Source organism: Melospiza melodia, chromosome 2 (assembly GCF_035770615.1).
Source record: "Melospiza melodia melodia isolate bMelMel2 chromosome 2, bMelMel2.pri, whole genome shotgun sequence".
Taxonomy (NCBI): domain Eukaryota; kingdom Metazoa; phylum Chordata; class Aves; order Passeriformes; family Passerellidae; genus Melospiza; species Melospiza melodia.
In genome coordinates this window covers 122,377,954-122,499,913 of record NC_086195.1, presented here as the reverse complement: position 1 = coordinate 122,499,913, position 121,960 = coordinate 122,377,954, and the positions used below count along the sequence as shown (strand labels likewise).

Here is a 121,960-nt window from a genome sequence, read left to right as displayed (position 1 = left end):
AAGGGTCAAATGAATGGCAGGTTCAGATGCAGTTTTTGGAAATGGACATAATTGTTATGATTCAGAGCTGGCACTGAGCAGAGAAGTTGGCTTCCAACTCAGAAGGTCACTCAAATTCTGGGTTTGAACTGTCCAGTTTACCCTGAGAAATCATACCCGAATGCTTCTGTGAAAGGCCAAAACCAGAAAGTATGTAAGGCTGCTCACTGCAGAAAATCAAGCAATTGACCAAACCAGCAATTACTGCAGAATCCAGATAATCTCTGCATACAGAGAGGAGAAGTTTGGGGCTTTCTGAAGATAAAATCCTGCTTTTTTGAACTCAGTTGCAAGAAAAAATCCAAATCCAAATATGATTTCACCCTACATTATGCTATTGCCAGTGTGGAGGTTTTTTGGTTATAGATAAGGATCAGCCAGGGTTTATTGCAAAGTTTATTTTGTAGTAAGCATGTAGCAGCAATTAAAGTTCCAAAACAGTTTTCACATACTAGTAATTTAAAGAAAAGTACATCTCTGAAGATGTAATTTTCCATTTTTAATCTCTATCCAAAGATATTCATTAACTTTGAGCAAATTCCTGTCAAACAGTTATAATTGTATGAAAAAGATACTTTTGCAGATATAAAAAAAGATGACTGCTGACTTTTTCCTTTCTCTTCTATAAGATAAGCCAACAGAAATGACCTTTAAAGACTGGTACATAAATAACAGGTCAGGAACTTGTTCACAAATGCACTATAAAATTAAAATGGAAAAAAACTAAATTATAAATCCTGAATGCCGGGTAATAACAATGCACAGTTGAAAGCAGCAATAAGATATTTTGATTCCTTTCAAGTCACATCCTGCTTCCTAAAATGATATCTGAGGTCACAAAACTAATAGATGTGGAAATGGAATTCAGTTTTAGCTTAGATGCCAGAACATAGGTGATTTCAGCCTCAGTGCAAAAGTTGTAGCTGTGTACAATATTACAAAAGCTCCTTTTATAATTATGTCGAGCAACATAAAAAAATTTCACACCACAAGGTAGGATAACAATTAGCAGAAAAAAATCATTCTTTATATAGAATGGTTCTATGTGCTATTCTAACACAGAACTTATTTACTTAATATGTAAACTCTTCCAGCAATAGTCTTTTTTTGGTTTATATTTAGCATGTTGAGTGGGAATTTGGTGTCCTTTAACAGGTAGGGATCTGTGTAGGATGATGATATATTGAGGAAAAATTAGATCTTTGATCTAACCTACCACCCAGCTAGCTATACCTCATATCCTGACCACTGCGAACAAAAATTTGTCAGACTCATGCAGAGACAATATCCAGACATAATTTCCCAGCAGTCAATTAAGACCTTCACCAGGATAATTAATTATATAGAAGATACATCAATACTTCCTTTATGCCCAGCAGCAAGTAGCTCTCAAAGAGGCAGCTATAAATATTTGCCTTTACTTTGAAATTTGTATAAAGACACCATAATATTTATGGCCTCTATAACATATGCAAACTGGGATAGGTTTGAATTCTTTACACTTTGTGTATCTTGATATTCTTAAACTGACAGACCAAGTACACAATTAATATCTAGTTAATGATATCCTATCATAGTGTACTGATCTATTATTTTGGGGGTTATATTTATCTATATCAAAATAAAATATTTCATTATGTAGATTTTCTAGTATTTTTTATAACAACCAGAATGAACTAGGTATTTTTCCCTCCTTACACTTGCAGAAATCATTCTCTACAAATCCTGAATGAGAATACCATAGTAGATACTAGTAAAAAGACATTGGCAATATCCATTTGTCTCTTGTGAGAAGGATGTTTCAGGCACAGCAGTGGTTCTGTGAAGTAAACTAAGAAAACAAGCTTCTCAGGCTCTCGTGGAGGCATTATCAAACTGAAATACTTAAAGAGGGAAGAATTCCATCTTGATGATGATGGCCAGACCCACCACAACACCTGACACTGAAGGAAACCAATACCAATTTCTACCCCTGTGGCTCCTGGAAAAGACAGTGTGGGTACCAATTGTTTACTGGGCAGTTTGGAAACATAAAATAAATTTAGGAGCACAAAGCCCTGCCCCTCAGTTATGCCTCTGTTTAATACTGAGTAGTCCTTAGCAAAGGCCCAAGTCTGAAAAAAATTAAGGTCATACTCCTCCTATTTCCACAAACTACTTAGCTCTTAATGGAAGCTTTCTTATTGATTTCAATAACTTTATTCATATGGGATGAATCCTTAAATGTTTGGCTCTAATGACACTCCTCCAAACCTTGAGGTTAAGCATTAAAGTCCAGATCCTTGTGGGTATTTACGTGTTTAATTATTTTCCTGTATCAGAGCTAGCCCATAAAGACACGTTCCAAATTCTTGGTCATGAGGCATGACAGTTCCTAGATATTTCTTTCTGTCACAGGCAGCCTGCCAACTGGGAAGCTTCTTTGCCTCAAAACTCCAAGAATACCGTGTTTCAGTCTGGCGTGGGGAACTGGTCACTAAATTAAGATCACGTAATACATAGAGGCACGATGTTTTCTTTCGGTGATATAAACTCCTGGAATGCACTATAGCACTGCAAAAACCCCACATCTCCCTTCTGTGTTACACCCTCTGTCTTTATGCCAATGGTTTTTAATCCCACACAAAAACAAAAAACCACGGAACAAATTTTCTAAAAATAATTTTTAAATGGCAAATACTTTGATAGGGTTTCTGACTTCAGTGGGTGTTAAGTGTCCGTGTCAATCTTTTTCATATTCAGCCTGAAAGTTGTTTTTCCTTAGCACAGTTGCTTTTTGTTCTGTTGATTTACAGCAGAGGATTTGAATGTGTCGCTTTTCCTTTTTGGATCTTTAAACACATTGCTTAATTCCATCAACAGAGGTCACTGCAGCTCCTTTCCTCTTTGGTGAAAGTGCTCCTCTTCCAGCAGATAAAGCATAATTAATGCTGTCATCTAGCAGAAGTTTAGTTTATCCATTATTTTAGCGACAGAAAAATTACTACAGGAAAATTTGCACATAGTGGAAGGCTGAAGCCAACAAAATCAAAACAAACTAAAACAAAACCCTACCAATAACAACAATAATAAAATCAGCTCATTTGAGCTTTGAAACTTAACCTAATTCATGCAAACTTGAATTAAAAACCAAGCAACTTTATATGAAGTTCTGTGCTTGGTCACTACATCTATCCTTCTTTACATTACCCAGGAACAAGACATGTAAATCTGATCTTGGCACCAGCTGTTCTATCTGCTCTGCAGCTCGTGGTAAATCAGTATCAGGCAATTCTACACTATGGAAAAATAATAAAAAAGCTCCTTTAAATTGCTAAGACTTTTGTCAGCAGTTATTACTTACATTTGCATCAGTCTGCATACTTATGAAAATGATGAGGAATGATTTTGGAATATTTATCATTAAGTGGAGTTCAAGCCAAAAGGTCCATCTGAAGCTGCAGTAATGTGAGCCTTGCAATTTTCTATAACTAAAGGCATCACAGCTGACAGAGCCTAATACACTTGCAGGCAGAGTCTTTTAGAAATTAAGAGAATATGGGAGTTACACACAGTGAGACACTGTTAAAGATATGTATATGTATATCTATATCTGTGTATATGTGCTCTATGTGTACATATAGAAATAGCTTAATTTATTGAGGAGGAAAACAAGATTTGTCTCAAAGATAAAGCAGTCATAATGCCTTTCTTTGAAAAGACACTTTTCTTTCATGAGTTCCAAAAGGATCAGGTCACTGGAATACTAATTCAGGCACAGTAAGCTGCATTAATATGTTCCCCACTAAGGTCTAAGCAATCACTGGAGTCAGTGGAGGCAGAGCCGTTTATCAGGCGGTGACCAAGGTAGCCATCCACACGTTAATCAATGTATGCCCTAAATGCCATTGGCTGCCTCCAGCAGATCCCCTCCAATTTCAGCCCCCGGGGTTCTGTCCAGCCACCCTAAAGGTGCCCAAGGGGCCTCTCTAAGCTCTGGCTGCTGATCCAGGGAACAAAGAGCTTCTGCGGTTCCTCTACCAAATGTGGCCAAAGATGAACTGTGGTATCTTTTCACTGTGTACATGCCTTAGCCCTGAGTGCCTTTAGGCCTAAGAGATTTGTCCTAATTCTAATACCTGTGCTAAACATCTCCAGCTCACATTCCCATCAGAGGAAAGGGAAGAGGAGCAACTTCCAAGAGTTTCTGTTCCATTTTCCAAGAAAAATGTGTGTTTGCCATAGTATATTCAGTTCCTACCTTGTCACCAGCTTTTGGAACTAAGTAAAATATGCAGAACATACATAGTTTTTTGAAAGGAACAACAGTGAATGTACAAGGGAAAAATGAGTGGAAAACTATTTTTTTACATTACATATATTTTGTACATGATTCTTAAGTATGGATAAGTTTTATGACATGTTTTAGGACATTGGGTGTTTGTAAGCAGCAAGTCCTGGCGTCTGGCTTGAAGCAGTGCACAAACAATTTCTGTTTTTCTGACTTTTTTGTGGTGTGAGATGAATGAAAAGCTTCAGCCTGTTCTTTTGTTCCGTTCTGTAGGTTTCAGTCATCTGAAAACCAAAGGAAGAAAAGGTAGACTTGGGGTCAAGGAATCAAAGTCTCTTTTTTAATTTTTTTTTCACCCTTTATCACTGCTGATTCATTGGAGCAAGGAGCAAATGGTGCTAGGCTTAGTAGCAAATAATGACTCCAAATTAATACCTGGCACAGGTGCCAGCAGTTAAATTTCAAGCATCTTTTATGATAATTTTGTATTTTGCCAAATAGGTTACTGATGAGAAAGCATTGAGCTGTGTCTGATAATCTGACCTGTGTTTGCACATGTAAAAGTGATGTTGCAGATGACCAATACCTGTGCCCATAGCTCACTGTGGCTATTCTTGACAGATCCTTCTTCTTTTCTATGTTTCTCCCACAAGGATGGTGGAAAAATAAGTCAGGTATGATGTTGAGATTGGCTGTGTACTTCTGCACATTGTTGGTGTGGCTGCAATCTGCCCTGCCAAAGAAAACTCTGAAAATCAGAACTTGACATTGTTTTCTCCAGTCCATGTCACTTTTCTTATGATTGAAAGGTAGTCAAAATTTTCCATAAGGATGGGTGGACTAGAAATAAACAAGAATCAATATTAACTTTTGAAATTTAACACCTGTGAAACCAAAGAAGGAAAGAAAAAGAAGTTTCACTTGTAATTAACACTGAGACAGATTCTCAACATAAAATTAACTAGGTAACTTAGCTCAATAAACTTCCAGTCATTTTAACTGGTTCTGAATATTACTCATAAACCTAACATCTTTAATTTTAAGGTTCTAAAGTATAGCGAGTTTGGCTAATCAGTAAATATAATTGTCCTACCTAAAAAGCAAACAAAATATAGAGATAAGGTAATCTGCTTTTCCACTCTCTGTGTTTGTATTTTATGCACATATGTAAATAGAAAATTTTTAAAAGATTACGTATGAAAAAAGGAAGATTGAAAATATTTGTTGCTATTTTCCAGTCACCCACAGGCTTTCAAATAGTAGCTTCCACTCATATAAGACAATAAAATGTGAGGTTTTGGGGACTAAGTTTTTGGGCCACAGAAAAAAAGCCTTGAAAGTGCTAGTTCTCAAAACTGACACACCAGCAGGAAAATAAAGAATATTTCACAATATTTTTCATCTTCTGTTACTTATAAGTTGCGTTTTGCATCCACAGCCATTTGATGGTTTCCCCTGCAGATATCACTGGTCCTCTTTCTTTGACTACTTCTCTCATAAATATGAATTTTATCCTTCTCACATTAAACATGATCACTATAAGCCTCTCCAGCCTTGAACTCTGACCTACTCTCCTGAATCCCATATAGCTTCCCTTTGCTGCTCTGAGCACATCTGAACTCTTGTCATTTAAGCCAGTGTACCTCCTTGGCACACACACAGCACTAAATCAGTCTACCCATAGCTCCCACCAGGACGTTTACTCTTTTCCTTGTGCTGCAGCTTCTCCTCTCTGCCTTCAATGGACACCTGCCTGCTCCATGCACTGGGTTTGAGCTGTGCTGCAAGGGGAGATGCCTCCCCCGAGCCCCTGGTTCTGCATCCTTTGCCAGTGTCCTCCCCTGGTGTGACTCACAAACTCTTTGGGGTCTGTCACAGCATCCTTCCCTATCCTGCTTGCTGGCATTATCCTGTCAGCAGCAGCTTTCCCCATGGGTGCTGTGCAGATGGCAGCAGCCCTGACTGCTCAGGGGTGGGCACCACTGTCCCTTGAAGAGACACCACAGCAAAGCCTTCTTCCAGTGCACCCTGTTAACTTGGATGTAACATCCATCACAACCTGGATGCTCCCTGCACAAGGTGCTGTCTTGTCTGATTGCTGGCACTCCACTTGCTGCTGCAAACTTCATGCTGACTTCTCTAAGGGAGAGATTCTTCTTTTACTGCACATTCTTACTTGCCAGGGATATTAATTGAAAAGCAATAGCTGCAGAAAGAGCAACAAGATCTAACAGTTAATTACACTGTGCAATAAACATGAAAGTACTGCCAGCTCCTCACAACATATCACTGACCTCAATAAATGCTCCCTTTTTCTGCAATATTCTGTTTGAACATTGTTGCTTTTGCTCCTAAAATATGTTCTCATTGGGATTGTTCTTGCCTTATTTTTCTCATTGATTAACAAGTTCTCATTGATTAACAAGGTGTTAATCAATCAAGTCTCATTGATTAACAAGGTGTGAGGTGGTTTAGGCTGGGATAGAGTTAATTTTATTCATAGTAGCTCATATGGGCTTGTATTTTGGATTTGTGCTGAAAACAGTGTTGATAACAGGACATTTCTGTTATTGCTGAGCTGTGCTGACAGAGTTCTGTGTACACAGAGCACAGACCTGCTCTGCCTCTCACCCCACCAACGAACAGGCTGGGGGTGCCAAGGCAGCTGACCAGGTGAGCAAAGGGATACCCCACACCTTGTGGTGTCATGCTCAGCAACAAAGTTGGGGAAATAGGAAGGAGGGGAGGACAGTCGGAGTGATGGTGTTTGCCTCCACAAGTCACTGTTATGTGTGGGGGAGCCTGGTTTTCCTGGAGATACCTGAACCCCTGCCTGTCCATTGGAAGTGGTGAATGAATTTCTTGTTTTCTTTTGCCTGTGTGTGTGTGACTTTTGCTTCACTTACTAAACTGTCTTTATCTCAACCCACAAGGTTTTCCTCCTCTTCTCTCCCCCATCCCACCACGGGGGAGTGAATGAGTGACTGCATGGGGCTGAGTTGCAAGCTGGGCTTAAACCACATTACCACATCATCTTCTGTTTTCTCTACTGTGAAAGGTAAAGGCTATTAATTATTATTCCTTCCTGAAACTCATCTGTCTTGCCAAGGAAACAGTCTTCATTTTCTGAGCTCTTATTTCCTCTCTGGATTTTGAATAATATTCTTCACCTTCTGGGCATGGATTTCCTGTGCCAGTTTACCTTAAATAAGTGTGGAGTTTAAATTCCTGAGTAAATAGCACTCTACCAGCCTAAAAAAAAAAATAAAGGAAAGAGGTCTTGAATTAACTCACCTTTGTAAATTACAGCACAAGGTTCCTGGATGTGACCCAGGTTCAAGAGCTTAAGAATGCCCACACACTGGATTTAAATTCATGCCCTAAACCATTTCAGCTTTCTTTATGGTGAGGCCTGAAAGCCTATGGACATGGATTAAGTTACTTGCAATAAGATATTGCTGTAGTTATTGCTACTTAAAATATAAGTAATGTGCTTCTTTCAGAAGAACTTTTTTTCCCACAAAAATTAACTATAAAAAAAAAAAGTGCAACATTATATTTTGGAACATATTTTATATAGGCATCTGCAGCATTGCTTCTTGGCTGATGGCCAGCAAAGCCATTAACAGCAACTAATGGCAGAGATGGAAATTTTCTTCCAGTACTATTTACTAATTGCTAGGAATGAAAACTAAAAATAGACTTTACAAGTTTAGGAGTTTGTAGACTGCAAAATCTGAGACCACTCTATTAACTTCTAGCTTCTCTACAGCTTTACACTCTCTGAAGTTCTGGGTCACTGATGTCATCAACAAGATTAGGAATGAAGCAAAGGAGGGAGATTTGACTCCATCTATGCACTAATTGTCTTAGTATTTTATTATTTTTCTCTAGTCCTAATATAAACCCATAATTAGAAACTGAATGTTTTGCTCCCTACTTCTGACAGGTAATTATATAATGCTCCACAACTTGTACAATATTTAAGGAATTTAGGAGTCAATTTTGAGCCTATCTGTCAAACATATACAGGTCAAAATGCACAGATTCCTCTTTTTCATGGTGTGTGCCTAGTCCCTTCCCAGGCCATTCCTGACATCCCATAAATCCTTGTCTCACAGAGTTTGTCCAGTTCCCCGATTTAATTCGCTGATTAAATCTTGTTAAAGATGAAATGCTGAATTTGCTGCTCACAGTAATTCCTCCATTAAAGCTGTCTCTCAGGAGCCTCCCTTGGAAGATGAGACACTATCCCTTCTTCATCTTTCTTTCAGATTTCCACATTCTCCTGTTCCCAAGGATTGCCAGCAGTTCCTATCCCCCACCAGCCAGTTTTGGAGATCCTAATCCCCCACAACTCTGCGATGCAGAAGCGGTTTCACACCTCTGTTGTCCTACTCCATGCACCTCTGTGGCCTTAGACCACATCATATGGGTACTAATTTTGCCCTCAATTAAATATCATGTGGCAAATATCGTGTGGCTCACAGTGCAGTTTAAGAACTGAGTTTGTATAGTAACTCTTTCCCTTAATATCATGTTTTAATTTAGATTTATGATATGTCAATATAACTTGCTGTAGGACTGAGATCTGGTGCAAGGCTTTTGTTTAAAAACTCTGTGGAGCACTTCCTCCTTTGGTGGAGCTGGGTTTATTTGTTGATTTTCAGGTACAGAACTGTATTTCATTGCTAATTCAGTTTCGGTACAGAAGAAAAATCCTACCCTGTTTCAATAATGTACCACTGTTTTCATAAAAGGAAGTCATATAATTTCTCTGGCACAATAAGGAAATACAAACAGAACTCGAGTTTCATAAAGCTTTGTACAATTTCAGTACAGATGATTCATTATAACCTGCTAAGCATAAAAGATGCAAACACAAGAAAATGGGGAAAAGGGCTTGTAGGGCTTTCTTCCTCTGGCAATGCTTTTCAAATTTATTAGTTTATATTCTACCTGTCCTGAATCAGAAAGCCTTTGTAAGAAATGTGAAATCATAAGTTACAGAAATAAGTTCTTTTATGGACCAGGACATACATGCGATAACAGCAATACAAAAAAGAGAAACATGCAAGTAGCACTACTATCTCTGACTCTTAGAGAAGCATTTACAGACCTTGAGCAAGGTCTGAGTGGAGGAAACAGGAGGAAAATTGACAAAAATGTGACTGAACTTGGTACATTTCTTAACCATAGATTTGACTTCAGTGCAAATGTAAGGGTGGGTTTATGGACTGCTGGATTCATCCCCTTGGATAAAATCAGCTCAACTACAGTGCCAAGACACAGAAGACAGTGACAATTCTGCTTCCATTCCACAGAAAGGAACTTTTTCAGAGAAACTAGGTGTCTGGGACTTAGCTAAAATGACTAAAGACCATACTTGCTTCTCCTTCTGCTAGGGAGAGCCAGCATTGAGAGTGGAGCATGGGCACACAGAGCCACTTGGAAGGGAGCTCCATAGAAAAGCAGGGAGTCCAAGTGCTGTAGTGCACATCCCTCTGGTTATTTCTGCTTTCTTTTGGAGAAAATCTTCTCTGTACAACATATAGGAAGACACTACAAAAAGCTGTGAGGCAAACACAGGGCCTCTTTTTCCTGCTAGACAGCAGGCTACAGGATTAGGCTCCCTCTACCTTTAATCCCAGTTTCTTGCTTCCTATCTGCATTGCTGGTCCAGCTGTAGTGTGAAAAATGGTGGCACACAAGGTGGGAGTGGGGAATGGAGAAGTTAGATACTCTACAAGGAAGCCTTCTGCTTGCTGTATCACAAAAATATTGTATATGTTCTTGCCATTCCATGCTTACAAATAAAATCCTGACAGTACTTCTGCCTGAAAACTCCTCTGGATTTGTACCTCCTTTATTCATCCAAAACAATTATAGGTGAGTGAGAAGAGCCTACATATTGAAATTGATTTAAGTATCTGGAGCCATGGATTATCACAGTAGATGACTTTACACACTTTTGCAGTGCCAAAACCTGAGTTACCAAGAGGTTCCCAAGTGCTTAAAATGTTCACTGAAAATCCTTTTGACTTAAGGTCTTGCTTAGGCATCTTCAGTGACATTTACACGCCCTAAAAAATGCCTTTCTGCTTTTAACTCTTTCCTGGAATGCAGCTGATTCTGATCTGAAATCAAAAGCTCTATGCAAGCTGAAGTTATTAATCTGTGCATTCACATGTCAGAGATGCCTTTAGATATTTCTGGATGCAGACCATAGCATGAAACAAAGGCAGTGTCAGCTTCCACCCATAGTACTTCATGCACCCAACTACTGCTGTTTAAATCCACATCCAAACCCCTACAAATATAATGTTCTCCTCTTTCCTGGACTGTTTTGTTGGAAAGAAAGCTTGATATTAGCCCATAAGAATTTGAGTCTTCTCTGAGCCACTAAGTACCTTAATACAACTCTTGAAAGTGATACGAGAGCAAGCACACTGGTCCCCAGAGGAAAATCATAGTTTGGTTCATATAAAAGCTTTGTTATTTCTTTTGAAGCAGTGCAACAAGGGCCCTAGAGATGCAAACACTGATGATCTCTGCTCCTCATATAACTAATGGCCTGGCTGGTGCCATTGTTTCTGTCTCTTCTTCTGACTCATACTCCTCCACCTCTCTGACAGTGAAGCGAGCCCTTGGCATTGGAGCTGGATTGTGTGCTCTGGTGAAATGATGAGGCCTGACTGAATTTCCTCTGCGAGCTGGCAGCTTGGATGGAGCAGCTCGTCTGTCCAGGTGTGCCATTGGAATCAGCTCCTGGCGCTGCTGTGCTTCCAGCGGCCGTGCTCGGGGCTGGGGCCTCGATGTCAATGGCAGTGCAGCATCAGAGCCTCTCCTGTGCTGATCTAAAGATAAACAGACAAATAATTCATTGCTTTAAACAAGAGAAGAGAGAAATGCCGTTGGAAAGGAGAGATAAAGGGTATTAAATACAATATCCGGGAACTGAAACATTTTAAATAATTACTATAGAATAAGGAAGCAGTCAAGAACTAAAAATAGCCTAATTTTTAATTTTCATCTCAAAGTCAATATTTAAAAGATTTTCTTTACCTCATCTCAGCTCTCAAAACCCCAGAATATGAGCACATTCACCTTTTGGCGTCTCACAGACCTGCCCAATGCCTTCACTGCAAGGGTGAAGGGCAAGAGTGAAATGCAAGAGTTTTCCTTTATGTAATTTAAATTTTTCTAAAATTTCACAAGTGTACCTAGTACCATGGTTAAAAAGCATTTTTAAACCCACAGCACAAACAAAAATGGGATAAAGGAGAAAATTCTGATCCATCAAAAATCAAGTTTGCCAGTGACCTGTGACTAACAAGATGAACAGTTTCATCTGAAACCAGGGGTGCTTTGATTACTTTGGGTGTGTCAAATCTGCTCCTACCAGCTTGCTTTGCCACAAGTACATTGTAAAAAATTGCCTGCAAGAGGCCCGTAACTGGCATTCTCATCCTGCTGAGTTTATAGAACATACATTTTCCCTTTCCTAAAGCCACTTGTAGTCTTAACTACAGAGCAGGAAAGTAGTTAATGTAAGAAACAACTCCTAACAATCTAAGCTAGGAGGATCTGGGATATAAAGACAAAGGTCTGTGAACAGTAAAATAAGTCCAAATCCTGCTACAATTAAAGTACACATGTATTGACTGTGGTCACAGTTTTAAAATTTAAGAAATTATTGCAGATCCATAACTATTAAATTCTTTTAAGCTAATGTTTCTTTCACAGTTGGCACAGTGAAGCACTGCTGCTCATAGGCCACATGGACATACTACATCCCAAGCAGGATAGGATTTCTCAGATTTCCAGGGCTTCTAGTCAGCCCTTTGGGAGCATCACTGCTACAAAGTATGAATGATATATACTGCCAAAGAAACAATTCATAAAATCATAGACTGGTTAGGGTTGGAAGGGACCTTTAAGATCCCTTACTTCTGCCCCCCTTCCATGAACAGGGAATCTTCCACTAGACCAGGCTGGTCAGCCTCGTCCACTTGCTCATGAACATCTTCAGGGATGGGGAGTCCATAATTTGTCTGGGCAACAAGAACCTCTCTGGACAATTCATTTATATGAGTGGCAGAAAGAGCTGGTAGGTGACTTAAGGATCAATTTAAGGTATTTCTGAGCTTTATTTACTAAAATTTCTGCACATGCTGTATATAAGACCTAAATCAAGCTTGCTGAAATATTTTTTTCCAGAAGGTCTTCCAGGCATAGACAGAAGAGATGACATTCATCTCTGAAAATGCATGTGTGCATGAATGAGGTTGTCACTCTAATTCCCTACATACTGAGTACTTCTCTTATTAGTTTCCAAGAGCAATTTATCTCATCCCAAGAGTTTATGAGAGACTTTAGGGTGGTTTTTTCCTGCTGAAGATGCTGAAAGTGGGGTTAATGCTACACAATGACCCTAAGGTGGGGCCAGAGGCTGGGCCAAAAAATGTTTTATTTTGATAGATTACAAGGCAGGCCTTAAATTCAGGCCTAATAGAAAAAAAAAAAAAAAAGTACTTGCATTCACTACTTCAGGATTTAGCTCTCTCCCCACTAAAATAATGCATCTACCTCCTTTAGCACCATTTGGTTCCTTGCAAGTGTCTGCAGTGCTTTTAGGTCTGAGACTGCTGTGTGGAATACGTTGAATCTTTTAGGCAGGGAAGACTGGCTGCCCAAGGCCAGCTGCTGGAGGGTCCTACAATACACAAGGGAGAGTGTAAGACCAAGTCCCTGTGTGCCATCCATTGTGTAGGTCTGTGTACCAGCAGCTGCTGGGGGCTGTGTCCCCAGGGACTCACATGCCCAAGTGCCACCAAATGTGCAGATGGAAGGTCCAGGGCCAGGTGCTGAGCAGAGCATGTATCTCGGGCCAGCTACTGAAGATTCAGATAGCATGCATGTATTTATAATTTTTCACTAACAGTCTATCAGTCTCATCAGCCAGAGAGGGGACAAGGATGTGGCCATTGGTGCTGTTTGCATTTGTGTGAGCCCTGTGCCGTGTCTGTGCTGCTCTCTGTGTCTGGCTGTGTGTACACATGCACTGAATTTTGGTGTGGGGCTGCATGTTGGGAATACCTGCTCAGTCTTGGTACCTGAAGGACCTGGGGCATGGAGCTCCATCAGTCTCACCTGGACTGGGCTACAGGTTCAGAAATTCATAATAATTTTGCATACAGCTCTGTCTGCAGGGCTGCAGGGAATGGCTAATTTGTGTTCCTGAGCTTAGCCAGGTGGAACTGCAGGGATCACAGGAATATTTGTCCAAGAGGGAAAAAGAGAAAAGCAGGAGGTGCTGGAACAAAACAAACTGCTGCAGTAATGATCATATAAACAACATAGATAAAACAGAAAGGAGAGAAGGGTGTAGCACATTTTAAGAGGCTGTAGGCTTCCACGGGACTGTGCACGTAGTACTGTTAAATCCACCAAACAACTGGCCAAGTTTCTTTTGCTACTGGAGTAGGATACAGAGTAAAGCACTTCCATTACCTGTAAAAGTAACATGCCTGGCTTTTCTTCTAGTGGGCTGGCGTGGACCCTGAGGCAAGGAGAGGTAGCGTATTTCCGTGGTCTTAACCTGTTCAGGAGACAGAAGTGTGTCCAGTGCCTGTGATTGGCTCCACTGGGCACTTACTTGGTGAAACAGTAAAGAGTTAAGGCAATATGCTGCACCTTTAAAGCCAAATTTTGATAGGCATGAATAAGACCAATGCTTGGTTTGGAAGGTTGAACTCACATCAGCTCCAGTGAGAATGTCTGTCTGATACAACAGCCAAAGGGGTTTTTACTGTCACCAGAGAAAATCATGTTCTTCTAAGATTCACCCTTCTTGTTTCAGGTGAAAAATTCGAATACAACTAATCCATCCAACAAGAACTTATTTCTCTTCCTTAACCATGATTATCTCAGCTATAAATGTCTGTGCTGTTCAATGCCTCCCTTTAGTCAAACAAACCTCTTACTGATTGAGAACCAAAATCATCAACGTGCCAGAGGCTTTGCATCAGGCCTTTTTTGATTACACTATACTTTGCACATGCAAAATCAATGCAAGTTACATTATTTTACTACACACAGCCAGAGTAGCTGATTTCTGACCAATGTATAGAGATGGGACATGAAAACTTCACTGCTCCCGTGCTAAGTGAAGCTCACTCTTTGTAAGTGCTGCATGAGCACACCGGGAAAACATCCATTTTAATGCAGTGAAAGGACACATTAAAACTAGTGTCTTTCCATATTTACAGAGAAGCAGAGGCATTTTTACATAAACAGTAGATGGATGACAGGTACCGGTCTACCCCAAGGCAAGCTGTTTCCCTTCCTGCAACTTTGCCTCAGGCTGTGTTCCCGACGGATGAGGATTTCTTGCACTTGTTTCTCACTTGTCTCAGTAGGAAGATTGTGCCTGTTGTATGCTGGTGCCTGAAACAAAAGATGCAGCCAGCTCATTTTCGATGCATTTGTAATGTTAATCAGTCTGATCAATCACAGGGCCAAGGGGACATCTGCCTCAGCTCGGTCACTGACCCAACACAGATCGCTTTGGTATCACACGGCAAAATGCAGCCACGCACAAATCTCACTGCTGCAGAGCAAGATGGGAGGAAGATGAACACAGCTGTGAGTGTCAGACCTCAAGGGCTGTGTTTTGATGCCATTTTTGATAGACTCTTACCTGCTCAAAGTGCAGGTGTATAAAATATACCTACCTAAGAAGGCTGCTATAATCTCTGGGCTTGCCTTGCCATCTCTTTTCTCCTCTCCTTAAGTGTAGTTGGGAGCTACAGATATGAGGCAGGTCTCAAGAAAGAGATAACTGGTTAACTCAGCTCTGAGTTTTGGTGCTAATATTACTGAGTCTGGAGCAAGATTCAGATGGACTCAGGAACAAAGAATGAATCTCCAGAATGAGATGCACAACTGAGTTTCCTTTCCACACTTGCACAAACTTCCCTTAAACCGAGCATCATTTAAGACAAGCTTTTTAGTTTATCATCTACATCTAGTGAAATGAAGGAAATAATTATCGGCCTTAAAGAGAAAAATTCACTGAAGTTTATAATCCCTCTTAAAAAGTAGAATCTCATCTCAGTTTCATTTGCAAGGGTCCTTGTAAAATTGGTCTGCGGAGCAAGAGCTTTTCAGAGCTGAAAAGGAGTATTAGAAGCAGCATTACTTTCCATCCAATCTTTCATTTCCAAAAGCACACCATTCTTAATACTACATAGGAAATGACTAGCACAAATAGTCATTACTGTAATTAATTTTGAAGAGAGAGAGTTCATTTCAGTAAGCTAAGAGATAACTATATATGCAAATTGTTGTTGGTAAGATAAGAAATTAATATCATAAGGATAATTAGGCATGGCAAGTCAAACAATGTTAGGAATGAATAACATATTAATAATGCCACATTTAAATGAGCAGGCCCTAGTATTTTCTAGTACACGTGTGTTACATGAGTTAGCCTTGTTTATCGGCATAATTTCAAGGTTACTGTAATGTATTCTCTCCCACTCATTGCTGTGGGCGAGCTCTCAAGTGTCTATTCAGTGCCCGAGACCGGATTAAGCAGATACCATACCCTGGGCTGCATCAGGGTCACTCCAAATTTCTACAAAACAAATCCCCGCTGAGGTATTACCACACCACTTCTACAGGGAAACAAACCACCTAAATGTGTCAAATGAAGCTTGGAGGACGTGGAAATTTTTTTTTCCTCATTTTTTTTCTCCTGCGTTACGGTAAATGCCGCTCCCAACACGCGGGACTGCGCGGTGTTTGCCCGCCCGCCTGCCCGCCCCCGCAGCGCAGTTTCAGTTCCGCAGTTTCACAGCCCAGCGGCGAGGGAAGCCTGACCTCTACAGCTCAGGCACTGATTTACCCTGGCTTTTCGCGCTGCCGGCAGGACGAAAAGCTGATGGAGAAAAAAAAAAAAAAAAAAAAAAAAAAAAAAAAAAAAAAAGGCGCAAACCCAGCTTTCCCTTATTCCGATCGGTGCCCAAGCCCAGGGTTCTTCTTCCCTCCTTGCCCTCCCATCTCCCCGCAGTGCCCCCGCCCGCGGTACGGGCAGGGCAAACGCGGGCTGCGGCGGCCCGGCCCGGCCCGGCCCGGCTCGGCTCACGCACCCTTTGCCGCACTTGGTACAGGTTGTGTGCCAGGACGTCCCGCATGGCCTCCACCTCTGCCGGGGACAGCCTGTGTGCACGCTGCTTCTTGCCGCTCCTGTAAATAAAAGGGGAAATTAAATATGATATTAATGAGCTGATTAAATGCTAATCCCATTAAATAATGCGCATGGACTATTTTTAGTGCTAGAACAGAAGGCTATGTAGGGCCTCTCAGTAATCAGCAACACCTGCAAATCATCCAAAGATGAATAAAAAAAGGTCAAATTTTGCTCTTTCATTGGTTTTATCCATATAGTCAAATTGAGCGCTAAGCCCTCATACAGCTGGCAGCAGAAACTCTTCTTTCTTAAACCTCCAGAAGGAAGTTCCTATTTAAGGATTAGACCAGGCCATAACCAGCTCAGGAAAACGCTGCAAGTTTCCTCCTCTGTCTGAACAAAAACCTCAGCATGGTCTAGCAGTCTGGGCCTTGCAATTTTACTGGTTTTTACTCCTTTGAGAAAGTGAAGAAAATCCTGAGTATATTAATATGAAGTCTGAGAGACCTGCCCTGTGGTGAGGAGAACATATAGAGTTTCCTTGCTACTGAACCTGTTTCTCCATTTGAAATTAAAGAACCACCTAAAAGATAGTAATCTTTGTGTCTTTAAAAAACTTTGACAAGCCCACAGTCACTTGTAACTGCCTGGCTTTTTCACTGGCAAAACAGTAGAGGAGGGCTGCTGTGAAATGTTATCGGGTTTCACTACATCAGTCAATCACTGTGAGAGTTAGTGTTCAGGTGAATTCCCAGGAAAAGAAAGGAAAATAGATAGTGATCATCCAGGATGAATCAGTCTATCTTGTTTCTGAATTTTTCCTTTCTCCATTTTGTTTTCTTGCCTCTTAAAAAAAAAAAAAAAGTGATTGCAAGTGGTGTTTTTCAGCTAAGTGATGTTGTTAAAATGTTGTCTGTACAGTATTGCCAGAGTTTTGTGTGCATCTATCTCACACTTCCTCTAAAATAAATTTTAAAATTTTAATGGCAAAGGACAATGGATTCAAGTTAAACTGTGATTATGATGTAAGCATAGGAAAAAGGTTGGAATTTACAATTTTATCTAGTTTAACAATATTACTACTGTTTTGTTCTATAATCTACCATGAACATCTTGAAAATTTGTAGGACCAACATGAACTGCCTGCATTCTATATTTTACTGCTCTTACTATGAAGTAGACAGTGATCTCTGGGGCCCTGGCCCCTGTGCAAAGCCCCTGGAATATAAGAATTAATTTTTTATATATTTCAAGGTTTTGAAAGTGTTTTCATTCTGCCATCAGACTAAAACAGAGACCTGACTTTATTCTGTGAAATAAAAACGAAGAGGGAAATTAACAACAGGTTAAGGTGTAGTATTAGAGCCAGGACTGGGATAAGCAGCAGGTTAAGGACCTCACTGAATCATGAGTCTGCCACTGAGATGCTGGCAAGTCAGTGTGACAGAAAAGGGCTGCCTTTCTGGATTTGACCAGAAATCTTATCTTGTCCCTGATAAATCCTTCCCATCAAATGTTTAATTGTCATTCATCAATTCTCAACAATTGCAATGACAACAAAGTTAGTTATTTCCCATTAGGGAAAAAAAGACCTTCACCATCACCAAGTTCCAGGCTGAATGGGTGGGTGCATTGGTTGGTTGGTTCCTTTTTCACTTGCTTTCAGTTCTCAGAGATACACTGGGAGGACCTGGGGATGCTACCAATTTTCAGGCTTGGACGCACTGTGCCATTACTCTCTGCTGGGTGTGGTGTGTCTCAGACTGGGGCACAGCCTGTGCATGCTGCCCTCCACCCAGGGAAACCAGACTCCTTGCTGTCTGCAGCCCCCATCTGATGTCCCTTTGCACAACAGGGAGACCCTAGGTACACCTGGAAAATATACACAAGCACAAGCCCTGGGGACTGTCATCAAGCATTGGTCTCTAAAATACGGGCTTGGCTCATTTGTGTAATGCAAATGGAACTGGAGTAGTTGCTGCAGGTGGCTTTGACATCAAAGGGAAGAGCTGCCTCCCTGCTCTGTGCTCCACTGAATGTGTCCACCGGGTCTTTATAATTTACAGTTGGGAATAAACAGGGGATAGCATCTAAACAGGGAAAATCTTGACTCCACAGGGTAGATTATCAGATTATCTCTTCTTTTCCAGCTGCATACCCGTCTTTCTCCACATGCCAGCACAGAAGTATCCTGTTCTAAGTAATTTCAAATCTTATTATTTTGCTCTTAAAGTGAATTAAGTAGAGTAAATAAAACTGCTTGAGTCTCAGTTGAGCTGGGGTAGCAAGAGAAAAAATAGCATGAAGATAATCCATATTGTTCTGGAGCACAAATAAAAAACCGTCATTCTTTTCATGGGATTAGAAATTAACCCACCCAACTGATAACAATGCACATATATGTTAATAAAGAAAAGATTGCTTTCACATTTTGCAGTACCTTAAGAAAGGGCTTTCAAACATGTACAGTATGTTACCAAACCCATAAAGTAATCCTTATTGAAACTATTTCTTTTTTCTTATTGAATCTTCCAATATGTTACAACAAAGAATAGCACAGGATACATATGTATGAAGAAAAAAAGTTATATTATAATATGCCATGAAAACTGTCTCTCTGTAATGACTGCCATGACATTATTTCTTTCTTCCTTAGATATGGAGATACTTGATATTTGATACATTGATACTTGCACAATCTGTGTAATTTCTTTTATATTATATCTAAAATTTTGAACTTTGTAAACTCTCCATTAATCTTTACTCGTCCTGTGAATGAATAATAATTTTGGGACACAACTTTCTCATAACTGTACCACCACAAATGACAACACAACAGTTAGTTCTGATCTGTACTGTATTGATACATTCTAAGATTTATCAAAGTCAGTATTGCAGCAATATGAAGCCAGCATTAAGTAAACTCAGTACTAAACCATGGTTCTCTCTAACAGTCATATTTCCTACAAAAACCAGCCATAAACCCACAGTTTTGATAATATCTCCTAGATTCCATTTTTGCCATCTCCATCCTTATTTATCAGCTTATATTCTCCAAAGTGTCAGAACCAAATGCTCTGCTTTCATTCCACTGTGTATTCTTTGTTGCACAATCCATGGGCAAATTTTCTCACTCCACACAGAAAATACTTACTGTAAATTGGACATCCACTCCACCTGCAGGAATCACACCAGCATGAGTGCAATTCTCTGATTCACTGCATTGGACATCTGCTTTGATTCTTATAAAGTAAATCTCCTTGAGTGCATAAAGACTGAAAAAACTGATCAGAAGTGTGATCAAGAGTTTTCTCACTACTCTGGCACTGCTAATAATGATTTACATGCCATACATTGGAATTTTATTTCAAATTTCCTCTTGTTCATGACCAGAGTTTTGTACCTTCACTGAAGACAGGGACTTTAGGAACATGCTGAATCAATGACAGCAATCATAGAATTTATAAATACATTTAGAGACCTTTTACACAGGTTCAATTAATTGCTGTGGGGAAAGACAGCAAGAACTGCTGTATTGGCTCAGACCAAAGGTCCACCAACTAGCTCAATATCCTGTCTCCTGCAGTCCTCAACAGCAGACACTTATCAATGAACAGAGGTGGGGAAACGTGTATTTTCCTAGAACACTCTCACAGCCCGCAAGATCATAATGGTTTTGAGCCACAGGCTGTTCTTCTGAAGTTGACACTTCATTTTTAAAAAGGCTTTCTCATCAGAGGATGATGCATAGCAAAATTCAATTATAGCCAGGTTAGAGATTGCAAAAATTAGTCCATCATATCAGCTGGTTATTAAAGAATATTTTTCAATCTAAATTCTCAGCTCAGGAGAAAATTTTTGAACTATGCTGGAGTAATTTGTCTTATTTTCTCATTCCCTCAGGAAAAGAAGAGGGATGTGGTTTGATTGCTATGGATTGTGTATCCACCTTGCACATTTTCTCTTGGCTCAGAATGGTTAAGGGATTACAGCAGACAGAAAGGAGCCCGACATACATGCAGTCTTTTTTAATATCATCCATTCAGCAAAGAATAATTTAGAGAGAAAAGGGCAAGGCCTTACACTGCATGCTGACATCAGTACAAGAAAGCAGATTGATCTTGACATGATTAAGCCAGAGTTTCAAGCAAGATTTTAATAGCCAGTTGATATTTGAATTTTCTGTTATTGGGAGTGATCATCATTCAAAAAAGGTAATATGCCAGACCCTACAAGGAGCTGCTGCAAAATGGACAGTGGTTTAAGGATGCAACAGGAAAGAGCAGGCAATAGCAGCAACATTGGTCAGCAAGAACCCAGGAAAGAAATGATGGAGGCAAGTGCCTGCAGCAGTACCTGTGCTCTGGACAGTGTGTTGCAAGGCAAAGATAAATACATGCATATCAATAATAGTATGCAGGACAGAAGATTTGTGCAACATTTTTCCTAGAGGGTTTTTCCCTCAGTTCCCTCAGGAGGTCCCACCTGTTTTGTCCCCTGGTCTGTCTGATGTCAAGTGGCATCACTGTTTGATAGAATCATAGAATGCCTTGCAACTGGTTCCAAACCCCCCCCCAATGAGCAAGGACCTCCTCAGCTCTGTCAGGCTGCTCAGAGCCCCCTCACACCCAACCTTGCATCTGTCCTGGGATGAGGCATCTGTCACCTCCCAGAGCAACCTGTTCCAGAGTTTTACCCCCCTCATCATAAAAAGTTCTTGTACCTAGTCTGAACCTATCTTCTCTTAGTCCTACTGCTACAAGTCTACTAGAAAGTCTGTCCCTTTCTTTATTGTAAGTCCTCTTTAAGTACTGAAAAGCTGCAAAAGAAACTGCCAGTGTTCCCAGAGCCTTCTCTGTCTCCTTGGAGTGGTGCTTCAGCCTTCTGATCATCTTTGTGGCACTCCTCTGGACCCACTCTAACAGGTCTGTGTTTTCCCTGTACTGAGGACCCCAGAGCTGGACACAGAACTGTCGGGTCTCACAAGGACACAGTGGCAGGGACCTGGCAGGGATTAACAAGACCCACTGGCCAGGTTAGTGATAAGTACATCTGTTTTGAGCCACTACTGTGATTTAAAGCAACCAGAGTGGCTTCTGTACTTGACTCAAGATTCCTCTTCAGGACTGCCCATCATGGAAAAGAAACAGGAAATGTCCATGATTTTAATTTTCAAAAGCACAATTATGATGAGCACCAAATTGCATCTTCTCTTTTCTCAACTGTCTTTTTTTTTTCTTACATTTCAATTAAATCATGGAATACCTTGGGTACCTCCTCATTTTTATCCCTGCCCTTCTGTCCCTACTCTGCAAAGGGTCAGGAGGCTGGTACTCACTGTAAAGAAGTAGTGGATGGTTTTGAAATTTTCATGCCACTCTCAGCCATCTCGATGGCCAGTTTTATCTCCATCTTTTTGTACAATGACACAAGGCTGGATTTGGGCTGGTGTTCCCGAATTAAAATTTTCTTCAAATACTTATTGTCAAACTTCTTAAATCTGCAAAAGAGATACCAAAATCAAAGTGTAGAAAAGGAAATATGTTTTCATTTCTGTACTACAAGCTGATCTTCATTCAAATGCATATATCTACAATTCAGTGGTGGAAACTGAATACAAATTAGAGGCACCTGTGGACTCCTGAAGGCCTGGTGAGCTGAGACCTTTAGGGGGATATTTGGCATAGTCTACTGGTCCACAGAGATTGCAGAGCCCGGTAGACAAAAGAAAGAAACAAGCTGCAATCAGAGCAAAAAAGAGGGCTGCGTGTATGTTTGCATATTACACTGCCACATTTGTCAGAAAAGAATACGGCCAGTCTCCATGCCTTTGTACTAATGTTGCATTATAGAAGGACATAACAGCAGCAGCTGCTCTTACTGTAATCCTGGCCTATTCAGCCAGCCACCAATGAGGCTCTAAGTGGCCCAGCAGTTACAGTAGTTAGGGCCCATTACATTGCTGATAATTTTGAATCCTGACAATTAGAGCAGAGAAAATACATTTCTTTGTATTCTGAATAACAGAGAAATTGAAAGGACCCCAAAATACTATGTGCTTGCAGGCTGCAGATTGTAAAATATTGCTATTGTGTGGCATAATTTGAATGTGAATGTGTGTGGGTGCCTTGGAACAGGTACATGCTTTCAGGCAGACATTTAGCAGAACAACAGCAGATCTTCAGCAGAGCAACAGTTCTGTTTCTTTCAAAGGAACAGTTTACCACAGCAAGGTAAGGTGCTCCACGATGCTGGGAAAAGCACCACAGGGTTTGTATCTTTCTTTCCTTAGCAAAGGCTGTTTTTTATTCATTAATAGCAGAGGAAGGTACACAAATATTTGCACGGGGATTACAGCTCTTTATGTTTCTCTGTGTAATAAAAAGCCTCCTGGATTTTCATTGCTTAGGTAATTAATTCTGTACACAACTTTAAAGCTGCATACAAAAGTTTAGGGAATACTTTTTAATACAATCTTCTTATATTAAATGTCCTCAGACATGGTGTGTTTTTTGAATCTGTCCATGAACCAAAACACTACATTTATGGCTAGTTCAGGGAAAATTCTCTGTTCAGAGCTATCAGGTAGATATGGGACAAATGGATGGCATTTACTCACAGATATGTGTAAATGCAGCTATTTAAATGGATTTACTGCTCCAACAGAGATTTGTTCAATTTGTTGACTGCACAGACAGTGGTGTGGTCCCAGCAGATGGATGTCCTAAAGCTATTTCTGTACTCAGAACCAAGAAGACATTTCAGATTCTGGGTATGCCCTAGTACATTATATCATTACTTCCCATTGGGACAAGAGTTGGATGCAAACTAGTCATCCTCTTCCCCCTCTGAATTTCTGATTTCCATAGGGAGAAACTTGGGAAGACTTGCCGCATGTCCCAGCAGACACCCTTGGCTGGATTACTGGAGTCCAACGCTGAAAGTCAGACAAGATTCCAGCACAGAAGCCTAGGCAGAACTAGGGATAACTTTTAGCCCACGGCATCATAATAAGATGTTTGGGGGGAAAGAAAAATCAGTCTTTTCCCTACTTGCCTTCACATGCTGTGGTGGTGGCCAACATGTCCACAGGACTCCCTTAGGGAAAACTTAAAGGAAACAGATCTATCTCTTCTGGGCAGAGTTTGGAAGAGCTGCAAAGCTTCACAAAACCACCTCACACTGCTGATGGAAGGGACAATGTGGGACCTGCATTTCTGAGTAAAGACTAGCTCTGCTTATGCTACTGGCTGTTTAAATTCAAACACTCCCTTCAGCACTCTTATTTTAGATGTTACTGAATGCAAAGACCTGTAAGGGATCCTTTTTGCTATGGAGGCTCACAGCAAAAGCCAGCAAAGCACTGAGACCATGTGGAGCTTATGTTCTAAATCCAGAGTTAAAGAAGTGTTTCCTGGGACCTCAGATTTATACCAAGGGTATGCACAGGCTGATGTCTGCAGCGTGAGTTCCCATGCTATGTTTTTCTTTCTGAAGGCTTATTTTCTGCTTGTGCAGATCCAATTTAGCAGGCAATGTATGAGCATTGCACTCTCAAGAGTTAATGGTTACTCAGGAGTTCAGTTTCTAGAAAGAGATACGGCACATGACTGCAGCATTTTGATTTCCTCTTCTATTTACCTACTATATTTTACCTGCTAGATAGGTTATTTTATTACATTAGACTGCAATAAGACATACTTACTTATCTCTCAGCTGATAATGACTCCAATGTCCACATATGTCTTCAATACCAGCCTTCAAGTGATCCATCAACTACAAAAAAAACCATGGAAACATTGTAAGTGGCCATTATGAAATGTCCATGTGTTCATTATGAAATGTTACCACAAATCTGCACTTATTGACATGATTTTGAGATTTATTTTTTTAACTGGAGCATGTAAGTTAATTCTGAAAGCATCTACATTTTTCTAAAATCAAGGCAAAGATGCCACTGCGGATGCTTGGCTGCATTGAAAGTGTTTTGATGGAAGCAAAAAATTTTTGGGTCCTTTTTGTCTACTGAACCCAAAATATAAATTCTTGGTTCTGTTTCCCCTCCTCATGCATGGCCTTCCTGGGAGAGGCACAGGGCCACATAACAACACCTTCACCTTGACAGATAAATTCTCTGAGGATTTTGCAGAATGACATGAGACAGGTTACTGCTACCTTCTGTTACTTTCAGTCCTTTTTTGTGCTTGTCCAGCACTATAGATACAGAAAAAGGCCAATTCTTACAGACATGTTGCCATAAAGGGTGCTTTAAAATGCAAGTTCTCTTCAAGGTTCATTGAAAATGTTCAGATAGGAAGAATTAATTTCACTTTAAACTCCAAATCAGTTCAATGTTCTAATTTTGCTAATATCTCTTCAGCTTACATCTGTATGTGTGTTTCATTTTAAGACATAGTGTTTCTGTTGATTTCAAATGTATTCCCTATTGTGAAATGAAAGAATGTACATAGGTTTTCTGTAATGTTAAATCAGATTGAACAACTTCCTGTGATTTTATATAATAGTAATTTGGGAACTGAAGTAAATGTTTGAGAGGATAAAATATCACTACCCAGAATAAATTGAAACTAAGTTTGCAGCTCAATGGTTCAACTCAGTTCAATAGATCTGGATTAAAGACTTTTAAGGCTTCAGTGTCTAGAACTGGTCAAAAGATGGCAACAAGTGTTTCTGACTAATCCAGCTAGGAAGGATGGTGAGTACTTTGATAAACATTACCTTTCTCTTTCTATCCTCCCATGGTCAAAGTGCCAATGAATAAGGGACCTAATACACCATGACACTTGTGGATGATAGTATAATATGATAGTAAATATGAATATAAATGAGAAGCAAGATCTTAGAAAATCATGCCTAAGTTACCTCCATACATTCTTAAAAGCACTGAGCATCCAAATGCACTCAATGCCAGGTCTCCAAGTGCCTCCCTCTTTCCAGCTCTTTCAGAATACCTGTTCTTTTCTTTTTGGGATAGTGGTTGCTGATGTAAAAAACTTACTCGCACATGAATTTCTTCATTGATAGATTCCTTTTTGTTCGTCTTTTTAACATCCAGATATCTGACCAAAGGTCCAATTGTGATTCCCTGTATTTGGAATAACGAGTGGAATTGTTAATTATCTTTTAGGCAAAAATAGAAAGAATGCAAAAGGGGATAATTTTAATCAATTAGGAAAGCTGTGTCTTAGCACAGAAATTAACCATTATTTGTGTGGAGGTCTACAGAAGAGAATTTTAAATCAAAAAAATGTTTAAAGGGTTTTTTTTAGTGAGAGTCTATTTATTGGCATATTCTAATAATGTAAATTAACTGTCTCTTTGGCAATCATCTTCAAAAGAGGATTCATTTGAAAGAAAATATTATCTTTGTGAGGTCTTGAAGTCTTAAAACCATTTACTTCAATATTTTCAGAATTAAAAATTCCAGGGTTTTTTCACTTAGAAATGGTTTTCATTTTTTCCCATTTCCTTACTGCACTGCTGCAGAAAACCATTTTAAAAGTGGAAATAGAAACAAATTGTTTTTTTCCTGAAACATTCTGGTGGAACCTAAGTGCCTTACTTATCACAAGTGCATAGTGCCCCACTGGCACCCTAGAGGATCTGAGACTTTGGTATTGGAAAATGCAAAATATGGGTTGCAGAGTTCTCTAGAAATTTCAGTTCTTCCAGGTACAGCAGTAAGCAAGGTGAAATAACTCAAATATCTAAAATAGACACCTATACTTACAAATGTGACTTATTCACTTCATTTTTTTAAATATTCTTTTGCAAAGCATTTCAAAATATTTGTATTTGGTCCCTAAGACAGACAAAAATAAAAGTATAAAATTCAAAATCTGTCACAGAACAGACATACTGTTTTCTGGTCAGTTTGAGATACACCACAAATAAAGAATGAATCGCTACTGAAAGGTAAAGCTAAAAGACTTCTTAAATTGGAAGTACCAGGAAATGCATGTGGAATGAACATAAATAATTTTGGACACCAAGTGCCCTCTCCCCTGAATATTTTAAAAGATACAAAAGAATTCTTGTATTACCTAAAAGCTCTTAAAAAGGCTAATTACACAATACAGTGCTAAATCTGGCCCTAAAACACAGTAACTTGTCCTAGCCTAGGAGTGAATTCAATGCTATTTTCACTATGAAGCTTTCAGTCACCTCTAGTACATGAAAGTTATCCATTAAGAAATATACATACTTGGATGAACACCGTGAAATATATAACCACAATGGTCGCAGTGATGAATAGTTTTCTTCTGGGGAAAAGATTCACTGGAAGCAAGAACGCAAGAGAAAAGCTGCTGGCTCCTCGGAGGCCACTGTAAGAAATGATGAGTTGGTCTTTGAAGGTGAAGGGATATGTTCGGAACTTGTTACTGACGTAGAAGAGAGCAAACACACCTATGAAGGGGGGAAAAAACCCCACAGCTATTATCAATCAAAGAGAAAAAGCAAATATTAAATATTAAAAGCAAAACAATTGTTGTTTTGGGGAACTGTTGACAACCCATGTTTTTTTTCTCTTTTTGTTTCTTGTAGCTTTTCTTTGACCAACTGCTAAATTTGGCTTGTGTGAAATATCTCCAATAAAATACTGGGGTTCCTAACAGCTTCAGGATTTAAATTCATTAACACAGTTTAGAAGAGAGATTAGGGAAAATATTAACTTCCTATACTTATGTTGCATAGTTTCCTCCAAAGTGTTCTGGAGAAAAGAAAAACAACTGGATGAGAGTTTTCCCTGTGCCCTCCCTTGCAATGTTTCCTGCTTTCTGTACAGTGTCTGCCTAAAGTGTTTGAACACTGCTTTACCAACAAGTCCTGTGGACAGGCTCACTGAAAGACAAAGAATAACAGCATTTAAAATTTTAATCCTTGGGCTTATTGTGACTCTAATTCTTTGTTTATTTCTCAAACTTAATTTTATTTTAATAAAATTTAAAATTAATAAGTATCTGTGGCTGTGTAAAGACTGCAACTTGTCTTTATAGTGTAATTTTAGCAATTGTTTGATTCACTTCTTCATCCTCCATAAGAAATATATATCTTATGTTTTATGTGGAAACCATTAAATTACTGACATAAAAGCTGACAAATGCTGATAACTGATGTTATTTTACACAGCTGTCACTGATACACTCAGATTATTAGAGGTAAAGCCTGTAACAGCATCCTCTTATGTAGGTTGCTGGATATCACTTTATGCAAGACCTTTTTTGGCTACTTATAATTATGTTAGGCATCAGGTACTCAGAATGAAACAGCCTATGTGAGGTATCAACCTCAGGCCATGTCTCCTTACTTTATTCAAGTTTCAGAGAAAATGATGTAATCATTTTAACACACACATTTAGCAGAAAATGTTTAGTCCTTCCTCTGTAAAGCTCTAGCACTCCCCTTGGTGTCTGAGAGAAGGATGGACATGTGGCCGGAAAGCAGCTTTTATATCAGGAGAGCATTGTTTCTGTCTTAATTAGGAGGATATTTCAAAATGGGAAGCAAGCCTTTAAAAATTCAGATGCCACACTTGGTCCAGATACAGCAAGAAAATATGTAATTACTTCCTTTTTGCTACCACCTCCAGAACACCAACCACCAGCCTTCTTATTCCTTCTCCCTTCTCAGCATTACTGTCAACCCATCCTGGACATAAGGAGAAGATGAGAAACTGTGTCTCACAACTTGTCTGACATCATCTATGAACTGCCCTGACCATGCTGGAGGAATCTGTCCCACAGGTCAGGGAGTAGGACACCTTTGCAGGAATGGGACATACCATGTGCAAAAATGGAGTAATTTCATATGGGCACTACTTTTTAGCAGTTTAAAATCTTAGACTTGACTTGTGATTAGTAATAACATAGTGCTGTTGGCCCACATGTGGTATAAATCCCTCTTCAGTTATCTATCAGTGCTAATTTTCACCTTCCCTCTTTTCCTATGCCTCCAGCACCCCCAGCCCAGGACCTGTAGTGTTATAGCACTGGAACTGTGATGATATACATTACCTAATTAATGAGTTAATGACAGTGTGTTGTGAAATCATTATGAGGCCCACTTACCCAGGGGGCATATAGTAAATAAAGACATAAACATCTCTATAAGCATAATCATGACAATATTTTAATTTTGCTTTTAAAAGAATCAATTTTCACCCAAATGTAAAGTCTGTGCTTGGAGAGATTTGTGTGGGGCTTTTTCGCCCTTTTTCTCTGTGTGTAGATTTGTGAAATTTGCTTGTCACTAATATAAACTAGTAAATTTGTTGTTAAAGAAGTTGTGCCCCACAGACTTTTCTAACAAAATTTTGTGCCAAAGATTTTTTCTCATAGATGCAGAGAAGGTTGTCTGCAAGAGTTTACTTACTCAGTGTCCGCCAAGTGAGGCAGAAGAACAGAGTGAAGCAAATGAAGGCCCAGTTCCATTCATGGTTCTTCCCCACTGTAGACACTCCCATGAACACAAAAATCAGGGTCTCACTGATGCTGCTTAGCATCTTCATGAAATATTTTATTGTGGTGTAAGAATTCTGGGAAACATTCTCCTCCACGTATTTTTTCATTGTCACTGCACATGCTGTCATCCTGTACCAAGCAAAACATCAGAGATCAGCCATGATCTGTTTTTCTTTTCAGTTAAGGACAATATCAGCCATCATTACCTGTACTCTCCACCACCAGGTTCTGACCTTCATCAAAACAAGCATTTTATTTCTCCAGTAACATTAGTTATTTCATTAGCTAGAAAAGGATCTTCATTCAGGTTTACAAATCTGTTTTACTTATAGGATAAAGGAAGCAAACTAGTCGGCCTTTCTGACAAGGAAGGGAGGGTATCACATTCCAGCTCAAAGTCCATTTTATCCTGAATGCCTAACATGGAGCCACCAAGCACCAAATATTTGTCTCAAACAACAGGCAGGTCGGTTCTGTACCAGCCTGCAGGTGGATCAGTTAGAGGGACATAACCTGCCTCTGGGTGACATTGTCCCTTGAGGTGGCAGTGCAGATCATGTAGCCCCGTGCCAGGGCCAAAGCTGCCATGGCTCCCTGGCAGATCAGCAGTGCCAGGGCAAGCTGCAGGGCTCTCCAGCCACAGCAGGAGAAAATTAAACTATCCCACAGAGGTATCCTCCTCCCTGCAGTCACCTAGGGTGTGTGGAGTGTGCCTAAGAAGGCAAAGGGATGTTTTGCATCACTGTTAATGAAGACTAGAGCCTGTGTCAGAGGCATCAGCAGCCACCCAGCACAGACTGGGTGGCAATCACATGGAGCAGCAGTCTTTGATCAGCCCTGCTGAAGGGGATTTCCTTTTCCCCTCTGCATTTTCCATAAGTAACACACAGATTGAGTGCTATGCTAGTAACATATTCCATCACCTATCTAGTTTCTACTGGTATGATTTTAGTCTCTGGGGGCCTCTTGTAATGATATTTTCCCAAACTTGTGAATTCAGAGAATGATGATTGTTCATTAGATAACCTTCCTCTAGTTTCAGTTCATTTAATTTCCACTGAAGAAATCTCAAGGGTATCCTGGTGGAGCTGAGTCATTTAGCATGTCCAAGGACACTTCAAGACAAGGCCATTAGGCATTAATGATTAATACTGTTGACTTTCAGATACACATACATAATAGATTTTCATGATCCAAGTGAAAAATGAACGAATCCTCAATAATTCAGAAAGGTGGCAATAAGTTTCCATCTCTAAAACAAGCAATAATTTCCTCAATGAAGCAGTAAGAATAATAAATCCAAATTATATTTCCATTCTTAAATTACTTATAATTTCAGAACTCTAATGAAAATAAGAAGTGAAAGAAATTAAGAACTATGTAGTCTTGTGCAAGGAGTAGGTGGAGAAGCAGTATTTCAGTCAGTGCAGGTAGGAAGAGGTCCATATGGTTTCACTGTTCACTGCACAGTACATCAAATCCTGCTCAACTAAAAGTTGCCAGTCAGCTCAATTTGAGCATTTGTGTTGGGTGTACAAAACACAGCACAAGACTCATCTGCTTTGTCTAATTGCTCAAGATAATCTATATCCAGTCTAACTACTTATTTAATATGTTTAAATATTCAAATACTGCTTCCCAGGACCATCCTGCAAAGGTTATTTTTATAAAGGCAATTCTGCTCTGAAGCTGATTAACCCAGGGATCTGCAGCCTGGAGAAGAGAACCCTTCAGGAACACCTTATTTCAATATTTTGACTTTTAAAAGAGGCCTATAAGAAACATGGGGACAAACTCTTTAGTAGCACCTATTGCCATATGACAGGGGATAATAGTTTTAGACTAAAAGATTTAGGTAGATTTAGACTAGATGTAAAGAATAACCATTTTACAATGACAGTGGTGAAGCACTGGAAGAGGGTGCTCAGAATGGTGGCAGACATCCCACCTGTGAAAACATCCAAGGTCAGTTTGGATGGGGCTCTGAGCAACCTGATCTAGTTGAGGATGTCCCTGCTCATTGCCAGGGCATTGGACTAGATGGCTTTTAAATGTCCCTTCCAACCCAAACCATTCTGTGATTCTGTGAAATCAGAGCTTCACAAGGTGAGGTGAGTAAATGCACCTGTCTGGACATCAGCAGCCATATGTTTGTATTTGTCAAGTTTAAACTGGTTTGCCCTCTACAAAGGGAAGCACTTTCTGCAACACGAGGTCACCCAAGGCCCATCATGAAAGCTCAGAGCCAGCAGAGTGCCATGCAAAGCTGCTGCTACCCACCAGCTGTGCACTGAGCCAGCAGCACCAGCTGGAGCATTTGGCAACAGGAGGTCTCCACCTTCTTATGCTGCACCCTGCAGGTGGGCTGGTTTGGGTGGTACCCTTGCAAGCCACTTGCCAGCAGCTTTCTCCTTAACTCTCTCACTTCCATCCCTATTCCTTCCTTTCTCTTCCAGCTCCTTTCCTGCTGCCATCCTTTCCTTCCCACAATTCTCACCATTCCTGCATTTACTCCAGTCAAGAACCTAAAGCTTTCTCTCTGCAGCAGGCACCCACGCCATCACATACTTTGAGGAACATGTCCCCAGCATTATAGCAGTATTAAGCTATCCTGACCACAAAAAAAAAAAATGCAATATTCATATACATGACCATAAGTATGTATGTGTAGGTGATGTTCTCTTTCACCTGTTTTTCCCCCAGTTTCAATCCCACTGATGGTGTACAAATGTAATACAATTCTAGTGAATGGTGTTAGGGCTGATGTTCACAAAGAACTCAGATGTGCTTTCTTATATTTTCCATACCCATTGTTTTATGGCTCTCTTTGAATCTGATGGTGAAGCTGCTTAGAAATAAATACAGATAAACGGCTGTAGTATCAAATCATTCTCTGCTGCTGCAGAGATCTTATCAGAGATAGCAGATGGATGGTGGCAGCACTGGCCACTTTACACACAAACAATATGTGAATTACCGGTACTTTTGCCAACCCCCCTCGGTAGAATATCTGTGCCTACATTGACTGTGGGTTTGCTTTTCCTAGTCACCACTGCATTTTACAGATCTCTAAGAATCTGTGCACTGCCTCTCTAATGCCTGCGTTGCACCAACCTTGAGCAAACCACCACAAAACAGCACCAGTTCCTCAAAGAGATCATCCAAAAAGCCGTAGGGAGTACTCACGCCAAAATGCCAGAGATGTAAAGGGTTTCAGCAGACAAGTATGAGAGGTAGCTGAACATGAAGACCAGCAGGGGTTCGATGGAAGAGACGTTGCGGGTGAAACGAGTCATGAATGCTGAGACAAATCCAAACACGATGCCAAACAAGACTCCACCCAGCCCCACCACAAAGAAGCGAGCAAAGCCAGCAAAGACATCGATGGATTCAATTTCTTCATACCTGTGCATCTGGGTGAAGGCAATGAAGATGTTGTATAAAACCTACATGTGAAAAGAAGGAAACAGCAGTTGGGCATCTTTTCTGAACCTGACACCTATTTCATAGGTGAAATAACGTGTGTGTGTTTAGTGTCTGTGTTTGCCAGAAATTGCTTTAGGCAGATCAGCAAAGTAACAATTGAAATCTCAGCTGGTTCTTAACAAGTCTCAGAAATATGAGTCCATTAAGTGTCCTGAAAAAGAGCAACCAAAAAAAAAAAAAAGGGTAAATGGCTGTGGAATAGTAGTAAAACAGTAAAATACTGGGGGACCACATGACATTGAGAAATAAAAAAAAATACCCTCTTTTCTTGGTTTGTTTGAGAGTTAATTTAATTTTTGGTCTTTGTAGAAGAGGTTAAAAGCTCATCTTGGTACCTTAAATACCATGGAGGCTCTATCCTCCATGTTCTCCTTCTGACTCAGGCTGGGGCAGGGCAGGGACTAAGAGTCACGTATTTGATTTAAATTCCATTTAGTTTGTCTATAGCATCAGCCAGTAGATTTGACAAACTTGATCAGATGGACATGGTAATGTTACATGTTTTTCAACAGCACTTGACACATAAATATCATGAAACATCACTGAGAATAGGACTGGGAAAGGAAGATGGTAGCCTCAGTTTCATTCTCTAGCTAGGTAAAAAAGCCTCTCTATCATGACATATTTGGAGTTTGGTGCTACTTAACCACCTCCCCAGGTAACCACCTAAAAGTATGAATGAAATGCTGTGGCTCTCTAAATGTTCTAAAGACCCTGCACATATACACATTTTGACTAGAAATCTTGAAATTGTTAAAATCAAAATAAAATATCAGATTAGAAGAAAGATTCAATTTAATGCAAATTATAATTTTATAAAATGTATTATATAATTTGGTCTGAAAAGAAAATATCTTAGAGAAGAAAACTTTACCAAACTTCTATTAACAATAATTTCTATTCTTCAGAAACTGTTAATGAAAAATTTTCAGCATATTTCACTTTCATTCATCTTTTAGAAAGTAATAGAAAATTTCCAGAGTGGTGTAGTAATAAAAAGGCCTTAAAGGTTGCTGACAATCAGTTAATATTAAGTCCTGTCAGATCTGTTTACAGTGACTATGTAACATATGAAAGTCACCTTTCAGTTTTGAAGAGAATTTGGGAAATAACTAGACACCAGCTCTCCAAAGCTATTGCACTAAAGCATTAGTTTGAAAACAATAAATAGACCAAAGTAATTTGCATTTTATGGTTTTCTTTGGTCTTTCTTCTTCATCTAGTTAATTCCAGAAGGTTATTAAGAAGACTAAGGCAGGTATTTGCAGGTAGAAGAGTCAAGCTCATTAGGATAATAATTACTGCTCAGCTACTATCCAATCTTAAATTGCTGCTGGGGACATATAACCTTGAGCTGTCACACAGTCTGTTCTCCAGGAGGCTCACTGCTAATAGCTCTGGGAGACAGACAAGGCCTGACAAAATATTTCTTTTAAGAGAATACCCAGGACTTCCTTTTCCTAATGCCGGTGTATGAAATTTGTCACTTCAGCGGCAGATAAGGAAAAGAAGGTTCATGTTTTCACAGTAAGCAAACCTCACCCTACCTACCCTATAGCTTTTCATTTCAGAGCCTGTTTTCTCTCTATTTCCCTTTCTTGTAGACTTTGACCTCTTCCTAAGACTTGTGATTCTTTATAAATGACACCACAACATAAGTCTCTGTTGACTTACGAAGAAAGATTCTCAGCAAATGACTTAGGAATTTTTTTCACTTTTCTAGTTCCTAAATCCATATGATTTAACTGATTTGGCATAAAAATGAAAGTTATGGAAACGTGACATAATTTCTGTATTTTTCTGTAACAAGCTTTGTGGGAGTAAACTGTTCTGTACCATAACCTGCACTGTGTCATATAAGGAAGGCTCAGCTAAGTTACATTGCAGTGTTTATACCAGTAAATGGATTACTAGAATTCTTCATATATCAGGAAAGCCTGAATGAGACTAGGAGGCTTTTCTTCACACAAAAATAAGGGACGGATTGATAGTGGTCTCATGTAGCAACCCTGAGAACATCATGATTTGGGTTGCTTGGAGAGGATTTTGTACCACTGGGCAGCTCTCAGAACCACAGGGAGGAGCAGAGAACATGACACTGCTGCCACAGAGGACTCCCCAGGGACTGCTCCATGCTGCAGGTGTCTGTGTACAGTTACTACACACACAATCCACACCAGAAGCATTGGAAGAAGAGATTTTCAAGTGACTGCCTTAACCACCAACACAGGCTGTCTTGATAATTCTTTCTTACCACCCTAATTCTTTCTGACTATTGTAGTTGGTTTTACTCTAATGGCAGTGGAACAACTTTTACAGCAAGAGAAGAGAAGCAAATATCTCTATCCTGCTATCTAGCATCCAAACTAGTGATCAAGGTCTTTCTCAGTGACATCAGAGGCAATTTCAAATCTCCTCAAATAAAGTAATTTTACTTAGGTCTTCAACATGTATTAGATTTAACTGTTCTGCTGCTTACAGAGAAAAGAGGATTCCATTAGAGAATACAGCCAGTGCCACCCATTTTGAGTACAGCATGATATTTAGGTGTTCTCAGTATTTCTGAAATCAAGCCTTAGAGATGAAGCAGTCAGGGAATATTCCAGTTCCTGATTTATACCAGTGGCTCAGCTCCTTTTCAGAAACAAAATTGTCTGTGTATATGTGGGAGAAGAGCTTCAGATGGCTGAAACACTGCACAGCAAAATCAGGGTATTCCACCAGAGTTCAGTCTTGAATAAGACCTGCACTGGATTTACAATACTCTTTTTGAACAGGGCTTTGAAATTCCACTAATGTATGATGTATCCTAGGTCCAGCCCTGATGTTGTCTGAACTATTCTGATGCTAACAGCCCACTCAGAAATAGCTGGGAAAAGAGGTAATTAACACCACTTGGAACCTTCTTTTCTCCATCCACATACATGGCCCTACTGAGGAAAAAAAGAAAACGTACCAATGGGTAAAATTAGTAAATCATCCATTTTCTCCCACCCCCTTAAGGCAAAGTCATAACTTCTAGATTATAATTCTAATTCTACAGTCTGTTATTTTGAAATATTTTTATATACCAGCATATTGAACTAAATATAGGAGACAGAGCTATTGTTGCCCCACATGTATTACAGAAGTTGAACAAAACTCATACTAGTTTTTCCTGCTGGTGAAAAAAATTGTTCAAGCTGATAAGCAGGCTGGAGAATACCAGGGGATATTTGTATTTAAACAATAAAAAAATATGTATGCTTAATATATCTTGGTGATATTATCTTCTTCAAACACTTAGAGTTAACTCAAATGAAACTGTTAAGAGAGAAATAGAAGGAAAAGGTAAGAGAAGACACCTGAGATAAGTAGTTTTAAAGTCTTGGAAAAAAGTGGGCTATCAGAGAGGAGACAGCCACCTGCTGGATTCCATTCAGGTGACAAATACTTCAGTCTCCTTGAGCATGAAGCCAAGTAGAGATTTTGAAAGCCCAAATGCCCAGAAAGGGGGTGAATGGTGGTTGATGCAGAGATGCAGTAGCTGACAAAGTGATGGCAACGCAGCTGCTCTGAGCCCCAAAGATGGGAGTGTGGGGCAATGGGAACTCTCAGTGGTGCACCAAACATACCCCATGTACAGCCCTTTCATCTCCTTTACTAACACACCCAGGGCTGCTGAGGAGTGCCTAAATCCACTGTTTTAACAGGCTTTCTGTCACTGCACATTTGTACTGTAACAGGATCCCGACTGGAAGCTCGGGTAAATGCCAGCAGGAGTTTGACCCACATGAAAAATAGCTGGGAGAAAAGCAAAGGCAAGGTAGTGAGCCCATCAAGAAAAGCATGAAACAAACTCTTCCAGTATGAAAAAGAGGCGTTAGATTTTTGAGGTCAGTATTTGAGGGAACCAAAAAGACAGTTGTAAGAGATAGACTCATTGGGGATTTTTCTGTTACAGCTGTAGCACCCAAGTAGTTTGAACATAAATGAAATAACACTTGTCCCTGAGTTCTACATCAGCCCTGTATCTCTGCTCACCAAGAGGAAGGATTTATGATCCTTAGGCTGTGCCTGCAAGTTACTTTGCTCCTTTTGCTTTTCTCAGTACTGGCAAACTGCACTTCTCCCATGAAGCCTTTCAGCAGTGAACTCTGTACAGATTTTACAAGTCCCATTTGGGCTGTACCTCGTGTATAGCAGTATCTGAATAGTTTTTATGTGCTTTAGATTCCTGTGATTTAAATTCTGTAAAGATCTTATCTAGTAAAACTCCTTAACCTGCTGTTAACTTGTACCACATGAGCAGTCCTGTTGGTTTCTGAGCAATAAACTTCCTGCTTGAAATTTCTTCCTTGAAAAACATATGTTTTAAATGTTCTTGTCATTTCTGCTTACAGCTAGAATTTCAGGTTGCTCCAATTTTAGCAGAACTAATGAGATAAGGGGGAAAATATTATCAAAAGTAGCTTAAAAAAACACTCTTATTAAAAACAAAAAATCAACAACAGCAAACAGACAACCAACCAACCAAATCTTTCTTATTCAGGAAACATTATTTCTGGATATTTATGACAAGACAGCCAAAAAATTTAAACATTTGTCAGATGTCAATATTTTTTATTGATAGAAACAGAATTATGCGAAGTTCTTAGTGGCATTTGGAATTCCTGTCTAAGGTCTCTGGTGAAATTTCTGGAAGGGGCTGGAGCACAGAGCGTGGCCCCGGAGGTTATCCACATCTGGTTTGCTTTTCTTTTTTTTTTTTTTTTCAGAGGACCCTCTCAGGTATATGACAAGGCAGGATCTCCTGTATTTCTACCCTTGCTGCCTTCAGTCTTTAAGCAGTACAATTTTTCTGTTTATTTGCTTGCACAATGTCAAGAACATTCCAAGGTCCTACACTGATCTGACCAGAAAAATCAGCTGAAGCTTATCCATTCACTTCAGGGAATGCAAGAGCACATCTCACATGTTTGTGGGTGTTTCCCTCTTCCAGCAGCTCTAAAATACATGCTTTGGAAAGAGGTAATCTAAGATGTAATTTTTGCATGCATGAAAATCCCTTGTGTATAATGAAGCATAAATAAAATAAATAATGTATTAGGATCTCCTGTGTTCTTGTCCTGTGCCCAGTAACCCTAGAAGCCAAAAGAGTCCAAAGAGAGGAAGACCAGGAGCAGAAACAAACTCACCACAGTTATGCCATCATTTAGCAGTGACTCTCCAAAGATCATCATATAAAGCTGCTCGTTAACAGAGGCTTCTTCAAAAACCACCAGAGCTGCCACGGGGTCCACTGCTGAAATCATGCTGCCAAAGAGCAAGTTCTGCAGCAGGCTCAGGTCACTCAGGCCAAAGGCTTCGATCTGGCAGACTCCATAGAGCGAGAGGCCAATCCCAAATGAGCTTAGCAGAGCTCCCAGAACAGACCACCACAGAATGGATCCAAAGTTTTCAAAAAATGGTCGAGTTGGCATGAAATAACCCTCCTCCAGAATAATGGGTGGGAGGAGATACAAGAAGTAAATACTACTGTCCATCACTGGTGGAGATTTGTGATGGGAAGCAAAGATGATTGCTCCTACTAGTGCTCCAATGGCAATCAGGATGCAGCTTTCAGGCATAAGTTTTGGTAATCGGTGAAAGATGTGAAAACCTTGAATAAAACATTAGAGGATTATTTAAGTTTTTAAGTTACTTTGTCTTCAGACAGGCAGCTTTGGTCTAAGGATTATGGAGGTAAAAACAGGCAGTACTGTTCCCTTCAAAACTAAACATTCCCACACTTGTATCACTAAAGCAGGGCAAGAGTTTGACAATGAATTTCTTCTCTTCCTGCTGCCCAGCTCCTGGTTGCTGAGCAAGCAAGTCTGAGTTTAGGCTCCAGTTCTGAAAATGCAGAAACTTCTTTGAAATGATCCTCCACAATTTAGAAAGAAAATATTCTTTGAGAATCCTTACTGCTCACCTGCTACTGGCTTGTCCAGTCACTATACAAAGAGCTGTGTGATCATAGTGTGAACAAGATGTGCCTGTACTAAAAATGTTAGGATTTTTTAAAATTTACAAGAATGAGAATGATGCAGACTAAGAAACCTTTAAATCCAATATCTGTGACTCCATGTTTGACGCTAGGTCCGCCTTCATCTTGCAACTCTAGAAGGTTCTGCTATGACAGTATTTCTGTGACCCTTAAACTATCAGTTTCCAAAAGCAAAAGAATGTAATTTTTTTAGGACACTATTTTTTTTTCTAAGAGGTATGTTTATATCATAACTCTACTTATCTGCTTTTTAATTTAAAAAATTATTTTTAAGTCTTCTTCTAGTCTTACAGATAAGGGGATTGTTTTGCCTTTCAAGATCTTGGAAATGTTTCCCACCCTTAAATATTGAAATCCAGAAAGAAGATAATACCTGAACAAAACATTGAAAACTTTAACAGTTTGGAAATCTTCTTCCCTGGGTATCCAGATTATTCAGACTAACGCTTTCTTCCAAATATATTTAAAATTAACAGCTCCACACTTTTCATAAAAAATAATGTTATTTGAAAACTCACAGTAAAAGTAACAGGTCCACCTGGGAGGCATCACACAATTCTTCTAAAGTATCTGTTTCATGCGCAAAACGAGAATATTGTGTAGATGTGCCATATGTCAAGTTTTGTGCTTTATGGATGATAAATAAAGAATTTGGTCGATATGTTTAATATTAAAACACTCTGCTGATGCCATAACAAATTTAAATTTTGAAAATTTTGATTGTTATGTTACCAGTGAAAACATTTGTAGGAATCAGATTGAGGGCATCAGCTGTAATGAAACTAGCAAATCAAGGATGGTGGTAATGATTTTTGTCAGCTGGGTGACTATGACAGGAAAAATGTTTCTCTTAAGGCCACCTCCAGAAAAACATCAGTCTCACCTACCAGCTTGGTCTAAGGAAGAGTTTGAAAATCCCACAAAAAGTTCAAAAGAAAGGGGATATCTTATATGTACAACTCTTCACATCATTACCGTCTTCATTTATTTGATATTGCTGCATTAATTCTAAATGGTCGAAATGAATTCAGCCCAACCATGCAAATGTGTAAGACATGATGAGCCTTTTTTTGCAATATTAATTCCTGTTCCTATTGCAATTTCTGCTCCCTGAATTGCATTTCTCCTTTCAGATACCCACATGGAGCTCTAACAGAAGCTAGATGCATTGCTATGTATTCAAAAGATACTTAGCCTACATCTCTGATGATCCACACCCTCAGAGACTCTCATTCTCTCTCCCCAGTATTACTTTTCACACCAACTCCAAGGAGCAAATATGTAAAACAAAGACTCAGAGGGAAATATTTCCTTTTATTCATACAAAGGAAAAATGCTTTACACTTTCTCCTCAAAATTCAGTACACTTGAAGTCTCAGTCTGGTGTAACTGATTTCTGCAGCTGTGCCAGGTTGCAAATTCCGGTATCTTGTGATCTATAAGGAGTAAAAAAATGAATGGACAGCACTGTGTCAGGGAGCTCTGTTGCTATTTGCTACTCACAGCCCAAGAGACCTGAAGATTAGAGGTCATATGTTAAGTAAGATGGAATCATTCTAAGGTGGAATTTTGGCACTGCTGTGGTAATGAACACACCTGTTCTTTTGACAGACACAGTAAAATCAATCCCAGCTACAAAATGAATGAAAGTTTCTTGGTTGTATTGTATTTTTTTTAACTTCTTTCCAAGCTAGGAGGCCCCAAGATCCCATTTTCTACTTACCTATTTTTGCAAAAGAGGCAAGGAGGATCCAAAGGGTAACTTCATAGGGAATTTGCACGTAGTCATAGTCCAGTGTGAAAACATGTAACCTCATATCTTCAGAAGAGTCAACAGCACCACTGGAATCATGCTCATAATGAAGCAAGGGCCTCTTGCCCAGGCTGGGCTCAGCCCCATGAGCAGCAGCAGAACAGGATACCACACTCAACAGCAGCAGCACCCTGGAAAGCCTTGCACGTGCAAGCCTGGCAAAGCCCATGTCTGGGGCTGTGACCATTTTATTACAGATTTAGCATATAGTGGTGCATGAAGGTGTGCACACTCAGTTCTGGTGATTCACACTGCCCACAGCCACTTCTTCCTCAAGGCTCTTTCATTTGCCTGTTAGAGGTCATTTTATAGTCCTTATGTGCCTGTCCCATTCCTTGTGCTGCAGACAGACCTGGAGTTTCTGTGAAGATACCGGTTGTGCAGGTTCCACTGACCCAGAAAAACCTTGGCCACTGCATTACCCTGTTGAGGAATAAAAAGACTTTTCCAACTACATAATTTATGCAGCCTCTCTGATTTTTCCACTGTCACCAAAAAAAAAAAAAAAAAAAAAAAAAAAAAAACAGCCCCAAGCAAAAAAGCTTTCAATGCTCACCTTTCAAGCAGCAAGCACAGCACGAGGGAATTGCGTCGCTTGTGAGAGGTGGCGGCAGCCTGGGCAGGCAGGAGAGCCAGCTTCGTGCCTTCCTCTCTTGCCCTCGCTCCCCATCTGCCTCCCCAGCACAAGTGGCACCCCGGGCACCACACCTGGCACGACTCCCTGGTCCTGTCACACCTGGTGACAAAACTGCCCAGCGTGCAAATAAAGGGACTGTGCAGGGCTCCCGGGAGGGACATCTGGTGGGGGACCGCGCAAATTACAGCCTGGCTTGGGAAGGGACTCCCTCCCTTAAACGCGGGTATGTAATTAGCAGGTAATGTCGACGTAAAGAGGAAGGGCTGAGTCACACCACCTGCCTAAAATAGGATCTTGGGTTGTCTTGTATTTGGCATTTGTTTTACTCATACCAGTAAGGCGCCTACTGGGCAAATACATTATCCTCCTCCGGCTGCTCTTATGGATCATTTTTTTTTAATGCCCGCATATTTTCTCCTCCACAAAAACCACCATGTTTAGTGTAAGGATAACAGGATGTGCAAACATAGTGCTGTTAATTAGAGTCTTCTAAAACCTGTATTACTTATCTTAGAACAGAGTGCATTTAATTTACTGACAAATTATTCAAATTCATCAATGATTTGACTGTGTTAGAAGACAGTGCAGATAGGGCAGATGGTGAGAACAGATGTGATACCCCAAAACAAGTAGTTCTGAGGACCCTGAAACCACACTGCATGTGCTTGGGAGGGGATTCCTTCAAAGCATTGGCCTCACAGACTGAATGTCCCTTCATGGGTAGAGAACATCTTCCACTTGACTTTCTGTGGAAGGGATCCAGTGTGTGCAACTGCAATGGTCTATAATGCAAAGCAAAAGGTGACAGGTGGTGACAAGTGGGAAATTTGTATCAAAATGATAATTATCTGAACCAAATCTCCAATACAGGTGGAACTGCAATGTCAAAATTCTCTGTGGTACAGTGTTAGAACTCTAGTTACTGAGAATTTTAGACTTTCTGTCCTGACCCCCAAAAGAACACTAATTTAACCTGAAGCTGAAGAGAAAACTTCCAAAATTAAATGATAGAACTAAAATTGTAAGTGTGTAATTTGAATAGAATTATATAATATCACATAATAGAAAACTTAGGATTTTAGAGTTTTAGAATAAAGTAATATATATAAAAGAAAATAAAAGTTTTAGAGCAGAAGCTAATCCCTCTCCTTCATGGGTTTGGGTGGTATTGTGTAATTAAATTTAAAAGTCCACATTATAAGCCATGAGTTATTAAGTTAAAAGTAAAAATAATTTAAGTATCATTTCTTAATTAGACAGTTTATCCTTAAAAAAACCTTGTAAAGTGAGAGATACGGCTCCACTTTTTAGTTTGTTTAAGTACTGTAAGACTCACAGTTTTATGAGACTGTAATATAAATAAAAACTAGAAAACATCTAAATCCAAACAAAAAATGCCATCTCACACATTTAATACTGAGCCTAACAAAAAAGAAGTTAAAACTCCACCTTACGGCCAGTGATGCCCTTTGATCCACTTCTACATGAAGCAGTATCTTCTGTCAGCCTCACAGCACCATCAGTCCTCCCAAAAAAGCTTTGAACCCAATATAGCATTAGGAAGATAATGCTCAGCCTGCTTGCAAGAGTTCTTTTTTCCAGTATACTGATCCTGTTAACAGTAGTATTTCTTAGAATCCCTTTCCAACAAGGAATCTGGCAGATGAGATTTTCAATTAGCATTACAAAACAAGGATTTATTAACTTGAAGGCCAAATAAAGTGAGCAGAACAACTGAGAAGAGGCCATACCACCCAGATTGCTTAGGACTGACCATTGCATTTCACTCAGCTACAGACACACACACAGACTGCAAGATGGTTTGGAGAGTTGGCAGCCAGAGGACTGCAAGGGAAAGATTTAGAGACCCTGGAAGTCTACTAGTTGTGACAATCAGGGCTTTGATTTACACCTGCAACACACCCATAGTGCCAACAGGCTCAGTGGGCATTGAGTGACCAGCGCCAGCCAGGATCAGCAACGATCAGGTGCACGTGTCCCTGAGTGTGAACTGTTTTACAAGTGGTTGAATTCTTCCCTTCATTGAAGGAAGGATGGAGATGCCTGGGGTAAGCCTACAGAGTGGTCCTTCTTTTCTGAATCCCTTTGGCACACCCAGCTGCAGCAGTCTCTCACGGTGTTTTCTTGATGTTCCCACTGGAGGAGGTAACTCACTTGAAGAATTTGGGTATGTCCCACTGGACTGCATCATAAAATTAGAAAATTAAACTGCAAGCTTCCTCTGGAGTTCCCTTTTAAAAATATTTTTCTAGAAAACAGGTGTTAAAGTATTCCAGAAAGGAATGCAGTGCAAAGAACATTGTATGTCTCAAAATCAGAGCAAAATGGTATAATAAATAGTAAAAAAATGGTATAATAAAAATGGTAATAAAATATTAATTTATGAAAGATATTTACAGTTTTTAAATATTTACATATTTACAGTTATGTGCAGTGGCACAGTTTTTATGTGCACAGTTTTGCTGTCACACCTCAGTCCTTCTGACTGTTCCAGAGCGAGCCCTTGCTGGCTGCAGTGACAGCTGGCAGGCAATACAGGAGAGGTCTTTGACAATCATGTTACCATTCCTGAGCCTGATGTCATCCCCCTGTGAAATTTCTCCCATCTATACCAGTCTGAATAACCTCTGGAAGAAGCCCTTGAGGCTGAAGTTTTCCAGCCTCTTAGTTTTCACTGGCATGTGGTAACACATATATTTCCAGAACTTCTTGTGTGGAGCAGCAGAAATTGAAGACTTCCAGGTAATGATTGGTAAAATCCGAAGGGCTTTCTTCACTACTGGAGGCAAAGTCTCTGGCTTCTGGAAATCCTGGAACTTTATTAATACCAGTTTGATCCCTTTATCTTCCAATGCACAGTTCACTGCTGCCTGCAGTTCAAAGATGCTCGGTCCACTGACATAGGCTGGGCTCAAAATGATTATTACCCGTCTGCTGTGTTTAATAGCAGTTACAACTTCATCTGTGTAGGCTGGAGAGGAAATGGTGAGAGTTACTGCATTCTACAAAGGAGTTTTTATCTTATCACTTCCTTTATCAACAGCTAAAACCCAGAAATAAGGAAAGGCAAGAATAAGCATGCTTAGTAATGATACAACACCTAGAAATAAGTTTGCTATTGGGGGTACCATGGCTGTTCTTATACAACTGAAGAACACAACTTTCTGCTCAGGACATGAAGGGCACAGTTGAGACCTCAGCACACTTCAGCAGGGTCTCAAGGGACACTTGGACTTGTCTTCATCTTTCCCACAGAGCTGTCTAATTACTGAGGTAGCACTGGCTAAACTTGCTCAGAAAGTAACTACTGGAATATTTGAAGTCTTGTTTCCAGGGAAAGGAGTCTGCTTGCAAAGAAATTTTTGCACAAGAAGCTTTGTCTCAGCCCAGTAGCTCACAGAGACCTCACTCCAAAGAATGTGTGCATCAGGCTCAGGGACCAGACACAAAGATCAAAACATTATGAGATTTGAACATAAATTCCACTACCTAATTATACAATTTGTTGCTCTGGTACACAAAGGGGATTTTTTAAAAGTGAAACACAATTTTATAAAAACTAAAGATATTGTGCCATGCCCAGGGAACTTACCTCCTCCTGGAAGAATATCTCTTTCAAGAATACATAACTTGTATCCATATTTATTTTCTAGCATGTCTGGAAGAAGCTCCAGGGCAAATTTTTCCTCACTAATTAAAGCAGAGCCGCTTTCAGAAGAGTTTAGTTTTGCATAGGATACAAATGCATCAAATTCCTTACCATCTGAAATAAATGAATAAATAAATAATAAATAAATTACTATGTACATTAACAAGTCAGCTGAAGCATTCAGCTTCTTTCTTAATGCCTTGTTTCCATTTATATCTGTTTAAGTAGGCACAACACAAACCTAAAATTATTCACAGATTACAGCTATGCAGCCACCAAAGACAACCTTGATATTTCACTGTCTTGCAAATTTGGAGACATACGCTACCAAAGCAAACAAGCAAGCTAGAGATGTTTGGTGCAAGGTAGTTGAGAGATTTGGTCCTTTCCAGACAAAAGCCATGTGGTAGGGAATGATTCCCAATCTTTTCTCTCATTTGCCCAAATGCTGATTAAAAAAAACTTGTCAATGGCCAATCTCATTTTAAAATATAATAAAGCTTAAAGGTACAATGTTCTTGAATATTAGTTGCTTGCAAAAGATATGCTGCTTTTATACACTGTTATGTTTGTAAACATAGAAACTTGTGTCACTGTGTTAAAGAGCAAAGACTAAGTCTGATCAAAATATCAGCTCAGACACCAAGTACTGACCAGTTATTGAACTTTAAGTCTCCTTAAAAGAACATTTGCACAGTGCAGATGAAACAAAGGTAAAGAATTTTTCTTAGCTTTGGTCACCCTGGTACCAATGTCCTGAGTTAGGTGCATTCTTAACTACACGGCAAAATTAAATTATATCTGCTGAATAAACTTTGAACTGCACTTGGGGGAGAAGAAACATAAAATAAAATCATTTCTGGTGAAAGCAAAAGTCACAGTGAACACAGTCGAGTTTCCCAGTTACTTGAGGCCGTTTAAGTTATCCTAAGACTGCCAGATTTGACAGGGGAAGTATTGGAGACTCAAGCACTTTGGAATGGCAGGACATCATCAGGCAGCACAAATACCATCAGGCACCTATGTTCAATTAGCTAAATTGTGTCACGTGACAATATAATGAATAGGAACCAGAAAGAAATTCCCCTGTGTAGAGCAGGGTGCTGCTGCAGGGTGAGCTGAGAGGCTCTCTGGATTCCACCACATTGACTGCACCTTCACCTTCACTGCTTGGGAACTGAGACACCCACATCCAGCAGGGAGACCTGAGTGCTGAGTGCCATGACCCACGTGCCTCGGTGTAAACCTCCCTATTTCTATCCTTAGATGTGAGATTAGGACCACAGACACAGGCTAGAGTCACCAAGTTCCTTCAGGATCTAGAAGAGCCTGTATGTAAAGCAAATTCAGAAAACTGATATGGATGAGCTGGGGCTGAACACTTAAATTCAGAACCAGAACATAGCAGAAGGTGTGTCATCAAAAGAAAACAGAGGTGCAGACTCAGTCTGGAAGCCAAGAATGTTATCAGACAACAAATGTTGCATCTCTGCTCCTCCCCTCTGCTCCTGGACACACTTTCAATCCCATCCTTCTACTGGTGATAATTCTTGTGATAAGCTCTTGTGATAATTGGGGAAGATGATTCACTTTGCTGGCTACACACTGTCTTTTACTGAGTTCTTTTTCTGACAACTTGAGTCAATTTAGGCCCACAAGACTGAATCATCAACAGCAGGCACACAGGACTAATGTGGGAATTAAAGGTGGGCCAGAGGTTCACTAGGTTGGTTTAGCTGAACTTCAATTCATTTATACCCTAAATTGAAGCTCCCCTGAAAACAGATTTTAAATTACATTAAATATCACTACAAGCCAGGTATTCCTCATTTCACCCACAGAGGTCACTGCAATCTTATTAGACCACAACCACTAACAACCGCATACCTTTATAACATTACTATTACAATGGCAAGTTAAAAATAAATACAAAATAAGTACCATTAGACCATTTTTTCACATAATTTTACAGGAAAATTACAAGCTGAGGAAATTTTGATGTTGTATTTAAGATGCTGAAAGTGTAGGAAATGAAAAATACCTGACTTAAGCAAAGTGATGGCATATGTGTTCTATAAACTTTAGTATCAAATCTCCTGCATTATTTATTTCTACATGTGGAACAAGGCAGGAGTTTTAAGAGGTATGTCTGAATTGTCTAGGGAGGGCAATTAACCCCAGAGGAGTTGTGGTTTCTCTCTCCACAAGTTCCTGCACAACCTAGGCTGGCTCTGCTTTGAGCAGGTGCCCAGGGTACCTGCCAGTCTTGTAGGATCCTTCCATTTTCTGATTCTGGTCTGAGAAGGACAGGAGAGAAGAAATTATAGAAAGGAGGAAACAGCAAAATCAAGTCCTAACTGCTGCTTTGCTGCTTTATGAGCAAGTCCTTCCAGATCTCAGGTGACACGCATCCATGAAGTGAGAAGGACACAATCCTGCAGGTGAGAACACATTTCCCTTGGGCAGAAAACTCTCTGGGTGTGCACAGTTGTTCTGCACACCCCCATACCCCCATGCTGCAAATGGAGCTGTGTGCTCAGGTACCTGAGAAGCAGGGGACAGGCAGGGGACAGGAGCTGTCATAGTGAAACCCAAAGGTGTCTTCAACTTAGTGCACAGGCCTTGGCAGGTCTGTGTCTGTCCTGCTGACATGCAGGGTGTGCTCTAAAGGGACTTTCCACAGGTCCTTAAATCACTTTGTCACCAGGTAGTGGGGAAATTTTGAGTGATTTCCCAAACTGCCTTTGCCAAATGCTTTAGTGCTTGTAAAAATATTTTCCAGAAGAGCAGTTAATTTTCCAATTGTGCATGTACTTGAGGGTATCTAGATACAGTTGTTTCACATTCACATATGAGGTGCTTGTACAAACACAAAAACAGACTCAGACACCCCTATCTCAAACTGCATCAAGATGCAAGAATTTTTAGAAAAATTTTCTCAGGCACAAACTATCAGAATTCTTTCAACACATTTAAGAAAATCATACCTTAAGTTCTTTGAAGTAGTCATCGTGATTCCTGATACATTTTTACTCTGTCTACTATTTCAGGGACCTGTTTTAGCTGATGTGGTGGGGCAATGCTATTACAGAGACTTGAAAAATCAAAAGCTAATCACTCAGGTCCAAATGTCAAGTGGTTTACGAAGATTTTAGAAAGGAAATATTAATATTTCCCAAACATTGATTTGTCAACTGGTGCCCTTCATCATCTTATTTCTTCTCCCTTTTGTTTATTCTTCTGAGAAACTTTTTGGCTTCAAGTGAAAGTTACAATAGATCCTGGAGTCCTTTACCTTGTTATGCAAGGTCATTTCATTCTTGTCCAAATGTTTTGTTGAATTTTTCCAGAGAATGGTTTTGAAATGTTGGAGATGCGAAGTTATTCCCTGCACATGGACTGCCAAAATTCAGCTTCCTACTCTAATCTTCTATGGCTAAATTTGGGTAAAAATCTAACTGACATTTCTGTTGGTGTCCGATATTTCTTTCACACTATATGACTTTTTTTTCCATCTGCATTCCCTGAGCATCTTGCAAGCTTTAGTAGACTTTTTATTGGCTCAAAGAGAACAGAGTCTTTAAAAGAACATAATTAAATGAGTAATTCATATCAGATTATCCCACATGGCAAAAGGCAGTCAAAAAAGTGGGCCAAATTCATATTAGACAAGGTTTCTTACCTTCTGTACTTTTGTTGTGGACAACATAACTTCGATACATCAGCACTATTTCAATCCAGTGCTGGTAAATAAAGACAGTGCACAAGACAATGGCAAATAGAGTAGAAATGGCACTGCATAGTACATATAAGAACAACACTGCAGAAAGAAAAGAGTCTGTCATAACTTGAGTTTCCAAAACAATACTGACACTTAGATAAAAAATCAGTCCAGAAATGGGCACAAACCATCTTACAAAAACTTTTTCCTTATTCCTCTGGCAAAATTTAGGGAAGACAAGATTTCATGTGGCCACAAACCTTAACACAGAATTTCAGTCTACCATCAGTGACCTTTTTTGCATGGCATCTCTTTGGTGGTATGAAAAGACAATCTATGACAGAGTGCGCAGAGAAAACAGTCTCTGGTACACTCAGCAATGCTGAAAATAGTCATCACCTGAGATGGAAAAGCTGCATCAGAACAGACACAGCTGCACCCAGTGCCCTTCTGGCAGCTTCCTGTAGCACTCCAGTGATGAACCTCCACTGTGAACTATGGTTTAACACTTTAATTTCCACACTGATTCAGGTTTGGTACTTGAAAGGCTGCCACAATCATATCAGTTATGGTAACTTCTCAGAAACATGCAAGCTAATGACTGGGAAAATAAACAGAAATATCCCATGAAAAGCAGGTAATACTGTTGCTTTCAGCAGCCACTCTGCTTCAGTTTGGTAGATTGCCCATTAATGCTCAGGGATTACATTCTCCTCTTCTTCCTTCCAGTTACTCTCTAACCTCCACTTGACTCACCTCCCTGCAATAATTCCCCAGACAGCCCTGTTCTTCTGAGTAATCCTCAAAATACTTGGCTTTCAAGACATCTGACAAATCAAATTTTCCCACTCAGGTTCAAGAAACTTCTGCTGCTGGCTAAAAGCCAGTGTCAATGGGGAATTAATTAGTAGCAGTAGAGTAAATCAAAATGTGTCTTCAGGGGTAAATAGTCACTGGTTGATAGCTTTACCTCTCTTCTTTCTTTTCAGCTGGATCACAGCAGTGGCATTCCCCACTGAATTCTGAGCAAAGCATGTGAAGTTGCTTCTGAGGTCATTTTCAGTAACTTCTTTCAAAGTTGCAACATGAAGAAGTGTGTGCCCCTTCAAACCTTTTGGATAGACACTAGAGAGAAAGGAAAAAAATGTGTATTTGCATGATACTTTGCTGTTCATTCACACAATTTCCCAATGTCTTACACACAAAAACAGAGGAGCTTGCAACTTGTTCATCTTGAACTTTTAATAGTAAAGCAATATTCTGGTTTGGAACCTTCACTTGGTTTATATATGGTAAGAAAATACTAACTAACATTGTAAGAAAACACTTTGATAAGCCTGAAGACTGAAAGGTTTATCCTTAATTCATCTACTCAGCAAAATATTTACCACTTGCCTAGTTTTCAACATATAGTCCCTTTTACTTCTATAAGATTATTTGTGGTTTTCTAAGATGTAAAATATTCACCTGGCAGAAATGTAGAGAAATGAAACTTCAAAAAGGAGCCCCAAGAGAGAGCTAGCTGGGCAAAAGAATGAGCAGCTCAGCCTGTTGCATAAGGGTAAAAAGCCCAAAGACAGGATAGGCAAACAGAATAAGACAGAAATAAGGGACAGAAGCATAGGAAATAAAGAGGTAAATGAGGAATCCCTTCAGGGCTGAGTGAAGGATATGGGAAACAGATCTGTATCTGCAATCACTCCAGAATACCCAGGGTTTCTGAGTTTCAGCATTCCCCTTTGAAAGCCACAAGTGTAAGTATCTCTGGGTCATCCCAGAAGTCATCTCACATCATGCCACTGCAAAATGACAGTGTCCCATTGCTCTTCCTCTCTACCTCTTCTACCCCAAGATATATAGGAGTGAGCATAGGCAAGGATTCAACCAAAGTCTCTTGGGGATGTTTCATTTGTTTGTATTTTAAAAGATAAACAGAAACTCTACCCATGAAAAAAGCTAAAAATTTGTCAACAAGAATATTCCAAATCTAGACATTCTAAAGTTATGAAAATGTAATTTCCAGTCTATCTCATGAGTGTGTATGATCTCATAATTGGTTTTTTCCCATATGACTCCTATTATGAACTTGATTTTAGCAGTGACAGCAGGTCTTTTGCTTCCCCCAGTGTACAGAAAGTTTACCCATGAAGTTGACTCAGGGCTGTGTGAAAGGCAGACTTGCCTGCATTGCCTCTGCTCTGTTGCTTGCCCAAGTTGAACACTGCATAAGTGAATGAAAACAGGAAGGAAAGGGAAGTGCAATCACTACAAAGGCTGTCCCCAGGTCACAGGAAACTTTCCCCCACATGTTTCTTCTCTGCAGGGTCTGGTTAATTCTCACCAGGGAGAAAAACAAAATTCAGTGTCCTGAAATTCAGTGCTGCAAGCCCTCAGACCTGGTCTGTAACATCCCCATGTCTGAGACACACAAACTCCCTTCCATGTACACAGGACTGTTCTGCTGATCTGATTCATTCTGCACTCAGAGGCAGCTTCCAAAGGCAGATTGTGTGAATTGCTAGCAAGGCACAACAGAGACTGTGCTTTCAAGAACACTTGAAAACAAGAACACTTGAAAACAGCTGATGTGGGAACAGGCAACCAGGATCCCTTCATGTTGAAGCTGTTTGTGAGCTAAAGTTTTAAGAAGAGCTAAGATTATGCAGTTTGAGTTCTTGATTTTATGGCCATCAATTTGTGCCTCTGTATGTGAAGGTCACATGCCTGTCCCTTGCTAGTGGCATTACTAGGTGAAAGAAAAGTGCCATCTAAAGTTTTTTCAATAAAATGTATTCAGTAAAGCTGTTGCAGAAGGACTTATAGAGCTGCTTGTGGTAGTAGTAACCAGAATATTGGAAGGGATGGGGGAGGAGGTTCTCACATTGTTTCCTGATTCAATTTCTCATTTACATTCTCTTCGTTGTTTCGTTTCCATGTTACCCTCATTGGAGAAACTGTTTCAAACCCAAACTGTACGCGACATTCCAACTCAAGTGGTTTGCCTGGAACAAATGAACACAGAATACAAATGCCTGCAGGATATTATTCTCTTAAACAGCCTAGAAAGCAAAGCTGGTTTGCTTTCTCAAGATCTATCATTATTTATCAATACCTCATTTAATATTTTCATTTGCTTCTAGAGGAGGAATTGAAACTTACCAACTTCTACTTCGAGGATCACAACACCATTGGGATACAAAAGGTTTGGTGGATGAATAGTGTTTTTTGCTGCAATTAACAAGAATATCATTAAGTATAAAGTTATTGTCAGTGCAGAAAATCAAAGAAAATAACTTAAAGTTTAATTTTTCAATATTTAGGTGGAATTTGGACACCTAAGTCCAAGAGAAGGACAACAAAATTTGTGTAGCTACTCAAACATCTGCTATTTCTTTTATTTTGAGGCATTGTCCTCTTACATGAGCTGAGAAGCTCAGCAACTACTCTGCACTTTAAATTATTTAGGATTAAAAAATTAGGAACCCCTCTTGCAAAACCCCTGAAGGGTACAATCCTCATACCAGTTCCCTGCCAAACCTTTTTTCACGCCCAGTAAGCATGAACAGAGCACATGCACACCCCATTCCCAAGCACAGATACTTGTACCAAAATAGCCGTGTTGTTTTCAAAACTCAGGCTGCCAAAGGGCACAGATAATGACACCCACGGGTTGTACAATAAAACCCACAGCTCTGATATTCTAGGAAAGTCCCATACTGCAGGAAATAGTGCCACACAAAACACCTTTTTGTTCTGTTTTTTTGTTTTCTTTTCTTTTTTTTTTAACCAGGTCACAGCAGAGAAATGTAGCACAGAATCACAGAACAAGCTGAGTTGGAAGGGACCCACAGGATGGAGTTCAGCACCCGGCCCTGCACAGAACCATCCCCAAGGGTCACACTCTGTGCCTGAGAGTGTTGCTCAAACACTTCTTGTACCCTGTCAGGCTGGTGCTGTGACCACTTCCCTGGGGAGCTGTTCCAGTGCCCAACCACTCTCTGGGTAAAAAACTAAAAAACCTTTTCCCAAAACCCAACCTAAACTTCTCCTGACACAACTTGAGGCCATTCCCTTGGGTTCTGTCACTGGTCACCACAGAGAAGAGATCAGTGTCTGTCCCTTCTCTTCCATGGCAACCTCCAATGCAAGAGGGTCTCCCCCAGTCTGCAGGGTTCTAGGGTAAGATGCATATCGGGCCTTTTAAGTATTTTTCTGACTGCTCTAGAAAGTGAGGGAAAAAACTGAGAAGGACAATGTGTTAGCTCAAATACAGTCAGATCAGAACAAAAGCAGAGCTAGTCCAAGCCTGCCTGGAGAATTATGTGGGAATAAAGCCAGAAGGAAGAGTGAAAGAGCAAGAGGTATTTTAAGCCACCACACAGAGATCTCACAGGTTGGTAAGACATGGTTTCCTGTTCTGATGGGATGGATACATTTTTCCCTTGAAGTCTTAGAAACAAATGCTTAATATACCTGGGGAAAAAGGATCACCTATTTCAGAAAAGTGCTGATTATCCTCATTAGACCATGATATGTCAGAGGAGTGTTTCTTCGCTAGACCATAGAACCAGGTTGCCTCACTTGACACATTTCTTTAGCTCCCTAAATCCTGTTTTCCCTTTCACAGTGGCCTACCTTCCACCAGGATGCTGAGGAATAGTCCTGTGCTGTTTTCATACAGGAACAGCTGTACTGCATCCATACAGTTCAGGATATAGAATAGATTTATACTTTCCTACAGGACCTACTGCTATTACTATTGGATGTTCTAGTCGGCATCCCAAGATGTCCTCAGAATACTTGGAAGAGGATTTGAATGATCCTATAGCTAATTCAGTTTATGGGTTTTCAGGACAAGAGCCTGAACAAAAGACAGAAATAAACATAATAAAGAAAACATGTTTTACTTTAGATATTTTATTCTGGGTTTTTGTATTACTCACCAATGACTACTACTGTTACTGCAGTTCTCACTGTCCAGTTGGTAATGTTGTCAGACAGAGTGTAATCACACACATATATTCCAGCATCTTTGTCATAGGTTGGATTCAAGTAGATTTCATTCTGCTTGAGCTTTAGGCTTGGTCTGCTTTGCCTGTATTTTATCTGGTGACCATCCTAATGAGAATAATATCTAAGAATTAAAGTTGGTTTTTTTTTTCCTTGCTGTTGTTACTGTTATTAAATTATATTTTGATATTTTTGGACAGGATTTTCATGGCAGAAGGGCTAAACCAAAGTCTTTCCACTGAAACCCAAAATGGGATGTATTAGGAGTCTGAGGACAATTTTCAATTATACTAAAAAATATGTGAATAACCTTGATTTTTAAAAAATTATTTAAAATTTATGGTTGATGCAAAAATATGAAATCATGAAGCTGATCTAAATTAAACTCCTATTACTAAAGAGTGACAAAAAGGATCACTTTTTTATGGACTAGGTATTTTTGTTTCATAAAGAAATAATTTTGAAAATATTTTCAAGTTATTTTATGAGAAGTAAACCATGAGTTTGGATGGGCTGAGGACACTGTCACTACTTTTAGAAGCGTGAAAATGGTCTATTTTTGAAAAGCACCCCTATTTTTCAGCTTAATATATTCATATTCCACCAAAACCAGCAAGAATTTTCCTTAAATCAAGTTCCTGAAAAAATACAGTAGCCCAAATGTGAAGATGCTCCTCGACTTCAGTGGGCTTCAGATCAAGATGTAGGTAAACATAACTTAAAATTTTAAAGCAAACGCAGAATAACTTTGCCTAGATCATAATTCTACTTGGTATAGTAAAATAATGTAAATAATACCAGGCAGGAAAATGCACAACTGCAAATTTTAGTCATTTTCCTTTGCACATTTATATAGGTTCGGGTGCTATATTACCATCCTTACAAATACTGTGTCAGTAGTGGTTCAGTACAATAATGTTTAAAACAGAAGTCTTGGAAAGAACAATTTGAAACATTATTCCTAAAATAATTTGGTGTCTAACAAAGTCAGTTTTTCCTTGATATATTGGATATTTTCAAAATTTGAAATGTCAAAACAAAACTTAAAATGTTGCATTTCAATCATGTCAGTTTTGTAAAAAAACTATTTTAATTCTCAATTAAATAAATTTCTTAGCTGAAGAGCAAGGATTTCTTGGCTTCTCTTTCCTATAATAATGTTTTGGTTGTGGCAAATTTCTTCAAAACTCTTCTTTAAATACTTGATATATATCAGTCCAAGATTCTAGTTTTGAGTTGAATTTCTTTGCCATTGCCTGCCAAAGAAGGGTTCAAGAACTGTGGCTCATGACATTACCCAGACCTGAAGCTCCACCTCCACTCAGCGAGGCTGACTCTTACCTTGTACCATTTCACATCTGGCTTTTTTACGTGGTTGTAACATTTTGTCCCAGGACAGGTTATTGAATTCCCACTGCCAGCAAGCAGATATAGAATATTTGTGTCATGACTTGAACATTTTGCTGCCTTCTTTGTCTGAACATCCAAAACAATTTTGAGACATGGGATTTTTTCCCTGAGTGATGTTAAAAAAAAAAAAAAAAAAAAAAAGAAAAGCAAAAAAAAAGTTTAACATTTAATACATAAACCAAATCAAAACAATAGTTCTCCCATAGAAATAGAAACCTTTTACTCCTTTACTCCATTACTTTTTTGCTCCATTACTTACCATATCCTACAGATGTACACTCCAGAAGCACTGTCCCTTATTGGTTTAAACCAAAGTGCATCCCCTTGGAAAGTCAGATTTGAGCTTTCCTTGATAGCCTTCAGTGTCTCTGTATCTTTCTGGTGCCAGAACCATTTCACCTTATGTTGATTTAGAAGTGAGTTGTTATAAATGTTGGTAGCATCTCTGTGTGGTAAAGCACATTGTAGAACAAACTCCTCACCATTAATTGCACGATGCCATATTTGAGGTTCAACATGGGAACACTCTGAAAAGCAGGACAGTAAGATATCAGTACCATCTGAAAAAATGAAGAGTCATGGTGAAAAAATTAAAAAAAAATTAGGAACAAAAATAGAACTTTACCTTTCTTGTGTTGAATATTTCTTTATGTGATCAGAATATGGACTAATAAAAAATAAGTTTCCTTATATATGTAATTTGCCAATGCTCTTGAAAATTTATTCCAAAGGTTTCCAAAGGTTTATTAGGCTTTTTTTTCTAAAGCTTAATGTGAAGAGTTTCTGTGATGTGTAGACTTTGGCATGCATGCTAACCTGTTAAACCTCAGCTGTGTAGAAAAGCAGATTCAGCTCTTCTTGATCTCCCTGTATTAATGGAGAAGGGGCTGACAGAAGCCTGAGGAAGCAGAACCTGCCCACCGCATGCCCTATTTAAGGTAAGATTGACAAACATTATTGTCTCACTGATATTTATAAATATTTATCCTCCTATGTTTCAGTCACTGTCTCTAAAATGACACAATTTTTTAATTCTGAAAGGTGTGGTCAGCCACCCTAATGCCCATCCTGCCCATCAGGCTGTTGTGACCTTTGAAAGTATGGCAGGATTTCACCCCAGCAGAAGGGAAGTCATGAAATCTGTTCCTTACCTGCCCACCTGGGAAACCCTTTACAGTTTCATTTTCTCTCTGTGCATTAAACTGGATCAAGCTCCTCTAGGTATATTGTGTGTGTGGAAGGCTTTGATAAATCACTCTCTTTCTGATTTTGTTTTCCTTCTCCCCAGTCCCTGCCTCACTAGACCAGATGCTGGAGACCTAAGTCACAGATGCAATTCATTTGTTTCATTTAGGTCTCAGAAACTCTCCTTTGCATTTAATCTTTTCATTGGGGAACTGACTTTTGAGTCAAATTTAGGGTAGCTTGTATTACCAATACTTCAGAAGCTTGCAGAAAGGCTATTTGTCTGACACAAGGATGTACATGTGCAGGAAAAACTCACAAAAGCAAGGAAAAACTAAGATCTCCTTCTCTAAGTTTTCAGAAAGCACCACAAACACCAAACATCACTGGAGCAGATTCTTACCTGGCAAGTTAATCTCTCTAACTTCTACCCCACTGACAAATAGTGCTAGTATCCAGCACAAAGTGAGCATTATTTTCTTTATCAATTTCAGCTGATATTTGGAGACATTTTCTTTAAGAATCATCTTGCTTTCTGTAAAAGAGGAAAACAGGGTGTTTTTTTGTAAATAAAAGTCCAATAAAATAACATATTTCATTGTGTACCTCTGTATAACTTTGCAAACATTATTTCCTGCATATTGTGGGTTTTTTTAAATGGAGTTTGCAGCACTTTTCCTGCTCATATTATTTCACAGAAATACAGGATGGATAATACTCAAGAATATGCAATAGTCTCTCTAAATACACCTTGCATAGAATTGCTTACAGACAGATTTCCAAGTCATACCTCCAACAATGCAGAACTCTGTTACCAGACATCTTTTATGAAAAATCCTTTCCTTAGGATTTTTCCTCCTGAGAAGCTGAGAGGCCTCAGGAACAAAATGTAAACAATAATTATCTGCTGCTGTGGAATGCAACAGGTGCATCTGTGATTGTTCTCATGTGGTTGTTTCTAATTAATGACCAGTCACTGTGAGCTGGCTCAGAGTCCGAGCCACAAACCTTTGTTATCATTCTTTCTTTTTCTATTCTTAGCTAGCCTTCTGATGAAATCCTTTCTTCTATTCTTTTTAGTATAGTTTTAATATAATATATATCATAAAATAATAAATCAAGCCTTCTGAAACGTGGAGTCAGATCCTCATCTCTTCCCTCATCATAAGACCCCTGTGAACACAGTCACAGAACTCCACCTCTGGAGTGAAAATGCAGACCCTTCCTCCTTTGATAGGAGCATGTTCTCTATGATGAGAGGTAAGATGCCAAATGTAATCACCCTTCAGCTAATGATGCGTATCAGCAACAGACTGAGACAGCGAAAATGGCACCAAAAATCCATGGAGTGCTGTTGTAACTTGAAGGTCAACAAGCCCAGATTAGATTCCTTTGGGATTAAACCAGATCTGAAGATGTGCTGCAGCTGCAAACAGCACTGAGTCCATGTGACTGGAGACCCATGCAGAAGTAAAACCCTCAAAGTGTGTCCTGTATGGGCACATGTCCCAAGAGACGTGCTCCTAGTGGGCTTTGTTACCAGCCAAAAATGGGCATACTTTGGATGCCTACTAGGGCCAGCAGAGCAACCTAAAACCCCTTCTCCACCTCTGTGTTGTACCTGGGTGTGCAGCATCAGGCCTCACTTTTGCACTACAATGCTGTGTTGCACTGCTTGAACAGCGGTGGCAGGGCCCTGCTGAGAAGGGCAACACCCACACCAGCATTAGGGACCAGCTCTGTGGGCTGCCCTCTGGGACTGGGAACACCCAGGGGATTTGGAGCAGGTCCACAAAGCACTCAGATACATCAGACCCCAATGTGACAGTACCCTGTACAAGGTGAAAGCCCAAACCATGTTGCTGTGTTTTCCTTCTACTAAGAAGTCTGATCTGCATTCCATAGCCTTCTCAGTCACACTGAATATGCCCAGTGTGCATATTCAACAGCCATGGCTTAACCTGAGTGTTTAGTAAGGACATACCCAATGCCTATGACTGACATGTCTGCAGCATCTACTCCAGGAGTAAAGAGGCAGTGCCTGGTTCAGGAGCAAAGCACTTTGCTGCTGTTCAATTTGCACAGCTGTGCGTTGTGCGACAGAGTCCTCGAGGGTTTTTTTCCTTTCCTTTGACCACAGAGTGACTGCATCTGCAGTGCTGTCATAGAGGCTCTGAATCAGCCCAAGGAAAAAGCAGAGAGGTTGGGGAAAGGCTAGTCCCTTGTCTGTTGGCACCTCATGCAAATCAGACACTGCTCATACTGGTTAGCATCAGCAGAGCCTCCGGTGCACACTGAGCTACAGAGAGAGCTGATGAGAACTCCCACACAGCACTTTTCCAGGCAGCTGTCTTGTGCAGAGGGGAGAACTTTTAGTCACCATTCTCTTCAGAATGTCTCTATTCCTTGCAAGTGAATGATCTATTTTTATGCTCAGAAGCCACAGGAAGTAAGTGAACTCATTTGTCTGACCTCATCCTGGTTGTTTGTTACAGGTTGGCTGCTAACTCTCATCACCCCACATATTTTTTAAAGTCATCCTGAAAGACCATGTCTCTATGTATGTCTCAATAAAGTGACTTTGCTACCAGCACTGGGAAAAAGCCCTCCATAAGTTTATCCAGCTTTTTTATCTGGTGCAAAAAGATGAATGGTTCCTGACTCTCAAATCTGGGTTTAAGACACGTGTGAAGACCTTGCTCAAGGCATTCACTGAGGCTGCATCTCTAGCCATGTTAATTGTGTATAAAACCAAGAGTGGTGTTTTGAGTTATGTCATCCAGCAGCCCACATGGCAAAGGCATGCTGGTGGGGTATCAATCAAGACCCAAGGGCCTTTTATGTGGTTCAGTGCTGTGGTCCCTTGAGCAGGTGAGCAGGAATTGCTGCTGTCAAAAGCAGAGGAGCAAGCACTGATCTCTTCATTCTCATGACCAGTGACATGGCTCGAGGAGACAAAATGAAGCTGTGTCAGGGGAAATTCAGGTTGGATATCAGAAAATTGTTCTTTACCCAGAGGATGGTTGGGCACTGGAACAGGTTTCCCAGGGAATTGGTCACAACACCAAGTCTGACAGATTTCAAGAAGTGTTCAGACAACACTCTAAGGCACATGATGTGACTCTTGGGGTGTCCTTTGTAGGGCCAGGAGTTGGACTTGGTGATCCTGATGGGTCCTTTCCAACTCAGCTTGTTCTATGATTTTATTATCTATTTCTCTGTCCTCTGCACGCCACTTGACCCCAGGCAAATGGACCGGTCTCTCTCCTGTGACAGTTCTGGTCCTTCCCGGTGACTCATTAAGCCACCTGTGACTCTGTTAAGCCACCTGTGACTCTGTTAAGCCACCAGAAGCTATTTGAAGTGCCTGACCTGGCACAGGACAAGCAGTGCAAGTATTTACTTCCCAACTTCCCATTTGTGTGTAACTGGGGAGATACAGGCAAATGGAGTGAAGCTACATGAAGTGACGGTTCACAAAGCATTTAATAATGCCAGTGATGTATAATCTCTTTGTTCTGCAATTTCCTGTCACACTAATGATGCCTTCTTTAAGCTCCAAAAGGTCACCACAAAGGAGTGCCAAAGAGAAGGTTGACTGATGAATCTTTTCAGTTTTTCTGTTGTCTTTAGCTAGGCGTGGGAAAATACACCACTGCCATTTTGGGGATTTTTCTGTTTTGGTTTTGGTTTTTTTTTGGTTGGTTTTTTTTTTTTTTTTTTTTGCTAACTGATAACATTTTTATTAGAAAATCTTGTAATCTTTGCATTTTTATAGTGTTTAAAAAGTATGGTAGGATGTGAAATTAATAATTGTTGTCTTACAAGTGTGCTTGACAGGAAGAGGGAAATTCACAGCAGAAGCAGACAGCAATCAGCATTCAGGTGCATTTGCACTTCAGGTGCACTTAGGTAATTCAGTGACTCAGTTTACTCAAGGACTCCTTTCTCTTTATCAGTATCTAGCAGAGAAAGAAAGGACTCTATTCCAGGCAACTTGTTACCAGAAGTCTCTCCACCTTCTCCTGCCATGTACGCATCCATATTATCATATCCTTTGTCTAGGAATTTAGAGTGCCACTTATTTGGAAAATATCGTATGTGCAAAGGAAATTCATGTGATCTTCACATAATTTCTTGTGCTAAAAAAACGCAAGTGAAAAATAGGGATTGTATTATATTGCCTATGTTTCAACTCCTAAAGTCCTGTTAGAAGAAAAGAATAAATTTCTATTTCATAGAGTTTTCACAGTATTAGAATAAGCTGAGTTGGAAGGGACCTATAGGAATCATCAAGTCCAACTCCCAGCCCTTTTTAACTCTGTCAGGCTTGGTGCTGTGCCCAGCCACCCTCTGGGGTGAAGAACCTTTTTTTAAGATCCAGCCCAAACTTCCCTTACACAACTGAAGGCCATTCCCCCGGGTCCTGTCACTGGTCACCACAGTGAAGAGATCAGTAGTACACTGTGATGAGGTCTCCTTTCACCGTCTTCTTCAGCTTTTTACATAAAATATAAGCAAAAAAACCAAAATCAGTTTCTTGAGAGCTGTGCCAAGTTTCACAATATCTCTAGAGTCTAGTAGAGAGTGGCATACCACAATCCTACCATCATACAATTCTATTCTGATGAAAATCCCTTCACCATCAAAACTACCAATTCCTGTGTCTTGTATTCAACTTATATCAGTGGAAGGGCAAGCATAATCTGATTCTAGGACTAAGATTAGTAATAGCCACACAGGAGATGAAAAAAGCTTATCTTGTCTACAAAATGGAAAAGGATATTTATTGAAGCTAATTACTAAGACACTACTCTTTGCCTGACCAAGCAATTAAAGCCAATTTACTTTAAAATGCACATTCAAAGGCAATAAAATGAACTCACCTTGCGCAGATAGGGTAGGGAGGGCTAAAATCTAAAGCTAAGACATATAATTTTAAAAAAAATTATCTCAAGATCTTACTTGCACGTCCTACCCAACATGGTTAAGAATTGTGGTTAGCTCTAGCTGTGCACTGTGTTGAATCTGTTTCCTTTACAGGAATTTCCTCTACCTCACAGTCATCATCCCTTCCTTTCTTAGTTTAGTTGCACTATGTTGAAAATTTCTGGGTCACTTTCTTGTAAAAAAGAACAGAGGAAACGCCTCCTAGTAAGAGATCAAAGGTTCTTGGGTTCTAAAATCTTCTACTTGCATTGTGTGCAAAATTGTGTTGGATTTTTTCAGTTTGCTTCATTTAAGAAGGGTAATGTTTCCTTTCTTTTCTTTTTCCATATGCTGCTTTTAGACAGTTCACAAAAAAATACCTGAGATCTACAAGATTATTCCAATATACAATAATATTCACAGTAAGAATCTAGTTCTCCTGACCAATAATGTCCCCAGCTGCCTTCCCCACCCACTGTAAGTGGGAGCTGGTACCTCCCATCTGTGTCCTCCTATTCAGCCTCACTAGTCAGCCAAACACAGCCTTGGCAGAGAGGGAAGAGAAGCCCTGCTGAACCTGAGGCATCTGTGACTTGTCCCCCTTGGACCTGCTGGGAAGGCAGAGCACTTCAGCATACACAGTCTCACACAGCCCTCCCCCTCTTTCAGGCTTCCTGCTTGCATGTAGAACCCAAAAAACACTGACTGCACAGTGACCCAAACTACACAAAAGCATGTGAGAGCACTTTGCCATCAATTAAGATCCCAATGATCCCTATTCAAACAGAAGATATGTAAATATTTGTCCATCAGTGTGCAACAGACTTGTTTCAAGAACAGGGGGACTTGTTTTTCTTTTCTTGTGTGAAGTTCTCTATCTGTACTGCATATTGGGTCAATCACTCTGTTTCCACAGGAAGGTTAGAAAGGCTGTTTGTTTCACAACAAGGCATTTCAATGTTGCTTCTGTTTATGCACACATTCCTTTATGCAATAACCAGTATTAATGCTTGATTCTGTTGGGTTCTGAGCATTTCTAGCTCTCTGCTTATTCCAAACCTGAGCCCACTGATGATCAACCTTGGTGATTGTCTCCTAAACTATAGTCAGTGTTTTGCCCCATGGCAAAATTCATGTTTGATTTATGAAATAATAAAACCTCCAATCTATCTCTAAAAATTTCAGTAGAAAGAATTAAGCTTTTGAAGGTGTCCTGTCTGACTGAAAAAAAAAGCACTTCTGTTCCCTCTTCACTTAAAGGAATTACAGAGTGCAACACAGCTGAAGTCAAAGCCCTTCTTTCAAACTCAGATTATCAGAAAAAAATAGCACTTTCACAGAGATGCGTCTTAAAGACATAAAATATACTTTGTTCATTTTGAGTACAAATTGTCATAGAGTCCAAGGCTTACCACAGTCAAAAAATTAAGCCTAACAGTCCAACTATTATATCAGAAATGCATTTTAGAAATACAGCAGAAACACCAGCCACACAGAGTTTTGAAAGCCACACTTCCAGAAGTCTGAGTGGTATGTCATGCTGGTTACCACACTGGATGAAAATCTTACACATAGTACCAAATATTTGGCTAAGCCACTTCTCCAATTCACCCTTTTGTCTTCTATAAAAATAATATAGACACTAAAAAAGCAGCCTCGCACACTTGCACTTCCAAGGGTCATATTTATCTTTGACTGCAAGGCAAAGAGCATAAGGAAGGGGGTAAAGAACCACTCCAGAATATCCTCCCTGCCCTCTCCTCCCTTTTACTCACTTACCTTTCCACTCTGCTAAAATTTAGCATATTTTATGCTATATCTCCAGAAAATTTTACCTCCCCACCCCTGTGGAAAGTCAAGTTTGGGAGCTTTATCTTACCTTGTCCATCTCATTTCTACTCAAGTGGGGAAAACCTACCGTCTCAGTGTGTATGCAGTGTAGTCTTATAGTGCTGAGAAGATTAGGGGTTTTTTACCATTCTGGCACTATTCTGGCTTGACACATTTACACATCACCTCCTCCTCTGCCCAGCTATGGTTAACACCTAGTGGCTAAGAAATTTCCCACTCCAATGATCTTCTACAATGAGTCAGTGGTTCTGCTGTTGCAGGAGGTGTCTGAACAGTGTTCAAACATGAATCTCTGCCCATTTTGTACTAGTTAATTCACCTCGTTAAATAATATACAGTCACAGGTGGTTTCTGGAACTTGTGGGTGATTGTGAAATAAAGGAAGGTGGTGTCAGTTACCATCAATTTGCTGCACTACAGTGAATTCTCCCTTGGGCATCAAGGACTAATATCTAGAGCCACAGAGGTACTATGAATATACTAATAATTGAATAGCCACATACCAACAGAGAAAAAGCAAAGCAAATTCTCATCATGCAAGCCTTTCAAAAGTTTTAACTCTCACAATTCTTAGCAGTTAATTAGAAAATATTGTCTAGCACCTCAAATTCCATGACAATTCCTTCTTGCCTTCCATGATAGCCCAGCCCGCTTACTGCAAGCCAAGAACCATAAACCTGACAGAGGTGACCACTGCCAAATTTTTGGTTTTCTTTCAGAAATTTACTGAACTCCAGCTTAAACGTAGGTCAGAGTAGTTTCTCCTTTACTCTCACAGGAGACCTTACTCTTATAATGGCTTTAAAGCCTACCATATATTTATTCAAGGACACATCCTTGTATGCATATTATTCCTTAGCTTGAACAGCTCTTCTTTCTAGTGTTTTTTTTTCCCTGTATGCATTTGGTAACAACTCCTTTCCCTGGTCATTTTACCAACCTAGGCAATTAAAGTATTCTAGAACCCCTTTTCATGGCTCCCCTGCTGACCCTCAATGGCTCTGCCTCACAGGTCTCAAGGTCTTGTTTCACTGGAAGCAATTCGTTGGTATTTGTCTTTCCTTCATCATGCTGGAAGCTGGAGACACTCCTGAGATTGTCGCAAGTTTTCATTTCCAGTATACGAGTTCCTTCCTTGTAGATGAATTTTTGTTGCTAGTTCATAAAGGCAGTATCTTCCTTATGTACTACATAAATAAATATGTTTAATGTGTGGCTTATCAACCCAATATGCACAAATAGAGATGTTGCTGTCACAGCTGAGAGCTAAATATTTACTTTCAAGGCTCCTGAAAGAGGAGGTCTCGTAATGAGGTCTCATAATGAAGTCCTCAAGAGATCTTTTTGCTAGTGATTGTATGTATGTATACTGCCTGCTCTTCAAAACTAGACTCAGTTACTTCTGAATTTGCCCAACTGTTTCTATAAAGTCAGATTTGTACAGCATTACAAGTAGCTTTGGAACCTCTTATGGAACAGCATTCCTTCACCATAGTCAAAACCCCTAAAACAGCTACAATTTTCCTGCAATGAATAGAAAAGAGCTTTGTAACCTTATAGTAAAATGAGGTCTCCAGCACACCACTGAAATTGTCTTAGTTATAGTAGTGGCTGAAAGCAATACAGCAATAATCCATAAATCTATTTTATTGTCTTTAAGAGATACCTTAAGGCATCAATGTACTGAACTCTATTATTTTTGTATTTGATAGGTTACAAGCAAAAAATATATTACGCTGGACTGTCTTTATGAATTACACATTATTTCTTACCCATAAAGGCCAGATGGGAGATCAAACAATAAGTGACAAAACCCTGTAATGACTTTTTTATATATTTAGCTGACAAAACAAACAAACAAAAAAATGCTATTGTGGCCTAATTGCAGCTGCTTTTGCTGAAATTCAGAAAATTTAGACTGCTGAACTACAGGAAGCTGTAAGTTGTGGATACTGCAGAAATCTTGGTAACTGCTGCTTCACCCAGACACACAATCTAATTCTAGTTCAGAAAATTATTTCCCAAAAAATGCAATCACATTTGCTTTTACAAAATATTGAATGCTTTTTAAGTACATCACAAGCATCTCATTACGAAAGACAACAAACATTCTTAAAGCCTGCAAGCCACTTTCAAACATTCTTAAAGTCTGCAAGCCAGACCATAGTTGTCTCTAAAAAGAGACTTTTTTTTATTTTCTCTGAGAAATCAAGATAGAAAAGAACAACTTCAATATATAACCACTGTTCTAGAGTAACCCTCCAGGTCAGAAACATGCATCTATCTTCATAACTGCTAATCTCTGTTTTCTATCCATTTTTAATTATCTGAGGACTCAATCTATGGAATTCTGGATGTGAAACATAAAATTCTGGACCATTTTGCATAAATCAACTATGTACCCTTACATAGGGTACTATGTACTCCCTTAAGGTCTGAGACGTGCAGTGAACACTAACCTCACCCTGCACACATAGGAGTTGTGTTCTCAGAATCTGTTGGAGCATCCTTATTTGTTGGAGAATCTGTTGGAACTCTCCTTTTTTGTGTCTGCTGACTGCAACCACTGTGTTTACCTTCAAGTTCAGTAAGCAGACTGGTAACAACTTCCTTCTGCAGGCATTATCAGTTGTTCTGCAACAGAACCAGCAAATTAAGGTTCCCCCTGTCCAGCCCTTCTGCAAATCTCCTGCTTTCATTACAACCTGGACAGTGGTGGAATTGGTAGGATTTGTCTTTGTGCTTGGATTCGGAGTGACACAACTGCTTAGAAGGGGGAATTTATTCCTGCTTCACAAGTTCTACATCTCCAATATCTCTAAAGAATGCCGATGGTCATGAAGGAACAGAAGCACTTATAGTAGGAAAAAAACCCTTGAACTGACAAAATCTTTGCAATAATCTCCCTTATACAGTACTACCCTACAGCAATAATGCACAATAGTCCTAATTCTTCCTACATTTATGTTACAATTATCAATAGACAAGAAGAGTTCTTTGATACTGTTTTGCTTTCAGCCTGTATTGTGTCTGGTAGAAAGTGGTCAACCAGCAACAGTAAAAAAAATGCAGGGACAGACCATGCTCTCACGCCCAGTTACTATGTTATAGTACATAGAAAGAGAGACAAGAAATTTCAAAACTGGTGGCTTGCAACAGCTGTCTCCTTACTGATCCCATCTGTGTTCACATCAGGGAAATTACATATTTCAATAGCTTTTTTGGATTTGGCTTTGTTTTAATCTTCCTAAATTACAAATGAGACATTCGTTGCTTGTGGTCTAACCACACTTGCTTTTCTTGCAATTTTTCTTCATAGGCTAAGCTTGATTTTTGACTCTTGTTTGTGATGGTGCATCCCTCCCCCCAGCCCCTCAGGTCACACTATGAGCTGAGAAATGTTCAGTAGGCCTCGGCCTTCAACAGCACCAGGGTTGAGCTCTCTTGAGGAAAGTTTCCAACCCAAATCGTGGCTAGGATGGGATATTATCATGACTAAAGCTCACTCTCTTGCAACCCTATAAAAAGCAGTCCTGATTAGGACCCTTTGAGCTCTCCAGGAGCACAGGGGCCTGCAGCCAGCAGCCTCCCTCTCAGAGCCAGTGAACTCCCAGCTTTGTCACACTTGGAGGATCACCGGGCAACGACAGATCCTGGGCTGACAGCCCCACTGCTCGAGGCTCAACCCTTTGTCCATTGAGAAGATCCAAAATCATCTGATGGGAGCTCTTCACTGAATTCAAGGGGCATTTTTCACAGAGATATCTGATACATACTTCTCCAGGTCTGCATGCATGCGAGTGTGAATATTTAATAGCAAATGTACTATGAATGTTGCTCTCCTAAAAGACTTGAGTTTGTAAGCTAGTCTTGTAAATGAGTTACTGTTCTGCTGCAGTAAATTCTATATAAATCTTTTGTTAAATTGTTTAATTTAAGCTATCAATTAAGTGCTTCTAAATGCTGTTAAACCTTTAGGCCTAAACTGTTGGTCAAGACTGGATAAGTTTAGCTGTGGCTCTGAACCTTGTACCTAAATGGGAGCGTCTTCCTAATTCCTTTTTATCCTTACCTTTTCCTACCCTAGCTCTTTTCTTCCCCCCACACCCCCTCCAGCCTCCTCATAGATAATTTTTGGGTTGATTTTGGGGTTAGATTGATTGATTTTAGATTTTAATTTGACTTTTTCTGTGTGTTTTAGCTGTCCAGTAAATAGTAGAGTGAACCTTGCCAATGAACTTTTTCTCCCTTTCACTTTTATATTAAATCTACTTTTTCCAACACATATGTCAGTGATTCTATAAACAACCTTAAAGCACTCATTCATGATATTACTTGTCTAGCTGCAGCAAAAATGGAAGCCACAGATGTGAAGAAGGAGAAATATAGTTTTATTAAGTGCAAAAGTGAACAGTATAAATAAAACTGCCCTAGCTTTTATAACCTCCCTTTTCTCTGTTGGTTTGGGGTTTTTTCTACTTGATGTTGCCCAAAGCCTGCATGCCAAGCTCTTTAAGGCAGGAGCTGTTTGAGTCTACTTACAATCCTTAGAAAATATAAAAATATAAAACAAAGAGCATCCTAATAATAAGAGATTGTAAGTACTGGTTTATTTATTGAAGGCCCTAAAATGTATATGCAAAAAAATAGTAAAAATAGTATCATTCTACATCACTGAAAATCATGAAATAAAAATGTTTTTCATTGTGCTTCATGCCATGTGCTAAGTCCTAAGCAGAATGAAACTTCTGCTCCTTGTGCAGATTGATGAGGAAACCTTCTCTAGGATAGGATTTCTCAATTGGGGTTGACATCCTGGCCACTGCAGTGACTTCTGCATTCTTCTCAGATCTCAGAGCTGGCCTCTTAATCAACTATTTCCCAGAATATTAGATTATTTAGTTCTACTAGTTAGAAAAACACACAGTTTTCTGCTACATCTTCAGTCTCCAGAATTGTTATATGATTGCATTAAAGTCACAGCCCTCAGTCCAGGGTTGAGCAGTTTCTGAGCCTGAGTCAAGATTATTATAGTGCCCTTTGGTCTTTGTCTTGATAGGCTTTGCTGGCATCAGATACCGAAGGTTCTTCCAAAATCTGGAATTCACGGGAAGAGATTTATCTTTTTTCCATTTCACCATCCTCTTTGATGGTAAAAGTGACAGTGATTCTGGCAAGAAATTGTAGTCACTTATAGGCATATATTCAATTAATATGATCTTAGTTTTTCTTTCAACTAGAGCTTTATGCAGTCCACTCTCAAGTTCGTATATGGCTCTGTCAGAGACGTAGTTCTGGCTCAGTATAATGATTAATCTTCTGCTTTTATCAATGAATGAGTGGATATCATCAACAAGTGCTGCAAATTAAAGATAAATTTATTGTTATATTAGATTGAAATGATAGGGACCAAATCAACTTATCTTTTAAATTCACATATGTACTAAAAATGTCCCTCTTATAAAGTGACAGCATGTAAGTATCCTGTCCTGATGAAGAGATTAATATGTATAAAATATTAGGAGTCTCCAAAAATTAACTCAATTATGGTGAAAGATTGTTCTCTAGAGCAGACATAAACCTACTGATAATCTCCATCTACTCTAGACTGCTGTCTGGTAGTAGTCACATGGACAGAAGGCAATAGCAAAATTAGGTTTCCCCCAACCAGACATCTCTTTGCTCTTTCCTAATAGATACCATTCGAGTGATTCCACAGAAAGGCACAAACAGCAACTTCTCTCCAAGTATTTTGTAACCCTGGGGTTATACCTTCCTTTATGACACCAAACACCCAAATCTATTTCCAGTAATCCAGAGTTGAGAAGACCAGCATGTGATGACAAAAGGAGTGCCAATCATGTTTTAGATTGACTTTTGGTATGAAAAGTGATGAATGGAAGTGAATGGTGCTACCATTTAAATATCAAATTGAATTTTCATTAACAGCTTCCAGTGCTTGTTTTAACACCATGGGACAGAGTCTACATAAACCAGAGATCTAGAAAACATGACTTGTAGAGAAAGGCAAAGCAAACCTCAGAACTATCCTATGCAAGAGAAAACTGAGGGTAAAAGGAGGATATGACCAAGGTTATTACTACACCAAAGGCTCGTGTACAAAGAAGGAAATATTCTCTTTTATGTGTTCACAATGGATCAGAACAAAGAAAAGGAAATAATCTAAAACTATTGAAAGAATCAGACTGTACACTTCAGTGAACAATTTTTTAATACCTAAAGAATGAGAATAGGTAAGAAGAAAGGGCTTGGAAGAGCTGTGGCTTCTCTCAGGATAGAAAAATTTGTCAGGAATGGATATAAAGGGACAAGATCCTGGTTAATGAAGGAGGCTAACTGATCCTCTTGTTCTGTGGTTTGCACAATGAAATTTCATTCCTCAGCCGGATCCTTCGACTAAATGGAAACTCATAGTACCTTTTATCCAAGCAAAAGGCAGATGCCAGATACATCCATAGACCAAACAAAATTCCATTTCTTATTTCTATTTTGTTATGGCACCCATTTCATTCAGAAAATGGTTTCAACCATCACACTGCAGATACAGCAAACATACAAGTTACCTAAGAATTACTAGTACCAGAGTCATCAGCTGCTCTGTGCAATAAATGTGAGTTCATTCATTGGCCTTCAGCAAAAGCACTATTACTGGGAAATATGTGATATCTTCTGTGTCCTCACCTTAACCTTCTTGATGCTTGCTCTTTGATCTTTTCATCTTGATTCTTTGCAATTAGTGATTTATGAGTGCATGTGTAAGGGTATATGAATTCATAAATAATTCGCATAAAATATAAAACACGTAAAATGTTTGCAACCAAACTTTGCATGCACACAGTCCAGATTAAATGAAAAATGTAACCTTTCAATGCACAGCATGTGACAGAATTCCTTCTAATTATAGACTTCTACCTTGGTGTGAAAACTATGAGCCTATTTAATGACAAGAATATTCAATGCACTTACCTCCTCCAGGGAATACATCCCTCTCAAATATGCATAACTTGTACCCAAAGTTTTCTTCTAATATCATGGGCAATACCTTCAAAGCAAATTCTCTCTCTTCTTCAGTAGGAGAAACACAGTCTTTCAGGTAAGACACAAATGCATCATATTCTTTTCCATCTGAAAATAAATCAACAATTGTTGCCTTGTTATCAACCATTAGAAATCCAGTATCTGATTCACCATTCTTGTTTTCAAACTTAGTATCTCCATGGTAAAGCATCTAGAAACCCCTGATCTTTCTTCTGAAGTCTTTGAAGAGTCTTCAAAAACTCTCCTTCAGATTCAAAAAAAAAATCCTAAAGAAACTCAAGGTTGATACAAAAGATTCTGATTGCATTTGGAAAATACTTGAAAATATTTCCTTTCTGCATTAAGGTGTTTTTAAATAAAATCAGATTAATTTAACCAATTAATGTCACATCTGTGAAAATCAAGATATGAAGGGAAGCAAAAAAGATATCTGTAAACTGAAAAAATTGCTGTTTAAGTGATGTTGCAGATTTCAACATTTATTGTATGTTGCGTCAAAGATTATCAAGTGGAATGGATGCTGGCAAAAGAGAGAACAAACCATTTAATTATTTTTTGTTATGAGAGCATGCCATGTCTGGTCTGGGTTGGGGCACTAATTTACAGACAGAAAATCAAATATCCATCCAGAGGCCACCTCCACCACACTGCCACAGAGCAACTACCAGGACTGATACACCAGCACACATGGCTTTGCTTCTGAAACTGCACTTCTTTGCTTCCCTTTCTGAATGCTTTACTGCAGGTAGTTCGTAAGAGAGAGCACAAAGTAAACACCGTGAAACCCCACACCTTCAAGAGCTTTAGGAATAGGAAATCCATTGCCTAGTATCCAACAGGCAGCTCCTCCAGGGCAGCACAGTCCAGGTTCTCAGAGACCCTCCCTGAGCAAATGTAAGTCACTGTGGTAGCTGATACCAACAAGTAAATAACACTGGCAGGCATAACTTACATCCACCCGTTATCCAAAAATCTCCAAACATTGCACTTTATTCAAGTTATATTCAAGATGATTTAGAGACCAAGAAAGACCAAGATAATCAGACCCTTATATACAGCAAGTTTTGTCACTACAATTTTCAGAAAAAGTATTCATAAAATTGAGTAGTTGTCAGGTTTGCTTGCTGTGAAGGCTACAGAGCTGCTGCCTGGTAAGATACTGGTAATGTGCACTCCTGCTCTCCTGAAGTGCTTCAGTGAGGTGAAAACAAATTTGTGTCAGTCTGTCCATCTGAAAACTCCAGAGTGTTCATCCTCTTCATGGATAACTGAAAACCTTCATGGACAACTGAAAACCTCTCCACCCCTGTCAACTTTTGTGATGAAGAACATGGCAGAACAGAGCTCTTGTGAACAGCATCCAACCACATCCCTTCCACTGCCTGCTCCAGAGGCAGCTTCTTCACTGTGTTTACCTGCTGCCATAACCACACACATACAACAAACACACGTTAGCACCTGACCATCAGGTTCTCTTTTATATATTCTTTGTTTTTTCTCACACCTCTCCTGGATTTAAGAATTTTTTTTATCTTCCTCAAAGCTGATTACTTCATAGAACGTGCCAGAAAATATTTTTCATCAATATACTTATTTCAATGTCAGCATTAGCAAAGTCATACCTCCAGCAGTATCATCTCTCCTGCAAATATTTCTGTAAAATAGGACGAAGTCGACCCTAAACATCACTAACACAAACACCACAGCTATGGCAACAAATGGAAATAGCAGAGCAAGGACCATTCCTGTGGTAAATACATGCACTGGCAAGTCTTGGATCTTCCCTGTAAGAGAGAAAAAAAGCAAATTACAGCCTTAACAAAGAGTATTATTTAACAAGATTACAGTATCAAATACTGATGGCACCTAAATATTACCTCAAAAAACACCATGTTGATCCTTTCCTGCTAATATTTCAGGCACATATGCATGCCACACTAAGAGAGAAACTAGAAAACATGTTTTACTGCAAAAATGGGAGAAACAATCTGGGACACAATCACCTACAGTTCCTTTGTGTGTGTGCAGGGTATGTGAGATGAAGACTGACATTACAGGTCCTCACACATGTGAGGATCCCAAAGTGATGGTCACTCACTTTTGCGAAGAGTTTCCTTCAGGTTTTTTATCATTTCTTCTCATTATCTACCTTTCACCCCTCTCTCAGCCCCATCCATAAGCCCTTAATGTCCCATTTAATCTCTTTGGCCAAGATTATTTTGCTTTTTTTTCTCTAGTCTCTTTCATGCCTTTCTTCACTATCATCATCATTATCATCATTAATCTTTGAGAGTTTTAGTTCCAAAAACAGATTTTTAACACTTAAATCTTTGTGAAGTTTTTATGAAGACATTCTCAAGACATGCTCATTGTAGTCAGTATTTCTTTTGCTTTGCACTCCTCCTGTCCCTGTCTGAGAGCAGGAGGAGTCACCCAGGGGCTGTTAGGTCCAGCATTAGGTGTGTGAGGGCCTTCATAAGCAGACAGTATTTGGAGCAGTGTTTTGAAATGCCCTCAGGATTGAGAAGACTGATTAATAAATTATTTCTAGTTTATGCCATACCTTTCTTCAGTTTTACTACTTTTATCTGTGTGGTTTCATCAGCTTGCAACCTGCAGGTGAAATTATGATGCATGTCTTCTTCTCTTACTTTTTTAATCCGTAGTAGCCTTGTGATATAGAACTTGTTTCCCAACCTGCAACAAGGAATGGCGTTAGCAACACTATCTGTGCAAAAACCTAAAACCATCTGAGAGGCAGATTTTGAGGAAAAGTTTCTAGAGAAAACCCTCAGGGTGTGTTTTTTACTGAATTTGCAGTTCCACAAAGTGTAGGACATTATCACATACTAAATGCAGCATTTTCAGGAAACCTACTGTAGTGTTTTGAGTTCTTCTTCACATATTGGAGGTTCATTCTCAGGGATACCTGTGCATTGTTCTGGAAACGTTTGGTTAATTAACCAGTAGAGGCTGGCATCTTCTTGCATATAATCACCCAAGAAAACTGTGCAATTGAATATCTCTTCTTTACCTACAGAAAAAAGCATAACATGGGAAGATTTAGTGAGAAGTAGTATCCATTTACACAGTGCAGTAAAGTGTCAGCTTTCCAGGAAACATATCCTATAAGTTGTGCTCCCTTCTAAATTTTGTAGCCCCTGCTCAATGTTTTATAGGTGTTACACCTGCACTGGTGATGGCCTCATGCACTGCAGCAGAGTGACAATCATCCATTGCTTTCTTTGAGATAAATCATCAAAGCCAGGTGGGTTTAAATAGACCTGAGAATTTCAGGCTTTCGAGACCTAAAGGGAATTGGACTTGATGATCTTTATGAGTCCCTTCTACTTGAGATATTCCATGATTCTATAAACCAGACTGTGTTCTGCAGTCTGAGAACAGAAAAGGAAAACCTATCACCAGTGTTCCAGGGCCAGGTAAAAGTAAGTAACTGGTAAGAGGAATTACAGCCAACTAATTGTAATAGGGAAACTAAATATGACTACTGAACAAAACCAAAGCACATGCACAGAACAAATTCTTATCTCAGTATCACCACTGGAAATTCCTGAATACTCAACAAGTCATTTAATTAGTCAGCTGCTTGTCCCACTTCAAAACACTAAGTGTAACTGACAGGAACCATCCCATAAAGCTCCAATAGTTTTAAGAAATTGCAGAACTAAGAGGACAACTGTAGACTTGGAAAAAATAAGGGCAGAGGACTGCAGCTCTGGAGTGTGAGATTTTTTAAATCCTGTCAAGGGAAGCTTGACTTGAAGCTAGCTGCAACCACAGTTTCTAGGCTATTGCAGCATCATTTCTAGGGAGCACATCCAGAATGCTCTTTATTAAGCCAGGAAAAATGCATGTTATTCCTTCTTCAGACCATCCTGCAGAAACACTTTCCAGTAAGCAATTACCCAACAATTCTCTAAGAGCACACAAAGCTTCTCAAGACGTATCAGATACTTCTAGAACCTTCAAAGCATGAGCCAGCTGAAAAACTGGCCATCGTAGATTCAGACCTCAGAAATCCAAATTACAGTTGCACACACCTAACCTAGTATCATTGGCCTTGCAACTCCAGCATTTCCACCATACACAACAGCTGTTTGGAGGCAAATATCATAGAACATCATGATAGATCATCATCATGATAGATTTTAAAGATCATGGACCTGGCTCATCCTCAATTCCCTTCACTCTCCACCATGCCATCTGCCTCATCCCTCAGCAGGAAGTTCAATGACCTTATCAAATCATCTTATCAAGGCATATAGGGGATGGAAGACAGGTAGTTCATAGGCATTTGATACCAAACCCTGCTGGCTTCTAAGGGCTGGGACAAGCACAGTAACGAGGAGGAAACATGCAGGAAGGGCCTTCTGGGAGGCTGGAAGGCATGGGGCATCATAGGATTGGTACTACCACTGGGAAATGGACTTACCAAGCACTACTGATAGGAAGGAAGGAAAATTAGCATCTGAGGTCCTAGATGAGTAAATGAGATACAGACATGAGCCACGGAGCGAGTAAAACTTGGAAAGGAAGGATGAGGAGAGGAGAGGAGAGGAGAGGAGAGGAGAGGAGAGGAGAGGAGAGGAGAGGAGAGGAGAGGAGAGGAGAGGAGAGGAGAGGAGAGGAGAGGAGAGGAGAGGAGAGGAGAGGAGAGGAGAGGAGAGGAGAGGAGAGGAGAGGAGAGGAGAGGAGAGGAGAGGAGAGGAGAGGAGAGGAGAGGAGAGGAGAGGAGAGGAGAGGAGAGGAGAGGAGAGGAGAGGAGAGGAGAGGAGAGGAGAGGAGAGGAGAGGAGACTGGTAAATTTCTGTTTTAAAAAATTAATTACAGCCTCAATCACAAAATACTGGATCCTGTCCAAGACTGTGTGAAGCCTGCAGATCATTTTATCTAACCTACTTCCAGCTAGGTAAGGTCTCTTGACAATCCAGAGGTACATGAACACATTGCCAGGACTGTCACACCTCACACTCCTCATTTCCCTGAAGAATAACATTCTCAACCACGTCAGGTATCAGCAGGGCTACTCATTATGGCTGTTCACTGAGTAAACCATGCATCTTTTACACATTCCTTCATGGGGTTTGCTATCTCCAAAAGAAAGCCATGATGAGATGTTTTATCACCACCTTCTCTTGCAGGTTGTAGCAGCAGCCTCAGCTTCTGCCTCTGTGAAAGGAACATTCAGTGTACTTATGTATCAATCATGGAATACACTAGGCAAAGCATTACCAGATGTGAGGTTAGATCACATACTGGATGATGCACTGTTAGTTTGATTGCACTTATCCAGTCCATCAACCATAAAGAAATCAGAACAAAAGCATGTAGGTGGAGTAGCTACCTCAAAGATTTTTGTATTAATTTCATACCTATTTCTGTTTCAATTTCTTCATCACGTCCAACTATCTCCAAAGAGAAAGACTCTGGTGCATCTAAAATAGAAGTATTGTTATTGAAGTAATACCTCACTTATGTTCTTCCACAGTAAAAGTTACATAATTGCTCTATATGTAAAATTAATCACAAACATTTCATTCAATTCACAGAACAATATCTGGGTTCTGGTGTTACTGAGTAGCTTAAAACCCAGTATGTCTTGTTGATTTTTTTTCACATACATACTTACATATATATATATATATACACACACACACACACACACACACACACACACATATATACAGAGTACAATTTGTAATGGTTGGAAAGGCTCTTGGGCAAAATTCTTAGTAAGTTGTATGACTTACTTAGAGCACCTATTTTGGAAAAAAAAAACTGCAGGGAAACCATACTAAAGACATTTTCCAAAACTGGTAATATCTCAATTTCCACTTTTTTACTTCTCAAATTATTCTGAAGTATTTCAGATTACCAGACATTATCCCCTGGTATATATTTATCAAACGAGAACTGCAATTTAAAATCTCCTTAGTAAAGTGAACCAAAAAGTATGCTTCGAAATTTTAGAAAGCTTTCTTACCTTCTTCTACTACAAGTTTAATTGTATTTGTGCTGTGGTATATCGTTCCTTCATGACTGATTAGAATTTTACAGGTATAGATCCCAGAGTTCTGTGCTGTTAAGGCTCTAAAATGTAGTTCCCTCTCTGTTTCATGTTCGTAATTCTTACAGTCCTACATCAATAAAACCAGAAAATACTATTCTGCAGCAAACATGAATTCAAAATATTAAAGAAATTAAATTTTTTTTTTTTTTTTTGGAAACAGTGTCACCATCACCTTTTCACTATCTTTTCACTATCTCAATTATATGTGTCTGACCCAAAAGAGGTGCAGGCCCAATTTTCATTCAAGGTCACTTAAATGCAACATTTGAACATTTAACCCAATAGAAGTTGAGAACATTGCAATCAAGGAAAGCATAACAACGTGTGGCCCTATCCATCAATGGTCCCATCCTCCCAGGCCCACAAAGACAAGAGAACAGGGCTGTGGCTCATTCTTGCCAGGCTACTCCAGATGCCTGGACTAAATCAGTCAAAATCCCTTCCTGAAGCTGACTGATCTTGGGGTGAACAGGGTCTGTTACTCCAACCACGAGACCTGAGAGGAGTAAGGAGCACAGCCCGAAGAGATGAATTGCCAAAAATGAACAGAAGTGGATCTGTTACACACTGTTCAGAAACAGCAAAATTGAAAAGTTTGCAACTACTTTACAAGTACATGCCAACTGTAAAATAAAAATCTTGGCATCCCATTTAGCATCAGTACAATATCTGTATCAGCAAAGTAGCAGCTGGCAAAACCAGCTGCTGCCAAAATCAGCAAACAGACAGGCACATCAGATCTTTTATCATTCCAAACTACTAGTTTAATAACTTCTGAAACAGGTATTTTTTTAAACAAATTGGAAAGCAGACAAAAGCTTTGTTTGTGTATCTGTCCAAAGATTTTCCCCCTAATCCCATGAGGCTTTACAATGTTTGTAGATGCTTCTAAAAATTTGTTTGCAATTAATACTTCCTGCAATCAGATGTTTTATTTCTACAGCCAATGATTTGAGTGACACTGTTTCAGTAATTACCTTATACCATGTTATGCTGTCATTTTCATGGACAGACAAATCGCTGCATTTCAGTGAATGACCAGTTCCAGCACTTTTAATTTCTGTAGTTAAATGATTTTCATTGAAACAGCTGCTTTTATTTCTTTCAAGTACATTCAGTGTCCACTTTTGAATTGTGACATTTTGTTTTCCATTGCTAAGAAAAAAAAATTAGCAAAATCAGTTTTAGGAGCTTCTTAATATAATGCAGCTTGGTGAGTTACAAAACACAAATAAATTCTCACATACATCTGTTAGGTAGAAAGTGCCTCTACAGTGAGCAAATTACTTTTATTTCCCTTTATCACTTTCCCACTCCCAAATTAGTGTAATTTCCTTTAACCGAACAGGTTACCTAAACTGAATGCACTATCACAAAGCATTTGACAATACAGTTATATCTATGGAACATGACAATATATGCTACATAGACCTGAACAAGGATGCAACAATCTGTGACATCATTCATAGTGACGTGAGACCATCAAAGAATTTTGGACCTTGAATCAGCTGAAGATTTTGCAGGTTTAATTTCCTATGTGTTACTAAGATTAAAAGCCATGGCAGAAGAATATATTTGTAAAATTAGAAATAAAAAAGTTCATATTTAGATATCTACTAGCTTCTGTCCATATATTCCTTGAAAGAATCAGATTATAGCTGTAATTTCACTGTTTGGTATATCCAAATACATGACTACCAAGGGAAAGGAACCTGAAGAACTTTTATTTGGCAAAGTTAGAGCTTAAGAGAAAGCCATATGCTGCTGTCAGTTAGTGGGTGAGATTCTGTCAGTTAATGGGTGAGATTTTGCAATTAGTGCACAGAGCTCTCATTTGTTTTCTGAACAAGCAAGGCCTGACAAAGAAAAAGCTGCAATTACAACTTCCCTCCAATGTCAGTCATGTCTTCATAAATATGTTTAAATCTTCCTGCCTACAAGAAAAGTAAATTTCTTCCAGAACTGCAACTAACCAAGAATTGTTTCAATGAGAAAGTCCAAGAGGACAAAGGAGTTGGAATGGAAAAGCATCCCTGGTGAGTACAGCAGCTTAAACACCATTCTTGACATGTCTTTTGAGTGTACAAGATTCAGAAGAGCTATTAGGACATCATTTTTATATTGAATTTAGACCAAGTCTTGGGTTCTTTTCTGCTTTTTAAGCTCCCCAAACAAATGTATTTATGTATTCTGCTCACCCTCTCTGCATTGTAGCCCTTTTTCAACCTACACAGGTTCTCTACTTGAGATGTTCATTACTCCTAGCTGTAATTGGATCTTTAAACTCTTTAAACCAAAACACAGTGGTTTTGGAAAATGAGCCAACTATGCTGTCACAAACAGGAAAAGCCTTACCAAAGCTTTTCCATCAGAGACGAGCTCATGTGGGTATTCACAGTGGGTGGAGCTCTTCTCACCTATTCTTATTTACAAAACATCTTATTTACACATTTAAATGAGAGCTACTAATCACAGTCAGCAGTGGGACCATATCAGAAGTCACCTGTTACAGTGCAGTTTATTAGACCTATTCTTATTTTGTTTAGGACAAGATCACCTGTGACCCAGAAAGGCCTTTCCCTCCCTGACCGTAAAAGTACCTAAGATAAGTTTAGGTGTGGACATAAACATTGATTCCAATTAATTCCACTGAGTCTCTGTGTTTCTTTAGGCATCACTCTACTAATCTGAATACTGTCAAAGAATTAATTACAGATCTAGCCATGAAATGGAAATGATTTTACTCTCTAGATTCAGCAGATGAAAGAAAAGAGTCCATAAAGCCACATGTTCTCCCCATCACTGTTACTCCACAGAGGATTTATTCTGTGATCCTACCTGGGGAAACCACTCCAAGTGGATCAAGATATTCTGCCTGATGAGCCAACATCTGGCAAGGAGAATGCCCCTGGAAGGTCTTAAAACCATACCAGTGCAAACAAAGATGAATTTTTTTCATACATAATTTCTAGTTGTCTGCCATGTAGCATGGTTTTCAACACACACACACACAAAAACACATTTAGTTGTAGACATTTAGTTGCATTTTTTAAACTGCTAGTGTCTGAATTGTTATATATTTTTATCATTGTTTTGACTTGCTGAGAGTCTCCAGTGATATTCTGTCGGAACAAAACCGTTTCTGGTTTAACAGCTTTTCAATCTCCCCCCCTCAACAAACCCACCAAGAAGGAACCACAAAATCTTGCTTGACTCAGAAGATGATACAGGGAAGTGAAAGCCCTTAGAGAATATAAACCAAGCTTACTGGATACCTAGCCGGTTCTAAGTAATTCCTTGGCTATTTTACTGCAACAAGCCAGTGTTTTCTTGATATTGCAATTTTCTGCAGAAGCTGTCACTCTGCTTTCCAAACTACAGTATTAACTTCATATGTATGCTCCCATGGCTTTCAGTTGTTCTAAACATATTGAAAAATTGAGCAATATTTGGATTTTAAAATTTATCATGTGTTTATCATGGTTCTCTGCAGTTTTTGGGTTTTTTCTGGAACCTCTAAGTTCTCTCAGTTTCAAGGTTACCAAAATAGAGCAACCTGATGACCTGCTTTTTTGTATTCTGTTTTTCTCTTTGACAGCCACAGGATACAGGCTATAAAAAAAAACCCATAAAAATTAAAAATCTTTCCAAAGACCTGTGACACAGTTTTTGCTGCTCACCACACTTACTCTAAGTTCAGTTCTTATTTTCAAGAATGTTGCTGAAGATGGACACAGTCAGGCCTATAGGTGATGTCCACTGATTCCTGAATCTGTATCCTAAGTCTAGTGTACTAACAAACACACATGAGCATGTCAACACACATGCATGCACACTTCAGCTGTCTATGTATGTCTCAGCAGGACACATCTGGTTTAACTGTAAAACTTCTGATTCCTCTTTAAGAAAAAAAAAAAAAAAGTGGTTACACCATCATAAAACCATTGTTACATTACTTTCACCTCTTCCTTCTTACATACTGCCAGTTGTAACACATCAGAAAAAAAATCCTACATTTAATTAGTTTGAAAAATCTGTCAACATATTGTCTTCTTTTCTTGAAAATCTGCAGTATATGTAATTGTCACATTGTTCCCTGAAACTGCCTAAAGTTATAAGTATTATGAAAATTATTTCCCATGTAGCTTACAAACACCTAACTCTAAATAGTTAAAAATTAAAAATAGAAATAAAAATATACTTAGCATATCTTCTTTCAAAAGTAGAACTTTTAACCTACTATAAATACTCTGAAATTAAAGTAATTCCACTCAGTCGTTCTTATTAAATCTTAAACAAGTTCAGTAGCCCACAAGAGCCCACAATTTTTCCCTACAGAAACTTCTAAAAGTCCTCTGTCTCTGCAGTAAACAGTTTTTGCAATAACCTTCTGTATTTACTGAAATATAACTCATTTGATATGCCTACCAATAGTGAGAACCATCATATAAACTAAGCCCAAGATCCCATTAAAATCCCATGAAAAAATCCCCTAATGCCTCTTGTTCCAACAGTGAGACCTGCGAAGAGTTCCCACAGGAAAATTACCAGATTCTGGCATCATTCTGATCCTAACAGAAAATTAGTGTTCATATGGGCCTAACAGAAAGAAATTTAAAAATTAAAAACAAAAAGAAAAAAGAAAAGAAAATATGTTTCAGATTAAGAAATTTTCCCACAAAAATGCTTTCTTTCAAAACTGGTTTTTAAAATGTAGCATGTAACAGTTCCAGAAGACAAGACAAAAAAGAGAAAACCAAAACTCTCAATTCCAAATGAATACTTTGATGTAATCAAAACTTTTTTCTTTCTTTCTTAAGCAAATGAATAAATCAAGAAATTTCATAAAAGATTCTGACATTTTTGTGTTTTCCAACGATTACTCATTTTTTAAAATTTTATTCTAATAGTTTTACTTCAGTTCTTTTCTTGTCATCTCCTTCTTCTGTACGTGAGGCTGTTACCTTTGGTTTTGAGGTTTACATTTTTTCATAGAAATTTTGTAGAATTCTTGTGACTTACTGTGGGTTTACTGTCATTACCCCACGTCCTTAAAATAACCAAAAGCCACAATGATCATGAATTAAAGCTGAGGTTATCACAGCTCTCTTCTCTTTTGCCCTTTAATGAGTATTTAGGACTCATTATGGCAGATTCCTTCAGTAGCCTGGAAATTCTGGTATGACCTCCACCTACCTTTCCCCATGCCAAAATGAGTCAGTCTGCATTTTGTGACACTAATTAGGTGGCATTGGAGTGAGTTTTTAGAATTAATAGCTTTTTTGTGAAGTGCCCATACAGAAAACTGATCAACTCAACAAAACAGCACAACAAACCAGACAGACTACCATATTCATCATCCCTAAAGAAAATCCTCTTGAATTTAACATAGATGAATGGAATTTTTCTCAATATTTAACCTACAATTAAAAATATTTTGCATTTCATATACCATGAGTCAGTACTTTTTAAAATAATACCAGTAAGGAGATAACAGTAATGATACATGTAAGAATTTTTAAAAAAAGTTTTCAGCTTCCAAATTGACTTGGAAGTTAACAATTGAAGTCTATTTTAGAACTGTAAACTATCAAACTTGAGATACTCCTGGAATAAAGTGGAGAGCATTTTTCAGTATCCATAGTCCCACCCCCTTTATAAACCTGCCTAGAACCTTAAAAATATTACATGGAGAACAGCACAAATCATTACATGCAAGGTGATCTTCTTCAAATTAATCATTGCTTCAACTGTAAATGCTGAATTATGGGTTAGTCATAAGAACTCACTGCTGCAAACCTTTAATTTAATCCCTTTCGAGGTGTTCCAATGAAAATTGCAACCAAATAATGGAGATTCATCCTCATTTCTCCATTTAACCCATGGTGTTCTATAGCAGTAAGAAATCAAATACAATTATTTCATTTGTTCTTTGAATGGCTCCATGCAGGCAAAGGTTTGCACGGAAAGCAGAATTCAACTATGCTGTGTTTAATCTTTACTATACAGTTAGATGATTTGGCAAGCCTCATAGCATGAGATCCACTCAACACAGCAAGAAAGAACAAGTCTGGGGAAGAAGACAAGCAAACATTTCCTTTTTCTTGACAGTGTACAGAAGGGTTGCCTGACACTCATTTTTCTTAGGTAATTAATCACAAGCCAGCAAAAATGTTACCTGCCTTATCAAAAGGTTAACAGCACATTTAAAAGGCTGAAACTCCTTATAGACATTTGTAAATATTTCAGGTCTACTTTGATAGTTGTTGTGAAATAAAGTGGGACATGACACTGCAGTTAGAGCAGTTCCCCAAGCCCCTTTTATATGGATGCCACTAGCTATAGAAAACAAGACAAAGAAATTATCTTCATCACAGACATGCACAGGCAAGACATTCTCCCAGTGTGTTGTGTACCCACCTGTGAATGACAGAGTAATTCCCAGAGTCACTGAGTTCAGCTGGCCAAAACTCCAGAAAATTCATTTGTGTAACAATTCTGCGTGTTTCCTTTATCACTTGCTGCTTGCCAGCACTTTCTTTGTACCAGTTTATTGTATATGATTCTTCCTGACAATGTTCTTGCCTTGACTCAAGATAACAAAGGAAAAAATATTCCCCTTCTAGAATATCAATGGAGGCACGAAGGGGACACAGCTTCTCTTCAGAGAAAGGGGAAAAAAATACATTAGGAAGCCATTATTTTATTATTTCAGAAAATTGCATTAGCCTGACTTTAAAGTTATTTGCTTGCTGATGGCATTTTATGAAAAGACTTCTTTCAGCAAAATGGTTTGGCAGCATTTATTTATTTATTCCTGCAATATTCGCTAAAAAACTCAGCCTTTTGCAAGCTTTTATTCCATCTTACCAAAGCAACACCAGAAGGAGAAAAGAACTGAAAATAGAAGGACATTTCCCTATCTCTATGATTATTTCACATGAGCTCCACAGTGTCAGAATCTCATTGGCTCAAAAGGCAGAATCTGGCCCCACTGTACATTAAAGCAGCTGCCACAAATGGAAGAGGAGAGGAGAAATTCTTCACATATGGTTTGACTTGACAAATATGTTTGAGATAAAAGCACAGATCCTATAAATTAACATTTGCATTTCCTTATCTTCTTAATTAAAACTGAATAATTATGTAGATATATTTCTGAAAAACTTCAAATATCTTTGGAAAACTGCTTTGGAATGAGATTATGTGTGTAAAATTTAGTCTTCAAGTCTGCCTTTCCAAACAAATTTCCCAAATTTACTTTTGCATGCAGAAGTTATTAAAAGTATGGAAAAGGAACCATGATCAAGGATTAAGAGTCAAAAATAAAATCAGGCTTCAGACTCTCTTTCTCCTGAGGTTCTCAGAGATTATTGTTGTTTAGCAACTATTGTGACCACACTTCTGAATGGCACAAAAAGAAGCAAACTCTTACTCTTGTTTGCCATATCTCTTCATACAGTTATGGCCACATGCAACATCATCAGGTTTCTCCAGGTAGCATCCTTGCTTTTTCATTTCATAATTTTGGTGTTCAGGACCAAATTTCTCAAGTCTGGAGCTGGGCTGTAATTGCCAAACCTTGGCAATTACAAGGTTTGGCTGCAAAAAACAAAACTTGTCCTACTCCAAGCAACTGTCAAGAAGCTGGCACATATTTTGAATGTTCTATTATTGAATTGAAGACTTTTACTTACCAGAGGCAGATTCCATGACCAATGTTACTAAAAAAATCATCAGAATCATTTTCTTGAGTTCCTTCTCACTTCTTCTCCAAACAAAAAGAAACTGAATTGCTCTTGCTTGTTCTGAAAGCCTAATAAAAAAAAAAAACAACAAGATTCACAGTTCACCACAAGTCCAGTGAAACAGATTCCTTTGAGCATCTGAGCAGTGTAACTATTGCCTGCTGCTGAAGAGGGCTTTCCAAATGGGAAGCTATATATTTTTATCATAACAGCTATTTTCATACATCTGGTAATGTATCTAGATTTTTATTTGCAATTTCATTTCAAATTCAGAAAGCACTGCAGGATTTCCTTGTACCGTTTTCTTATTTCATGGATGCGTTTTGCAGTATTACAAGAGTGCTCAAATCCTGATTAGAGATACCTACCACAGGACAGGACAGGGCTTTTTTTCCCCCACAAAGAGAATAAACTTTGCAAGACTGGACCTTGTAGAAACAGCCACTGGAAGCTTCCCTTGCCTTCAATGAGAACTGCACAATAGTGTAGATTGGATATGTTGATGACTAACTTTGAGCCTGTTGGAAATCAGTGGGACATGTAATTTCTTTCACAATTTTTTCTGTGGGGGCAATAAGCTCCAGCTGAGAGCGCTAACATTTCCACTGAGGGGGAGGACAAGAAGCAGCCTATATTCACTTGCTTCATGTGCTGTCAACTGATGTCAAAGGCAAGTGAAAACCACCACTAAAACTGGCTTACAGCATATTCTGAGGTTCCTCAGAACAGCAGGTACCAAAGAGAGAGCTGCTCCTGAGACTCAGCCTCTGTTTTGCTACAAAACAGGTGAGATACACAATCAGCTCAGTTCAGCCCCTGAATCCAAAACAGATAACCTTGCTTAGCGTGACCCAAACATGGATGGATAGATGAGACAAAAGCACATGAGATGTATTTCAGAGATCTGGGAGATCTGCTAAAAACTCTCATCAGCAATCCATTTCTTTTTTATCGGGTAAAACTGTTGCAATTTGAGAAAACACAAACTTTAAGAGACTGCCCTAAGATTTAGAGTCAGAAAGTTCCTGTGACCTGAAGAGTCTGGAGGCAGGAGGCTACTGCATTTCCAGCAGTATTGCAGGACACCAAACTGGGTAGCTGTCCTCCCTCTCCTGCGTCTCTTCTCTGTTCTTTAGAAGTGTGCCATCATCCCTTAAAGCACTGCAAGGAGATGAAGGAAGTGTTTCACATCCCTTTTTTAGACAGCCTGGTAGGCAGATCCAGATTTAGAAAGCTAAAAGAATCTGGATGGGGAATACTGCAACACAATTTCAGTTCCTTATTACACACAGAGATTCAAACTCTTACACTTCATAAGGGAGTAAGGGAGTCTCTCTTTAAATTCTTGAATTTTGTTTTCCTTTTCTATCCTATCACATTCAGAAGAAATACAGCTGTTAGTCACTACAAGACTATGATCCACTACATAAAGATAGAATCATTTAATGCCAGATCTTTAATTCTAAATCCGCTTATTTTTTGGTATATCACATCAGCACACAGTAGGTTGGTTGAATGCACACAACTTAATGGAAGTGACTTAGTAATGACCAGGTTTGAGATTCATGACTATGAAAAATCAAGACACAAGACCTCAATCTTACTCTCTCATTGCTGTTGAACCTGATCAATTTGTCTGAAATTGTTCTACTGTAGGCTAAAAGATTTGAGCTATACAATTTGAGTACTCTTCACTGAAAAGTTAGGAGGGAGCAAAAAAGGTAAAAAAAAGAAAAGAGCTTTTAGTGAAAGTCAGCTAATCCAGAGAGAATCTTTGAGAAACAGAATAAGATTTTTGATTTTCAGAAAAAAATTGAGACATTTTAAACTAAAAGCAAAGATTCTCTACCTAATAAAGGAGTACAGAAATACTAATGAGCAAAATTCTAAGGTAATAGATGGAAATGACAGTTTCAATGAAAATTGATTAAATTACAAGTTGTCTATAAGGCTCAAAGTGACAACAGCTTTAAGCATTTTTTAATGTTTTTTACATGTTTAAAACCACTGACGGAGTTTTAATAATAAAATACAGTTCTTAAAAATGCTTGTGCCACTGTGAAACAAAAAAAATTTCAAACAAACCAAAACTTTAAATTCTGTAAAGTGGATTACCAATGTCCCATGAATTAGAAAATCATGCACCATTAAAATTATTCCCCACTTTCAAGAATCACCAGAAGATTTTTGAATTAAATTGTGCCGATACATAGAAGCGATTGATCCTCAATTTTGGACAAGTAACTAATTTTGATCAACACTTTTGGAAAACTCGATTTGGTCCTGAAGGGTTGTCACTTCCTTTAAAAAAAAAAAACCACAACAGGTTCTTCTGAACATGGGACTGTTCCAAACGTCATCTTGGGGTTGAGAAAGGAAAGCACTAGTCTTTGCTCTTTAAGAACATCTTCTTATGGAATTTAAGCTGATTTTATATAAGTATTAGAATGATTTTATGTAAGTATTACCACACAGTGCCATAATTTACACAGCATTGATGAAGAAAACAAAAATATTTAGCAAACAGTTGTCTTAACCATACTAGATCCAAGCAGCATTCTGCCAGGATTGCAATTTCTTGGTAAAAATGAAAATCTGTCTTAATTTCAAAGAACATAAGCAAAGCTGTTTACTTACTATGCAAGTCTTGACAGGTGGAAAGTGGATAGACAGGGAGTCTTCCAAACTCCAGAGAGTTGCAATTTGAACTTACAACTCTTCTGAATCTCATTCATCACTGAAACAGAGTTGTTTCTCTCAGCAAGCAATTCAATGCATAGATATTTCAGTTTGAAAAACTTTCTGAAAAGGAAAAAGAGAACTGTTGATTGCAGGAAGGAAAATGGAAAAGGGAGATGGGAGAAATTCATTTCTGCTAGCATTAATGAGTAGTTAATAGCAAGTCCTTAATATTAATAATTTTTAATAAGGCATTTGAGAGCTGATACACAAATGTTTTAGGCATAATCTTTTGCTCCTACCACCTACAACAGTGCTGAGGGAGCCCATCCTCTTCCAAAGCCACCCAGGTGTGAGGAAAAGGGCTGCAGATGGTGCAGAGACAGTGACAGGGGCTGTGTGTTGAAATAAGCCTTTTTCAGAAGCTAAACTGTTTATGACAGCTAGGTAATAAGGAAAAAGCACAGCGTGGGCCCCAGACAGAGGTGTCTGAGACAGGTGACTCTGGGGAGTGCCGGGCAGGGCCACGGACAGGGAAGCGCGGCTGGGTGGGAGAGGGAAAGGGATGGGGATGGGCAGGGATGGGGAGGGGCAGCAATGGGGACAGGCAGGAATAAGGAGGGCAGGAATAGGGAGGGCAGAGCTCGGGACGGACAGGGTTGGGGACGGGCAGGGTTGGGGATGGGCAGGGATAGGGACGGGCAGGGATGGGGACGGCCAGGGCTTGGGCGCGGGCAGGGATGAGGACAGGCAGGGACAGGGACGGGCAGGGACAGGGACGGGCAGGGATAGGGACGGGCAGGGATGGGAGTGAGTAGTGATGCGGACAGGCAGAGCTGGGGACAGGCAGAGCTGGGGACAGGCAGGGATGGGACGGGCAGGGTTGGGATGGGCAGGGATGGGACAGGGAGAGCTGGGGACAGGCAGGGATGCGGACAGGCAGGGATGGGGACAGACAGGGATGGGACAGGCAGAGCTGGGGACGGACAGGGATGGGACAGGCAGAGCTGGGGACGGGCAGGGATAGGGACGGGCAGCGATGGGACAGGCAGAGTCGGGGACGGGCAGGGATGCGGACAGGCAGGGATGGGGACGGGCAGGGATGGGATGGGCAGGGATGCAGACAGGCAGGGATGCGGAAAGGCAGGGATAGGGACGGGCAGGGATGGGACAGACAGAGTCGGGGACGGGCAGGGATGGGACAGACAGAGCCGGGTCCGGGCAGGGATGGGGACGGGCAGGGTGCCCCGGAGCGGTCTCCGGCCCGCTAGAGCGGCTCCCAGCCGGGATGGATGCCGTGAGCGGGGGGGCGCTCGGCTCCTCCGAGCGAGGGGGAGTGAGGTGTCCGCGCCCAGCCTTGGCCTCCCCGTCCCGCTGCCCTACCTGCCTGCGGTGCCAGCCGGGCCCCGCGCACCCCGAGCGCGCCCCGCCGGCACAGCGAGGGATGCTCGGCTTTTTTAGCGGGCGGAGAGGGGGGGGTGTGTGCGCCTCTCACAACCTTTCAGAGGAAGAAAAGGCGTAAGGAGGTGATGCCTTCCGCTGTCTTGGGCTGAAACGCCTCTTCCTCCGCTTTTCCGCTGAACGCACATTGTAAGAGCGTGCTGGAGGCAGGACGGAGCGCTAGGAACGAGTATATTGGGCTGAGTATATCAAGTTTTGCCTCTGCTACAGCTTCCTCCCCATCCCGCTGCCTGGTTTGAGAATGAGGTGGTGCAAAGAGCTAACACTGAAAGGCTGATATTCTGCAAAGACATCAAAAGACACACACACACACAAACACACACACACACACACACACACACACAAAAAAAAAAGTTCTTGTGTAGTTCTTAAGTTCTTCAGTTCTCATAAGTTTTTATGACAATATCCTCTTCAAAGGGAGAATAATGGAAGCTTTCAGGACATTAAACATTTTGTAGCTCCATTGCTGCACTGTGAGTGTATGTATTAACATCTAAATAAGCCATCATGCCATTAGTTGAGTTTGTTTGTTAGCCAAATGTTGGTATATTGGAACTGTGGTTCAATCAGGGGTTTCTGAGAGACATATTTCTTGTTTTAGTCTTGTTCCTAAGTAAATGCATGCTTGCCCTTTTTAATTCCATGAATGCTTTATCTGCTAAGCACTGTGCAATGATTCACTGTACTTCTAAATAAAGTTAGTTCCATAACATCAGGAAAAAAATCATTCCCTCAGGAATCCTTTTATTTGCATATCACACTTTTCATCTTCAGAAATTTGTTTGGTGACAGCTACATTTTGGGGTTTTTACCCAGGACAGCTGCTGGTGCAAAAGTTCCCAATTTCAATGGGAGGGGCCAGTTTGGAGGTAAAACCAGCAGGCTACACTTAAAAGGAGGGAGGGATTACACAGGGCTGGCTTTCTTGCATATTTTTCATTGCAGAGGTGAAGAGAAGAAACCCTGGAGTATATTACTGTCTAATCTTGTTTGTTTTCCTGGTCACAGAATGAAGCATATGCCTATAACAATTAGACCTTTGCATAATGTAAATCAGCACAACTCCAGGAGAATAAGCTAAGGATCTAAATAAATATAACTGCTTTAAAAATGTGTAGAAGATACTTTGCTGTGCTTTTGGTTTTATGACTTAGTACCTGATTTCAAAACCTAAAAGAAAGCAGATATCATAAGGATGATAATGATTTTATATGACAGTCTGGAAACTATTTAGCAGCCAGCAAAAAAATGGTAAAGTAAAATGTCATCAGCTTCTTACTTTCACAGACTGTCTTCATAGTTACAGTTTGGAAACTTCTTTTTCTGACTCAGTCTTTTACAGCAATATTTTCCATTAGCTTCTCTCACATTTATTTGCTTTCATATTCTTTTGAAATACTCTCAAGTTTCGAGATTTAATCTGCATTGCAGAAAATGCTGTGTTCAATTGGTCCTTTCAACTAATGTCATAGTCATACATGAACATAAGTGAAAGGAGAGTAAACTTTACACTTTTTAGTTCTCTGACTAATGCAATTTTAATGGAGAATTCATAGTGTGATAATAGATATGTAACTTGACTAAAAATAGCTACATCTCAGATGTTAATTTTGAAAATGTCATGATGAACACGAAAGTTTGCACTAAGATGGGAAAACAGATTTTTGAATGAAGCTCTGATGACCTGACCAGTTGAGAATCAGTTAGAGAAGACCAGTTATTTCACAGTTTTCACATCTTCCTTTCCATCCAACATAAGCTATATAGAGGTGCTAACTGAAAAAAACTGAAATTATTTCCATCATAAATTGCAACACATCCAACTCCTGTAACCATAGTTTAAACTTGTTTGCTCTTAGGTGGCAATAGTCCTTCTTAAACTTCATCTATTATCTCTATATACAAGTTATATTAATTCTTAGCACATGTTAAGTCATGTTCAATACTTTTTCAGCATTTTCTTCCCCTGATGTCAAAAAAGCAGGTTACGAACAGATAATGTGTCTGATAGAGCCACGGATGTTTCTCAGAAATTTTAAAATACAGAAGTTGGACACTTTGAAATGTTCCTCCACATCACAGCATCACAGGATAATTCAGGTTTGAAGGGACCACTGGGAGTCCTCAGGTCCAGCCCCTCTTCAGGGTGCACACAAAGGAGACCTGAACACTTACAAGGATTGGGATTCCACAGCTTCTCTGGGCACCTGTTCCAGCTTTGGAACATGCATATGATGAAATTTTTTTCTAATATGTAATATAAATTTCCTGTGTTCTAATTAGTCACAGTTACTTTTTTGTCCCATTTCTGGGCTCGTTTGAGAAGAGTCTGGTTCCATCCATTCTCTCTCTGTCTTTTCATTAGATTATTGTAGGTAGAAACAGGGACACTTGTCCTCTCCCTGTATGATCTGTGCTCTTGGTGATCTTCCCCTGGACTTCAATATGTCAGTACCTACTCACTTGTGCTGAGGAGCCCAAACCTTGACATAATGCCCTAGAGATGATCTCACAAATGCTGCGTTCAGGGGAATAATCACTTTCCACAACTACATTCTCATTAGTAAGGTGCAGAGTGCTGTTGGTCATCCTGGTCACAAGGACACACTGCTGAATTGTGTTCACTTTAGCGTCAACCAGGACATCCAATCTATTTCTGCAAAGCTATTTTGCATTAGGTTGACCTCCAGGCTGTGTTGCTGAATGGGTTTGTTCCATCTCAGCACTTTGCACATGCCTTGGGCTGAACTTTGTGGGTTTCCCATCAGTCCATTTCTTCGGCCTGTTGCTGTCTAAAACAGCAGCCCTGTGCTCCAGTGGGTCAGCTATCCCTCCCCAGTTTGATTTTCTGTCTGAAAATTCATTGGTCGTACATTCTGTCCCATTGTCAAGGTCATCAGTAAGGATGCTAAACATTCCTGGTGCTGATGTCACTCCCTGAGGGACACCTCTAGTGATTAGCTGTGAGTTGAGGCTTTATGCTGGTCACAACCTGTTAGTCCCTCAGGTCCCACAGGTCCCACTGTTTTTCTGATCACTTTTGTGGATCTGTCTGTCTAGCAGAGACTGTGTCAAGGACCTGGCTCTCTACAAGATATACAGTATCCAGTGTCTGAAACACAGCTGGATATGCATGATTAGTGCCTAAAACAACAGCTGTAATTTTTCAACCCTTTAAAGAGTAAGGAACATACAGTTGTACATTCAGTTTAATGTACTATCAATTTTGCACATCATCTTCCAAACAGGCTTTGTCCAATGCTCTATTAATATTTCATAACAAATAATGGCTTGCTAGGAAAACTCTTGAAAACTTCTAAAACCTTCCTTTAAGTGGTAAGTCTCTTGGGCTTCACAACCATGTGAGCTGCAGGAACATCAAATCTCAACCCCATTGGATTTCCAGCTGGTCAGAGTCTCTGGGTGCCTGTTCACCCACGAGAGGGCAGGATGACTCTGCTCTATTAAGTGAAAGTAAATCTGCTCTCCAGAGTCCCTTGAGGTGCCAAAACCACAGAAGTGCAGGGTCGAAACCAAAGAACATTAAAACTCTTTGTGGACAATATAATTCAGAAACTAAATCGCCTTGGTGCTCTTTAATTTAAGCTTAAGGCATCCAAACTGAATCTTCTATAAGCTTTCTGTGTTTATTCCTATGTTATTATTTCTATGTTTATTTATTCCTATGTTGAAAGGATACTTCTTTTTTTTTTCAGGGGGGTGGGGGGGACAGGGCAGACTGACATTCTGTTATTCCATGAAGGCAGACTTCTTAGCGTACAAAAAGCCAATTTTAATTTTAAAAAAATGTTTTTGAAAATCTAGGTTGTTTGTAAGTTGCATATCATGGAACTATTGTGGATAAAAGATACCTCTGGAAGTTATCTAGTCAACCCCCATGCTTAAGATTGTCCAAAATTAAGTCCTGGAGATTTTTTAGTATCTCCAAGGTTGGAGATGCACAACTTCTGTTGGTAACTTGTGCCAGTGCTGGGTCACTCTCACCATTAAAAAAAAAAAAACAAACAAACCTTTCTGATGTTCAGAGGGAACCTCCTGTTTTTAGGTTTTCACCCATTGCCTCTGGTCCTGTCACTGGGCATCACTGAGATGAGCCTGACTCCCTCTTCTTTGTACCCTCCCTTCAGGTGAGGGACCTCACCAGGCTGAAGAGTCCCAGCTCTCTCTTCCTATGAGAGATGCTCCAATCCTTTCACCAACCCCATGGCCCTTTGCTGTGCTCACTCCACAATGTCCCTGTCTCTCTCCTACTGAGGAGCCCAGAACGAAACGCAGGATTCCTGATGTGCCTTCAGTAGTGCTGATATTTTAATGATGCTGTAAAAGTATTCCACAGTTGTTTTTGTGCTTTTTTTCTAACATTACAAATATGATAACATCTGTAGAATATACCCATTTTAATGCATATCTCATATTTCTTTACTAAAAAGTAAGGAATAACAAAAAAATCTGTGACAACTGCAGTATTTTTTAGTCATAATTATGGTCACATAATCATGCCCTGATACTGTAAATGTTCTGGCAAACCACCATAAGAATTATTTTCCTCTTTTTTTTTCTGTGCTGACCAGGAAACTTGAAAAAATGTAGCATCACCACAAGAGCCATGTAGTGAGTTTGTTTTTCACCGCCATGACTACATGCATGGCTAACAGGAGTCAATGACACACCAGTATATTTCAGAGTAATTTGGTTCATTTCTCATCCTGTGCAATTCCTCACTGTACCTTCTCCTCATCTCTTTCCAGCTTCAAAAGTCATCCTAGACTTTTCACTTCAAAGATGCCTGCTTATCATCCTTTCTTGTTCATTACAAGCCCAGGACTCAAACTGTATTAAAAACTTATCCTGTGATAATCTTGGAAGTGAATATTCTGTCTTGCTCAGCAGCTTATGTGTAAAAATCTTCAAAGTTTATAGGAACAGGCTTTCCTGCTTTTACACATGCCTCAGTGTTGGCATGCTCTCTGTGGGAAGAAATGAACAAACAAAGGAACAAACCAAGTCTCACACTGGCATGAATCCATCTTGTGGGGCCTCCACAGAGACAGTAAGGTTTATCCAGAGGTATCTTTAGGAACAGGACCCAGCACTGCACACAATCTAATGAGGTAATTACAAAATGCAACTTTTGATGCTTTATAGTTGTGGTGAAGTGAGCAATGAGTGAATGAACGCTTGAAAATACAACTCATCAGTGAAAAACTGTCTAGTGTGCCATAGATCTTTTAACAGAATGATGAAAAATATCTATACATATATTTTATGCATGTTTTTTCTACTCCAAATAGCTATCTATAAGTCTGAAGATCCCTATTCAATAAAAACTTACAGTAAAAGGGAAGAATTTGCCTGCTTTTAATCCTGGACTTGGTAACAATGAGTTACCATTGAGTTAGTTTTCTGCATCTAATTTTCACTTTTTAAGTCTATTCTGTAGCAAGTCTAATGCTGAAAACTAAGCCTTCTCTGACAGTAAGAATATCCTGGGTCTGAAAATATAAAAAGATTAAAGTTTTCAGGGATACCTGTACTAGAATACATCTTGTTCCTGTTCCCCTGAACTAGAAGGAGATTTGGCTCTGACCTTTGTATTTAAGGTTATTTCCTATCAAAAATAAGAAAGTATAACTACACACGAGTATAACTACACTACATCTGATTTCCTATCAGAAATATAAGAAAGTATAACTACACATGAGGCCAAAACATGGGGGAAAACTGTATCATTCTTGTTGTAAAAAAGCAGTCTATTTTTTTTTTGGTAGCTTAAAGGAATGCTCTCAGTGTATCAAAAGAACATCCTAAATTTTAATATGTTATTTCTATGTGAAGATAATAATTATAGTAACAGCATGATTATTGTACCTGAAAGACTTAAATTTCCCATTTGTGTGATTCATTTTAATAGATATATAAAATATTTTAAAGTGCATATAAAATACCTTTGTATGTATCAGAGCATTCATTTCCCTTAACAATGCATGTAAAATATATATATATGTATATATCAGTTCATTTATTTCCTGTAACAAGGCATATTTTTATATATAGATATATAGATATATCAGTGCATTTCTTTCCCTTAACACTATTCACATCAGTCTCAAAAGACTCTTTAGTGAGGCATTCGTACCAAGGAAAAATAAAATTTCATCTTGTGAGTGTCACTATTGAATCAAAAAGGAGTAAGTGTCAGAAAATAGAAGTTAACAAAAGAATAGCATTATACTTTCTAATTGCAAAATACACATTATACTTTGTAATCAAATAATACAGAAGGCATTTATATTTTATCAGCTGCATTAGAAAGATGAATTCAACCTGCAAGGCTTTCAGTTATTCACAATCATAACTTTCTGTTATATATACAACTATATATAGAAAGAGTATAGGCACATTTGGTTTTCTGTGACATGCAAAATTCTCCCCAAAATCTAGAATTATTTATTTAGACCTCTCATACCTGTAAAATATCCCCTCAGTATCCTAGACCTCTTCCATCAATTTACCCCATCGTTACTCAGTAGAAGGACTGAAAAAAAGTTCAAAAAACACAGCCAGACTTCCAGACAGTCCAGTCATTTCCTTTCCTTTCTGAAAGGACCAACAGCTGTGGGCTTGTAGTCCATCCTGGTGGGGCAGCACTGCTCTTCACCTGGCGTCAGCCACGTGTGAGGGCCTGCGTGCCAGCGGCATATGGAACCTCACCTGCTTCCAGAACTTAGAACTGGGTGACTGTGGGTGCACCGTGTGCTCCTCTTTCCATTTGATGGTGCCTTGCTGCTTAATAAGAAACCTAAGAGATTCCTGAAGCTTCCCGTAAGTCCCAATTGTCTCCATTTCCAGAAGGATCACCTTGGTGTCATTTTGAATGAGGGCATTGTATAAAGCAATGTGTTGATCATAAGCATCTTCTTTAGAATTAACCAGCTGGTGTGTCAGCAGCATGATCAGCCTCCTGCTCTTCTGCATCCTTGTCTCAATTGCACTGGCTGCATCTAGTAATGTACAAGAAAATGATGAGACACTGATATTCTTTTTAAAATTCTTTTGAGATTGGAAACTCCATTTTCATTGCTTTGTAACCAGAAATAATTTCTATCTCGCTTCAGTCTGATACAGTTTGTTTATTTATTAGAGAAAGACCAATGGGGCAAGGGGAGAGAAAAGCAAGAAACCCAAAGCAAAAAGCCTTCATTTCAAATGGGTTTTTTAGTTGAAACATTAATATAGTCACTGCTTTTAAGTATTGTTAGAAATTTCTATTCCAGTGACCTAGGGTCAAATTCAGTAGATCTGACTGTAACATGTGTTGTACCATGTTTAATGCCTTAGAGATGATCTTGCAATACTTAGCCATGAAAAATAGTCATCAGAAGACTTTTGAGTGACTTGCATCTAAGAGGCTTATTTCCAGGTGGGGTTAGACTAAATTATAGTGAATTGTCTTGAGTTATTGTGTGCTAATTTATACACTAATCTGTGCATTGTGTTGGCCTTCACCCTGCAGGGGTAAATCCAGACTTTCAGGGCATCTGTGTGTCAGCACAACAGAAGATGTTTGAATTTCCCACTTCCATGTTAGGGAGAGCTGATCAGTGCTACTCTCCCTGTGATGCTGGGCCAAAAGAGAAGTGGGAGCACAGCTGAGGAAATTCAACGCACCAATTATTTAACAAACTAGCTGATTTGCAGATGCATCAGCCAGCTCCATATGTGTCCTCTTTTCCTTTCCTGGGGGCTGCCAGACCACTGCAAGAGGTGTAAGATTTTGCCTTTGACAGTTTTGTGAGCTATTGTAGCTCCTTGTGCTGGACCTGGGAATGGTCTGGCTCAACAACTTTTGCAGCTTTTCTTTACCTTCGTTTTTTCCAAGGCCAGGCAGCCCTTTCACAACTTTCCAGAAGAGGAGGACATCAAAGATTTCAGCCTCAGCTGAGGGCAGATGAATGACACCTGGCCTAGTGCAGATGATTTCAGAAATGTGAAACAGAAAATGCACCAGCTTAGGCTTCATGCTTACTCACTGACAGAGAGAGAAGATCTGGTCTACAGAAGAGCCAGGGCACAAGATAAACAGAGAAGTCAGCTCTGGAGGAGAGCAGATAGCACCTAGGTGGCAGCAATCATATGTGATAGTGTGGAGGGTGTTTATATGGAAATTAGCACAGATTAATTTACATTATTTCATCCTGAAAGACAAGAAAGCAGAAATAAAGCATACCAATTCTCTCCTGAACTAATATTGGGAATTGTGTGAAGGGAAAATAGAACGTGTCAGTGAAAAGAAGCTGAACTTCTTGTGATTCTAACACCCTCATAAAAGGTTGAAAACTCCTGAGTGGTAACAGCAAAGGTGTTTCCTTAGCTGAGTTTGTGGGTTTGGCTGAGCTTATGGGTTTCTCCTGTTCCCTGTCTTGTAGTCACCAAGCCAGCTCATGCAAGGTTTGGTTGTGGCTTTGTCCAGATAAACCTGCACAGAGTTAGATTTTCCAAAGAGCAAGTGTATTTTTAAAAGAGTCACACTCAGGGTCATGTTTCCTGTGCGTTCCAAGATGATAAGGAGTCTGTGCCCTTTCCTAGTGGCTTGCTCCTCCTAGCACACTGGAAAGCACAGAGTGCCCTTGTGACACCTGGCCTGAAAGAGCAGGCAGATGGCTGCTGAGGACATGAGCTTCAAGGTCTGCAGAGTGACCTCCTACACACCTAAAAGGGACTTGAATCACAATTTGCTCAAGCTTGACAAGTGTTTCAGTGCATTACCAGATCTGAAACTTACCTTCTCCAGGATATATATCTCTCCCATAAATACACAATGTATATCCACATTTATTTTCCAGAATATCTGGCATGATTTGGTAAACAAAATATTCCACAAAATTAGCTTCACTGGCATGGTTTTTGGGGTAGATAACATATGCATCATATATCTTCCCATCTGTAAGGCAAAACAAGAGGAAGGAGTATTGTGTTAACATGAATTAGAGCTGTCTGTTGCAAAAAGTAGGAGAGAAATAAAAATATCAGTCAATAGTGAAATAGATCTAAGAATCAGTTCCAGCCAATCTGAATAATGTATATCATCTGGTGCATGTTTGGAAATTAAAGGCTGTGCATATTTGTTGTTTTTCATGCTCAATTGTTTTGTCTTGTGTGTTTGTAGCTTTGGAGAACCTGGCCTTTGCATTGTGAAGGTTGCATTCCAAAGTACATGCAGTAAGATTTCAACTGATCAATGCATATTAGCATGATATAGCCATGAAGCTCAGCATTTGTTTTTTCAGTGATACAATTTGCTATTAACAGGCTTTGTCTCTCAGCACAAGATATTCAATTTAAATTCTTCCATCTTGAAGACTTTATTCATCATTCCCACAACATATCATACACTTGAGTGAAAATCACATTTCTTAGGAAACAGTCTTACAGTCAGAACCAAATACAAAGTCAAGTATTTATTTCATTCCTTGATTCATTTCTCTAAATTAAGTTTTCCATTACAGCATTTTTATTCTAATCCCAAATGTTTCTTTCTTTCTGGTGGAGATGGCTGTATCCTTTCTTTTGTTGCTGAGGTTCTTGCTCAAACCATTCTAACAATAGATCCTTGGAGAAGCAGCTGAGGGAGCTGGGGTTATTTAGTCTGGAGAAGAGAAGGCTCAGGTTTGACCCTGTTGCTCTCCATAATGACCCAAAAGGAGATTGTAGCCAGGTGTGGGGGTCAGCCTCTTCTCCCTGGCAAGCAGTGACAGGACAAGAGGACACAGTGCTAATCTGGAGCAGGGGAGGATTAGGTTGGACATTAGGAAGAATTTCTTCATAGAGAGGATGATTAGGCATTGTAATGGGCTGTCCAGGCTGGTGTTGGAGCCACCATCCCTGGAGATGTTTAAGGAAAGGCTGGAAATGGCACTGAGTGCCATGGTCTAGCTGACAATGTGGTGTTTGGTCATAGATTGGACTCGATGATCGCAGAGGTCCTCACTGATTCTGTGAATCTGTGATCCTATGATTCTGTAATAATAATGAAATGTCCATTTCCAGAGTCTGATTAATTTCATCATAAAACATGCTTACATGGAAACTGTCCAAACAAAGCATACTTCTTTCCTCTTTAATAAGAAGTAACTAGATCAGCTGTAGATATCTACATGCATACATCTGTGGTAAGAGTCAGCTTCAGACTTTAAATTCATCCATTTAGCTGGATTTGGTCTCTTAAAAACATGTACTTCATCACATCATTAGGCACTGCCTGCCCTTCAGCTGCCCCCTGCAGAGGCGTTCGGTCTCACTGAAGCCCTAAGGCAGCACCAATAGCACCAACTGCTCATGGTTAGACAGCAGGATCCAGCCACAGATCTCCAGGTTTCATGTCTGAGATGGAAACTTTCCTGCGTGCACTGTAATTTCATACAACTAAATGCAGACATCTGAATCCTGAGCTGAAAGCAGCCAATAAAGCTAGATAGGATGCATTCCTCCAGAAATGTCTTCCAGACTATTGGTATCTTTCTTTTTGGCCTACAAAAACTGTGCTGCTCTAATATATGCTTTTTTCACATTAGTTATCAGGTTTGATCCTTTGCATTAGGAGCACATTACAAGTACGCTTAATAGCACTGTAAATCAGGTTTTCAACATCATTCAGTATTTATGGCAAATACTTTCAATAAAAAACTACAAAAACAGGACTGAATCTATCTTTTATGTAATTCAGTCCTACAAAACCCAGAAAACAAGGGTATGTAAAGCACTTGCAGAGCCATGTATTACTTGTCTTTACTGAAGGTGTAAGAAAGAAAAGAATCAGGCTCAGGTGTCATGGATTAGCAACTATCAAATAAATTACTTTCTCTATGATTTGCCATTTTCCTTTTATTAAACTTTCCTTCTCAAATCTTACGTACCATCCTTGACTGAGTAGGGCTGGAATATCTCCCGATACAGCAGGACAATATCCACTCGGAAGGACTGGTAAAGGATCACTGAGAGTGCTATTGCACCTAGCAGAACTAGAGATCCTGTGATCAGGAGGACATTAGGAAGAACCTCTGCAAAGCAGAGGAATGTATTGTTAGCCACAGAGAAGTTAATGAGTGTGCTGAAGCTTCAGGCTCATATCCTTACTTGTGTTACAGCTTTCAGGAGCTCAAAACAGAGATGAGAAAGCTTCTTCCTTCCCCAGCTGGCATAGCCAACACACAGACCCCTGAACTAGAAGCATACTGTGCAGTATATAATTAATATTCACTTTGTTGAATCCAGACCTACTTATGCTAAAAACCACAGCTGACAATGATGTTTAAGTAATCTGTGACTTTCAAAAACTGGTAATAACACAACCATTTTGTGAGACATCTAAGCCTACGCATGAAAATCTACAAAAGGACACATGGAGGCTTCTTGGCATGATTGCACAAATAGGATACAAAGAGTGTGTGCAAGTAATGAAATCCGCAAGATAAGAGCTAAGATAGCACTAGACAAGCAGGAAAACAGAACACGTCCTGGTCAGAGAAATAAAATAAACAATGCTAAGTCAGATGATGTTCTCTCCTGCCTTTTCCTTTCAAGAGGGTCAAGGGGCATGTAATAGCAATGATGAGTAAGAGAAACTGAGATAGAAAGGAGCCACCCACTTTAGTTCCAATTTCCCTCGTGGAAGAGCTCTAGCATCTGTCCATCTTTACCTCAGAGATGAAGACTTATCACAGATAGATTAAGTCTAGATATATGGAAAACATTTTTTACATTGAAGGCGGTAAAACAGTGGAACAGATTGCCCAGAAAAACTGTGGGTCCCCCATCCCTGGAAGTGTTCCAGAATGGCTTGGATGGGGTGCTGAGAGATTTGGTCTTGTGGAGGGTGTGCCTGAGAAATTCTGCTGAAAATGTATATAAATGAAGAGTTTGCAAACACATTTTCCCTTTCCTCTGGTAGGTTGTGAGGCAAATTTAACAAGATTTTCACAGTCTTTACATTTATTTCTTTGGAGTTTAAAGGGAAAAAGAAATTCTAGGCTTGTGAGGAAGCTTACCTCACCAGAACTAGATCAGGAGGAAACACCTTTCAATAAGATTGGGCAAGAAAACAGTTCCTTCTTAAGTGAAATTTGACCATATTTTTAATAGTATCACATAAGCCTATGAAGGAACTTCATCCCTGTTGACCCCTTCAAATTTTGGTATTTTATCCATTTTCCTGCTCAATACACACAGACAAAGTAAGGAAACCCCTTTCACTACCTGGAGGGGCTGCCCCAAGCACCAGAGTGTGATGATGTTTCTTACTGACACATTTGTTGACAGCATGCTCATCATAACATTACAATTACTGGTGCATTGCATTAAGTCTCTATAATCTGGAGAAGAAGCAGGTTCCAGCATCAACGTTTGCAATCGCAAACCTAAAAAACGCTGTTTATATTTGCACTGATTAGACCAAGGCTGGAAAAAAGCCAATGTGCCCATGCAGTTTGGAATGTGTCTTCACAGAGGTGTCTTCCTGGAAGAGCAGGTTCAATTCCCAGTAATGCTGGCTTAGCGCCCAATTTCTCTGGAATTAACTAATGGACATTCACTAATTTCATTCACTAGTGAACATTCAGCACAGTGGGGGCAGGTGCCACAAGCCCCTGAACAAGGCTGAATAGATCCTGTTGTTCCATTTGATTTACTGCATCATTTAGCAGCTGAGCTCATGAGTAAGCCATGTTCTATTTATATTCAAGAGTAATGGGAATACAGAACTATCAGCTCACAAGAACTAATACTGGAAAGGCCAGAGAAAACATGTCAGAAAGCAACTTTTGAAGGAGTTCCAGACAAACTCCAGAAGAGCAGCAGTTTTTTCTATCTTCTCTAGGGTCTAAGGCAGATGCACTTCCAGACAGTGAAAGCAGAGATCTGTGTCTAGAGTTCCTGTCCACATCAGCCTACAAAACATGAGCCAAGAGGTTAGCTTTAACATTAAACATCTTTGAAGAAGAAGAGAGATGATCTTTTCTGAACTTTATCTCTGTTTTGAATGCCTGCAAAAAAAAGCATTAACAGGGTAGTAGCTAGCAGACACAAGTTGTGCTGTGAGAAACACTAAGGAGCAATCATATATTTGGAATTTTTTCCCTATTAAATACGAACTTACAAACAAAACAAACAAACAAAAAAGAGTGTGCACATCCTTATTACACATTTACAAGATGAGAGGCACAAGCGAATCCTATATAGCATTTTTATTATTCTCAGAAACAAGAGACACTGCTTTAACATAAGTATTGCTGAGCTTTGAGAGAACTGAGTGAAGAAAACTAAAGCAGAGCACAGCCACTTTTGGACATAGCATTGCTGACACCAACAGCGCTGAGGAGCAGAGGCAGACACGTTGTCAACAGCAGCAACAAGGACAAGGGGACAGATGTCCACACAAAAAAGGTAACAGTGAAAGCAGGGTCACAGCCAAGAGCTTTCATGAACATTAACTGAAGACCTATGAACAAAAAACAAAATAAAATTTGTCTATAGCAGAAATTAGACTCAATGATTCATGGGATGAATACAGGATATGCTGTCTGTTCTCCTTCATCTGGTCTGTAATATGGGACCAACGAGAGACTTGTACTGATAAACAAAAGCTGTTATTCAGTTTCCTTCCCTCTCATTGCAAGTACACTCCCACACTCAGGTACTCCAGTGCAAAGCTGGTGTACTTCCAGCTTCCTGAGTGGTGCTGCACTCAAACTCACCTATCCAGCCAAAACATCTCCTTCCACCTTCCTGCTGGTGCTATTCTGCTGTTACAATTCACCTACATCTCTTCTAGACCAGGCTAGCAAGGAAACTTGTCCAGGCCTTGAAGCCATGATCCTGTAGAAACTCATGAGCAGTCAAGGATACAGCAGGACATGGGTCTGTGCACACCCTGTGATCACAGTACACTGGATTTTACTCTTCCCACCACTCTCTTACAGAAAACTGTTAAAGGTCTTGACATTTACTTTCAAAGCCCTCGAGAAAAGAGAGTAGCCTTAGATTACATATTAAGAAATTCTTTCCTGTGAGGGTGGTGAGGCACTGGCACAGGTTACCCAGAGAAGCTGTTGATGCTCCATCCCTGTGTTTGAGGCCAGGTTGGATGGAGCTCTGGGCAACTTAGTCTAGTGAAAGGTGCCCCTGCCCTTGGCAGGGAGTTTGGAACTAAATAATATTTAAGGTTCCTTCCAACCCAAAACATTCTATCACTCCATGATTCTTGGTGGTTCACATGTCTGAAGGAGTGAAAAAAAAAACAATTGATCACAGCTGCTTCTTGAGCCCTTCCAGACAGAATAGCATTTTCTGCCATAGGAATCTCATTCAGAGATGTTGGCAACAGTGCTTAGGGATCTGGCTATCCCTATTAAAAAAGAAAATTCCCACATGAGCTAAGGATTATCTCTGTCCCCACCATTTACTGCCCTGGATTTTCCTTCTCTTTCAGGTACTACTGGAACCAGGAAATTAAAAAAAAACCAAGGGATAGCCTTTGAAGCACTACTCACACCTCTGTGTGGCACAGAGGGAACACATTGGCACTCAGAGAAGATAAAGAGTGATTTTGAAGAGGTGATTCTCACAACATTCAGTCCAAAAAGGTCACTACAGTGGATGCAGTGTAGTAAGGAAGACAAACTGGCAAACCAGCAGCTGAAACCCTTATATTTAAAGTTAGTCTATTTTCTGCCACACTTTTACACTACAGACAATAGTTCTATTTGGCACAGTGGAGAAATATCCTAGAAACAGGATATTCTTATCACAGAGCTGATACAGTCACGCTCTGTGTATTTCATCTCTTGCTGACCCTGTTTGAATAATGTCCCACTCTCTCCCCAACCCCAAGGAAAAGGACTCAGACACAAGAATTTTGCAACTGGCTGGAGCTTGTAGGGAAGAAGCAGGCTGGTTTTGTTTCGTATTAACTGAAACGTTTTTACTATCTGAAACAAATAATAAAATTAACTCACCAGCATATTTCAAACTAAGTGCAAATTGTAAAGAATTAAAATGAAAAACTCCTACCCTTAGATTGCACTTTGAGTTGTAATGTCACTGTGACTCTTGTGCTGTACAGTGTGTTCAATGCTATACATGTGAAATTTGACTGCAGATCCTCCTTTTTTACTTCAGTAATATTCAAAGTTGTCTCTCCATAGTATACTTGCTCATGATCATCAAAACTAATAGAAAGAGAAAGAGATGGTACCATAGGTTTCAATGGCTAGACACAGTTTGTGTAGAAGAAAGATTATTCTGTGTTATGTGGACTTACAAATGAGTTTCTCTATGAAATCTTGAAAAAACAAGCCTTTTCACTGAGATGTTATCCACATCCCAGCTGACAGCAGCCAGTGGCTGTTTGTTAATCCCCAGGCGGGCCCGACATTTCAGAGACAAAGCAGCACCTAATCAAGAGACAGAGATGTAAACATTCCTTGATGAAAAACAAGGAAAATTATATTTTCCTCATAACACCTTTCCTAACAAATCTTCATAAAACTTGTGAGTTTTGTCATAATATTTTTTCTGAACTACTGCTGAAAAAATGATACATAGAACAGATAAAAAGAAATAACAGGAATTTTTCAGCAAATTATCTAACAGCACACCAAGGATTACAAAAGGAATTATTTATATTTATTATGATGAAGACAATATCCCCTTAACTTGTGATGCTTGACACATATAATCAGCTGGATTATATGTGGAGGAACATAGGATAGATATGGTGGTTAACACACAAATGTACACGTAAATAATCTAATTAAATTTCAGCATCTATTATTTTGCGACTTGTGTGCAGCCTTATCTTGGATTTCATTCAAGCTGGACAAAAGTAAAGTAAGCCAGTCCAGGCAACACTAAAACAGGAAATTACTTATTAAATATTCCCCATTAGGAAATATTTATTCCAAAGTAAGAGTCACCATTGCACCAAAATAAAATATAACTTAAACATGTTAAATTGTTTCCATGTAAGTCTGCATCTAAACAGGTCTTAGATAAGAATATTAAATCTTATGGCTAAGATTTAATATTCTCTTTCCCCATGCTCCCTGATACCAATCATGAATTGGCATTAGGGAGCATGGGGAAACCCCTTCATTTTTGCAAACAGGAGGCAATAGAACCAGTACAGCAATTGGGTTTCAAATGCAAAGTGAATTTTCTCTGTGCAAGCACTGTCAGAGTGACAGGCAGAGCCCACAGAGCACTGGGCACTGACCATCTTACTAGAGAAAGCTTGTCCTCGAGCAGAGACCATCTAATTTCTGGGGAAAACAGCTAAAACAGCTGGGGAAAAGAGGAATAAAATAATGGGAATGAGAGTCAACTGACAAGTCTCTGAGCCCCAGCACATGGCACAGAGAGGGCTGTGGACCCCTGCAGTATCTGCTGCCTGAGCAGTCTTGCTGTAGGACAGAAGCAGAGGAGTGTAGATACAACCCCTTCTCCCACTGGCCCAGTTTCACCCCACTTGCCCTGGCAGACAGATCCTGGATTACCTATTTAGATTTCTGATGGGCTTAGTCTCTTGCTGGAGAGCTCCACCTTTCCCACTGACTGCAGGCAAACCCCAGACAGCTCTCACTCCTGCCAGGAACACCTTATCCTGATGGTGCAAGCTAACCAGGATGAATGTGAATCCCTGGGAACATCCATAGCCCTGAACAGCAGGGAGCCAGGAGGAAGCCCTGCATCACGGGCTGTCCAGCTGCTCTGTCTCAATCATCTGCTGGGTCCTGTCCTTCAGCCCTCCCAGTCCTCCTTCATTCAGCTCTTCAAGCAGGCTGTCTGATCACTGCCAGCCAGCCTGGGTATGAGACAGGCAGCGCTCCTCAGCCTCAGAGCCAGCAACCAGCTCCTTGCTCTCCTTCATTCCTCAACAGAGACACGGGCGCTGTCTCCACGGGGGGACTCAAGGTAGCAAGGAGCAGCTCTAGCCACAGGAACAGTCCATCTTTCCCTCTCAGGGGTACCATCAAGCAGGTTTGAGGGATTTAACCACAGCCCTCTTTGAAGTGGATGGAAGCTGTCACCTTTCAGCTGAGATGTAATGATTCACTCTGTGAATAATCCAAGTGTACCCCAGTGAGAGTAGAACAAGTTGATTAAATCTTCCTAAACTTCACTTAATGCCTAAATAACACATCAGTTATATCTAACTTCACACCTCTGAGCCTGGAGGGAATTAAATATGGTAAATATTATGGTACAAAACTGTGATGAGAAGTTCCATCATTACATTTTCTTGAAGATACACGTCTTCTAGACCATTACAAAATGTTAATTTAAAAACCAATTAAAATTTGTACTCACCAAGCTCTGCTTCTATTACATCTTCATGCTTTGGAAATATGATTTGAGGTGGTAGAGGTGAGTATTTTACTTTAGAAATTAAAGAGGAAAAGAAAGTATGCATTAACAAGTTGTGAAAATTCATTTTGTAAGATAATATTTGTAATCTGTACAATTAATATTTTATGATCACAAAACAGAATTGCAAACTAACAGTGTTTCACATACTTGTTGGGATCATCAGGTTTTATTCCTACAACCAAATATCTCTGGGGAGTATGTACATGTTAATATCTTCAGTATTTATTCCCCATCTATGCACCTTTGTACATAGAAAGTAAGAAAAAAAAAATAGGTTTTGAAGTACTGTATTAGCTGCTGAGTGGGGGAAAAAAGCAAATGCTGTTATAGGCTTGTATGATTTCTCAGCTGTTTGGGGTTCCTCAACTGTTTTGGAGTTTTATTGAGACATTTGAGAAATTACTCATATCCATTATATGAAATAGCTAATACATACTTTTATGCAGAATCTGACCCCAAACATATTGCTTTCTAACCCTTTGCTCATTAAGCTTTTCCACCCCAAGGCACCTCTGTGAAATGCGTATTTCCAAAAAAATTCTGTAAGAACACATTGCAGTCCCTGCTTCCCAGACTGACTGGATATGATAACATAGATGTCAGGAGAGAGCCAGTAACTTTCCAGCTGCCTGACTATGCTAAGTTCTTAGCTGCCAGAATTCAGAGGCAGAAACTCCTCTGGATCAGCATGGATCTGCAAGGCAACAGGAATGTGCATCATAATTCTCTAATAGTAACCAAACAGAACAGTTCCACTCATCAGCATACGTATTTTAAGGTCTGATAAAAACTCAGAGTTGCCATTAAGTGCTTTGAGTTTAGAAAACCCTGGAGCAGACATGCCAGACCCAGCCTAGATTTCACATGTTATGTTGTGATCTCTTCTTTCTGCAATGATTTCAAAAGAAAGTTAGATGAACTTCAAGATCTGTCTGGATGTAACAAAGGCTTTTATAAATTTGAATGTCTTTGAGCCAAATAAAACCCAGAAATTTTTGTTGTAACCCAGGAAGAACAGTATTCCAGAACAGTTAAAAAAGTTTTGATGGAAGTACATTCAACCAAAAATTGTTAGGCAGAGCAAGTGTCATGGAAAGCACGATTGTGATCATGTAGAGCAACAGGCAGAAAAGGAGGAAAAGCATGACATTTCCCAGCTACTGAATTAGATCTCTGCTCAAGCTGTCTTCTGTCCGGCTCAGAATAGTCAGAATGAACTCTGCTACTGAGATCTGGGCACAGCAGCAAAAACTGCATCCAAGGCTCCCACATTCCAGGTCTGCACTCTGCCCACAAGCTGTGTGCCTCCCCAGAGCAAAAAGGCCTGAAGCTCAGTCTGCAAATGAACATCACTTTTTTTTTAAAAAAACAAAGTAAGTACACAGCAACAAAACAACCACGTGAGCCAAATTCAAGCCGTCCACCATCCCCCAAGAAAAGGTTTTTCTGACTATTTTTCTACTGATCTGATTACAGAACTGAAGATGCATTTTGAAGTTTTGCAAGTTGATGCAATCTGAAACTATAAATTTCTGTGCACCATTTCCTGAACACCGTCCAAATACAAAGCCTTCCTGAGGAGACTACATCGTAGAGGCAACCCAAAGTCCACACATCTCAGTCATATTGGCTATGTTCAAAATCACAGAGACATAGTAATCACTGAGTCCATCCATTTTCTATTTCTAGCTATGTTTTGTCTCATTAAAGTCAAATTTAAAAGTTTTTTCAGTTCTACTACCAAATAAACGTTAGACTGTTGAGACACACCGCGAGGCATTAAGCTGAAGGCCATCAACACGACTGATTTAGTGACCACCAGACAGTCCTCACTAGCCACAGATTCTGCTGCCCTCAATAAATAGAAAGCAGAGCATAGTGGCATTTCACTGAGGAGATCCTTCATTTCAGAAATGTGCTACCAGAGAACTCTATCAACCACAGCATCTAACCAGAGTCATCAGAACCTTTTAAACAAAAATCTAAATGAGACCAGGTCTGACTTTACCTCATCTTACTCCATGTGGGTGACCATCCACAAAATTCATCTAATAAAGCTGATGTAATTCTTAAATAAGATGATAAAACAAACCAACCAAAATGCTTTCTCTTTTCAGTGTACAAAAGGAGTTTCCTTTGCTCTAAATTGACATTAGTCTTTTAATCTTAGCAAGCTACAGAATTATTGTCTTACCCCCACTTATGAAAATTCTTGTTGCTGATACATTAAACACATTTCCTTTATGGGTATAAATAAATTGACAAGTATAATAACCATCATCCTCCCTTCTTGGATTCTCAATATAAATATATTTCTCTTTCTTGAAGTATCTCTGTCCCTTAAGAGGTTTGCAGTCCTGGAAAAGAAAAATGTGTTCGGTTGCAAAGAGCTTTTCAATATTTTGACCTACATCAGCATTATCAGGGTTTTATTTACCTTATACCACTGGACAATGGTAGCATTCTTATAGTTATCAATGGTAGGACAAACAACTCTTCCTGTTTGAGTGTCATTTGGGTAACGAATCCGACTTGGGAAACATTCTCCTGGCTTGTATGAATGCACTTGCACACTCACGTTGTACAACTTCGTGCGATTACTTAAACTTCAAAAATGGAATAAGGTATGTCAGTGACTGCATTTTTACATGGAATATATCAACGTTTGTAACAAATGTGTGTCATTCTATAAATATGTGGATGGTTATTGTATTTCAGTCGCAGCTTGGTTTTAATGATCTGCCATAAAAATAGCAGTTGCAGAATGAAAACTTATTTTAAAAAGTCATCATGTCCAAAAATTTAATTATAATATATTATCAAAACATATATTCTTGCCAGTCTTACACCTTCCACTTTCCATGTGGCACTTACAAATGTGTTACACAAGTGTAGTTTCCAGAATCCTCTCTAGAAGTTGGCAGAAACCAAAGAAATCGTTCCATGGAAAACACTCGTGATCCCTTCTCTTCGGCAGGAATTCTTGTGTGAGTGTCCGTGCGATACCAGGTGATGTTCACTGATGAACTCCATTTGGGACCTTTTATAACAAAGGCCTCACCTTCCATAGCATCAACTGCAATTGAGCAAAAGATTAAAATCTCAGATAAATTGAACCTTTGTCCGCTGAGACGGAGAACTTGGCATTCTTGGATCAGCGGGCCAGTCATGTCCCTCTACCCTCCTTGAGCTTTCGGAGATGATACACAGCAAGCTTATTTTCACTAGATGGTTTTTCAACAAAAATTTTGTTTACCTTGAGCTATGGAGCCATTTGTTTCCAAAACCAGGAACTAATATGGGAGGCACAAATAAACAAGCAGATCCCTAGGTTCTAAGTGGAGACGCAGTAAAAAACAAGAGGATTTAATTGAAAAAATAGTGATTTCTTACAATGAGATTATTATGTAAATCTTTGCCTGAAATACTGTTTCTATTCAAAAAATTAATTAAAACAAAGAAAAATACGGCTTTAATGTAGTTATCTTCCCTTACTTCAGTATAATGAATATATTTTTATGCAATGGATGAGTGCTTTTTTTACTGCTTTTTTAATACAGAGAAATGAAGTTGATTTTTTTTTTTTCCTGGAAGAAAAATATCATAGAAGGAAGTCTGTAGATTAGATCCTTAGGAAAAATAAAATAAAATAAAATAAAATAAAATAAAATAAAATAAAATAAAATAAAATAAAATAAAATAAAATAAAATAAAATAAAATAAAATAAAATAAAATAAAATAAAATAAAATAAAATAAAATAAAATACAAATAAAAACAGCCCCTCTCTGAAGTTCATGAAAATAAGGTGGGAAAAAAATGAAAGCAATGTGATAGCCTGAAAGGAAGAATCTGATGAGAAATCAGATTCTGGGAAGGTGAAAAGATACAGAAATAACTGAGACAAACAAGAAGCTTAGAAAAATAAACCACATATGATCACACATAAGAAAATCTGGGAGTAAGACACTAATATTTTAAGTTGTTTATTTTTTTTAGCTGAATATACTTCTACTTTTGAGTACTCAAATTGGTCCAGAGAAACTAGATTCAAGCAATTGTGATAAATACTTCAGTGCTCATGTACCTAAATAGTGTACTGGCCACTGAAAACAATCTGGAAGTTAAATTGCATTCTAAGGAGCGAAAGATTGGAGTATGAGCAAGGATGGTGACAGAACAAAGATTGAGATTGGCAGAGGAGCTGCAGAAGATAAAGGAGCATGAAAATGAGAGTAGATAACCAAACAGCTAACCAAAACAGACAGTGTCTCTCAAAAACGACACTTTGCAATGGTGGCTTTAGACATGTAGGTGCACAAATGAGGAGGTGAGAGTCTACATGACGGACACTTCTGCTCTCGTTCTTTCTGAAGAAGTGGTCAATCTCCACTGATATTGTCATCTCACTTACTAATTTGGGGCTCCTAAATTAGCCAGCTATGAGTATGAGGAACCTCAACCCTACAATTTTAACAGTTTTCCCACCCACAAGCCTTGCAACGACACTTGGACATATCAGGAGGGGGTCAGAAAATGCAACATTGCCCTACCAAAGGTAGAACATATTGGAAATACAGATTTCTGAGGAAAAATAGTGTGGAGATGGAAGATATTGAAAAAGAAAGGCCTCATTTTAATTCAATGACATCCCTGAAAATAATGTTGCCAAATTCTTCAGCAGAATCTGGCACCTTAATAAATATACTTTGCTTGAATCTTAGCATTCCTATTGTAAAACTGACAATACGGAGAAATATTTAGAGATCATATCTTACAGAATTTTTCAGATAAATGAGCATCTCAGCTCAAGAATAGAAGTACATGAGCACTGTACAACACTATGTCCCTGGTCAGCATTATATAGCTGAGTCAATAGAGCTGGCCCATCATAAATAGTTTACTGCTCTGGACATTGCCCCTGTGCAGGGAAACATTATTGTTACACTGCATTTTTCAATTAACATCCCCAAATTTAGGACATTAAAGAGCATTTCTGTGGAGAACAGCGCCCATTTACACCTCTGATTCAGCAGGGTGCATGTGCATACACGCTGCTCAGTGCAATTAGGAGTTCTAGGAGTTTGTGTCCAGCTGGGAACTGGAGCACCAGCTACTCTCAAATTCTTTCAAGAAGACCCTTTCCTTTCTGCTTGCAGAGGTGCTAAGTGACAGAAATTGAAACTACACTTGCTGTCATAGAAATGGACAGTGTTTGGTGCATTTTAATATACTTTAAAAGCTAGATTTTAAGTTGTGATTTCTGGCTTGAGGTGAACTCACTAGGCTTAAAAATAAAACCACTAATTAGGAAACAGCCTACGCATTTGTACAGAACAAACCTTATCAGAAAGTATTTTTAAAATGTGACTTACATGTTTCAGATGTCATGGAAACTGAGAGGAAGGTAGATAGGAGGATCAAATCTATAATCTTCATCATATTTCTAAACTAGGAAGAAAAAACATTGATATCTTAGAATATACTCTGACTTCATCAGTAATGCTGTATCAATGTACATCAGAGAACTGAACAGAAAATTATATCATGCAGTGATAAACGGCATAATGTGAGCTGCTCTGTACACTGTGTGCAGCAGTTTTGCAGCTTTGAGATGAAGTTATTTATTCTATCACCATTGAAACTACAGTTATGACTTAGTTTAGTGGGAGTTAGGGAATTGCTTTGTCATGGTGCTCCTCACACAGAAGCCTCTCTTAACTTATTGCTTTTTTAGAAAGGAAGATAAATGTACATTGCATTTTCTTCACAGTCAAGTGCAGAGAAACTGTACCCCAACTTAGAAAAGGACAGATCCTGGGTCTGAAAATGTAAACCCTGGTTTTGAATTAAGGTTACATCCAACCAATTGCTTAGGTGCACCATACCTTTTTGTCTTTTTGTGAAAGGGGAGTAATCTTCAGTGACAGCTTCTCTAGGTAAGTGTTGAGCTGTATTATCAAAACCAAGTGAGTGTCATGAACAATGCTAAACTGAAGGGGAACTGAGGAAATGGACTGGAAAGGAATGTAAAGGAGCATAATATTGTACTTAGCTAACAGCAGCAGGGCAGATCCTGTATCTCACTGATGTTTTCATCTGTCTAGCTGATACACACCAGCTGTAGTTCATGGTGTGGCTCAAGAACTCTCCAGAAAACCCCTTTATTTAAAAAACCTGACCATTTGATCGTGGGCATTAAGCTGATCCTAATTACTGACCTAATCCAGGAATATCTCAGAAGACAGAAGGCATGCAACCCAGCTATATTAGGTAATTATAAGCATTCTACTTACCATGAAAAAGCTTTGAATGCAGTTCTTCACTGTAGATCACAGAGCAGTGGGTTCTACTGTCATGTATGAGTGAGCAGCAGCCACTGGGTCCTACAGACAGTAGACAAGTTATTTTCAAGAGAAATCAAGTCAGAAAGAAAATATAATTTATCTCACAGATAGTGAGCCTAAGGAGAGTAGTAAAACACAGGCAAGAAATGTTAAGTACTGTCGTCACACTTACTGCAAGGAATTTTTATTTCAGTGCCAAAAACTTCCAGGCTAAATAAACATGGACAAGACTTATCAAGTCCTATGTTTTTGCCAAGTCTAAAATTCAGAGCAAACTCAGTTTTGAGCTTTCAGAAATATCGTCAGCTTTGTATTGAAATGGAAAGTTTCTTCTTCTAGAAGGTTTAATAATATCCAGAGTGTTATTCTTAACCTCTGAAAAAACAATGACAAAACCCAATGTTTGAGGAGAAAAGTGTGAGAATTTCATTGGAGGTATTGTGCAGGGATATTCACAGGGATATTCACAAAGATGAGGTTTAGACCCAAAAATGCAGCATCTCAGCACTGATGTCACAGCAAAGCTGATGCCATGCCTTTTACAGGAAATGAGTGACCAGTCAGGAGAAATATTATGTGTGAGGATCTACTTGCTTTCATTTTTGCTGGAGAAAAGCACCACTACAACTGCAAATCTATTGACTCCTTTAATTTTAAGGAAACCTTAGTCCCTGTGAACAGATTTTTCAAGGGTACTTTTCAGCACTGACATCAAGAGTTTTGCCCTGGAAGGAATGAACAAGGTGGCCCAGAAGAGGGTTCAGGAGGGACCTGGGACTGGACAGACCCTTGGGAGAAAAATACATGTCACAAAAGGGCACAATGAAATTCACAGCATCAGCACAGCAAAGCATTCATCTTTTTTATCATTCAGAGCATGAGGCTTGTTCCTAGAAGTCATTTCTAACACTAGCAGGGAGCAAAACTATCCAGAATATTCCTTCTCTACCAGAAGCCTTTTGCCACCAAGTGTTTGGTTTTGTTTCAGTAACTTATTTCCCCCAACAAGGTATGCCAGCAGTCATAGTAACTGCCCTTCTATATTTTAGAGCTGTCTTAAGTGAGTGATACCTCAGCGAGATGACAAAAACTAAACTGCTTGATTTTAAAGAAAAATTATTTCACAGACTAAGTTTGGAGTCTTTCTGAAATGAGGGGTTTTGTCTCATTTGATATTTTATTTGTAAGTGTTTATTAGGACTTTAGCCACAAGTAATACCACTGTTGGAGACACTGGCAAGTCCCTTATTGCCAGTGCTATTGCAGCCCTAGAAATGGAAGACTGGTGATTACCAGAAAGCTGCAAGGAGATGTGCTTTCACCATTTTTAAGATACAGCTTTGTCCAGGAAGGGAGACAGCCAATTACTTGCTTTCACTAAATTTTCTAACAAGCACCAGAATGATTCAGGAGTAAGAAATTCATAATTTCCTATCTCCATACTTGCCAGCTATTGCAGTTAGCCTTCTGTTTACTGAAAAAAATATGTCTTTGAGAGACCTTACACATACTGGGCTATCAGCCTGCACCAAAAGAATGCAAAATATTTGAGCTGAGATGCTCCCCACCAAATGTGATGATTGCTTTATTGAATTTCCCTCCATTTTTAAGTTGCTGTGTACCAGCAGCAGTTCAAGGAGGGTATGGGGGTTGTGTGTGTGAATATGTCCAATATAGAGGGCTCTAATAAAAGAGGAATGTTTCCTGAAAATCCAAAGAGCTCATGCAACTGAAAAAGCAATGTGATTCTGTTTGCATTTTCCAAAGTAAGCAGCAAACACCAAATTACCTCAATATGAACTGAAACAGAGGTTGCAGGTCTAGACAGAAAGCAGCAATAGAAGGACTGGTTCTGCAGTGCCTTACAGCTCCTTCCTACAGCTTCAAATGACTGCATGGTAGCAGTGTAAACCTAAGCTCTGCAAACAAAAACATCACTGTGGTGCTGGAGAAGCACTAGACCCAGAATTTGGGATAACTGTCTGGGTGGGTCAAAGCCTAGTTCCTAATGAACCTTACCAAAGGAAGGCGAGAGAAGGGGGAACCCACTGTGTGCATTGCAGAAGAAGTGCTCAGTGGGGCTTAACTCAGTAATTCTCTGAAGGCGGCTGTGTTAGTAACATATTTCTGCCTTTCTTTCCAAAATTCTATTTTCCAACAAACTGTTTATAATACTGTTTATATAAGTGACAAAATTAGCATACTAACAAAACCTGGAAATAGTATCTCAATTTCTACCCAAAAAAAATTAACAGACTTTACAATGTAAAAATACCATGAAAGAGCAGTTTTGTGGAAATTTTTTTATAGATATATACATCCATACACCTTTTGGAAGTGATTTTCATTCTTCTATCAAACCAGAAAATCCATTCTGACTGAAAATATCCTATTAAAATTGCAACATTAAAACTGAACTTATTCCAAAAGCAGCTTTCTCAAGAGCTAACAATTATACTAGTTACAGGTGTAGGTGTAAAATGTAGGAATTTCAGCATTAAAGCATAGAATTTCTAGAATTGATATACACATTATTCTTTAAAAATATTTTTAAGCTCAAAATACATAAATATGCTAAACTCTGAAAAATCATTTGGGAAATAAAGATTTTCTGTGTCTTTGACTAATTAGTAATATATGCCAGGAAACTGATGGCAAAATCCATTTCCAAACACACTTCACAACAAGGGAAATTTTTGTTAGTCCCAACACTAGCTGTCTATCATGGAAGTATACCCACTATTTTAATCTAATTTTATTTCTTAAGATAAAGAAGCACATAAGTGAACTGAAATAAACTTTCTTATCAAATACTTCTATTATTTCTGGTTAAATGACAACATAAAAATTTGACCTACCATTTGGAAAATTCAGAAAGCAGAGAAGTGGCTTGCTCTCTGTGGACGGGTCTTTTGCAGAGATTTCTCTGCTAATCAGGTACCAGATATTAGTGTGAGCTCTTTTTATCTGGCTGGGGCAGCTCCTGTCTGCAGCAGCAAGGCACAGAGCTCCATTCTGAGACACCTCCCACTGAATAGAGCAGAACATGCAGATTACTGTAGCAATTTACTTTAAGTACATATAAGAGATAGCATCTCATAGTTCCAATTAATCAGATATCTTTTACACTACCATAGGGTTTTTTTATTGCTTTTAGCACAATTATAGTGAAATAAATCTGCTGGCTGGGGAGCACTGGGAGAGAGGGGACAATCAGATGGCAGAAGGCACTTTGAAACAGATTTTGCTTGAAAACAAGTAGCAGCTTTGCATGGTCTAGTCAAGCAGCAGCTCCCTGAGAACAGCTTGAAAAGTCTCTGGAGAATCAGCAACAGTTTTTAATGAAGTGAAGGAAACTGCTTCACGGAAGCTAAGCTGATCAAAGAAGATGCTGAAAAAAACAATTATCTGCACCAACAGCTAAATCAAGTCTGTGAGGGAAAGATTTTATCCTATGGTCATTCAAACTTTGTTTCCCTTCCCTGGCAGAGTTGTGAATTCCATTTGTTCCTTTCAGTGTTCCTGGCACAGTCAGCATGCAACAACTCCACATCAATACACAAAGATGTAGCAAAAACCTTACCTATGTCACACCCATGGTCTCCCCAGTTCTTGGTATAGCATTTCCTTTGAAGTGGTCTGGGGGTTGCACTTCCCATATGACAAAAACAAAAAAAAACAAAAAAAAAAAAAAATAAGCCAACCAACCTGCAACAAAGAAATCTCACAATGTTTTGGCAAAAGCTGGCAAATTACTCCCTCCTCAAGTTTGTGAGGTTTCATCAGAATCAAGGTCTTTCTCATTTCCTGGTGTAAGAGACTTTGGTGAAAATTCTGGAGTAACCATCTGCATCCAGTGGTGGGTTCAATATCCTCCAACCACAACATGTGATTTACATCAAGGGAAAGGTTAAATATATTCGGGTAAAGCTAACTTCAATTCTCTGAACACAAAGGTTATTCTAAAGGCTAAAAGGTTATTCTATCACAAATTCCACTGAAACTTGAATCAGAGGTGCTTATATTGTTGCTCATACCTCAGAAGAGCCCTCAACCCTGTAGTGTTCCCCACGCCCAGCTTGTTCCCAGATCATGATGCAGATGGGAAGATGGCTAAAGAGGATAGTTGCCAGCTGAGCAAAAGCCATTCTATAGCTTTCATAAGAAACGAAAATCAATGCTGAATGCCTTGTAACTTAGGGCCCATCTCCTAAAACAAAATCCTACTGATAAATTTATGGAAAGAAGAGCTTACAGAAATACCTTGAGATTCCTTTGAGGGGTTAATTGCTCCCTTGGCAGCCTGTATGCATAGCACTACAGCAAGCAAGGAAATAATCTGTTCTCAAAGCAAAGAGATAAGTAATGGCTTTGAACAGAAACAGGGGACAGTTAAGCACAACTGCAGAAAAATCTTTTAAAAGGTAACATTGTGAAGCACTGGAAATTTGTTGGGAACTTAGTGCAGCTGCCACTCAGTGTTAAAGAACAATTTAGTACTGGTATCAAATGAATGTAGCTGGCCCCAAAGGTCCTTGACACTAGGAGTCAATGATCCAGAGATTAAAGCATCAGTGATCCAATGACTGTTTTGCCACAGCATGAATGTATGAACTTAACTCAAATGTGTTGGCAAAATTACTCCAGTGAAAATATGCAAGCTAAAGCCACACAAGATACAAAAACTGAAAACCCAGACTGAATGAAGTTACTGACATCTTAATAGTTTGGAGTTCAAGTATGCAACAGGAAAAACAACAAGATTGAAAAAGATAAAGTCCTGAGACAAAAAGCAGAGATAGGGAAACAGAAATTCAGCATCATCAGAGTTCACTTTGCTCCAAGAAGCAGTGCTTAGCCCAGTAGCACATTAGCCTTGCTTGCCTAATACCTGACTCTGTTAGCCAGGAGACATTTGCTGGGTACAGTTTTTGCACCTTTCTTGCAGACTGTCAGTGGACACAGTAGGGAGTCATTCAGACACAAGTGACCCTATCAGGAAAGGTTTCACTATTTCCATTTATTGAGGCCACCCCAGGGGGCTCTGATGGAACTGGCACATGGTGGGATGGCAGGGTGTTGGGTTGTGCTCACACCTGTGTCAGGTCTGGTGTTTTTTGGCTGGCGGGGATCCGCCCTGCTGAGGTTTCGGAGTTCTTCCTGTTCATCTGTGTCATGGTGCCCTTCTTGTGCGTAGCAAAGGCATCTCATGTTTTGTGTAAAAGGGAAATTAGAATGATTTTTCAAGGTTCATAGTATTCTAATAGAGATGAACTGTTTCCAAGGAAAAGGTTTCCCCCAGCCTTTCTCATTATCAAGCAGCCCTAGTACCACCCATATTGTGGGTGATGGAGGGACTGGTCCCCAAATAGCTCTGATGGTTCCTCTCATTGAGAAGTTTGAGACAGTTACCCCAAGAAGACACTGTTGGTGGATACATTCCTAACCAGGATGTATTGGGTTTGGCAAAACTTGGGAGGGCACAGAGGTGACTTCTGTGAGGAGACACCCACAGCTGCCCCATGTTGAGCAGAGCCAGTTGCAGCAGCTCCCAAAGAGACCCACGCTGGCCACACCGAGCTCATCAGCAACACTGGTAAGTACTCCATGGGAACATGTTTGAGAAAAGGTAAAAACTGCTCCACAGCAACTGTGAGCGAGGGCTGAGAAAACCCTGTGGTGAACAAGGAGGGGGAGGAGGTGCTCCAGGTGCTGGAGCCAAGATTCCCTTTCAGACCATGGGGAAAGTCACGATGACACAGTTTGTCCTCCTGCCACCGTGGAGGATGCCACACTGGAGCAGGTGGGCGTGACCTGAAGGAAGCTGCAGTCCATGGAGGGTCCGTGCTGGAGCAGGACCTGGTCCTGTCAGGAACTGAGGCCACAGAGGAGCTCATGTAAGAGCAGGTTTTCTGGAAGGTGACACTCACTGTAGCAGTCTGTTCCTGAGGGCTGCAGTCCATGTGAAGACCCACTGTTTGTGAAGAGCCATAGCCCATGGGAAGCCCCACACTGGAGAAGTTTGTGAAGTGTCTCCTAAGAGAGGGACACCCCCTTTGCAGTAGGGGGATAGTGTGAAAAGGAAGTTCAAAATGTTATGAACTGACCACAACCCCTGTTCTCCATCCCCCTGTGTTACTTGGGAGGAGGAAGTAAGAGACTTGGAAGTGAAATTGAGCCTGGGGAGAAGGGAGGGGGTGGGAGAGGTTGGGATTAGTCTGGGATTTTTCTCACTATCCTACTCTGTTAACAATTGGCAAATTAAAATAATTTCCCCAAGTTGAGTCTGATTGGCCTTTGATGGTAATTTTTAAGTCTATCCACCTGTCCTTTTCTCAACCCATGGGGTTTTTGCAGTATTTCCTTCCCCTGTCCTATTGAGAGGGTAATAGAGCAGCGTGGTGGGGCTGTGGTGGCCAGGCAAGGCCAACTGGCATGGCAGGCTCCCACGCAGCAGTAAAAGTGAGGGCATGCATGTAGACAGCAAAGGATTTATAAGAATTTAAGTGTTAAAAAGCCATCAGTATTTTTACCCTACTCATCTCACTCCTTCATCCCACCAAGCCAGAAATATAAAGTATTTTATAAGGTTTTCAAATCCACTGTAGTTGCCAGACAGGGTATTAAACTTCAGAGGATGTAAAATAGAGGGGACTATCTTGACAGAAGTAATTGGCTAAAGTAACCAGAATCATATCTGTGTTTTTGTGTGGATGGCAAGTACTTCCTTTGGCTCACATGTTGATACATAACTTGGTATTCTATTTGTTTACCAGCAGTTTATAAAAGATCTTACAATGATAGTTATGCTTGTCAGGCCAACCTGACAAGAAAAACCATAATATCACTAACAAAGCCTTTATCTTAAAACTGGTTTCCTTTTCTAAAGAAATTTTAAATTTCTCTGCTTCGTGCCTTGCCCCAAAACAAAAGCAGCTGCACTGTCATCCCATAGGGTCTGGATACAGACAGCCAGGATGAAAATAACAGCAGCTGTTCTGAATGTCTGAATGTCACCAGGCCACCAGCAGGATCCCCATGGGAAGACCACAAACCCTACCACAGAAAGGATCTGCGCAGCACATCTGTTGCTCTTATGGAAATTAAAACACTTTGCTGTGGCTCCAGAATCTTCCATTCCCACAGGTGGTCCTGTCCTTAGATGCCAGAATGCCTTACAGTACTGAGGTGATGATGAGTCTGAGCAGGCAATTATCTTTGGGCAAGAAGCCTATCCTAAGTTTATACACAAAAGCCTCTCCAAAGTTTATATACAACTCTGAAGTAACCATCACTCTTGTGTCCAAATAACTTCAGGGCAGAAAAAAGATGTCCATAATTGAAGGATTCCAGATTTTAAGTTGAAGAGGCCAGTTCTTGGTGCAGCATCAGAGACACATTCCAGCCCTCCCAGGTCCTTACAGCCAGTGCTCCCCTCAGAGTGCATGGGAAGCCATGCAGCACCCACTCCATTTTTCTTTGCTGTGGAAACAATTATTTAGCACATCATTGTTGTTCTTATCTGACCTCATCCCTGAGAACAAAGAGGTTTTTTCCACACAATTTCTTAGGAAACATATTTACAAATACATGACATTCTGGAAACTGTGACTTGGATTCATAATACACGATAATTACTGATTTACACAACTAAAATGAATTTCAATTCTCTGGAAAGTAATTGAAGATAATTTCTTGACAAATTATATTGTTTATAAAGACATCTTACTAAATAGTCTTGTTTGTTCCTTAAAGTATATGAATTACTGGAAGTTAATGTCACTGAGAGAAGAGGGTCATGATGTACTGACAGAAAGCAAAAGCAGAGCTTCAGTTGTAAAAAAAAAATTTACAATACCACTACTTAGGAAAATATCTATTTTTTTCTCTAGGTTATGGACTGGGTTTTTGGAAGAACTGTTTTTCTCTTTAATATTATCTAATTGCGTTTATCAGATCTGGCTGCAACTTAGAGTTTGCATTCCCTGAAAGTTTAAAGTATTTTGGAAAGAAAAACAAGGCTTCTCATAAAAATGAAATATCACCCAAGTAATTTTTTTCTATAATAAAAAAATCAATATATTCGTTATTTTTTGTATAGTTGAAACCTCAGGCATCCAAACATCAAGGACTCCTCTGCTAGAGTTCAGAAATTCTTAGAGCACTGAATCCCTAGACCTTAGAGCACCTGTCAAAACAAGGAGGGCTGTGAACTTGAAAATCTTCTCTGGGCCTGGCTTTTGGCAGCTGTTCACATGGAAATTAGAGTAGACTATGTCAGAAAATGGGTGGTTAATTGTACTCTGTGCTCCCAGTTTGGCTAGCTTTAAGAAATTCTGAGAATATAGACTGTTGCCTAGTCCTGTAAACTGTAGAGGTACCAAAGAGTGCCTTTTAGCAGCCATTACCCCAGATCTCAGTCTTGTTTCTCCAACATGAAAATAGCAACTCTACATAATCTGTTTTGCCTTCCCTCACTTACCAAGAATCCTTTCTTTATCAAAAACCTTCTTACAGTTTTCCACATGATTTTCTGCAAGTTTTCCCAGCAGATGAGCTGTTCCAGGAGTCAATCTTCTTTTTCCATCAATATAAAATGAGATATTTATTCTTATCCATAGTCACCATGCCTACTACCACCACATAACATGGTCTTGGTGTATCAATTACTCACTTTCCCATTGTCAGCCGGGCCAAAATCCTAATTTCTGTAGGATTCTACATGGAAAAGAACCTAGGTGTAACTATGGCCTGTTACAAACACAGGCAGGTCTTCACCAGGACTTCTTCACAGCTCTGTGAACCTTTGTTCAAAAATTTGTCCTGCGAGGTGCCAGCAAGAGGCACACATTGCAGTCAAGACACAGTAGAAACTCTACCCCATGTGCTTTCCCCATAGGATGTAGGCATTGTAATATAGGCAACCCACAGTTCGACAGGAAAACAATGCTGAATGATGGAGTCAACATAAGACAAACATTGTTTAAAGTAATTTATTCTTCATATTTTGGGTCCATAACTTCTGTGGGGCAATTCTCTGAGGCAGTGGAGCCCAAGCTCCTGCCTCCTCCTTGAGGAGGTTAACCCACAGCTAATCAATGCCTGCACTAGAAATACAAGTCCTCAGTGTGTGTTCAGCCACATGTGGAGGTCAGTTCTTGGCTGTTTCCATAAATGTCAGTTGTGAGCATCTGTGTTCCACCTCATCTCCATAGCCAGCAGCAGAGCTTGCAAGCCGCTTGCCGCTCCTGAGGAGCTCAGTGCTTTCAAGGAGCTGAAGGTTCCAAGCGCTCCTGCCCAACTGCTTTCAGGGTTCATGATCATAGGCCAAACTTCCTGGAGTGATCCTCAGCAGCTGACAGCCTGCAGAAACAAGCTGCTCTGGGACCTCCCACATCAGCAGTGAAGAGTGTGCTCTGCACTGTGTGGCACAAGCAGCACACCTCTCTGTCCTTCGGCAGCACTTCTCCGTCCTCCTGCAGCACCTCTCTGTCCTCCTGCACCATCTCTCTGTCCCCCTGTAGCACCTCTCTGTCCTTCTGCAGCACTTCTCCGTCCTCCTGCAGCACCTCTCTGTCCTCCTGCACCATCTCTCTGTCCCCCTGCAGCCCCTCTCTGTCCTTCTGCAGCACTTCTCCGTCCTCCTGCAGCATCTCTCTGTCCTCCTGCACCATCTCTCTGTCCCCCTGCAGCACCTCTCTGTCCCCCTGCAGCGCCTCTCAGCCTCACGTGCCAGAACCCGACAGCCATACTCTCCACCTGTCCCTTCCAAACACACCAGTCCAGGACTGAGGCTCCAGGATGAGGCCCAAACACCAGAATTTTCCTAGATCCTGTGAAACTAACTGAAATGCCAGTCAATTCTGTAGCAGAATGATTGTTTTGGAACAGTAGATAAATTTTCATGGGAAATGCCATGAGATCAGGTGTCCTCCAGCTTTATTTGGTTTCTTTCAGCTGTTGAACTAAACAAAGTCCTATTCTTAGGGAAAGAATCCTACAAACACATACAAAGTGATCATCTTTCGCTACATGGAAAGGACATCTTGAGGTCATTTTGGATTTTCTCTGAAAAAAGCCTGATGTTCAGAAGCTACCAAGAGGGCAAAGAGATTGTGAAGAGTTACTAGGAAAAGAACGGAGAACAAAACAGGAAATGTTATTATTCTGATGCAATACATCCTTATCTTGAGCACTGGGTGTGATTCTAGTCTTCACTGACAAAAAAGATATTGTTGCATGAAAATAAGTTATTAAAAAGAGCAGTAAGTGTATCAGAGGCAAAGAGGGCTTTTGCCACAAGAATAAACCAAATTGTCTGTCACTCTTTGGCTGAGAAAGAGGAGGGCTTTCAGCACCAGGAAAAACTACACTGGAAACTATTTTTCAGTACCTCTCATGAGAAAG

General features: G+C 39.7%; 4 protein-coding genes across 8 annotated transcripts; all 4 read right to left on the bottom strand.

The window, feature by feature from the left end:
• Positions 1 to 8,942: 8,942 nt before the first annotated feature.
• SLC9A4 (solute carrier family 9 member A4) lies at positions 8,943 to 41,002 on the bottom strand. 2 transcript variants are annotated; one of them, XM_063149826.1, is made up of 13 exons: positions 40,871 to 41,002; positions 40,225 to 40,737; positions 37,651 to 38,114; positions 32,174 to 32,433; positions 28,899 to 29,116; positions 26,731 to 26,933; positions 25,525 to 25,611; positions 24,211 to 24,281; positions 21,844 to 22,005; positions 16,465 to 16,561; positions 14,627 to 14,758; positions 13,823 to 13,910; positions 8,943 to 11,166 (listed from the first exon to the last, which is right to left on the bottom strand). In XM_063149826.1, exons 2-13 carry the CDS (start codon positions 40,499 to 40,501, stop codon positions 10,868 to 10,870), a joined length of 2,358 nt encoding a protein of 785 aa, XP_063005896.1. In that variant the 5' UTR covers positions 40,502 to 40,737; positions 40,871 to 41,002; the 3' UTR covers positions 8,943 to 10,867. The 2 variants fall into 2 exon arrangements, with proteins under 2 accessions (XP_063005896.1, XP_063005897.1); XM_063149827.1 differs by having other exon boundaries at positions 32,393 to 32,433.
• Positions 41,003 to 43,553: 2,551 nt separating this feature from the next.
• IL18RAP (interleukin 18 receptor accessory protein) lies at positions 43,554 to 56,474 on the bottom strand. Its single transcript, XM_063150525.1, has 10 exons — positions 56,351 to 56,474; positions 55,022 to 55,289; positions 54,694 to 54,868; positions 53,286 to 53,460; positions 51,502 to 51,570; positions 51,224 to 51,344; positions 49,313 to 49,467; positions 48,304 to 48,441; positions 44,565 to 44,735; positions 43,554 to 43,943 (listed from the first exon to the last, which is right to left on the bottom strand). Exons 1-10 carry the CDS (start codon positions 56,472 to 56,474, stop codon positions 43,579 to 43,581), a joined length of 1,761 nt encoding a protein of 586 aa, XP_063006595.1. The 3' UTR covers positions 43,554 to 43,578.
• A 10,757-nt stretch (positions 56,475 to 67,231) lies between these two features.
• Positions 67,232 to 86,419, bottom strand: IL18R1 (interleukin 18 receptor 1). Its single transcript, XM_063150524.1, has 11 exons — positions 86,263 to 86,419; positions 83,575 to 83,693; positions 82,298 to 82,538; positions 76,855 to 77,032; positions 75,791 to 75,944; positions 75,180 to 75,242; positions 72,664 to 72,820; positions 72,350 to 72,483; positions 71,409 to 71,570; positions 69,715 to 69,873; positions 67,232 to 68,086 (listed from the first exon to the last, which is right to left on the bottom strand). The coding sequence occupies exons 2-11, from the start codon at positions 83,621 to 83,623 to the stop codon at positions 67,686 to 67,688; spliced, it is 1,698 nt and encodes a 565-aa protein (XP_063006594.1). The 5' UTR covers positions 83,624 to 83,693; positions 86,263 to 86,419; the 3' UTR covers positions 67,232 to 67,685.
• Positions 86,420 to 93,668: 7,249 nt separating this feature from the next.
• Positions 93,669 to 115,370, bottom strand: IL1RL1 (interleukin 1 receptor like 1). 4 transcript variants are annotated; one of them, XM_063149822.1, is made up of 12 exons: positions 115,262 to 115,370; positions 111,503 to 111,592; positions 110,582 to 110,657; positions 108,082 to 108,283; positions 107,645 to 107,813; positions 107,402 to 107,564; positions 105,148 to 105,216; positions 103,100 to 103,232; positions 102,850 to 103,007; positions 98,700 to 98,843; positions 96,569 to 96,727; positions 93,669 to 94,787 (listed from the first exon to the last, which is right to left on the bottom strand). In XM_063149822.1, the coding sequence occupies exons 2-12, from the start codon at positions 111,503 to 111,505 to the stop codon at positions 94,441 to 94,443; spliced, it is 1,623 nt and encodes a 540-aa protein (XP_063005892.1). In that variant the 5' UTR covers positions 111,506 to 111,592; positions 115,262 to 115,370; the 3' UTR covers positions 93,669 to 94,440. The 4 variants fall into 4 exon arrangements, with proteins under 4 accessions (XP_063005892.1, XP_063005893.1, XP_063005891.1 ...); XM_063149823.1 differs by lacking the exon at positions 115,262 to 115,370 and adding an exon at positions 115,137 to 115,195; XM_063149821.1 differs by lacking the exon at positions 115,262 to 115,370 and adding an exon at positions 114,412 to 114,544.
• Positions 115,371 to 121,960: the final 6,590 nt, after the last annotated feature.

What these genes read in the sequence shown, in the direction of transcription:
- SLC9A4 (XM_063149826.1), bottom strand. Translation starts at nt 40,501, where the DNA reads ATGGTCACAGCCCCAGACATGGGCTTTGCCAGGCTTGCACGTGCAAGG. An exon ending in TACATCTCTGGCATTTTGGC is followed by an intron (nt 29,117 to 32,173) that starts GTGAGTACTCCC and finishes TGCTTGGTACAG; the next exon opens with GATGACAGCATGTGCAGTGA. An exon ending in ATTTCACGGTGTTCATCCAA is followed by an intron (nt 25,612 to 26,730) that starts GTATGTATATTT and finishes TTCCAAATACAG; the next exon opens with GGAATCACAATTGGACCTTT.
- IL18RAP (XM_063150525.1), bottom strand. Translation starts at nt 56,474, where the DNA reads ATGATTCTTAAAGAAAATGTCTCCAAATATCAGCTGAAATTGATAAAG. An exon ending in TAGAGAGATTAACTTGCCAG is followed by an intron (nt 55,290 to 56,350) that starts GTAAGAATCTGC and finishes CCTGCTTTTCAG; the next exon opens with AGTGTTCCCATGTTGAACCT. An exon ending in GATCCTCGAAGTAGAAGTTG is followed by an intron (nt 51,345 to 51,501) that starts GTAAGTTTCAAT and finishes CATTTGTTCCAG; the next exon opens with GCAAACCACTTGAGTTGGAA.
- IL18R1 (XM_063150524.1), bottom strand. Translation starts at nt 83,623, where the DNA reads ATGATTCTGATGATTTTTTTAGTAACATTGGTCATGGAATCTGCCTCT. An exon ending in AGTAGTAAAACTGAAGAAAG is followed by an intron (nt 71,571 to 72,349) that starts GTATGGCATAAA and finishes TCTCTCTTACAG; the next exon opens with GGAAGATCCAAGACTTGCCA. An exon ending in GGATGTATTCCCTGGAGGAG is followed by an intron (nt 68,087 to 69,714) that starts GTAAGTGCATTG and finishes TTTAATTTGCAG; the next exon opens with CACTTGTTGATGATATCCAC.
- IL1RL1 (XM_063149822.1), bottom strand. An exon ending in TGTAATAGAAGCAGAGCTTG is followed by an intron (nt 103,233 to 105,147) that starts GTGAGTACAAAT and finishes TCTCTTGATTAG; the next exon opens with GTGCTGCTTTGTCTCTGAAA. An exon ending in GCCCTACTCAGTCAAGGATG is followed by an intron (nt 96,728 to 98,699) that starts GTACGTAAGATT and finishes TTTGCCTTACAG; the next exon opens with ATGGGAAGATATATGATGCA.